At 50.2% G+C, this 124713-nt stretch overlaps 10 protein-coding genes across 22 annotated transcripts; 6 read left to right on the top strand and 4 right to left on the bottom strand.

Annotated features, from left to right (window-relative positions):
• Positions 1 to 4045: 4045 nt before the first annotated feature.
• TMEM262 (transmembrane protein 262) lies at positions 4046 to 6648 on the top strand. The gene is made up of 3 exons (XM_066251993.1): positions 4046 to 6291; positions 6384 to 6483; positions 6572 to 6648. Exons 1-3 carry the CDS (start codon positions 6118 to 6120, stop codon positions 6646 to 6648), a joined length of 351 nt encoding a protein of 116 aa, XP_066108090.1. The 5' UTR covers positions 4046 to 6117.
• Positions 6649 to 6695: 47 nt separating this feature from the next.
• Positions 6696 to 11527, bottom strand: ZFPL1 (zinc finger protein like 1). 2 transcript variants are annotated; one of them, XM_066251992.1, is made up of 9 exons: positions 11356 to 11527; positions 10934 to 11043; positions 10501 to 10612; positions 8389 to 8582; positions 8215 to 8287; positions 7995 to 8141; positions 7628 to 7751; positions 7295 to 7355; positions 6993 to 7155 (listed from the first exon to the last, which is right to left on the bottom strand). In XM_066251992.1, exons 2-9 carry the CDS (start codon positions 11033 to 11035, stop codon positions 7135 to 7137), a joined length of 834 nt encoding a protein of 277 aa, XP_066108089.1. In that variant the 5' UTR covers positions 11036 to 11043; positions 11356 to 11527; the 3' UTR covers positions 6993 to 7134. The 2 variants fall into 2 exon arrangements, with proteins under 2 accessions (XP_066108088.1, XP_066108089.1); XM_066251991.1 differs by lacking the exon at positions 7295 to 7355 and having other exon boundaries at positions 6696 to 7155.
• Positions 11528 to 11645: 118 nt separating this feature from the next.
• LOC136318900 (sororin-like) lies at positions 11646 to 18803 on the top strand. The gene is made up of 6 exons (XM_066251987.1): positions 11646 to 11770; positions 12362 to 12453; positions 12531 to 12596; positions 12675 to 12710; positions 16375 to 16803; positions 16990 to 18803. The coding sequence occupies exons 1-6, from the start codon at positions 11725 to 11727 to the stop codon at positions 17068 to 17070; spliced, it is 750 nt and encodes a 249-aa protein (XP_066108084.1). The 5' UTR covers positions 11646 to 11724; the 3' UTR covers positions 17071 to 18803.
• A 5082-nt stretch (positions 18804 to 23885) lies between these two features.
• LOC136318901 (uncharacterized) lies at positions 23886 to 28801 on the top strand. Of its 3 annotated transcripts, none has more exons than XM_066251989.1 (6): positions 23886 to 24168; positions 25780 to 25869; positions 26053 to 26159; positions 26380 to 26478; positions 28328 to 28394; positions 28534 to 28801. In XM_066251989.1, exons 1-6 carry the CDS (start codon positions 24163 to 24165, stop codon positions 28681 to 28683), a joined length of 519 nt encoding a protein of 172 aa, XP_066108086.1. In that variant the 5' UTR covers positions 23886 to 24162; the 3' UTR covers positions 28684 to 28801. The 3 variants fall into 3 exon arrangements, with proteins under 3 accessions (XP_066108086.1, XP_066108085.1, XP_066108087.1); XM_066251988.1 differs by having other exon boundaries at positions 25645 to 25869; XM_066251990.1 differs by lacking the exon at positions 25780 to 25869.
• An 11046-nt stretch (positions 28802 to 39847) lies between these two features.
• Positions 39848 to 54246, top strand: NAALADL1 (N-acetylated alpha-linked acidic dipeptidase like 1). The gene is made up of 18 exons (XM_066251983.1): positions 39848 to 40063; positions 40148 to 40320; positions 40405 to 40526; positions 40930 to 41052; positions 43136 to 43419; positions 43523 to 43624; positions 44412 to 44497; positions 44630 to 44749; positions 50963 to 51048; positions 51132 to 51195; positions 51283 to 51350; positions 51533 to 51624; positions 51702 to 51792; positions 52556 to 52637; positions 52720 to 52893; positions 52969 to 53056; positions 53165 to 53257; positions 53563 to 54246. The coding sequence occupies exons 1-18, from the start codon at positions 39864 to 39866 to the stop codon at positions 53747 to 53749; spliced, it is 2235 nt and encodes a 744-aa protein (XP_066108080.1). The 5' UTR covers positions 39848 to 39863; the 3' UTR covers positions 53750 to 54246.
• A 72-nt stretch (positions 54247 to 54318) lies between these two features.
• Positions 54319 to 57354, bottom strand: SAC3D1 (SAC3 domain containing 1). 2 transcript variants are annotated; one of them, XM_066251984.1, is made up of 3 exons: positions 57154 to 57354; positions 56467 to 57047; positions 54319 to 54837 (listed from the first exon to the last, which is right to left on the bottom strand). In XM_066251984.1, exons 2-3 carry the CDS (start codon positions 57038 to 57040, stop codon positions 54335 to 54337), a joined length of 1077 nt encoding a protein of 358 aa, XP_066108081.1. In that variant the 5' UTR covers positions 57041 to 57047; positions 57154 to 57354; the 3' UTR covers positions 54319 to 54334. The 2 variants fall into 2 exon arrangements, with proteins under 2 accessions (XP_066108081.1, XP_066108082.1); XM_066251985.1 differs by having other exon boundaries at positions 57239 to 57349.
• A 1661-nt stretch (positions 57355 to 59015) lies between these two features.
• Positions 59016 to 73498, bottom strand: SNX15 (sorting nexin 15). 3 transcript variants are annotated; one of them, XM_066251970.1, is made up of 9 exons: positions 73343 to 73498; positions 68460 to 68531; positions 65928 to 65963; positions 65591 to 65711; positions 63489 to 63604; positions 63221 to 63389; positions 62791 to 62934; positions 59653 to 59910; positions 59016 to 59347 (listed from the first exon to the last, which is right to left on the bottom strand). In XM_066251970.1, exons 1-9 carry the CDS (start codon positions 73439 to 73441, stop codon positions 59241 to 59243), a joined length of 1122 nt encoding a protein of 373 aa, XP_066108067.1. In that variant the 5' UTR covers positions 73442 to 73498; the 3' UTR covers positions 59016 to 59240. The 3 variants fall into 3 exon arrangements, with proteins under 3 accessions (XP_066108067.1, XP_066108068.1, XP_066108069.1); XM_066251971.1 differs by lacking the exon at positions 68460 to 68531; XM_066251972.1 differs by lacking the exons at positions 65928 to 65963; positions 68460 to 68531 and having other exon boundaries at positions 73343 to 73496.
• On the top strand, positions 73180 to 77512 carry LOC136318896 (tol-Pal system protein TolA-like). 5 transcript variants are annotated; one of them, XM_066251980.1, is made up of 3 exons: positions 73180 to 73284; positions 75031 to 75360; positions 75933 to 77512. In XM_066251980.1, the coding sequence occupies exon 3, from the start codon at positions 75935 to 75937 to the stop codon at positions 76529 to 76531; it is 597 nt and encodes a 198-aa protein (XP_066108077.1). In that variant the 5' UTR covers positions 73180 to 73284; positions 75031 to 75360; positions 75933 to 75934; the 3' UTR covers positions 76532 to 77512. The 5 variants fall into 5 exon arrangements, with proteins under 5 accessions (XP_066108077.1, XP_066108075.1, XP_066108074.1 ...); XM_066251978.1 differs by having other exon boundaries at positions 75915 to 77512; XM_066251977.1 differs by having other exon boundaries at positions 75031 to 77512.
• Positions 77513 to 80249: 2737 nt separating this feature from the next.
• On the bottom strand, positions 80250 to 86127 carry ARL2 (ADP ribosylation factor like GTPase 2). Its single transcript, XM_066251982.1, has 5 exons — positions 85974 to 86127; positions 83505 to 83615; positions 83256 to 83418; positions 81765 to 81845; positions 80250 to 80736 (listed from the first exon to the last, which is right to left on the bottom strand). The coding sequence occupies exons 1-5, from the start codon at positions 86036 to 86038 to the stop codon at positions 80602 to 80604; spliced, it is 555 nt and encodes a 184-aa protein (XP_066108079.1). The 5' UTR covers positions 86039 to 86127; the 3' UTR covers positions 80250 to 80601.
• Positions 86128 to 86189: 62 nt separating this feature from the next.
• BATF2 (basic leucine zipper ATF-like transcription factor 2) lies at positions 86190 to 111309 on the top strand. 3 transcript variants are annotated; one of them, XM_066251973.1, is made up of 4 exons: positions 86190 to 86642; positions 102113 to 102220; positions 103609 to 103713; positions 109173 to 111309. In XM_066251973.1, the coding sequence occupies exons 1-4, from the start codon at positions 86613 to 86615 to the stop codon at positions 109848 to 109850; spliced, it is 921 nt and encodes a 306-aa protein (XP_066108070.1). In that variant the 5' UTR covers positions 86190 to 86612; the 3' UTR covers positions 109851 to 111309. The 3 variants fall into 3 exon arrangements, with proteins under 3 accessions (XP_066108070.1, XP_066108072.1, XP_066108071.1); XM_066251974.1 differs by lacking the exon at positions 86190 to 86642 and adding an exon at positions 97563 to 97680 and having other exon boundaries at positions 109170 to 111309; XM_066251975.1 differs by lacking the exon at positions 102113 to 102220 and having other exon boundaries at positions 86192 to 86642; positions 109170 to 111309.
• The last annotated feature ends 13404 nt before the right edge of the window (positions 111310 to 124713 follow it).

Raw genomic sequence — 124713 nt, 5'->3', positions numbered from 1 at the left:
AGGGAAGGGAGAAACTTCTTACCTTTCTGGTCCAGCAGGGGTTCAGGACAGGGTTAGACTGCCGGCCAATCAACCTACAATTACACGTCCAAACAGAATCAGAGAGTAAGCCCGGGACAAGCTGCCGCTGCCCATTGCTTCCCTGGTTGTAAGTTTGGACGGCAAAGAGGGATCGTCCAGGCAGTTAGTACCCTGTCCCAGGTTTCGGCACCAAATGTTGGAATCCATGGGAGTCCGAAAGATCAGAGTAACAGGCTTTATTGAAAGGAAGAAAGGAACCCTGCCGGGCACTTCTCCCGGGGAGAAGAGCACCGGTTACAGACTAGGGGCAAGTTATATAGTGTTTGGGAGAGCCAGAGGGGATACTGAGGCAAAAGTCCTGGTATGTCCAGAATGCTCCTCCTTGGGGACTTCGAGCATGTGGGTGTTGAATCAAAAGTATGTCTGGAGCCCCTCCTTAGGGCGGCTTGTCAGCTTTTTGGAATTCCTCTATCTCAGGGGCGATAGTCCAGTAGGGTGGGGTCTTGACAGATAAGCAGAACATCAAGAGGGCAGTTTGGAATACACATATCTATCAATCTGGAAGGGCCATTTTTTGCTATTGTTTGCCAGAGAAGTCCCCCCCCCCCCCCCCCGGCCATTTGCTTGCCAGCCCTGGGAGAGGGAGAAGCAGTTTCTGTGCCTGCTTGCTCAGCCACTGTTTTGAGACTCTAATAAATGTAATGGCCCACCATTTTCCAGTTCTGCAGTTTCTCTACCATCTGCCCAAATCCAGTGTGAACCTGCCTGACCAAAACCACCAGCCTTATAACAGCCATGCCTACTTGCTTTCTCTCTACAACAATGGGGTTGAGTAGTCGTAAGGTAAACAACTTTTTCACAATAAAAAGGACAAAAATAAATTGCAGAAAACAATATCATAAATAAAAGAAACATTTTATTCATCGCAACAATACACTATATGTAATACGATAAATGCATAATAAAAACACTTGTATTTTATCCATGTAATATTTTATATTGTAATTATACTTACATGCCTATTAATTTTTAATAATAATTGTAAGAAAAAAAGTACTTATTTAGATACAAATATGTCACATCACATGCAATGGATTGACTGCATCGATCAAATACAGATATTTATGGATTAGTCTTCCAGTATCAAAAACGAGGACATGTAGGAGGACACTTTTTGAGGGAGGACAGAACTTACAAAAGAAGGACTGTCCTCCCTAAAGGAGGACGATTGGCCACCTTAATAGTTGCAACAGAGACTGTATGGCTGGAAAAACCTAAAACATTAACTATCTGGTCCTTTACAGAAAAAGTTTGCTGATATCTAAATCTATGGGATGTTTAGAGGCTGCTTAAGAAATACACGAGGGCCCTGGCTGGTTCATTCAACAGTAGAGTGTCAGCCCGGCGTGTGGAAGTCCCAGGTTTGATTCCTAGTCAAGGCACACTGGAGAAGCGCCCATCTGCTTTGCCACCCACTCTTCTTCTCCTCTCCCCTCCCCCTCTCCCTCTCTCTGTGTCTCTACTCCTCCCACAGCCATGGCTCAAATGTTTCCAGCAAGTTGGGCTGGGCACTGAGCATGGCTCCATTGCCTCACCTCAGGCACTGAGATAGCTTGGCTGGTGGTTATAGCCATGCAGATTTGCATTGAATTTGGGCAGCTGGTAAAGGAGCCATACCAATTTATTGGAGGCTCACTAACACAAGCAAGCCAAAAGAAGAAAGGGAAAAAAAAAGAAAAGAAATAAAACTTGCTGTTTGCAGTGGAGGGCGAAGGACCAGGAAACAAACCGAACCTCACCCTGGCAGGAGCCCAATCTACTCTAATCTCTCCCCTTACGGAAAGCACTTATAGCCTTACAATAGTGCTGTCATGTGCTCGTGCACTAATTGCACAAAGTGCTTGCAGCCAGTAAACCAGCAAGCAAGCCTAACACGGCTGTTTTCCCCACAAGGAGCAACAGAGCAACAGCCCCAGATGGGCAGAGCATCCCCCTGTAGGGGGCTTGCCGGGTGGATCCTGGTCCCGGGGCATGCAGAGTCTGTTTCTCTGCCTCCCTGCCTCTCACTTAATAAAAAAAAGAAAAAGAGGCCCTGGCCGGTTGGCTCAGCGGTAGAGCGTCGGCCTAGCGTGCGGAGGACCCGGGTTCGATTCCCGGCCAGGGCACACAGGAGAAGCGCCCATTTGCTTCTCCACCCCTCCGCCGCGCTTTCCCTCTCTGTCTCTCTTCCCCTCCCGCAGCCAAGGCTCCATTGGAGCAAAGATGGCCCGGGCGCTGGGGATGGCTCTGTGGCCTCTGCCCCAGGTGCTAGAGTGGCTCTGGTCGCAACATGGCGACGCCCAGGATGGGCAGAACATCGCCCCCTGGTGGGCAGAGCGTCGCCCCTGGTGGGCGTGCCGGGTGGATCCCGGTCGGGCGCATGCGGGAGTCTGTCTGACTGTCTCTCCCTGTTTCCAGCTTCAGAAAAATGAAAAAAAAAAAAAAGAAAAAGAAAAAGAAATACATATGACGCTCTGGCAGGATGATTCGTTTGGTTCGAGCATCATCCCAATACACAGAGGTTGCCGGTTTGATCCCTGGTCTGGACACATACAAGCACAAATCAGTGTTCCTGTCTCTTTCTCCCCCTCTCTCTAAAAATAAAAAATGTAGGACCTGTGGTGGTGCAGTGGATAAAGTGTCGACCTGGAAATGCTGAGGTCGCCGGTTCGAAACCCTGGGCTTGCCTGGTCAAGGCACATATGGGAGTTGATGCTTCCAGCTCCTCCCCCTTCTCTCTCTCTGTCTCTTCTTCTCCTCTCTAAAATGGATAAATAAATAAAAAATAAAAATAAAAATAAAAAATTTAGCCTGACCTGTGGTGGTGCAGTGGATCAAGTGTCAACCTGGAACACTGAGGTTGCTAGTTCAAAACCCTGGGCTTGCCTGGTTAAGGCACATATGGAAGTTGATGCTTTCTGCTCCTCCCCCCTTCTCTCTCTCTCTCTGTCTCTCTTCACTAAAATGAATAAATAAAAATAATTAAAAATAAAAAATTTAAAAAAGAAATACATATTAAGATTTCAGCTTATGAAGCTATAATTTTTTTTTGTATTTTTTCTGAAGTTGGAAACTGGGAGGCAAACAGACTCCTGCATGCGCCCAACCGGAATCCACCCAGCATGCCCACCAGGGGGCGATGCTCTGCCCATCTGGGGCGTCGCTCTCTTGCAACCAGAGCCATTCTAGCGCCTGAGGCAGAGGCCACAGAGCCATCCTTAGCGCCCGGGCCAACTTTGCTCCAATGGAGCCTTGGCTGCGGGAGGGGAAGAGAGAGACAGAGAGGAAGGAGAGGGGGAGGGGTGGAGAAGCAGATGGGCGCTTCTCCTGTGTGCCCTGGCCAGGAATCAAACCCGGGACCCCTGCACGCCAGGCTGACACTCTACCACTGAGCCAACCGGCCAGGGCTGAAGCTATAATTTTAAGATGTAAAAGAGTATAAAGATTTAGATCTAGCCTGACTTGTGGTGGCGCAGTGGATAGAGCGTCAACCTGGAACGCTGAGGTCGCCGGTTCAAAACCCTGTACTTGTCTGATCAAGGCACATATGAGTTGAGGCTTCCGGCTCCCCCCCTTCTCTCTCTCTCTTCTCTAAAATGAGTTGGGTTTTTTTCCTCTTTTTTTTTTTGTTAAAGATTTTATTTATTCACTTTAGAGAAGGGGGGAGAGAGAGGAGGGAGAGGAGCAAGAAGCATCAACTCCCATATGTGCCTTGACCAGGCAAGCCCAGGGTTTCAAACCGGTGACCTCAGCGTTCCAGGTCGACGCTTTATCCACTGCGCCACCACAAGTCAGGCTCTAAAATGAGTTTTTTAAAAAAGGATTTAGATCTACTCCAAGAAGCCTATAAACTTTTTAAAGGGATGCAGAATACTAAGAAAAACTATCCAGAGTTTGGAGATAAGACCAAGAGTGTAGTATGTCCTTCAAGTGTCATACTGGGCCATTATCACACAAGCCCACCCAAGGATTAATTACCCACAGGAATGTACATTTGTTTGATTTTGCTATTTACTATTAAGGATTCAGACTCTGAAATTATAAGTACATATTTCCCAGGAGAGATGCAAAACATTTAAATCCAGTAGAAAAAAATAACCTCAAAAATTATTATAAATTTTATTGCCCTGTAGATCAGTTTTGTATCTTACCTAGAAATCATTTTCTAACATTCATCTTTAAGTGCCCGTCAATATCCAGGTCATCAAGATGTATTAGCACCATACAAGAGGAAATCCCCTCACTGATGAGTAATACATGTGTTCGTTTGATATCTAGATACCATGTCTTTAATTTTTTGAAAATGTAACTTTGACCATGCATATGATTTTAAAAAATTTTTAAGTTATGCATGTGTTTTAACATGTAGGTGTCCCTCTTGACATAGTTGGGTTTTTTTTTTTTTTTTTTTTACAGAGACAGATAGATAGGGACAGACAGACAGGAATGAAGAGATGAGTCGCATTAATCATTAGTTTTTCATTGCGACACCATAGCTGCTCATTGATTGCTTTCTCATATGTGCCTTGACCGTGGGGCTACTGCAGACCGAGTGACCTCTTGCTTGAGCCAGAGACCTTGGGCTCAAGCTGGTGAGCTTTGCTCAAACTAGATGAGCCCATGCTCAAGCTGGCGACCTGGGTCCCCCGCATCCCAGTCCAAGGATCTATCCACTGCACCACTGCCTGGTCAGGCATAAGTTGGTGTCTTGAGTATGTTTTTTCCATGTGACACTGGTAGTTCCCAGCGGGCTGGAATATTACAGCAGAGGGCCCCAACGTACAAATGCCGATTTGTATTCAAATGAGAACTAAAGTGTACAAAATTGTTTTAAGTGAGACCACAGCTGGGCATTGGGGTATCACCCCTTTATGTTTTAGGATGTGGGTCTGTCCGACTGTCGTGACTAACACTGGGCAGCAAGCATGGATGGTGAGGTCCGGCTCTAACCCTACTGCTTGGAGGGGGAAGACTTTGAGCCTCGGCCTGACCTGAAACCTATCTTCTGAGGCTGTCAGGCAGAGGCAGTAGGGGTGACCACGTTCATCATCAGTCCACCCTCTTCTAGTTCAGTTGCTGAGAGCTGGCATTGTCCCTCCACACCATTTCTCTAGCTTATTTTGTTGAGTGTCGGGGCTTTACCTCTCACACGTGGGGAGGAAATGTTTTCTTCTCGGCTGCTAGCTGCGCGGCTCATTCTAGTCTCAGGTAGAACTGGACAGTCTCCGCACTGGCTCCCTCACTCTGACTGGGACAGCTTGAGCTGACAATCCCACTCTGTGCCCCAAATTCGTGTGTAAGAGGATTTATACCACCAGCCCCAGCTTCCTCATGGGATTCTCAGAATGACAGATGATGGGTGTGGCAGCGCTCGGAGTGCCAGAAGCGACAGAGGGGGAACTGGTCAACATCAGGTCCTGGAAGAGCATCGGGGAGAAGACTGAAAAGAGTTGCTCTCAGAGCCACACCTAAGGAGGGCGTGGGAAGTTCCCAGGACAGCCACGGGGAATCTGTTGTCCCTTCACTTCCCTTAGTTTCTCTCATTAGGTGTCGAAGCAACTACCTGGAGCTTGTGAGCCCAGGCCTCTCCTCACCCGGGAATGCCCTTTAACTAACACGAGTCCTAATCTCTCATCTGCCTAAAACTGGCTGTGGACATGGGCCACGGCCTCCCCCCCCCCGCCACTTTCCTGAGCCCCAGTTCTTCACCAGTAGCGTGCTCACACTAACTCCTCAGAGAGAAGACATGCCAAATGCAAAGTATATAGGCGGGATGACGGGGACGCTATCCCTTCAACACGATGGGCCGCCACTGATCTGTACGTTTAGCTCACCACTCCTCACAATTCAGAGTTCCCCCCGACACCCAGGAAACACTCCTGTATTGGCTGGAACCAGACGGTGTTCCAGAATCGTGTCCCCTCCAATGTCCTTCCGGTTCTAGAATCCCACTGTTATTGCAGACTGTGCATTCTAGAAGCGGAGGGGTCAACTGCTCTTCCTGGGCATTGCTGGCTCACGCAAGCACTACTGAGTGGAGCCCATGCGGCTGCCAGGATGCGGTGGCGGGACCGTATTGCTGTGCTCTTCTTCCCACAAGGCATGATGCTCAGCATGGCTGCACTGATGCTCTTCTTCATCCACCTGAGCGTCTTTACCAGCGACGTGCGTAACTTCTGCTTCACCCACCAGTACGACCAGATGAGTTTCCGCTACACCATTGTTCTGACGGTAGGCTGGGGCTGGGGCTCAGGGGCTGGTTGGGGGAGGCTCAACCCCACTGTTGTGTCAGGGGCCACTCTCCCACTAGATGGGGCCTACAGTTCTCCCAGGTGATCGGCATCTGCTGGGCTGCCATGGGGTCCCTCTACGCTGAGATGACAGACGATACATTTCTTCGGTGCTTTTCCCAGACCACCCTGAGTGAGTGGGGGAATGGGAAGCTTTGGAACCCTTAGAAGTGGCAAGGAGTGGGCAGGGAAGGCTGATGGGGGCTCTCTCCTCTGCTCAGTGTTCAACGGAGCCATGTTCTTCAACCGCCTGTCCCTGGAGTTTCTGGCCATGCAGTACCGGGAGGAGAACCACTGAGGCTTGGGGATCAGACTGAGAAGTGGGAAGGAAAAGGAGGCTTTGGGTATTTTAATAAAGTCTTCCATTTATTTCCACCTGTCAGCTCCCTCATAGGTTGGAGGTGGAAAGCCAGAGACCCAGGGGAAGCAGGTCAAGACAAATAGTTGATCTGCTAGAAACCCCAGGCCCAGCCTGCAGCCACTCTGGTGGACTTGGCTTTGGGCCTGGAATCTTAGTGTTTCGGGCTTGAAGGAAAGGAGCAGAGAAGGGCCCTCAGACCTCCCACCTCCACTCCTCAGGCCCCCAGGTCTTAGGCTAGCCCAGCCGCAAGCAAGGGCTCAGGAGGGACCCACACGGATGTGAGGGTTCATGAGTGGGTCCAGATTGGGATCACTGTCCGCTGAAGCCCGGCCCAGACGAGACATGAGGGCAAGGAGGGCCAGGAAGCCCAGCAGCCCCAGCAGCAGCAGCAGCCCTGCCCGCTGGAGCAAGGTCAGTGGCCGCTTACGAGACCTGTCCCGGCTCCTGGGGGGATGAGGGAAAGTCCGATCAGATGGCCCCCAAGGCCTGGAGAGGAGCCCTGGTCCTGACACTGTTCTGGACCCAGCACCACCCCCTGAGCCTCACTTCCTCAGGTGTGCCCCAGGGATGGTCACCTCTGTACCTGCCTACTGCACAGGTGACTGCAGCTCGAACCAGCAGAGGCAATGACTGGGCTCTGGAGACTAAAACGTGTCAGGCACGGGAACAGTCACAAAGCTCGGGCGGTGGTGAAGCAGGAAGGGGCCTCAAAGCGCCCGAGTGCAAACCTCACAGCTAACAGCTGAGAGGGCAGACCCAGGACTTCCCCTGTCCAACTGAGGCCTCTCTACGCAGCCCTAACACCTGGGTAGCCAGCTCAAACCCCTTCTGTCATAAAATCATTGTGCCTGGGGCCTCTGGCTCTTATTTCCCTCCCTCCCCACTCCGGCCATCCCGCCCCACTGGCCCTGGGTACCTGAGCAGCTGGGCCAGCCAGCCCAGGGCAGGCCGGCGACGATACTTGTCATCATCGCAATCCCCATGGGAGTCTGGTGCCCGGTCACCATCCCGTGTGTCATAAACCTTCCTTGGGGCCGAGGCTGTAGGAGCAGAGCCACCAGAATGCACAGGCTCAGGGGAACTGGTCCATAGCAGGGGGAGTGGGGAGGTAGGAGAGCCCTGCCCTTCTCAGCCTGATCTGGTGCCTCAGAATTGTGGGGCAGTAATATCTGTGGTTAGAATGAGGAAGGGTTCCCTGGGTGGGTCTCTGGAGGCCTGAGCTCCCTCCACGCAAACCACCCCAACCCCTTTATCCTCTCTTGTAGGGAAGTCCCCTGGCTCACCATGAGTCAAGGGCTCGGGACTTCCCACGTGGATCACCGTGTGCTGCTCAGGCCGGCCTGGGGAAGCGGGGGGCCGGGGGACTTGGTTGTAGAAGGCTGGGGCAGTAGAAGCAATGGCCATCTCTTCTTGTTCAGGGGTGCCACTGACTACGACAGGAAAACAGGTGTCAGCAGAGCAGGGAGGCAAGGGCCCCAACAGCAGGTGGAGACGGCCACTCACCATTAAAGCTGGACCAGTCAGAAAAGTCGGAAGTGTTGAGGGGCTCAGGCTCCGGGCTCACCACCTCATCGATCTGGAAGGAACCCGTGTCACCAGCCTGCCCAGTGCTGTCCCAACCCACTTATTTAGCTCAGGTGGGACCCAGGGCAGACGGACAGACAGAGGGACTCTCACCAGAGGAAGGCCCAGTCCTGCCCGGGCCCAGTTGACTGTGGTCAGCTTCTCTCTCAGCACAGAGGCCACAGGGCCAACCAGATTGCTTGGGGGAAAGACGGGGCCACTGCAGCTGGGACACTGGTAGCCTGCAGGCGCTGTATTTCGGGGTAGCTGGGCAGCACGTTCATTGAGGCAGGCCCAGTGGAAGAGATCTTAGGGCCCATGAAATAGCAGAGAAGAGGCATGAGGTTGAAGACATTTTGGATCCCAACCTCAGCGGCAGCCCCCACCCCACTGCAGGGAGATATGCATGTAAGCCCAGAGCCTTCTCTTTCCCATCTTTACCCTCCTAGGCCATTTCATCATGCTCCCGAAACCTACAGCCTTATTGGCTAGCACCATCTCACTAAGTCAAAACAGATGCTACAAAGCTCCCAGCCCACTACCGGGTGCGTGTGGGTGGGAAGAAAATGCCACAAGCTTCCCGGCCTAACAGCTAATCAAGCACGATTTCAGAAAACACACAGGCACACATATATGCTTGTATACAACCACAGGCACACATATACATGTGCTTATATACACAAACACAAATGTCACCCTGTCTCTATACTTACAGACACACCAGCTCACACATACACAATCACTTGTTCGCTAACACTTGAGCACCCTCGCCCACATTCTCCTGCAACCCCACAACACACATTTACCAACTCACCCACAAGAACTAATGTAAAGACACAACATACACCACATTCCTGCAAAAACATCCACTCTCTCACTAAAAACAACATCCACTCTCACACTAAAAACACGTACATGGAGCTTACTCTTCTGCCCCAGCTCCTTCACAAAGTGGAACTAAGTACGGTCCTTAGATCAGAGCCAGGTCGAGGTCATGCCATGTGTCTGCTGGATTCTTTCAGCAGACTTTATTGTGGGAAACTCATTTCCTTTTTGTTCAATCTTGGAATTAGTAATGAATCCTGAATGCCTGGAAGCCCCATGCTTTCAGCTCATGGCTGGTCCGGCCAACTACTGCTCACAGCCATAAACACACCCTCAAGTCTGACTGGCTCTTACTTAACTCTCAAGAGTGGAGGGAGGAAACTAGGAGATTTAATTTTTAAGGAAAGACACTGAGGCCCAGAAAGGGAAAATGACTTGAATGAGCTCACAAGCAAGTGGGTAATCCAGCAAAACTAGGAACTGGAGCTCCAGCCTCACTGCCCCAGTGGTCGGCAAACTGCGGCTCATGAGCCACATGCGGCTCTTTGGCCCCTTGAGTGTCGCTCTTCCACAAAATACCACGTGCGGACGCTACCTAGATAAGGAATGCACCTACCTATATAGTTTAAGTTTAAAAAATTTGGCTCTCAAAAGAAATTTCAATCGTTGTACTGTTGACATTTGGCTCTGTTGACTAATGAGTTTGCCGACCACTGGGCTAAGCAGTCTTGTGGGAGACTGCAAGCTGACAGGGTCCTTGCAGTTTAGATTTGTGGGGGACAGAGTTGTGGGGGACTGGTAGTAAGTTGACAGAGTCCTTGCTCCCCACCCCCCCCCCCACCTCTCTTGGTTAAAAGGCTAAAGGCTAAGCTCTTCCCCACAACCTCTGACTGATTAAGTTGGGGAAGGCAATTTATATGCCTTCCCCACACCTTCACATTAGCTGTAATGCTGACGGTTTCTACTCGTCCTGTCCCTCATGTCACTCAGAGACTGGAGGTAGTTTTCTTATTACCTTTTGTTTTGTGAAGTTAAGATGTTATTTATGGTGGAGGGTTTTTTGGGCTCTGGGGAGAATTCTTGGTTTGCCTCTGAATGTGACTTTGTATCAGAGCTCTCTTTAGTTTGCTAATGGCTTTGCTCTCTACCCTATAAATAAAGCGTTTTGAGGGTGGAGACTCACTCTTGCAAGCCATCAGCTTCGCAATGGGTCCTACCGATCCCATCCTTTTTCTTTCTGTGTTTATTTTCTAATCCTCCACCGTTCCCACATGAGACCCACAAATTACAAGTCACGCTAGTTCATGATACGGTCTCACTGTCCTCTGGCTTAGGGAGGGCCTGGAAACCAGTCACCCAGCTGGGCCTGTCTTGATCCCTCCCAAGGTGCCCAGGCCTCACCATAACAGACAAGGCGGGTCGTCTCCCGGGCGGCCAGGGGTGTGTTGCACAGGCGGCAATTGGAGCTGTAGTCGCTATCTTGGAGCCACTGCAGGTAAGACTGTACAATACACTGGAGCAGGAAAGACAAGTCATAATGGGAGCAGGGGCTCCAAAGCCCAGTTCCCTATGGCCCAACTGCCTCTTTAGCTCTCATCACAGAGGAGACTTTTCCTTTCATTTGTTCAATCAATAAGCATTTATTGAGCATATACTGTGTGCCAGACTCTGTCTTAAGGGCTGGGGATATAGCAGTAACCAAATAAACCAAGTCATTGCCTTCGTGTAGCTTGCAATCTAGCACCAGGCCCTCCTTCTTGAATTTGAAGGAAGCCAAGCCAACGCTACCCGCCCTCCCAGTGCCCTGGCTCAGTCTCTCCCCTAAAGGCCCTACCTTGGCGTGATTGGCTACCAGGCAGTGCTCGCAGACGTTGACCCGGTGTTCAAAGCAGAATAGGTTGGTCACCTTCCTCTTGGGGCACTTGCAAAGCCCCATAGTCGACCCTGGAGAAAAAGCCTGAGTGGGCAGGGAGTCAGGTTCCGTAGGCAGCCTCTAGGAACTCATCAGGCCAGTTCGCTTCTAATGCCCCGTACATTCCGGTATTAGCGCAAACCCCTAGTATCTGCCCACCGCCTTCTTCACTCCGGACCACGCCCTGCATAAACCCCGTCTCCGAAGACCCCTTAATTCTTCCTGGATCGTGTCCTGCCCGGGGCCAAGCTCAACCAGCAGCGTCTCACCGAAACCACTGGCCCCGTCCCCGCCCCCCGGGGGGGGGGCATTATGAGTCCGACCACTCCAAGCCCCGCCCATACCTCCTCCACAGACCCTACACTCGGCGTTAAAGATGCACTGCCGCACCGGTCCCGACGAGCGGGTGCGCTGGTGAGAAAGGTACACACCGCACTCCGCCGCCCTCCCGCTCAGCTCTTTCCAGTTCTGGCCGCTCCGATTATCCCTCCGCTGCCACGTCTCTTCCGGGTGCGGCGCGTGCTGATGACGCAAGCACTACTGGCGTGCTATTCGTGGAGATGAGTGAAGAGAGGGAGCGACCATACACCCTCCTGCCTTACGTCACTTCCGCTTCCGCACAGTCAGGGCGGGTAATTCGAACATTTCTGCATCGGAAAAGCCCACAAGCACCCACGGCAGTGGCGCGGCGAGGGTCAAGAACAAGACTAGATATGTCCGAGAGGCGAACGCGGTCCAGTGGGGCCCCCCAGCGCTCCGGTGAGCGGAAGGCGCGCGGGAGAGATGGGGCCCAGCCGTTTGAGGGATGCAGTCCCGTGAGGAAGGCTCTGCTCCTGCTTCCTTAAAAGGGTCTGCCCACGGCTCACCCCGACTCAGGAAGGCGCCCCCAACGGGCCTATTTGGCAACCTTCTGCCGCTCTCTCCAGAACCTGTTCTCCAGACCCTGAGCTCTAGAGTCCTCCCCCACCTCCTAACTTTTTCTTTTTTTTTTTTTTTTTTTTTTTTTTTACGGGGACAGAGAGAGAGTCAGATAGAGGGATAGACAGGGACAGACAGACAGGAACGGAGAGAGATGAGAAGCATCAATCATCAGTTTTTTGTTGCAACACCTTAGTTGTTCATTGATTGCTTTCTCATTTGTGCCTTGACCGCGAGCCTTCAGCAGACTGAGTAATCCCTTGCTCAAGCCAGCGACCTTGGGTCCAAGCTGGTGAGCTTTTTGCTCAAGCCAGATGAGCCCGTGCTCAGGCTGGCGACCTCGGGGTCTCAAACCTGGGTCCTTCCACATCTCAGTCCAACGCTCTATCCACTGCTCTACCTCCTGGTCAGACCTAACTTTTTTTTTTCCAGGGCCCATGACCCCATCTACTCAGGCTCTGCGGAGATCCCAACGGAAATCAGGCTCTGATCTCCCCAACACCCTCCCTGAAATCTGGCCGAAGGTGAGCTAGGGTTCCTCAGTGACTGCCCGGAAGGCCCCTGGACTAATATGGAACTCATGCTTACCCCTATTCTCCAGGCATCCCATGCGCCTCCAATCCGAAAGCCCATCGTCTTGAAGAAGATAGTGGCCCATACTGTAAAGGTGAAGGCTGAGGGAGGGGTTGTGTGCGGGTAGCAAAATTGGGGGCTGTTGTGTGATCAATTTGTGTTGTATCCACAGATCCCATCTGTCCACTCGCCTCGAAGGAGCCCTAGGGTGAGTTCATTTTCATCTACTTTGGTGAGGGGAATCCAGAACACTGTAGAGCTGGGATGAGGCATAATGTCTACTCACCTCTGCTCAGGGAGCTGTTCTGCAATATTTTGAAAGTTTGTTGGCCCTGGCCGGTTGGCTCAGTGGTAGAGCATCACCCGGTGTGTGGATGTCCCAGGTTTGATTCTGGGCCAGGGCACAAGGAGAAGCAACCATCTCTCTCTCTCTTTCTTCCCCACCCTCAGCCATGGCTCATTTGGAGCAAGTTGGCCCCAGGCGCTGAGGTTTGCTCCATGGCCTCGCCTCAGGCACTGAGCAACAGAGAAAAGGCCCCAGATGGGCAGAGCATGGCCTTGCCTGTGGATCCCAGTTTGGCACATGTGGGATTCTATCTGCCTCCCCGGCTTCTCACCTAAGAAAAAAAACAAAGTTTGTCTTTCAACATATGCCTGCATTACTTGCTTGTAGATTTACTAGCTCTTGATGCCCTGGTATTCTCTACCATTTTCTTTAAAAAGTTTAACTGATTCCCACCTATTTTTTTTTTTCTTTTTACTCCATCTTGTCCTTGTTTTTATTTATGGTTGTTGTAAGATGAATGTTTTTATGGTCTTAGCAGAAGCCAGGATGTTTCATTAAAATCTGTGCCTGAAGATATAATGGATGAGAAATGCTAACTTCTGAGGAGCTCATGGGACTTACAGTTAAGTGGGAAGAAAGTCAAATGAACACATGATAACACTGTATGACGACTGCAGTATGGAAAGAACTAGATGCTACGAAGCACCTAACCCTGACCAGATGGCTCAGGATCGTTTCACAGAAGAGAAGTTTTTTTTTTGTTTTGTTTTTTTAAAGATTTTATTTATTCATTATAGAGAGGAGAGAGAGAAGGGGGGAGGAGCAGGAAGCATCAACTCCCATAGGTGCCTTGACCAGGCAAGCCCAGGGTTTTGAACCGGCAACCTCAACGTTTCCAGGTTGACGCTTTATCCACTGCGCCACCACAGGTCAGGCCTGAAGAGAAGTTTTAACTGAATCTACAGTCTTCATTTGACCTTAGAAAGCTGAGGAGCAATTAAATCTTTAGTCTTTACAGATTAGTAAGAGGATAACAGGCAAAGGAAGTTGTATTTGCAGAGACTTGTTCCACACACATGAAGAAATCATAAGATTTAGGGAGCATCAGCTTGTTTGGTGTGTCTGCAGCAGACTTTGTCAGGGCAGGGAGCATGCTAAGCCAGAACAAATTTCATTAAGGCATGAAGGCCATGCCCAGGAGCCTCGGTTTCTTGTCCTTGGCTCTCTTGGCAGCTTTTGGAGAGTTTTTTTTTGTTTTTTAAAGATTTTATTTATTCATTATAGAGAGGGGAGAGAGAGAAGAGAGGGAGAAACTGGAAGCATCAACTCCCATATGTGCCTTGACCAGGCAAGCCTAGGGTTTTGAGCCGGCAACCTCAGCGTTGCCGCTTTATCCAGATTGACGCTTTATCCACTGCGCCACCACAGGTCAGGCTTTTTGGAGAGTTTTAAGCAAGGCAGTGACTGATTTAAACTTGGGGTTTTTGTTTGTTTTTCATTTTTTTCCATTGATTTGCGAGAGAGAGAGAAGCAGTAATTTGTTAACTCCATTTAGTTGTGCACTCAGTTGGTTGCATCTCATATGTGCCCTAACTGGGGATCGAACCTGCAACCTTGATGAGCTGGGCTGACACTCTACCCATTGAGCCACCTGGCCCGGGTCACTTGGGTGTTTTACAAAGCTCCCTTTTGGAGCTGGGTAGAGAATGAGCTGGGAAAAGCTGCCGGGAATTCCAAGACCAGGTAGGAAGACTTGACAGGAATCCTGAAGTGAAATGGTGGAGGGCCTGAAATAACATACTGCAAAGTAATGCTTCCCTTGGCTCACGACATGAGTATCTCATCACACAGGACTGAGCTCCATGGATCCCTCCTCCCAGCCTTCCCTGACCATCCCTACCTACCTTTACTGTCATTTTCTTAATGTAGTTCTCCTCAGGTCTTATTAATAGAGTATTTGTGTGCATGTTTGTTGTCTTTCTCTCCCAAAGTGCCTTGAGGGCAGGGACTTCCACCTCCCCCATGGTAGCCATTCATCCTAATTGGGTGAGGAATAGATTTATGAGACATTAAACAGAAAAGGCTGCGAGGAGTTGGATGACTGCATTTTTTTTAGAGAGAAAGGAAGGGAGAGAGACAGACAGACAGAAACAATCTGTTCCTGTATGTGCCCTGACCGAGGATGGAACCTGCAATCTCTGTGCTTCAGGATGATGCTCTAACAAACTGAGCTATTGACCGGGGCAGAAAAAGATTTTAGTTTTAAAATGAAAGTTCCACGTAGAGAAGGGTTTTCTTTTCTTTTTCTTTTTCTTTTTCTTTTTTTTTTTTTTTTTTGTATTTTTCCGAAGCTGGAAACGGGGAGACAGTCAGAAAGACTCCCACATGCGCCCAACTGGGATCCACCCGGCATGCCCACCAGGGGACGATGCTCTGCCCATCTTGGGGCGTTGCTCTGCCATAATCAGAGCCATTCTAGCGCCTGAGGCAGAGGCCACAGAGCCATCCTCAGCGCCCGAGCCATCTTTGCTCCAGTGGAGCCTTGGCTGCGGGAGGGGAAGAGAGAGACAGAGAGGAAAGAGAGGGGGAGGGGTGGAGAAGCAGATGGGCGCCTCTCCTGTGTGCTCTGGCCGGGAATCGAACCCGAGACTCCTGCACGCCAGGCCGACGCTCTACCACTGAGCCAACCAGCCAGGGCCGGGTTTTCTTTGTTTTGTTTTTTTATGCTGTGATCCCAGTGCTTAGAACAGTGCCTGCAGCGGGCAGGTGACCATAAGTACTCATTGACCTGATGGACATTTTAGGAAAATCATTGTCAATTGTGACAAACTGACCACAGAGGGCACAGATGAAAGCTGGAAGAGCAGTTAGAAGGTTATTGGACTAGTCTAGATGACGGGTAATGGGCTTGCATCAGAGGTAGCTAGAGTCCAGTCATTTTGGAGACAGAGCTGGCAGCACCTGCTGGTGACAAGTCACAAAAGCAGACTCTTCAGAAGCAATGGCCAGTCCTTTTCTTCCCTTTCTCTTGTCTGTTTCAGGGTCTGATTTTTTTGTCTGACCTGTCTCTTCTTTTCCTTTTAAAAATGTTTGTCCTAGGCCCTGGCCGGTTGGCTCAGCGGTAGAGCGTCGGCCTGGCGTGCGGGGGACCCAGGTTCGATTCCCGGCCAGGGCACATAGGAGAAGCGCCCATTTGCTTCTCCACCCCCCACCCCCTCCTTCCTCTCTGTCTCTCTCTTCCCCTCCCGCAGCCAAGGCTCCATTGGAGCAAAGATGGCCCCGGGCGCTGGGGATGGCTGCTTGGCCTCTGCCCCAGGCGCTAGAGTGGCTCTGGTCGGCAGAGCGTCACCCCTGGTGGGCGTGCCGGGTGGATTCCGGTTGGGCGCATGCGGGAGTCTGTCTGACTGTCTCTCCCCGTTTCCAGCTTCAGAAAAGAAAAAAAAATTAAAAAAAAAAAAAAAGTTTGTCCTTAAAAAAAAAATGTTTGTCCTGGGGCTCTTTCCTTCTACCCTAAGTCTCAGGTCCTTCTGGAAGGAAGGAAGATAGCTAATAACAGGAAGGCATTCTCTCTTCTCTCCTGGTACAGCTTGCTTTTGTTTTGGAGAAAGAAAACAGCCCTCTCATCAAGGAGCCTACTAGGGAGGACCTCTTCAAAACATGCAGTGTCCCTGTCACACCCACCACCACTCCTGTGCAATATGACCCAAATGTTGAGTCAAGCTCCAAGGAAGACCTGGACACAAGAGATTTGGAAATGTCCAAGAAAGTCAGGCGATCCTACAGCCGGCTGGATACCCTTCGCTGTGCCTCTACCTCCACCCCGGGCCGCCCCTCCTTTGGCTTTGAGGAGCTGCTGGGGACAGAAGACCTTGCCGGAGTCTCACCTGTGGTGTGTTCAAAGTTAACCGCGGCCCCCAGGGTCCCTTTGAATCCCTGGGCCCCAGACATGACTCTCCCTGGAATCTCCCCACCAGTGAAAGAGAAAAGAAAGAAGAGGAAGGTGCCAGAGATCTTGGTGAGTGAGAAGCAGGGGCCTTCCTCTGCTGTCATACAGATACTGGGAGACAAGCAGGACACATGCTGGGCTGGGGTTCAGCTCTGGCTGTTTGGGGGAAAAGAGTGCCTTCAGGGTATGGGTAGGCATGCTCCAGCCCACATACCCCCCTCTCCACTCACCTGTCCTCCATTTCTCTTCCCCTAGAAATCCGAGCTGGATGAGTGGGCTGCGGCCATGAATGCTGAGTTTGAAGCTGCTGAGCAATTTGATCTCCTGGTTGAATGAGATGAAACTGGGGTGCACCTAGCCAGACTCTCCTCTTCCCCTTGTACATAGCCCTGTCTTCCTGTGGAAAAGACACTTGGGTCCCCTTCCTTGGCCCTGTTACCTCTGCACGTGCCATTGCTGTACATGGGGTCTGTCCTCTGAGTGTTTAGGCGGGGCAGCAGCTATTCCAGCTCTAAGAGGTGGGGCTCGCCTCCTGGGTGTCCTGCCCCGACTCAGTGACCCTACCTCCTGCAGCGTCCTGGCCAGTTTCCAGTTGGGCCACAGACCAGGGAGGAGGAGTTGCTGGCCCAGCCAGAGAAGGTTACAGGGCTGGGGTTTGTGTGTGAGAGCATCCCTGCTGTCGTTGGCAGTGGCTGCTCGGTGCCAGCCCCGGCAGAAACGCACTGACGGCCTAGCAGCCTCAGGCTTTCTCTTGAGCTGCCTTAGGTTTGTGGCTCGGTTCTGTGTAAAAAGGCTGAGTCCATCCAGGGGAGAATTCGTGGAGTGGGGGCAGTTCTATGAGGAAGTAGCTGGATGCTCAGCTGGTATAGTCAGGTTTTGACAGGAGGGTGGGAAGCCTCAGTTGGTCTCAGATCATAGGCATTTACTCCTTAGAATCTGTGTTTTATAGTTCTGTGTTTTGCTGTTGGGATGTTTGATTAAATGCCAGATGGATGGGGTAAAGCGTTCATTTGTGGGTGTGGCTCCAGGTGTTTCAGGCTGCAGCCTCCACGGACCCTGAGGCTCAGGGCATCTGGACTGGACACCTGTATAGGGCTGCAAGGGGCCCACAGCAGGAGGCATCCCTTGTCACGCACACCTGATTCTTACACACTGAAGTGCACAGTCTGCTCAGCTCTGAAACCCAAACTTCCGGGTTGCACAGCCCTAGCCCCACTAGCATTGTACGCTACGCTTGTAAAGTTCACCTTCTAGGAAACGTCTTACGCCCCAGAGTAACAGGCAGGAGTTGACAGCAGGTTTTTTTCTCTTTTTTTATATTCATTTTTAGAGAGGAGAGTGAGAGAGAGAAAGAAGGGGTGGGGGGGAGCAGGAACAACAACTCCCATGTTGTGCCTTGACCAGGCAAACCCAGGCTTCCGAACCAGAGGCCTCAGTGTTCCAGGTCGATGCTCTATCCACTGCACCACCACAGGTCAGGCATGTTGACAGCAATTTTAACCTTTAGCTGCCTTAGTGTTCTCTCACTTAAGGGCACTGCCTAATGCAGGTGCTAGGAGTTTAGCTGGGGGTGGGGGGCGCAGTAGGATCATGTCATTGTCTTCAGGGAACTCTGTCCCTCATTTTTCTTTTCTCAATGCTGGTAAAAGGTGTGCTTTCAAAGGCTGCCCAACCACAACTTCCACCGTTCCCCAGGTCATTGAACCTTTGCACATATGTATACGGATCTATGGAAGTAGGGGAGTGTCAGAGAAGATGAGCGCTTGGTCAGGTTACGTGAAACAGCTCAGGCCTGGTGGGCGCTAATTAGACCCTACAAGGCTCAGGAGTCCCAGCCTACCTGTTTATCGCTTTGTGCTCTGCAAGCAAGCCCTTTTGTCAGGGTTGACCAAATGCCCTTGAGCTGGACCACATGTCAAGAATTCTGTCAAGAATTTTCTTGTCCCCCCCGGCTGATGGGGCAGGACTCCTGTGCAATGTCTTAGTCCTGCAGAATCAGGAGTAGCCAGATGATGTTGAGTTGATGTCACGACTGCAAGCCTCTCGGTGTTCCTGAAAAAACTAAGAATGTGGAGTTTAAGGGAAAATTGGGGTTTATTATTTTTTGAAAATAAACCTGATTGAAGAGTTTCTGTCTGTTTGGAGGTTGTGTTTCTTTCATTGGATCAAAGGCAGAGCTGAGGGTGTGAGGCCCAGGAAGCTAAGCCTTCTTTGGGCTGTATCATGGGGTTGTCCTTTTTATAGGGGCCTCAGTACCCTGTGGTAGATCAGTGTCTTCCCCCCCCCCCCCATGTCTCTTTCTGTTGAGTGGCTCACACCTGTTCCTCGGGAAGCACCACCCCCTGCTGTCCTAGGAGGAAGGAAGTCGGGTCTGGGGTGAGGCTGCTAGTTGCTTCATGCTCTGCCTGGGAACAGACCTCCTCCCGTCCCATCCTGAGTGGAGCCCCTGTTTCCCTGTCCCTGTTGGGCTCCTCACACTGGCCCAGCCCGGGTGCTCTGCAGTAGTGGGTGCAGAAGCCCCTGGGGAGTTAGTCAAAGATGCAGATACCCATGCAACTCGATGTGGGTGGCACAAACCGGTCTCCCTACAGGTCTCTTCCTCTTTAAACCTGTTCTTGCCTCCTAGACCAAACAAAGTAAGGCCTTTAACTTCCCCACAGCCTCCACAAAGCTTCCTACTTCTGCTCCTCCCCTCGCCCAGAGGGAAGCAGGCCCCTCTCCAAGGCCAGGCTTTCCACTTTGGCTTTTGATCCAATTTTCTTCTCTCTGGACCTGGTGGTGCCTCTTTCTCCTACAAGTCCTAAACAGGCTTGTGTTCATTTTATTAAAAACAACCACCCTAACCCCCAAAAAGGCTTGACCAGCCTCTGTTTTTAGGTACTGCCATTGCTCCTTTCAAGGTTAAGGTCTTTGAAAGAATGTTTGGAAAATCTCTGCGTCTGTCCCCTTTAGTCCAGGTGCTTTCACTTCATTTACTGCTCAGCCAGAAGAAACCAGTGACCCCCTAGTCCTCAGAGATCTAGACTCAGGAAGCAACCTGGGCCAGAAACACCCTTCTTAGGGCCATGACGCTGCTGGCCTCTTTCTTTGCCTCCCCTGAAATGTCAGGACACCTACACTCAGTCCTGCACCCTCTTTCCAGTCTGCTTTCTCTCCCTGGATGATCTCAAACTCTCCAGGCCGCCTTGTCGCTCAAGATTTGCCCGTCTTGCCTGACCAGGCGGTGGCGCAGTGGATAGAGCGTTGGACTGGAATGTGGAGGACCCAGGTTCGAGACCCCGAGTTCACCAGCTTGAGCGCGGGCTCATCTGGTTTGAGCAAAGCTCACCAGCTTGGACCCAAGGTCGCTGGCTTGAGCAAGGGGTTACTCGGTCTGCTGAAGGCCCACAGTCAAGGCACATATGAGAAAGCAGTCAATGAACAACTAAGGCAGGGGTCCCCAAACTTTTTACACAAGGGGCCAGTTCACTGTTCCTCAGACCGTTGGAGGGCCGAACTATAAAAAAAACTATGAACAAATCCCTATGCACACTGCACATATCTTATTTTAAAGTAAAAAAACAAAACGGGAACAAATACAATATTTAAAATAAAGAACAAGTAAATTTAAATCAACAAACTGACCAGTATTTCAATGGGAACTATGGGCCTGCTTTTGGCTAATGAGATGGTCAATGTCCGGTTCCATATTTGTCACTGCTAGCCGTAACAAGTGATGCAAGTGTGCATCAGTTAGTCTAAATCTGGTTGGAGATTTCAGATGTTTCTCCTATTATAAGACACCTCCTAAAAATAAGAAAGCCCCCATCTTTTGGGGGTAAAATTAATATAAGACAGGGTCTTATAATAGGGGAAACATGGTGTGTAGTAATGTGGGGGGAGACTTTTGGGCATAGGGAGGTTATAGGGGCCATTATGTTGTACATTTGGGGGAGTATGGGGCCATTGTACTGTGTAGTAATGGTTATAGTGCTTTGCCTTTCTTCCTACTTCTGCTGTTATTTCACACTGCTTCCAGTGATGTGGGGCGCTGCAACCGCAGACCGGATGTGCATCATATGATGTGCTTCCCGGGCCGTCACCCATGCGTCTCACGTCACCAGAAGTAGTACTGTACCTGAGCGAGGCCGAGCTTTGCGGCGCTGCCACATACAATACTCTAGGAGCACAGGATGCATCCTGTGCTCCTTTCAGTGACCACCAATGAAAGAGGTGCCTCTGCCCTGGCTGGTTGGCTCAGCGGTAGAGCGTCGGCCTAGCGTGCGGAGGACCCGGGTTCGATTCCCGGCCAGGGCACACAGGAGAAGCGCCCATTTGCTTCTCCACCCCTCCGCCGCGCTTTCCTCTCTGTCTCTCTCTTCCCCTCCCGCAGCCAAGGCTCCATTGGAGCAAAGATGGCCCGGCCGCTGGGGATGGCTCTGTGGCCTCTACCTCAGGCGCTAGAGTGGCTCTGGTCGCAACATGGCGACGCCCAGGAGGGGCAGAGCATCGCCTCCTGGTGGGCAGAGCGTTGCCCCTGGTGGGTGTGCCGGGTGGATCCCGGTCGGGCGCATGCGGGAGTCTGACTGTCTCTCCCTGTTTCCAGCTTCAGAAAAATGGAAAAAAAAAAAAAAAAAAGAAAGAGGTGCCTCTTCCAGAAGTGCGGTGGGGGCCGCATGTGGCCTGCGGGCCGTAGTTTGGGGACTCCTGAACTAAGGTGTCACAACGAAAAACTGATGATTGCCTGACCAGGCGGCAGCGCAGTGGATAGAGTGTCAGACTGGGATGCGGAAGACCCCCAGGTTCGAGACCTCGAGCTCACCAGCTTGAGCGTAGGCTCATCTGGTTTGAGGAAAAATTCACCAGCTTAGACCCAAGGTCGCTGGCTCAAGCAAGGGATTACTCGGTCTGCTGAAGGCCCATGGGTCAAGGCACATATGAGATAGCAATCAATGAACAACTAAGGTGTCGCAATGTGCAACAAAAAACTAATAATTGATGCTTCTCATCTCTCTGTTCTTGTCTGTCTGTCCCTGTCTATCCCTCACTCTGACTCTGTCTCTGTAAAAAAATAAAATAAAATTTAAATTAAAAAAAAAGAAAAACTGATGATTGATGCTTCTCATCTCTCTCTCTTCCTGTCTGTCTGCCCCTGTCTATCCCTCTCTCTGACTTTCTGTCTCTGTTAAAAAAAAAAAAAAAAATTGCCCGTCTTTCCCACCCCTACCTCTCTCCTGGACATCAAACCAGAGTCTAGAACTACCTTTTAGAACTAATATCTCAAGTCACCTTGAACTCAGCTCACTGATCAGCTCACCTCTTCCTGTGCTCCCGACACCATGAGCATCACCTCGAGCTGACCCGGTCACACAAGCCAGGACCCTGGGGGTCGTGGGCAGCGCCACCCTCTCCCTCACCTCATCCTGTCAGCACCAACCTCCATCTCTCCACCCCCATGGCTACTGGACAATTGCCCCATCTTAGCAATTTCAACATTTTTTATTTCATGGTAAGCATAAACTAATAATTTCTGTGGCACACCAAAAAGTTACTTTTTGCCGACCTGGCAAAAAACTTACATATAGCCTGACCAGGCGGTGGCGCAGTGGATAGAGTGCCAGACTGGGATGCGGAAGGACCCAGGTTCGAGACCCCCGAGGTCCCAGCTTGAGGACGTGCTCATCTGGTTTGAGCAGAAGCTCACCAGTTGGACCCAAAGTCGCTGGCTCGAGCAAGGGGTTGCTCAGTCTGCTGAAGGCCCACGGTCAAGGCACATATGAGAAAGCAATCAATGAACAACTAAGGTGTCGCAATGCGCAACGAGAAACTAATGATGCTTCTCATCTCTCCGTTCCTGTCTGTCTGTCCCTGTCTATCCCTCTCTCTGAAGGAAAAAAAAAAACAAAAAAAACTTACATATAATTTTGATTCATTCACACCAGATGGCTATTGTGTTGCTCTTGTCATTTTTTTATGTGACTAAGGGGAAAGAGGCTAGTGCCCTGACTACAAGTCATATATTGCATGTTTTAAAAACTCTGACAGCACACCAGTGTGCCTGTGGTGACACTCGGGTTTAAATCACTGCCTGGCTCTTCCTCTGGGAAACCGCCAGGGCCTCCCCTCCCTGGCCCCTCAGGTGCGTTCTCTTTGCCTTTCCATCTCCTAAGCTCCAAGAGTCCTTTTGCTTCTGCAACTTGTTTCCTGACCCTACACAGTCCAGCCGGGCTCGCTCCTACCTCTGAAACTTTCTAAGTAAACTTTCTCTTATAATTTGAAGAAGAAAGAAAAGAAAGCCAGTGCCCTGGCCTCCTAGTGGCTCTCCTCGCTGTACTATTTACACAGCAGCCAGAAGGAGGTCCCTAAGAAACAATGCGGTGTTGTGTTTCCCCTGCATAAAGCCCTTTAATACAGTTTGACTTCTGGGTCTAATACCCAAAAGAATTGAAAGCAAGATTTTGAAGAAATACCTGTACATCCATGTTCATAGCATTGTTCACAGTCAAAAGGTGGAAACAACATACTATCCATTCATGGGTGAATGGATAAATTAAATGCAGTATAGAGATACGAGGAAGTGTTAGCCTTCAAAAGGGACGAAATGCTGACACATGCTACAACATGGATGGACCTTGAAAGCATGATGTCCAGTGCAATGAGCTAGACACCAAGGAACAAAGACTGTGTGATTTCACTTAGGTGAGTTTTCGGTGAGTTTTCCCGAAAACTGTCAAACTCAGAGACAAAAAGTAGAATGACGGTGGTTGCCAGGGGCCGGAGGAGGGGGAATGAAGAGTTATTATATGTACAATGGGTACAGAGTTTCAGTTTGGGGAGACGAAAAAGTTCTAGAGATGGAAGGCAGTTGATGGTTGCATGGCAATGTGAATGCCACTGAACTGTACACTTAAAGATGGTTCAAATGGCAGGTGTTATGTATTTTGTCACAGTAAATTAAAAAAACACCCTCTGCTGACTGCCTGTTGTCTGTGCGGTGGCTGAGTTCTGGCTGCCCAGTATCTCAGCTTCTACCAGTGAGCCGGCTGCATGGGGCATGCTCACACTAAAAAAAGACATTGTTTATCTTGCAAGTAAATTTAACCAGCTCACCCGGTTTCCCAGCGGGAGTGCCCACACCTTCAGTGTCCTGCTCAGACAGTTCTTTCTTCTGGTTTGCCCTCCCTGCGGTCTGCCGGTCTGCCGGGAGCTCCTAAGCTGAGCACGTGCCCAGCGCTTTCTGTTCAGGCTGTTTACGGCACATCTCCCTGCATTGCGGTCAGGTGTGACCCTGGCTCCTCTGGTGTCCCCTGAAGCTTCTCCAGGCCAGAACTAGATCACAATCATCTCTCCGTGTGTTCTCAGGACCTGGCCTGAGGTCTGTCCTGCAGACTGGTCAGTCAACCAGTGTTTACTGGGGATCACTAGCTGCAGAGAGAACTGTCTTCTACCATGTTTGTGAGTCATCATTTATTGACCTTTTCTTATATTTTGGCTCCTTAGTCCAGTTTCAGCTACTGTGGGCCTCTGTATGGATTATTTTTGGGTTTTTTTGGAACTGTTTCTTTAAACTAGTTTCCAAAGCAAAGTTACCAAGGCAGGGTTCCGGCTAGTTTTGTGGATCTTATTTTTTCTTTTCTTTCTTTCTTCCTTTTATTTCTTTTTTTAATTGGTTGGTTTTAGAGAGAGGAATGGGGAAAGGGAGAGATAGAGATAGAAGCATTCATTTGTGGCTCCAGTTAGTTGTGCATTCATTGGTTGCTTCCCATGTGTGCCCTGACCAGGGATCAAACCTGCTACCTTGATGTTTCACAACACTGTAAGACTGAGCTCAGTAGCCAGGGTTTGTGCGTCTTGTTATATGCTGCTAGCACCCCTCTGGGACAGATCAAACCTGGTGACAGAGCTCACTGCTTCCTGGAATTGGTAGCACCTAGAGCTTGATGAGTCGCCAGAGTTACAGTCCGCTCTGTGGGCACTGCAGACCATGGAGGTTCCGGTCACGTCATGTGGACAGGAATGGTGATATTTGGAAAGGTTCAATATAATGCAGAGAGAAAATCTGTAGAATCCCCGCCACAACCCACAGCCTGTCAGAGCCTGGGCGGAGCTCAGTGTGAAGGATACATTTAAGACCACTATTTGTCCTTTAATTGAACTGTCCTCCATCATCTTGCAAAAAGATGCATAAGATTCTGAAAAATCCGAGTGTGAAAAATGGTGTCAATTCCATTTTTGTGACTGGGGGAGAAGCTGCTCTTCCAAGCCTGCTTGATGGGACATCTCATACCCCCCCGGAAGCATCCCCGGGCTCAGCCCAGCTCTGACTCCACTGTAGACCCGGCCAAGGGGGTCCGGGGAGGCGAGTTTGCTCAGCAGAGAAAGACGTGGGCTGAGTTCAGATGGCAGAAGGGGATGGGAATGGGAGAGGGGTGGACATCATGGCCAAGAGCATAGCACTGGGGAAGGTTTGGGACGGGGTCAGGGAGTGAGCCTCTCACTCCCTGGCTGGTCTAAGCTGAAGCTTGTTCAAGGGTGGTGGAATATTATGTGGGTTAGAACCAATGGCATCCATAATGGAGGACCTTAAATGCTACACTATTTGCTTCTCAATGTCCAACTGATAGATTATTTCTGTACCAAAAATGGGAGGAATTTCCCACTTTTTTTTTTTTATTGATTGCTTTTAGAGAGACAGAGAGAGGCAGGGTGGGGGGCGTGGAGAGGCATTTGTTTGTTTTTACACTTAGTTGTGCATTCATTGGTCACTTCCCGCATGTGCCCTGACCAGGGATTGAACCCCCAACCTTGGTGTTTTGGGAAGATGCTCTAAACAATTGAGCTAACCAGCCAAGACAACTCTCCACTTTTTATAAGCTTCTCTAGGGCTCCTCTAAATAGTGGCATCCCGTCCCCCACCCCTTGCATTTGCAGGGATCTGGTTGGCCTGATGGAGCTGGTAGAGACTCTCCAGGCTGGAGGCCATCCCAGGAAAAGCAGATGATGCTGGCAAGGGGAGGCTGGTGGGTAATGGACGTGGCTCACCAGCTGGGCTTCTGTCTCCCTCAGTCTCCCCAGGGCAGGCAGACAGCTTATTCTAAGCCCACTGGGAAGCCCGTGGTGCAGCCTATTGAAGAGCAGAAGCTGGAAGACTCTCAGGTCTCTGGGGAGCTGGGCACAGAGGTGACGGGCAAGGGTGGCAGAAGGGCTAGAGACATTCTTCCCTCCCTGCCGGGGTGGAGGGCTGAACTCCCAGCATCGCTCCTGGGTGTGGCAGGACACAGGCTCATGGGCTGCCAGCCTCATACCACTTTGGTTACCATGCCACCCTCTCTACCAAAGCCACCTTCTTCAGAGCCAAAGGTGGACCTGAAAGCAGAGCCCACGGTCAACTTCCTATTCACACTCCTGAGAGTGGAGGAGCCCTCCGAGCCCCCAAACCCTGAAGAGTAAGGCTGTGTGAGTGCATGAGGGCAAGGGAGGCCGATGGTGCCTCTCTCCCCACTCCCACCCCCCATATTAACAGGACTCAGCCTGGGGTGGGCAGAGGGGAAGTCCGGATAGGACTGAAGGAGCCTGGGCCGGGGGCTCCCCCTCCCTACTCTGAGACCCCATTCTCTCCCAGCCTATTGATCCTCCAGCTCTGCCCTCTCTGCACACCCACCCTAGGGACTTGGAGACCCAGGAGAACCGGTTCCTGGACAGGGAAGACTGGGGTGCCCGGCAAACCTCGGAGGAAGTCAGCCACTTGCAGAATGCTTGTAGGAGGTGAGCCAGGTCGCCTGTGGGGCCAGGGAGGATGACAGCATTCCCCCAGGGGGCTCGGGGCCTGGGCCTGCCGGCTGCAGGTTTCCCCCTTCGCCAGCCCCTCTTCCTTCCCTCCTTCCCCTGCTTTCTCCCTGCTCTGCTCTGGATGAACTCCTTGCTAGCTGGCGGGTTTCTTCCCTCCCATGTGTCAATGTCCTGCTCCTATGTCCTTGGGACCTTCCCCACAAATGCGGGGGTTGGGGTAGGGCGCCTAGCTTTTCCCCATCAGTTGGCTGTGTGCTCATTAGTGAGTAGTCTGTAAGGCTGCCTGTCAGGGATACCCAACTTTACTTGTTCAAGAGCCTGACCAGGTGGTGGCGCAGTGGGTAGAGCATTGGACTGGGATGCGGAGGACCCAGGTTTGAGACCCCGAGGTTGCTGGCTTGAGTGCGGGCTCATCTGGTTTGAGCAAAGCTCATCAGCTTGGACCCAAGGTCGCTGGCTTGAGCAAGGGGTTACTCGGTCTGCTGAAGGCCCACAGTCAAGGCACATATGAGAAAGCAATCAATGAACAACTAAGGTGTCACAACGAAAAACTGATGAATTGATGCATCTCATCTCTCTCTGTTCCTGTCTGTCTGTCCCTATCTCTCTCTCTAACTCTGTCTCTGTAAAAACAAAACAAAACAAAGAACTGGAGGGGGTCTGGTTTGTGCTCTGCCTGTCAGACTCGGGAGCTGAGGTCGGCAGTCCCCTGGCTGTTTGCCTGTCTGTGGTAATGCCTGGGTCAGATGTCCCCCTGGAGACGGAGGGCTCGGGGTGGATTTGGGTGAGGTGTGATTTCCCTGGGGCCTCATGCGGGCTCCCATGGCCACGGTTCTGAGTAGTCAGCACTTCAGCCACGGTTCTGAGTAGTCAGTACTTCCACTCATCCACGGCTGAACCAGTGTGCTCAGACAGGCCGTTTCCACCCAGGAATCATGCAGAATCTCGCCGCAGCCCCACTGCAACCCAATGTGTGTGTGTGTGTATTGGGGGGAGGGTGGCTAGCCCTATGCTGCCCACTTCCAGTGTGGACCTTAGGGGCTTTTTATCCCAGCCTGTATGATGAGCGGCCTGCCTTCTCCTGCTAAGGAAGTGAATATTTTGTCTCTGTCTGGGACCAGTCACATGGGGAGAACAATCCCCTCCCCCCCCACCTGCCAGGACAATGTGGGGGTGCAAAAGTAACTTTCCTCCCACCTTATAAGTTCTTCTAGTTGGGCTAATAATCAAATTAACTTGAGACAGATTAACAGGCAAAGCATCCAGAATTTATCACAGATGTACACGCGGGGCGCCCTGAGGTATGAGAGCCAAAGACCCACTGGGCAGTCAGGTCTCCGCCTTCTGGAGCAAGGAGAGGGAGCCAGGGGTCTGGGGCTTCAAAGGGAGTGCAGGCAACTCGCAGGTGGACGAGGAAGAGCAAACATTTAGTAACCAAGTTCTGCCTGGCCACCAGAAACATGGGGCACAGAGGGAGCCTAAAGGACTTGGCTAGATTTCCCCCTGCCTGCCACATCTAGTTGATATTATGATGCTAATCCAAGGTGATAGTTCCCCTCCTTTAAGCAATTTTTCCTATCTGATTTTTTAGGGAGGTAAGGGAGTGTCAATGTTTTTGAGTCTATTGTTTCTTAATAATCAGCTTCAAAATCAACATCCCAAAAGGCAAAACTTTGGTCCCCCTCAACAAGCCTGGGCTCTGGGGGAAACCCTGGTCTCAGGTGGCTGTGCCAGGTCACAGCCCATGCAGGAGGCATGGGTCAGGGCTGGGGCTGCTTAGGACAAGACCCTGGGGACTGAATAGGGGTCTCCTTTTCAACCCTAGGCTTCAGGAGTCGCTGAGCGCTATTCAAGCAGACAACCTGGTCCTGGTGGAGAAGCTGCAAAACCTGGTGAGACCCTCCGTCCAGGACCCCCTTCCTTGGCCAGGCCTCCTCCCTGCCCCCCAGTTCAGTTCCCAGGCTGGGGGGCCTCAGGCAGTCCTGTCCAGGCCGGCTTCCCACCTCTGGCCCCTGCCACCCTTCGTTCTAGCCCAGCTCGTTGTATGAGAACCTGAGAGAGGAAGTGAAGGCTGTCCAGGAGGAGCCCAGGCCGTCTGGGAAACAGGGCTGTTCCAGGCGGACAGGCAGCTCCATGGCGACTGACGAGCGAGGCCACCCTGTGACCCGATGCTCTCTGTGACCACAGAAACCAAGGTCCCTGTCAGCCTCGGCCAAGCCTGAGGCCAGAGGCTGGACAGCTCAGGAAGCCACTCCAACAGGTCCCGTCCTGTCCTGACAATAAACTTCCCCACAGCTGAGCAGAGGCTCCCAGCGTGTCTGTGGGCCCTGGAAATTGGGTGGAACAGGAGGCCAGCAGCTCTAGACTGAGCTTAGTCCCTGACTGCCCTCTGCCATCCCCCTACCTCCTGGGTCCGCAGGTTCTGAGCTTCCTCCAACCGAGAGGAGTTTCCAGGTCTGGTTAGTTGTCAGCCTCAAGGTCAATGTCCCTGAGATAAGCACTGGGACAGGATTGGAAGGGGGGCTGCGCGCGCGCGCGCGCGCACACACACACACACACACACACACCTGTCTCAGGGAGGATGAAGGCACCAGGTCTAAATCCAAAGGGCAGATACACCGGGGAGGGGCAAGAAGAACCATTTCCCACTTGTGCCCCATTGAATAAGTCTCTTCCCTTTTGTAAATAAATCAAGTCGCATGGGGGAGGAGTAGTGAGAGCTCCCCAAGAGCCCACACCCTTTAGTCCCCAGAGGCACCTGGAATTGAATCTCTACTCCCACCCACCCCTACTCTCCAGCCAGGGCCTTCTGGGGTCTCCCTTGAGACCCTGTTCCTTTCATTTATGGGGCTCTCCTTGTCCTGGGCCACAGCACCTCCCTATTACCCTCCTCAGGACTCGCTGCACGAGCTCCTAGCTGTGGTCACTGTGCCGTGGCCACCCATAACCCTCAGGGATTGTGCCCACCAGCTTTGCTGACCTCAGAATGTCTAGTCCCAGGGAGCCTTACTAGGTGTTCCATGATTCTTGATGTAGGGAGAGAGAGAGAGAGAATAGGTGGAATATTAAAAAATTTAGGAATAAGCCCTGGCCGGTTGGTTCAGTGGTAGAGCATCGGCCCAGCATGTGGAAGTACCAGATTGGATTCTCGGCCAGGGCACACAGAAGAAGTGCCTATCTGCTTCTTCACCCCTCCCCCTCTCCTATCTATCTCTTTCTTCCCCTCCTGCAGCCAAGGTTCCATTGGAGCAAAGTTGGCCTGGTCACTGAGGATGGCTCCATGGCCTCCGCCTCAGGCACTAGAATGGCTCCAGTTGCAATGGAGCAACACCCAGATGGGCAGAGCATTGCCCGCTGGTGGGCATGCCAGGTGGATCCAGGTTGGGCGCATGAGGGAGTCTGTCTCTCTGCCTGTCTGCTTCTCACTTCAGAAAAATACAAAAAAAAAAAAAAAAAGCCAACAACAAAAAACCCACCCCCCAAAAAAACTTAGAAATAATTCCCATACAACTAGACAAGGACTGTGCTTCAGTTTTTTTGTCTTTGTTTTTAAAGTCCTCAATGAGAGAGATAACAACTAGTAAGATGACAAAGCCAGTTTAAATGAGATTACAAGAAATCCTGAAATAATTGCCAAATTAGATACAAAATTGGTCAATAACCTATAGGGTGATTTTTTTTTTTTTAAGTGAGAGGAAGGGAGATAGTGAGACAAACTCCTGCATGTACCCCTACTGGGATCCACCCAGCAACCCTCATCTGGGGTCGATGCTTGAATCAACCTACCTATCCTCAGCACCTGAGGCTGACACTCAAACCAACTGAGTCATCCTCAGCGCCTGGGGCCAATGTTAGAACCAATCAAGCCACTGGCTGCAGGAGGGGAAGAGAGAGAGAAGGGGGAGAGGAAGGGGAATAGAAGCAGAGGGTCACTTCTCCTGTGTGCCCTGACTGGGAATTGAACCCAGGACGTCTATATACCAGGCTAATGCTCTATCCACTGAGTTGGCCAGCCAGGACGGGTGATTTTTTTCTAAAGCTCCATAATCCTAAGGGTGACATTATTTCCTGGGACAAAATCCTCTAGTATGTCATGGAAGGACTGTAAATTTTTTTTTTTTTTTTTGCTTTATACCCACTACAGGGGGACACTAACCAAGAAAATGGAAATTTAGGATTGTGGCCCCTTCTCAGACCTAGTCTGACTTAAATCAGACCTCATGGGATCATGCCCGGCCAGTAACCAACAACAGACTTGATTAGTGAAGGTTTGATTTGGTCACAGTTCAGGCTGAGCCAAAGCTGAGCTCTACTTAGCAGCTCACCTTGCCCAAGACTTCACCCTCCTTGCCCGGATGGCTTTAGGTGTCCCAGGCATCCTCACCATCCCCTTCCTGACCAGTTCTTTTTTTTTTTTTTTTTTTTTTTACAGAGACAGAGAGTGAGTCAGAGAGAGGGATAGACAGGGACAGACAGACAGGAACGGAGAGAGATAAGAAGCATCAGTCATTAGTTTTTCATTGCACGTTGCAACACCTTAGTTGTTCATTGATTGCTTTCTCATATGAGCCTTGACCGCGGGCCTTCAGCAGACCGAGTAGCCCCTTGTTGGAGCCAGCGACCTTGGGTCCAAGCTGGTGGGCTTTTGCTCAAACCAGATGAGCCCACGTTCAAGCTGGTGACCTCGGGGTCTCGAACCTGGGTCCTCTGCATCCCAGTCCGACACTCTTTCCATTGTGCTACCGCCTGGTCAGGCCTGACCAGTTCTTGACCAGCATTCCAGCCCACCAGTGACCCAGCTGTCTCAAAAGCCCTCTTGCCATTTTCCCAGAGGGAATCATCCAATACTGAGATTGAGGGAGGAGAGTTGAACCAACAGCCTAATGGTTAAATAAATTTAACCATTTAAGGACTTCTAGCAAGAAAATCCTCCCCAGGATGTTCCCATTTGAACTGTCTTCCTCTAAAAACCTCTGACATCTCAGCCTAGGAAAGCAACCACTTGTGGCTGTATCGCTACTGCTCAGCTGCAGGAAGAGGGGTCTGCTAAGAGACCCCTTCCACTCCCCAGTTATCTCCGAACCACAGAGACTGCTGACGGATGCCCTAAATGCCCTGTGGACGGCCCTGTGGCTCCAGGCCCGGCACTGCTTGGTCCTGAGCTCAGTCCCTGACAGCCGCCCCTGCTGACACCTAGTCCCCGCACATGGCAACCCGGCTGCAAGGCCCTTTCAGAGGGGGCCCCAAATAATCAAAGCTGCTCGGGCCCCAGGGCGGTACCAGCCTTTTAATTCACACACACACACACACACACACACACACACACACACACTTCCTCCCAGAACGGCTCATCACAGCAGGCTACCGTGCCAGTCACAGTCTAGGCCCAGATCTTCTGGGCCTCTTTGTCATCAAGACACTGGGGTTAGGTTGACAAGCCCCCTCCTGTGTGCCCGTGCTCCCACTTCTCATGAGACACAGAATGGAAGGTCTCTTTCTTTCAGTGATTGAGAGGTGTGTAGCTCGCGGATAAGACTACTGGAAATGCGGCCACTCCCTGCATTCTAAGTCAGCTCCACCATGTGCCAGCTTGTGTGACCTTGACCGAGTAACCACACTTACTTCTTTTTTTTTTTCTTTTTTTCTCAAATTATAAGAGAAAGTTTATTTAGAAAGTTACAGAGGTAGAAGAAGTGAGCGAGCTGGGGAGTGTAGGGTCAGGAGACAAGTTACAGAGGCAAAAGTTGGGCCCTTGGAGCTTGGGAGAAGGAAAGACAAAAGTAACACGGCTCGGTGGAAGAGGAGGGGGACAGGAAAGGCGTGAGAGCGTCTTCTGGAGAGGGACATTGCCCGGCCACTTCCCCATCAGAGGCTCTGGGGAGGACTGTGATTTAGTGCTGGCTGGGCGAATTGTTAGCTCCAGGAGAGCCAGCGGTTAGCAGCTGACTTCCAGTGGTCTACCCCCACCTCCCAGAGGCCCAGTGCAAGCAGGCTGGGATGAGTGTGCTCCCAGCAGGCTTCCCATTCCTGCCCAGCCTAAAGGTCCTGCCGTTCCCACCTGAGGAAGACCCAGTCCTACAGCCTGGAACCATCACCCTCCAGCCTGTGGCATCATCCTTCAGAAACATCCTGCTCTGGAGGCCTGTGGGACCCCACATCCCCATCTCATGAGGGCGCCCGGGTAATGCAGACCCCCACCCAGAGCTGGCTCCACAATCTAGTCGGGGCTTATTCAGATAGGGCAGGGGTCGGGAACCTATGGCTCGCGAGCCAGATGTGGCTCTTTTTCTTTCTTTTTTTTTTCAAAGACAGAGAGAGAGAGTCCGAGAAAGGGATAGATAGGGACAGACAGACAGGAACGAAGAGAGATGAGAAGCATCAATCATTAGTTTTTCGTTGTGACACCTTAGTTGTTCATTGATTGCTTTCTCATATGTGCCCTGATCGTGGGGCTACAGCAGACCGAGTAACGCCTTACTCGAGCCAGCGACGTTGGGTCCAAGCTGGTGAGCCTTGCTCAAACCAGATGACCCCGTGCTCAAGCTGGCAACCTCGGGGTCTCGAACCTGGGTTCTCCACATCCCAGTCTGACGCTCTATCCACTGCACCACCGCCTGGTTAGGCCAGATGTGGCTCTTTTGATGGCTGCATCTGGCTCGCAGACAAATCTTTAATTAAAAAAATGTTAAAAATATAAAACATTCTCATGTATTACAGTCCATTCATTTCCTACTGCTCATGTTCATGGTTGCAGGTGGCTGGAGCCAATCACAGCTGTCCTCCGGGACAACACCAAATTTTTATTGGATAATGCGTAGTACACGGGTCATTGTATGGCTCTCACAGAATTACTTTTTAAAATATATGGCGTTCATGGCTCTCTCAGCCAAAAAGGTTCCCGACTCCTGAGATAGGATCTGCTTCACAGGGGTTCTTTTGGACACTCCTTAAATACCAGACAGTCAGAGCATGAGTGCCCAATGTTGAGCTGTGCTGCTTTAGGTTAGCTTTTCATCCATTCTGCAAAGACTTTTTTTTTTTTTTCTGAAGCTGGAAACAGGGAGGCAGTCAGACAGACTCCTGCATGCACCCGACTGGGATCCACCCGGCACAACCACCAGGGGGCGATGCTCTGCCCATCCTGGGCGTCGCTCTGTTGCGACCAGAGCTATTTTAGCGCCTGAGGCAGAGGCCACGGAGCCATCCCTAGTGCCCGGGCCATCTCTGCTCCAATGGAGCCTTGGTTGCGGGAGGGGAAGTGAGAGACAGAGAGGAAGGAGAGGGGGAGGGGTGGAGAAGCAGATGGGCGCTTCTCCTGTGTGCCCTGGCCGGGAATCGAACCCAGAACTTCTGCACACCAGGCCGGCGCTCTACCACTGGGCCAACCGGCCAGGGCCCATCCTGCAAAGACTTGGTGAGTGCTTCCTAGGTGCTCTCGTCCAAAGGACAGAGGATGGAGTTTGGGGCCAGGATGGATTCCAGATTTCCGTTGAAGCCAATAGGATTTACTGATAGACATGAGAGTATGAGAGAAAAAAGATTAAAATGTCACTCAGATTTTTGGCCTGAGTGGCTAGACAGGTGGAGCTACCACTAACTAAAGTGGAACCTATGGAAGGAAGAAATTTGAAAAGAAAGATCAGGAGCTAAGATTTGGGTGTGTTCAGTATGAGCTGCCTTTGGAACCCTAAGTGTGACTATAAAGTTGGCAGCTGGAAATATAGGACTAGCGTTCAGGGGATAGGTTCAGATTAGAGGCATAAATTTACAAGTTTTCAATCTGCATTTGATAATTTGTATTGGTTTTCTAGTACTGTGTAACAAAAGACTCTAAAACTTAGCATCTTAAAATCACAAACAGGCCCTGGCTCAGCGGTAGAGCATCGGCCTGGCGTGCGGGGGACCCGGGTTCGATTCCCGGCCAGGGCACATAGGAGAAGCGCCCATTTGCTTCTCCACCCCCCACCCTTCCTCTCTGTCTCTCTCTTCCCCTCCTGCAGCCAAGGCTCCATTGGAGCAAAGATGGCCCGGGTGCTGGGGATGGCTCCTTGGCCTCTGCCCCAGGCGCTAGAGTGGCTCTGGTCTCGGCAGAGCGACACCCCGGAGAGGCAGAGCATCGCCCCCTGGTGGGCAGAGCGTCGCCCCTGGTGGGCGTGCTGGGTGGATCTCAGTCGGGCGCATGCGGGAGTCTGTCTGACTGTCTCTCCCCGTTTCCAGCTTCAGAAAAATACAAACAAAACAAACAAACAAACAAAAAAAATCGCAAACATTTATTACCTCACACAGTTTCTGAGGGTTACAAATTTGAAATAGTTTGGCTGGGCGGTCTGGCTCTGGGTCTTTCATGAGATTGGGGTCAAGATGTCAGCTGGGGCTGCAGTCTCCTAAAGGCTTGATTGACGGGCTGGCAGACACACTTCCAAGGTGGGCCACTCACACGAGTGGCAGGAGGCCTTAGTTTCTCACCTGTGGCCTGTCTGCAGAGTAGTAGCTTGAATAGCCTCACAATGTCCCTTCTGGCAAGGGACCTAAGGGAGAGCCAGGCCGAAGCCACAATGTCTTTTATGACCAAACTTTGGAAGTCACACCTTGTAATTTCTGCAGCATCCTTTGGGGCCATCTTTGAAGTTGGACACCACAAAATTTGGAACCATGAGCCTGGATGAGATTGTCTAGAAAATGGATGTAGATAGAGAAGCAATTTAAAGCCTGAGCCCTAAGCCACTCTGACACTAAGAGGTCAGGGATAGAGAGGACCCAGCAAAGGAGGCTGCCAAGGAATAGCCACAAAGGTAGGAAGGAAACTGGGTGAGTTTGAGGACCTGGAGGTCAAGTGACCAAAGTTGCCATGAACCAGAGTGGCTAGTAATTCCAGGTCCTGGGTGGGAATGGCACAGAATTAAGAAAATAGGCTTAGAGCCTGACCAGGCAGTGGCGCGGTGGGTAAAGCGCCGGACTGGGATGCGGAAGACCCAGGTTTGAGACCCCGAGGTTGCCAGCTTGAGCGCGGGCTCATCTGGTTTGAGCAAAAGCTCACCAACTTGAGCCCAAAGCCCCTGACTCAAGCAAGGTGTTACTCGGTCTGCTGAAGGCCTGCGGTCAGGGCACATATGAGAAAGCAATCAATGAACAACTAAGGTGTTGCAACGCGCAACGAAAAACAAATGATTGATGCTTCTCATCTCTCCGTTCCTGTCTGTCTGTCCCTGTCTATTTCTCTCTCTCTGTCTCTGTAAAAGAAAAGAAAATAGGCTTAGAGTAAAAGGATGGGCTCAGGAGGCCTATGCAATGCTGATGGCAAGAACAGAGCACACTCTACACCCACTTCCTGCTTTATTTATAGGGCAAAGTGGGCCATTAGCAAATCAAAGAGATCTCTGATCACATTTCCAAGGCAACCTAAGAATTCTACCAAGTACAGAAAACCCCCACCATACATAACATCTTAACTTCACAAAACAAAGGATAAAAGAAACTTGCCTCCAGTCTTTCCAGGGTACATGGGGGGTAGGATGAGTATAAACAATCCAGCACCATAGCAAAATAACCTTTAGCAACTTCACAGAACAAGTGAGGTGGGGGGGGGTGGGCAGACTATCAGCTTACTGCCAGTTCCCCACACCTCTGTTCCCCAAAAATCTAAACTGCAAAGACTGTTGGCTTTTGGTCTCAACACAAAGTGGTTAAGGAGGATGGGGTGATCAGCTGTGACCAAGGCTGTGGCCAGATTAAATAAGAAGAGAGGACAGGCCTGACCTATGGTGGCACGGTGGGTAAAAGCATTGACCTGGAACGCTGAGCTTGCCTGGTCAAGGCACATATGGGAGTTGATACTTTCTGCTCCTCCCCTCCTTCTCTCTCTCTCTCTCTGTCTCCTCTCTTTAAAAAATGAATAAATAGCCTGACCAGGCGGTGGCGCAGTGGATGGAGCATTGGACTGGGATGCAGAGGACCCAGGTTCGAGACCCCGAGGTCGCCAGCTTGAGCGCAGGCTCATCTGGTTTGAGCAAAGCTCACCAGCTTGGACCCAAGGTCGCTGGCTCGAGCAAGGGGTTACTCAGTCTGCTAAAGGCCCGCGGTCAAGGCACATATGAGAAAGCAATCAATGAACAACCAAGGTGTCGCAACGAAAAACTGATGATTGATGCTTCTCATCTCTCTCCATTCCTGTCTGTCCCTATCTATTCCTCTCTCTGACTCACTCTCTGTCTCTGTAAAAAAAATAAAAATAAAATAAATAAAATAAAATCTAAAAAAAAAAAAGAAGAGAGGACATACAGAACTGGATTTGGAAACATGGAGCAAAACTGACCTTTTTTTTTTTCTTTTGTATTTTTCCGAAGTTGGAAACGGAGAGGCCTTCAGACAGACTCCCTCATGCGCCCGACTGGGATCCACCTGGCATACCCACCAGGGGGCGATGCTCTGCCCATCTGGGGCGTTGCTCTGTTGTGACCAGAGCTGTTCCAGTGCCTGAGGCAGAGGCCATAGAGCCAACCTCAGCGCCCAGGCCGACCCTGCTCCAATGGAGCCTTGGCTGCGGGAGGGGAAGAGAGAGACAGAGAGGAAGGAGAGGGGGAAGGGTGGAGAAGCAGATGGGCGCCTCTCCTGTGTGCCCTGGCTGGGAATCGAACCCGGGACTCCCACACGCCAGGCCGACGCTCTACCACTGAGCCAACTGGCCAGGGCCTTGACCTTTTCTTTTCTTTCTTTCTTTTTTAGATAAGAGGAAGTGAAATAAAGAGATAGATTTCCTCATGTGCCCTGACCAGCATCCACCTGGCAACTCCTATCTGGGATGGATGCTTGAGTACCAAACTATTTTTAGCACCTGAAGCCAATGTGCTCCAACAGAGCTATCCTCAGCACCTGGGGCCATGCTCGAACCAATGGAGCCACTGGCTGCAGTAAGGGAAGAGGGAGAGAAGGGGGAGAGGGAAAGGGTGAGGAGCAGATGGTTGCTTCTCCTGTGTGCCCTGACCGAGAACTGAACACAGCACATCCATACACTGGGCTGACGCTCTATCCACTGAATCACCAGCCAGGACCAAAGTTGACCTTTTCAAGAGCAGTTTTAGTGGAGTGGTTGGTAAAGCCCACTTAAATGGCCTCAAGAGAGAATGGTGGAGAGGAATTGGGGCCAAACATGCACAACTCTTCAAGAGTTTTATCTTAGGCCTGACCAGGGGCCTGACACCCCCTGACTCCCAACAACCTGAGCCTGAGTTCTTGGGTGTCACACACACACACAGACACACACGTTACACTCAGGTGGATTTGCGTGCTCAGATGTCACATACTCTTGTCCAGAAGTCATGTTTGTGACTTCTCATGTCCAAGGTACTAAATTCTTTCAGGAGGGGTGGGGCGGGACCATAAAGCTGCTGCCTCAAGGTGTCATGGTGTCATCGCCATGTCTCTTCCTCAACTTATCAGTTGACCTTGGCATTCCACTGCCAGCCTGGTGGTTGTTGCCCTCCTGGGTCCTCATAAGGAATATGCATGATCTCTACCCCGACAGGCTTCTGATAAAATCCAAGGTCAATGTCCTGGGTGCTGATAACCACCTAGCCAAGAACGGTGGCTTCCTGGTGCACGTCCTTGAGGTCACCGATCATACTACAGCCACCATACCTCCAGCTCTCTCATGCTAACACACAAGCCCTCCTGATCAGCAGCATGAGGGAAGATGGGCATGGTACAGCAGAGGGCAGGTGGCACTGGGAGCAGGAAGGGGGCTGCTCCTAGATAGGGCTGTGAAATCACACACACACACACACACTCACTCACTCAGGCATGCATACACTAAATCCACCATGGCCCAGCTCCCCCAGCTCTCCAGGCATCTTTGGGCCTATCAGTAGGCTGCCACCTGGTTGGGTAGCAAGGCAGTATAGACACGGGTGGGAGGGGTGGGGGTAGGAGGAGTCACACCTCGAGCCCCACGGCCATTGCAGCTGTGCCTGGCTCTCTGTGAGGCCTGGCAGAGGCTCAGTATCTGTGCTGCGTACTTGGTGACTCCCTCCCCATCTATCCCACAGCCTGTGCACATTCCAGGCCATTTGTCCAGATGGCCGGTCCCTTGCCTTCTCTGCATGCTGAATTCCTTCTCATCCTTGGCAGAGCCTCTCGAACGGCCCCTCCTAGACTGAATTCCTCATTTTCTTCATTGGGAACATACTGGCCGTCTATCTGTAGGGGCATTTACCACATGGTTGAGTCCAAAACCTGTCTGACTCCCTTGCTGGGTTTGAGTTCTGGGGCATTTTGTCAGAGCCCGACGTGGATCTGGCATGGACCTAAGTGAATCAATGAAGATTGCAGATGTAAGTGATGGAGTGAGTAAGTGGAGGGTGGGTGGGTGGATGGATGGATGGATGGATGGGAGGGAGAGGGAGTGGATGGGTGGATAGGAAGTAGGTGGACAAATGAGTGGGTGGGTGGGTAGATGGGTGGGTGGGTAGATGGATGGATGGGTGGACATGATCGTAGGTAATGGATTAGAATGTAGGTGGATGGATGAACAGATGAATGGATGCCAAATAGAACTGGGGGATGGAATAGGAAGTCACTTTGCCAAAGAAGTGTGGGTTTTCCTTCTGTCCTTCCTTTAAAACAGCCTCCCTTTCTAAAAGTTTCCCTTCCTTCCGAAAGCTGGTACCCCTGCAGGCTAGATATAGAGAGTTCTTCTGGGCCCCCCTTCTTCCTTTAGCTCCATACTTTGCATTTAAGGAGGTCAGATGAAGCAGAAGTGGCTAAAATGTACTGAGCATCTACTACGTGCCAGACACCAGGCTAGATATTTCTACAGATGTGGTCTTGTTTAGTAAAAATGGAACTATAGTTTTGTGAAACAGGTTCTATTATCCTCACTTTACAGCTAAGAAAACAGGCTCAGAGAAGCTAAGTGAATTGCCCATAGTCCTACTGCTTGTCTAAGAAGGATGGGATTTGAACTCAAAATCTGTTCAAGCAGCCAGTGCTGGATGTGCTGGAGAGCAAATGATACTGAGACAGAGGCAGGGATGGTGAGCAGTGGGCACAGCCCTGCTCTCAACACAGGGGCTCTGAATTCCAGTCCTGGCTTGACCCCTATTTTATCAAGATACCCCAGATGAGACTGGGTCCCTCTCTGGGCCTCAGTGTTCCCATGTGGACTTAATGCTCCTGGAGGTCTTTTCCAGATGAATGATACGGACATTGGTGTGATGTGAACAGCTCCTGGCCCTCCCTTCAGGATGCTCCCTCACTTTCCCTGACAGTGGAGAGGCTGAAGGGCAGGGCCGTCCCTGCGGTAATGGTTAACTAGACCTGACACCCTAGCTATAGAAAGCCACCCTGGCTGGCCAAGACTCCGGAGGATGCAGTGGGGAAAGGTGCTTGGCGGGGTGGCGGGGGCCGCTGCCCTCTTGGGGCTGGGGATCATCCTGGGCCACTTTGCCATCCCCAAAGGGGCCAACCCTCCAGCCTCCAGTGACTCGGTCTCCCAGGACCTGGACCTAGAGATCCTTGAGACTGTCATGGGACAACTGGATGCCAGCAGGATTCGGGAGAATCTTCGGTGAGAGATTTCTCTACCTGCCCCTCTGTTTGCCAGAGGGCCCTCCCTGACCCAGGCCTGCCCCTCCCTCTGCCCACCCCACAGAGAGCTCTCCAGGGAGCCACACCTGGCCTCCAGCCCCCGGGATGAGGTGCTAGTACAGCTGCTGCTGCAACGCTGGCGGGACCCAGAGTCAGGCCTGGACGTGGCTGAGGCCTCTGCCTACGAAGTGCTGCTGTCCTTCCCCAGTCGGGAGCAGCCCAACCGCGTGGCCATTGGTGAGGCCCTGCCCGCTCTGGCTTAGAGCTGCCTATGGGGCGGGGAGCTGCAGGGCCCAGGCCTGACATGCCCCCCTTCCACAGTGGGTCCCGGCGCGGACATCCTCTTCTCCTGTCGCCAGAGCGAAGAGAACCTGACGGGGGAGCAGGGGGGGCCCGACGTGGTGCCCCCCTACGCTGCCTACGCTCCCCCCGGAACCCCACAGGTGGGCCCAGCACACGCCCTCCCCACTGCCGTGATCCAGCTCCCCCTGGCTTCCACTCCAGCGTCTTCCATCCTGACTCAGGGGCAGTTGTGAAATACGCCTCAACCGGGGCTCAGCTCCCTCCACCCAGAATTTACTCACCTCCACACTCTGGTGCTGCACCTTTCACCCATTACTTAGTCCCTCAACAAACGCTAATGGCCCCTGCTCAAGGCCAGGCCAGATACAGGGTACCTGGACACAGAGGAACCAGGTGTAACTGTCCTTGGGGAGCTTACGAGCTCTTGGTCAGGTGGGGAAACAGAACCTGAACCCCCTGCCTTGCCGCCCAGCTCTCCCTCTCCTTTAGACCACTCCGTCCTTCCTGAGCCTGAGTCTAAGGATCACCTCCTCTTGGAACTAGGGCCTCCTTGTCTATGCCAACCGGGGCACGGAAGAAGACTTTCAGGAGCTACAGGCTCAGGGCATCCAACTTAAAGGCACCATCGCTCTGACCCGCTACGGGGGTGTAGGACGCGGGGCCAAGGTGAGCAGCAGCCCCCATTGCTGGGGGCTGGGTGGGGAGAGGGGCCCAGCAGTGGACAGGAGGAAGTGAGAGGAAGGGGAAGAAGCAGTGTTGAGTGGTAGGCCAACCTGTATCTGTGTTATACCACTGGTGTGCTGTGTGATCTTGGGTGCCTCCCCTAACCTCTCTGAGCTTCAGGAAATAAAGGGATTAGGTTTCAGCTCTGATATTTTGGGAGTCTAAGTCCTCTGTGAAGTAGTTCTGAATATTCAACTTAAATACTTCTGGTTGTCCTCCCCCAACCTGCTTTTTAATTAAAAATTTTGACTAACTTTACATGTTTATGGTTAACATTTTTAAAAATATAAATGGTCTAGAGTAAGAGAGAGTTAGTGTTTCATGGATACAGAATTTCAGATTTGCACAATGAAAGGAGTTCTGGAGATGGGTGGTGGTGATGGGTTCACAATAATATGAATGTATTTAATACCACTGAACTGTACACATTTTAAAATGGTTAAGATAGCCCTGGCCGGGTAGCTCAGTTGGTTAGAGTATTGTCCTAATACACCAAGGTTGTGGATTTGATCCTCGGTCAGGGAACATATGAGAATCAACCAATGAATGCATGAATAAGTGGAACAACAAATCGATATCTCTTTCTTAAATAAGAAAATTAAATTAAAATAAATAAAATGGTTAATATAGTAAATTTTATGTTGGATGTACTTTATCACAATTTTAAAAGAAGTTCTCATGATAAGAGCTAGAAAAAAGGAAAAAGGAAAGAAAAAAAGAACAGGAAAGAGGGTTGGGGGTGGGGGTGGCAGGCATGATGGAATTTCCAGTTTAAAACAAAAATAAACAATATAAAGTGAAGAAGTTCTCCTGTGACGCCATCCTCCAGAAGGGCCAGCACTCTTTCAGTTTCGGACTCTCTAGCCCGAGCTGCTTTTGGAAGAAGCATATATGAATATATATCCTACTTCCCCCTCATTTTACACAGAAGTGGCAGACTATACCCATTGTTCTGAGATGTTATTTTTCACCTTCATACATCCTGGAAATCATCCTCAGTTGGTACATAAACTGTCCTTGTTTCACTTTTTATTTTTTTTTATTTATTTATTTAAAAGCTCTTATTTATTAATTTTACAGAGAGAGGAGTGGGGGGAATGGGAAGTATCAACTCACAGCTGCTTCACTTTAGTTGTTCATTGCTTGCTTGCCGTATGTGCCCTGACCGGGCAGGCCCGGGGTTTCGAACTGGCGACCTCCGCCTTCAAGGTTGAGTCTCTATCCAGTGCACTACCACAGGCCAGGCCTTGTTTCACTTTTTTAAAAGGTACTGTTTTGTATTTCACTTGACAAAATATATGTAACAACATTTATTATTTTAACCGTCTTTAAGTGTCCAATGCAGTGGCATTAAGCACAGTCACAAAATTGGACAGTTATCACCACCATCCATTTCCAGGTCTCTTTCATCATTCCAAATGAAACTCTGTCCCCATTAAACGTGAGCTCTTCCTTCCCTCTCTCAGCCCCTGGTAACTTCTAGTCAACTTTCTGTCTCTATGACTATTCCTTTCTTGGTATCTCATATAAGAGGGATTATGTGATATTTGTCCTTTTATGTCTGCCTTGTTTCAGTATAATGTCTTCACGTTTCATCAATGTTGTATTAGCATTTCCTTCCCTTCTGAGGCTGAATCATAGTCCTTTGCATGTCATAGATCGCATTTTGCTTATTCATCCATCTGTCAGTGGCTACGCGGGTTGTTTCTGTGTTTGGCTATTGTGAACAGTGCTACTCTGAACATGGGTGGACATGTTCAGAGTAGCACATCCTGTTCTTTCCTACAGCTGTGTAGTGTTCCCTTGTAAGGTGCCTCGGTTTATTCAGCCAGCCCCCTGATAAGCACTGGCTTGCCTATGCCCAGTAGTCTTTTGCTATCTCAAGCAGCACTGCAGTGTGACTAAGGCAAGCATCAGCCTGCCAGTGGAAAGACAGATCTGTCCTGGCTTCCACAGAGAGTAGAATAGGGTGTGTGTCCATCTTCCTTACGCCTCTCCTAAACATAGCCTCCTCCTCCTCCTGCAGGCTGTGAATGCGGCCAAGCACGAGGTGGCTGGGGTGCTGGTGTACACGGACCCCGCAGACATCAATGATGGGCAGAGCTTGCCCAATGAGACCTTCCCACACTCCTGGAACCTGCCTCCCTCTGGGGTGGAGCGAGGCTCCTACTATGAGTACTTTGGGGACCCCTTGACCCCCTACCTTCCAGCCAACCCCTCCTCCTTTCGCCTGGACCCTGCAACTGTCTCTGGATTTCCCCCAATTCCCATTCAGCCCATTGGCTTCGAGGATGCAAAAGTCTTTCTCTGGTGAGCTTGTGCCTTGGGGTCTCCTACCCATCCTCCAATGGCCTCCAAACTTCAAACCCTGCACACCCATATCTGCTCTGAAGGCTCTCCCCCTCCTCCCCAGTAACCTCCAAGGAACCTCAGCCCCGGCTGCCTGGCAGGGAGCACTCGGCTGTGACTACAAGTTGGGGCCAGGCTTCCAGCCTGATGGTGACTTTGCAGGCAGGTGAGATGGGGCCCCTCTTCCCTCAACTCTCCTCTTCCCTTCCCTTGTGATGCTTCCCTGACCCTGAGTCTCTGCTCTGCCCACTTCAAGGCCTGGCCTTTCCCTTTCTTCTCTCTCCCAGACCCTCCCCTGTCTCCTAAATATCTGTCTTGTCTTTGGGGGATCCAGTAAAACAGCTGCGTGGCCCACAGTTCCTCTGGGGTCCCCCCTCACTTACTAGACCTCCACTCTAGCTGCCCACTCTCTTGAACACACCAAGCTCATTCCCAAACCATGGCCTCTGCCCTTGCTGTTACCTCTGCGGGGAACACCCTTCCCAACGCTCCTGCCATCCTGCACTAACCTCCCTACCTGCCATCAGGTGTCCTTTCACACATCAGCTTGTTAGTGTCCTCTCAGCCCCTTCACTGCTTGCAGTCGTTCGCCTCCTGGTGGCCTCTCTGGCTCAGGAGCGGGAGGCCCCACGGAAGCTGGGTTCAAGTCTATGCTGCCTAGAGCCTAGTGCGGTGCCCGCAACACTAAGTATCCGATAAGTACATACTTACCTACTGGAGTGAGTGAGTGAGCGAGTGAGCGAGCGAGTGAGTGAGTGAATAAATGAATGAAAAAGAGAACAGGAATCAGAAGAGCTGGGCTTTAGACTTGCTGCCTCTCCTAGTACTTCTGGGCACGTGACCTTGACCTGTCCGGTTCCACTCTGGGCTTCAGTTTCTCTTGCACTGGGACAGAGAGTCGGGCAGTAGGTGTGCGGGGGCGGGTGACTTTGTCGCCCCCTTCACTATCCTAGCCAGGTTAACGTGAGTGTTCACAACCGCCGGGAGCTGCGGAACTCCTCCAACGTTCTAGGGATCATCCGCGGGAGTGTGGAGCCTGGTGAGCACCCCCTCACGGGACCCAGAGACCGCAGGACCCGCCCTGCTCTGAGCGCCCCTGACCACACCCCCTCCATCAGACCTGGCCGACCCCGCCCTCTTCTCCAGTTTCTGACTCTGCTCCTCGCTCCAGACCGCTATGTGCTGTACGGAAACCACCGGGACAGCTGGGTGCATGGAGCCGTGGACCCCAGCAGTGGCACCGCTGTCCTCCTGGAGCTCTCCCATGTCCTGGGCACCCTGCTGAAGAAGGGTGAGGTCGTCCCCCTCCCCTGCTCCCGGGACTCTCCCTGCGGGAAGTCACCTCCAAGCCCACTCCTTCCTTGCTCTGGACATCCTGTCCCTCCTCCTCCTCCTCATTCTCCAGTGCCCACTGTGCCATGCCTGAGGGCCCTGGGGGCAGACACGCATGGACACCAGCCCCAGCGTGGAGTCACCCAGTGTGGGGCAGGACCACTGATTAATTCATACAGTCTCTGAGGAGAGGCTGCTGAGCCCCTCGATGGACTGAGGCCCAGAGGCCGCTGTGAGCAAGGCAGTGCCCAGGCTCTGCCCCCCCGGGAGCTTCAGCCCAGTTGAGGCAGGGATGACAGTCATTAACTCAACAAATATGTCTCGGCGCCCACTCTATGTCAGGCCAGTTCTAAGCACTGGAGGTCCCACAGGGAACACCCCAGAGTTCCTGCATGTGATGACAATTGTGATATGTCCTATAATGAAACATGTCTGAGGGGCTTTGTAGGTGCAAGTCAGAGGGCATTTCAGGGAAAGGGGGTGAGGGGTAGATCCAGGTGGAGGACACAGCATGTGGCCAGGAGGGGCTGGACCAGGTGGCAGAGGCGGCAGGGCCGGTTTGGACTTCCATGAAAGGGCAGCAGGAAATGGCTGAGGAATTGCAATTAAGATAGCAACATGAGCCTGACCAGGTGGTGGCACAGTGGACAGAGCGTCGGACTGGGATGTGGAGGACCCAGGTTCGAGACCCCAAGGTCGCCAGCTTGAGTGTGGGCTCATCTGGTTTGAGCAAAGCTCACCAGCTAGGACCCAAGGTCGCTGGCTTGAGCAAGGGGTTACTAGGTCTGCTGAAGGCCCATGGTCAAAGCACATATGAGAAAGCAATCAATGAACAACTAAAGTGCCACAACAAAAAATTGATGATTGATGCTTCTCATCTCTCCGTTCCTGTCTGTCTTTCCCTGTCTATCCCTCTCTCTGACTCTCTCTCTGTCTCTGTGGGAAAAAAAAAAAAAAAGATAGTGACATAATAGAGTCCAAATTTTCAATGGCTTCCTCTGCTAGAACAGGGGAGGGTGTGTGTGTGGGGGGCAGGCCCTGTGTGGACGGACCAATGAGAGACTTGTCATCCTCAGAGCTGGGAGACATGGGGGCTTGGGCCAGATAGGGGCAATGGGAAGGAGACAGTGTGAAGACCTGGGTCTGTTGGTGACAGAGATGAGGGAGAGGATGAGTGAGGACTTCAGGATTTCTGATTTTGGGTGTGAGCAGCCCAGTGAGTGTGGCAGTGCCATCTATGAAAAACAAAACAGATGAGGCGCCTGACCTGTGGTGGCTCAGTGGATAAAGCGTCGACCTGGAAATGCTGAGGTCGCCGGTTCGAAACCCTGGGCTTGCCTGGTCAAGGCACATATGGGAGTTGATGCTTCTAGCTCCTCCCCCTTCTCTTTCTCTGTTTCTCTCTCTCTCCCTCTCTCTCTCCTCTCTCTAAAAAAACAACAACAACAACAAAAAAAAACCAGATGAGGCCCTGACCCATTGGCTCAGTGATAGAGCGTCGGCCTGGCGTGCAGGAGTCCCGGGTTCGATTCTCGGCCAGGGCACACAGGAGAAGCGCCCATCTGCTTCTCCACTCTTCCCCCTCTCCCTCCTCTCTGTCTCTCTCTTCCCCTCCCGCAGCCAAGGCTCCACTGGAGCAAAGTTGGCCGGGGCGCTGAGAATGGCTCTGTGGCCTCTGCCTCAGGCGCTAGAATGGCCCTGGTTGCAACAGAGCAACGCTCCAGATGGGCAGAGCATCGCCCCCTGGTGGGCAAGCTGGGTGGATCCCGGTTGAGCGCATGTGGGAGTCTGTCTGACTGCCTCCCTGTTTCCAACTTCAGAAAAATACAAAAAAAAAAGAAAAAAATAAAAGAAAAACAAAGCAGGATGAGAGGCTGTTCACTGCGCTGGGGGGAAGAACGGAATTGGGTTCCTCACGTATGATTTTCTTTGTTTCTTTTTTATTTTGGTAAAACATATAAAATTTACCCTTTAATGTCCCCCCAATATCTTAATTAAAAAATTTTTTTTCTGCCTGACCTCTGGTGGTGTAGTGGATAAAGCATTGACCTGGAAATGCTGAGGTCGCAGGTTCGAAACCCTGGGCTTGCCCAGTCAAGGCACATATGGGAGTTGATGCTTCTGGCTCCTCCCCCCCTTCTCTCTCTCTGTCTTTCTCTCCTCTCTCTCAGTCTCTCTCTCTCCTCTCTAAAAAAAAAAAAAAGAATAAATAAAAAAATTAAAAAAAAATTTTTTTTTCTTAAGTGAGAAGTGGGAAGGCAGAGAGACAGACTCCCACATGTGTCCCCACTGGGATCTACCATGCAAGCCCTTTATGGGGTGATGCCCATTTGGGCTGTTGCTCTGTTGCTTAGCAACCAAACTATTTTAGCATGGAAGGCAAGGCCATAGAGCAATCCTCAGTGCCTGGGGCAAACTGGCTCCAACCAAACCATGGCTGTGGGAGAGGAAGAGAGAGAGACGGGAGAGGGAAAAGGGTGGAGAAACAGATGGCCACTTCTCCTGTGTGCCCTGACTGGGAATCAAACCCGGGACATCCACACGCCGGGCCAATGCTCTACCACTGAGCTAACTGGCCAGGGCCACTTTTTAAATTTAAGACCTTATGACCATATTTGATGTTACCACCTACCAAGCATAGGCAGGTTGGGAGACCCTTGATTCTTTATGTCAGAAGGTTTGTGTTTTGTTTGTTTCATTTTTTAGTAAAAGAGGAAGGGAGAGAGACACAAAGAGAGAAACATCGATTTGTTGTTCCACTTATTCATGCTGTCATTGGTTGATGCTTGTCTGTGCCCTGACCGGGAATCTAACCGGCAACCTCGGCATGTTGGGACCACAGACCAACCAATTGAGCTATTTCACCAGGGCCAGAAAAGGTTCATAACTATAAATATATAAAACATATGAAATATATATACATTTCAGGTGTACATTATAATTTGACATAGTGATCACTCCCAAAAGTCTAGAAGTTACCTATCATCATAAAGTTGGCCCTCTTCACCTCATGCCCCGCCCCCAACCCCCTTCCCTATGGTAACCACTGCTCTGTTTTTGGTATCAGTAAGCTTGTTTTTGTTTTATTTCATTTGTTTGTTAGCTTCTAACCATTTTTAAATTACAATAGAGTGGAATTAAGTACCTTCACAATGTTGTGCCACCATCACCACTATCCATGTTTAGAACTTTTTCTTTTCTTTTTTTAAATTTTATTTATTTTTTACAGAGACAGAGAGTGAGTCAGAGAGAGGGATAGACAGGGACAGACAGACAGGAACGGAGAGAGATGAGAAGCATCAATCATTAGTTTTTCGTTGTGACACCTTAGTTGTTCATTGATTGCTTTCTCATACGTGCCTTGACTGTGGGCCTTCAGCAGACTGAGTAACCCCTTGCTGGAGCCAGCAACCTTGGGTTCAAGCTGGTGGGCTCTTGCTCAAACCAGATGAGCCCGCACTCAAGCTGGTGACCTCAGGGTCTCGAACCTGGGTCCTCTGCATCCCAGTCCAACGCTTTATCCACTGCGCCACCGCCTGATCAGGCCTTTTTCATTTTCTATTACATATAACATCCTGAACTTTTAACAATCTAATTTGAATTGGTACTAACTTAACTTCAATCACATACAAAAACTCTACTCCTGTAAAGCTCTGTCTTTCCCCTTTGTGTCATCAATGCCACAAATTACATCTCTATAGACTGTGTGCCCATTCACATATTGATTTTGAGGTGCCTGGGAGACATTTTTGGGGAGAGGGCGAGCAGGCAGTTGAAGGTGCTGATCTCCAGGTCAGAAAAGAGATAAGCCTGACCAGGTGGTGGCTCAGTGGATAGAGAGTCGGACTGGGATGTGGAGGACCCAAGTTTGAGACCCCAAGGTCACCAGCTTGAATGTGGGCTCATCTGGTTTGAGCACAGCTCACCAGCTTGAGCCCAAGGTCACTGGCTTGAGCAAGGGGTCACTCTGTCTGCTGTAGCCCCCTGGTCAAGGCACATATGAGAAATCAATCAATGAACAACTAAGGAACTGCAACAAAGAATCGATGTTTCTCATCTCTCTCCCTTCCTGTTTGTCTGTCCCTATCTGTCTCTCTCTCTCTGACTCTGTCTCTGCCATACACACAAAAAGAGATAAACTAGAGAGTTGGTGGCATAAATGGTATGTGAAACTACAGGTATGGTTGTGATTAACTGCTGGGGTTGGGGGAGTGAGGAGAAGTATCTTGTGGAAAGAGGCTGGGCTTCTGACACGACCCCCTTTGGTAGTGCAGCAGTGTCTTTGTTATTGTACTTGTTAAGTGCTTTATTTTGAAATAATTTGAGACACAAGAGTTGCCCAAATGGTACAAAGAAGCCCTTCACCCAGATGCCTTGTTTGCTCTCTCTTTATTTATGTTTCTGAAGTGTTTGAAAGTTGCAGAAATGCTGCACTTTACCCATAAACACGTCACTATATATCTCCTAAAATAAGGATATTTTCTTTCATAACCAAAGAACCATATCAGAATCAGGAAATTAACAATTTTGCCATTGTTCCTATAGTGACCTTTAGAGCAAAAGAATTTTCTGGTTCAAGAGCCAATCCAGGATCACACATTGCATGTGTAATAGTTATGTGTGTACCATGTAACAGTTCTTTAGCCGTTCCTTGTCTGTTTTTTTAAAGACTTTTAAGATTTTATTTATTGATTTTAGAGAGAGGAGAGAGAGAAAGGGGGGGATGGGAAGCATCACCTTGTAGTAATAGTTGCTTCTCATATGTACCTTGACCGGGCAAGCCTGGGTTTTTAAACCAGCAACCTCAGCGTTCCAGGTCGATGCTTTATCCACTGTGCCAACATGGGTCAGCCTGTCTTTCTTTTTTTTCTTTTTGTGACAGAGAGACAGAGAGAGGTACAGATAGGGACAGACAGACAGTACGGACAGACAGACAGGAAGAGAAAGAAATGAGAAGCATTCTTTGTTGCCTCACCTTAGTTGCTCATTGATTGCTTTCTCATTTGTGCCTTGCTGGGGGGGGGGCTACAGCAGAGTGAGTGACCCCTTGCTCAAGCCAGCGACCTTGGGCTCAAGCTGGTGGTGAACCTTGCTCAAACCAGATGAGCCCGCGCTGAAGCCAGAGGCCTTGGGGTTTCGAACCTGGGTCCTCCAGGTCCTAGACCAGCGCTCTATGTACTGCGCCACCACCTGGTCAGGTCATGCCGTCTTTCTTGATTCTGATATTATCTTGTCGAACGTCTCTTAATTTGGGTTTATCTGATTAGAGTCAGGTTATTCATTTTTTTTTAGGAAAACGTATGGGAATTTGTAATTGCAAGCATGTAATAATTTTATACTTAAACCTTTTTTTTCTTTTACAACAAAAAAAAAAGAAAAAAAAAAAGAGGAATGATCAAAGGGGACTGAGTTGCTGGCAGAGATGAGCGCACAGCCAGGGCGTATGGAGGAAGTCAGGGACCAGTAAGGGCCATCGAGGCTTCTCAGAGGTGGCTGAGGACCATGGCAAGAGCAGTGTGGGCATAGAGACTGGAGACGGGAGCCAGGCTGCAGAAGGCTATGAGAGGCAGTGTGGGCGTTGGTTAAGCCCCTGGACTCTGCAGCCAGGCCCTGGATTTCAACACCAGTTCTGCTGCTACCAATCGTGTTGTCCTGAGGGAGTCATTTAACTTGTCTGTGACTCAGTTTTCTGAACTGTGAAATGGAGACAATAGTAATCTTTTCCTTAAGGTGTTGTGAGGGTTAGCTCAATATGGATAATGCCCTAGGAGAACGTTACTGTATTGTCACCAGGTGAAGAAGGTTATGGGCCAGTTTTCCATAGAATGAATGGGGAAGGGAGCTGGCAGTGGAGGACCAGGAGGCCTTCTCAAAGCATACCTATAGCGGAGAGGGAGGCAGGGCATTCTGGCCAAGGGACCACCTGACCAAGGGAGACTGGTGTTGGGAGCAGCTTTGGGGTGGTGGTGGGGTGTCACAACAGAGGAGGGAAGCTGGGAATGGAGGACAGAGCCTTCAGGAAGGCTTGTCTAGAGAGGTGCTAGCAGCTACCTCTTGTCACGGGCTTCCTCACCCCTTCTGGCCCTCCATCCTCTCTACATCCCAACCTTTCCTGTAAGTTATCCCGGAATCCGGGGACCCCTGCCCTCCAGCCCTTTATCCCGGTCACCAGGCACCTGGCGTCCTCGCAGATCAATCGTGTTTGCGAGCTGGGGGGCAGAGGAGTTTGGGCTCATTGGTTCCACAGAATTCACAGAGGTGAGTGGGCCTCCAGGGTAGGCGATCGAGGGGACCCCCGGGGTGGGGCACTGCCAGGCTGACGTTACCCTTCCCACCCGCAGGAGTTCTTCAGTAAGCTCCAGGAGCGCACCGTAGCCTACATCAACGTGGACATTTCGGTGTTTGGTACGGGGGGGGGGGGGGTGCTGACTGAGGAGAAGGAGGGAAATAGGGCGCGGGCCCGGTTAGAGGCTTTCTGTGATCTTCCCACAGCCAACGCCACCCTGAGGGCGCAGGGAACGCCCCCCGTCCAAAGCGTCCTCTTCTCCGCTGCGAAACAGGTGAAAGGGGCGGGGCCACAAGGGTGGGCGGGGTTGGGGTGGGACTGAGACTTGGAGACGGGTCTTGTAGGACCCGCAGGACTGTGCTTTAGGCTGGAGACTAGGGTGGGCCGGACAGAGGGCCCGTGAATTGTTGGGTCTGGGGAGGGGCCAACCCCGAGGCTAGATTCCTCTCTGGTCAGATCCCCGCACCAGGCCCAGGCAGTCTCAGCATCTACGACAACTGGATCCGGTATTTCAACCGTAGCAGCCCGGTGTATGGCCTGGTCCCCAGGTGAGCCCAGGGCCAGGCGGGGGCCCGGAGTGGGTGGGGATGGCCCAGCAACCTCTAGTCCATCCTCCTTCCTGCAGCTTGGGCTCTCTGGGTGCTGGCAGCGACTATGCACCCTTCATTCACTTCCTGGGCATCTCCTCCATGGACATCGCCTACACCTATGACCGGGTGAGCGCCCCCTGTCCCCCATCATCCAGCTCATTATTCTGCTCCACCAGCCAGCCCCTCCTCTCCTCCAGGCTGCTCTAGTGCATTCTGAATCCGGCTCCATCACTCAGTAGCTGTGCTACCTCCACCAAGATTCTTAACTTCTCTGAGGATCTGCTTATGCTCATCTAAGCATAGATCACATTTAAAATACTATGGATTGTAAGATGCACCATTATTATACGCACTATTCAAGAGAAAAGAAACACTGCCAGTTAGTTGTAGGATAACACTGACTGTAAGAAGCAACCTGATTGTAGACATCTTAAAATGTGAAAAAGGTTTATCTCAGAATAGATTTTAAAAGAAGAATAAATAACAGTTTAAACCAGGGGTGACTCAGCATTGGTGTGAGTGAAATGATAAGGGATTTAGAACGCTCAGCCTGTGTCTCTAAAGGCAGTTCCTCCCCTTCGTGGCCACACTGCTTCTGGGGACTGAAGCTGGATTTATAACCAGCCTGACTCCAAAGCCCCAGACTTTCCTTCATGTGAAAAGGGAAGCTGGCACCTGACCCAGCTCTGCCACTTGTTAGCTGTGTGTTGTCACGTGGGTTACTTATCCTCTCTGAGCGTCAGTTTCTTCCTCTGTAAAGCAGGAATTCTGGAACCTACCTCATGGGTGGGGCAATGATTTAAGATTATATCCCTACATTGTAGCTCACTGTAGGTACACCTCCCACTTACCATCTGAACCCTGTCACCTCTGGACTTTGTTCCCCCAGAGCAAGACCTCTGCCCGGATCTATCCCACCTACCACACAGCCTTCGACACCTTTGGTTACGTGGACAAGTTTGTCGATCCTGGTGAGGAGAGGGGCAAAGGCATCCTGAGGCTGGAGAAGGATGGGCTAAAGACTGAGTCCTGGCCTGGTCATCCTCTCTGCAGGCTTCAGCAGCCACCAGGCCGTGGCCCGGACGGCAGGGAATGTGCTTCTTCGGCTCAGCGACAGCCTTTTCCTGCCTCTTAATGTCAGTGACTACAGTGAGACCCTCCGAAGCTTCCTGCAGGCTGCCCAGCAGGACCTTGGGGCTCTGCTAGAGCAGCACAGCATCAGCCTGGGTACGAAAGCCCCCTGACACTGAAGCCCAGGGAAACCTGCACTCCCGGGGCTAAGATACTGGTTGTACCCCACAGGGCCTCTGGTGACTGCAGTGGAAACGTTCGAGAGGGCAGCTGTGGCCTTGGGCCAAACCATAGCAGCACTGCAGAAGGGCACCTTCGAGTGAGCAAGGGGAGCAAGCGGGTGCCTGGGAGGGCAGCACCAGGGCAAGATGTAAGCAGGCAGCTGGGCTGCTGGCTCCAAAGTGACCAGCAGGTCCTGCCACCTCAGCCCCCTGCAGGTCCGGATGCTCAATGACCAGCTGATGCTCCTGGAACGGACCTTCCTGAACCCTCGAGCCTTCCCAGAAGAACGCTACTACAGGTGAGCCTGTCCCAAGCTCTTGGGAAGTGCGGTGGGGTGCGGCTGGGAAATGGGCACTGAGGGGCGAGAATGGCAGCATTTTGCTGGCCTTTAGGGAGTCAGGCTCAAAGGAGGGAATGCAAATTAGTCAAGGTCACCCTGAGACTAGCACCTACACCTGCTACCACCACAGCTGTAGTTTTCAGAGGCAGTGGGAAGTGCTTTTGTGCCCAGCTTTATATAGGATCTGAGTCTGTTTGAGGCTGAGGCTCCTCCCCATTTCTGGCCCCTGGATGACCCTGATCCTCTCCTATTTCTCCTGTTAGCCATGTGCTCTGGGCACCCCGAACCAGCCCCATAGCCACATTCCCAGGCCTGGCCAATGCCTGCTCGAGGGCCATGAACACAGACCCAGGATCTGCAGCCTGGGCTGAGGTGCAAAGGCAGCTCAGCATTGTGGTGGCGGCATTGGAGGGAGCAGCAGCCACCCTGAAGCCTGTGGCTGACCTCTGACCCCAGCCCTCCTTCCTCAGCTCCCCATCACCACCCTTTAGCCTAACCCCCTGCCACTCCACTTTTCTTCGGGTGTGTCCAGGCTTCCCTGATGCCAAGAGACGGCATGATCACGGGATCCTCTCAAACTTCTAAGGCAACAGCTCAGGGTCCTACTAGTGCGGTCACCTGAGGGAAGTGACAAGCCCTGGATGAAAGTCTCCTTCGTCCTGGCTCTTGGTTGGCAGCGGGTGAACAGGAGATGGGGATGGTGGGAATGGCAAACCCCCAATTGCTCTTGGTGGTAGGTGGATGGAGACAGGATACATAATGCCAACTTTAGATGCCAACTCAGCTGACCAGGGCTACCCCTCAGGGACCAGCAGGAAACCTAGGCCCAGGGTAAATTGGGCCTTGCCCACTCTGGGCTCCTGGACCCTCATACTCCTAGCATTTCTTAACTCCTCCCTGCCCTCCCCCCAAATAAATCAAGCCTAGCTTTTGTCCCTACAAAACAAGTTCTTTTTATTATGTGGGAATCAGGAGACAAAGAAACCCAAGTGCTCAGACCCAGTCCTGGGCTCTGGGAGATTGCACGGCCCCTCCTCATTCGCAGGACTGGGGTCTGTCCGCACCGTCATCTTCTTCCTCTGCCATGACTACTTCCTCCAGGCTGCGTCCTCCCAGTTTGTTCCCCACCAGCACTTTGCAGGTCCCGGGAGGAGGCGGCCCTTCTTCAGTGTAGCGACCCCTCAGGAACACAACTCTCTCTTGTCCATCCAAGGGTAGTCCATGGGCCTGGCACAGGTCCCGTGCCTCCTCAGGGCCATCCAGGGCCAGCAGGTGGACCATGAATCCCAGGGGTAAGGTCTGGCCCTTGTGGGTGCTCAGGGCACGAGCCAGGCAGGCCAGTGCTCTGCGGCGGGCATGGCCCACATGGCACTGCACCGCGCAGCTCTGCAGGTATGGCAGGGTTCGGAGCAGGCGGAACAGGCGGGCGGCATTACCTTCACGGAAGGCCGCATCCACAGCCAGGGCCTTGCGTAGGGCTGGGCAGGAACGCAGGGCAGTGGGCAACTGCAGTACCTCCTGAAGGGCCTCCACGGAGCCTGTGAGGATGGGAGGCTGGGGTGAGACCTGGATAGATCCTAAGAACAAGCCCACCTTCAATCCCAGCCCGTGCTCCAGTCCTCCACCAAGCCCGTCTCCCCAAATCAGTCCAGCCAACCAACCTGCTCTGGCCAAACCCTTCCCCTAGGGCAGGCCAAGCCACCTCCCCTCCCCTTTTCCCATCAGCCCTTCCTGAGCCACTGAGGCTGTCCCTTCAAAGTCTGGATCCTCAAAATAAAGGCAGCCTGACCAGGCGGTGGTGCAGTGGATAGAGCATCAGACTGGGATGCAGAGGACCCAGGTTCGAGACCCCGAGGTCGCCAGCTTGAGCATGGGCTCATCTGGTTTGAGCAGAGCTCACCAGCTTGGACCCAAGGTTGCCGGCTCGAGCAAGGGGTTACTTGGTCTGCTGAAGGCCCGTGGTCAAGGCACATATGAGAAAGCAATCAATGAACAACTAAGGTGTCGCAACAAAAAACTGATGATTGATGCTTCTCATCTCTCTCCGTTCCTGTCTGTCCCTATCTATCCCTCTCTCTGACTCTCTCTCTGTCTCTGTGAAATAAATAAAAATAAAGTAAGGCAGTGTTTATGGATGAGGAAAACAGGCCTATACAATTTATTGACTTGTCTGTAATTGTCCTATGGTTCATATGTAGAAGAACATGATCCAATCAAATCTGAGTTTTCTTACTTGGAACCCAGCTCTTTCTCCGCTGTGCAGCCCGCCCCACAGATGAGGGCACGGGCTAGGCTGCAACTTCCCCTGTCTGCCTAATAAGGCCATTTCTTCTTTTTCAGGGGCAAAAGACACTGCCCCTGCGTCCCTTTCAGAAGAACCATGGGCACTGGAAGCTTTGGCCACTTTTGTAAACTGAGGTTTCTGGCCCATTAGTGGGAGTATATTTATAATACTGATAATATTTAAATAGGATTTGCAGTATTAGAATGCACCATCCATCCACAGAAAGGACCTAAGTCTTGAAACATGTCTCCGATATTTCAAGGACATGTGTGTTCTCCGATGCTTTGCAACACTGAATGGAAGTTTTTAAGTTTGAAAAATCACTATCTGGACCAACTTTTTTTTTTTTTTTTTTACAGAGAGAGAATCAGACAGGGACAGACAGACAGAAATTGAGAGATGAGAAGCATCAATCATTAGTTTTTCATTGATTGCTTTCTCATATGTGCCTTGACCGCGAGCCTTCAGCAGACTAAGCTCTTGATCGAGCCAGCGACCTTGGGTCCAAGCCGGTGAACTTTGCTCAAACCAGATGAGCCTGCGTTCAAGTTGACGAACTCGGGGTCTCGAACCTGGGTCCTTGGCAGAATGCTCTATCCACTGCACCACCGCCTGGTCAGGCTAGACCAACTTTCTTGTTCCAACTCCATGCCCTCCACTTTTATTAGGAGAAACCTGAACCAAAGAGGGACAGGTGTGAAGGCCCACAGCGGGGGTTGGTGGACCTTGGGGTTTGACTTGACAACCATTTAAGAGGCAGGGGCGCGGGTGGGGGGTTGGGACTAAAGGTGAGAATTTAAAGCTCTTTTCCTCCCGCATCCACTGTCCACAGGTAGGGTCCCCCGCCCCCACGTTCTGTCCCACATCTGGGACCCCGACTCACCCAGGTTATAGAGCAAAAAGAGGCCCTGGAAGGCGGCCTGGCGGGGGTGCGGTCCGGCGCCCTGCGCGTAGCAGCGCCGCAGCGAACCGAAGCCCTCGTGCACCTGGGCCTGCAGTAGCACCGGGTCCACTTTCCCGTGCCCTGCACTGGGCCCGAGCCGCGCCACCACCGCCAGCAGCACAGCCAGCGCCGCTTCCAGCACCACCGCCGCCTCGGCGTCGCCCGCGCTCTGCAAGGCCAGGTCCAACCGCACGGCGCGCAACCTGTCCGCCACGAAGCTGGCCACCTCCGCGCGGGACGCGTCGGCGCACTCGGCCACGTCGCCGGCCAGATAGCGCACGGTGGCCAGTAGCACGGATGGCGGTCGGAGCTGGCTCGGCTCGGGTCGGGCCTTGCCCGCGGCAGGCCGGCTGTACTCCTTCACAGCGCGCTGAGGGTCAACGCGGGGCCGGGTTCCGCACCACCCCGGCGCCACCTCGAAGCGATGCAGGCGGCCCTCTTTTTCGCGTCGGGCGCGCTCGGCGGCCGGGCACATATCCGGGCATGTGCCCACAGGCAGCTCACAGTCGGGCATTGGGGGGCTGGGGGAGAGGACGGGGACTCAGCATTGCGAGGACGGCACCGGTCCCTCGCCCTATTCTGCGCGGGGGGGGGGGGGGGGGGGGGGGCGCCCAGACTGGCAGACACCTGAAGACGGAGGTAGTATACGCGTCCCCGCCACACGTCCAGCAACCGCACCCCCTGCCACCGAGGTGACACCTCCCTCAAAAACCTCAAGCAGGCCTCCCGTGATGCACTGCGCTGTAGTTCATTGCCATTATCTGTGCCGCGCGCTCTGAGCCCGCAAACGCCGGTATAATGCGCCGCACAGAGCCTGGGCAGTTCCCATGAGGCACCGCTTTGTAGGCTCTTCCGCAAACAATCGCTTTGCAGGGGGGCAGAGAGGCACGGGACCACGCCCACCCAGGACCCTGCGCACTTTAGAATAGTGTTTGCCTTTGGGCACCCACCCCTGTGGCGTGGGTAATCCAGCTTTGGCGTCTTCTCCACCATCTCTTTCCACCTATAAGCTGGCCCAATTGGCCTTACTGTTATTTTCCACTGTTTCCTTGGAGATTATTCTCCCCGTTTTCTAGATCAGAGGTCAGCCAAAAAAATTTTTTTAATGATTTTTTTTTTTTTTAGAGACAGAGAGAGGGATAGATAGGGACAGACAGGAATGGAGAGAGATGAGAAGCATCAATCATCAGTTTTTCGTTGTGACACCTTAGTTGTTCATTGATTGCTTTCTCATATGTGCCTTGACCCTGGGCCTTCAGCAGACCGAGTGACCCCTTGCTTGAGACAGCGACCTTGGGTTCAAGCTGGCGACCTCGGGATCTCGAACCTGTCCTCGGCATCCCAGTTCAACACTCTATCCACTGCGCCACGGCCTCATCAGGCTTTTTTTTTTTAAAGGAAAGTTTATTTTATTTTTAGTTTTATAAAGATTTTATTTATTCATTATAGAGAGGGGAGAGAGAGAGAGAGAGAGAGAGAGAGAAGGAGGGAGGAGCAGAAAGCATCAACTCCCATATGTGCCTTGACCAGGCAGGGCCAGGGTTTTGAACTGGCAACCTCATTGTTTCCAGGTTGACACTTTATCCACTGTGCCACCACAGGTCAGGCCTGGTCAGGCTTTTTAATTATTTTAATTTGTATTTACATAGATTCAAGTAGAAGTCAGCAAATTTTCTGCAAAATGCCAAATAGTAAATGTTTTTGGACTTTCTGTGGAAACTAATTTTTTTTTTTTATTCATTTTTAGAGAGGAGAGAGAGAGGGGGAAAGAGAGAGACAGAGAGAGAGAAGGGGGTTGGAGCTGGAAGCATCAACTCCCATATGTGCCTTGACCAGGCAAGCCCAGGGTTTTGAACCGGCAACCTCAGCATTTCCAGGTTGACGCATTATCCACTGCGCCACCACAGGTCAGGTGGAAACTACATTTTTGACCCCCAGGTATTCAAGCCTGCTGGTGTAGCGAGAAAGCAGCCACAGATGATACCAACTGAACGAGCCTGGTGTTCCAGTAAAATTGTATTTTTAGATACTTAAATTTTGTATCATTTTAACCTGTCACAGAACGTTCTTCTTTTGATATTTTTCAACTATTAAAACCTGTAAAAACTGCCTGACCTGTGGTGGCGCAGTGGATAAAGCGTTGACCTGGAATGCTGAGGTCGCCGGTTCAAAACCCTGGGATTACCTGGTCAAGGCACATATGAGAGTTGATGCTTCCTGCTCCTCCCCTCTTCTCTCTCTCTCTCTCTCTCTTTTCTCCTTCTCTCCTCTCTAAAATGAATAAATAAAGTCTTAAAAAATATATTAAAAAAAAAACACCTGTAAAAACCATTCCAACAAGCCTTACAAAAAAAAAAAAAAAGGTAGTGAGCCAGATTTGGCTGCAGGCCACAGTTTACAGACCCCAGCTCTAGAAGAGTAAAGAGAGTTTAATGACCAGAGGTACTACTCACATCAAGATAAACGGGGGGGGGGGGGGGGGGGGGGGGGAAGGGGGGGAAGGTGGGGGAAGTAGAGACAGGCAGAAGTGTGAGTGCCTGATTCCATACTGGTGGGTGTCGTTAGGGAACTGAGAAGTCATTATTGTTCATATTCTTGGTCCAGTTACATACAGAAATGGCCTCTGGAGTTATAAGAGATAGGGCCAGGCTCCCAGGAGAGGAGACGGGGTTGCTGGCAGTGCTGCAGCTTGAGTCCGGGGGAAGGGTCACTCCTCAGGGTGGGACCTGGGACAGGTGTAGGTGCAGGATTTCCTCCGCCCGCCTGAGGTACTCGGCTGCCTTCTTCTTCACTCCTTCCCGCCGGGCAGGCAGTGGGTCATCTGTGGAGAGAGAACGGCTCAGCTGAGTTACCTGGGTTCAGAACCCTGGTCTAGCACCTCATACTATTAATATATTTCACAAAGCATAGTTGGGTGTCTTTCCCCTTCCCTGGGGATCAGATCTATTCTCCCCATTTTACAAACAAAAACACTGAGGCTATATGAGGTCGAGAGACTGCCAAGGTTATATAGCTGGTCAGTGAAGAGTAATTCTCATCCTTGACTTGGTAGTTCTTCACTTTACCTTCCCTTCACTGTACCACCGGGACCCCAGGCCTGACCCTCCTCGCTCCAGTCCTGCTCACCTGGAACGCCCTGAAGCAGGATGTGCACGCCATCCCGGTAGCCCTGCAGCGCTGCAGGGTAGGCGCCTGCCTTCTCTTCCCGCAGAGCCTGGGTGATGAGTTCTGTGGCTTGGCTCAGATAGGCAGGGGTGGGCCCTTTTTCCTCATCCTCTTCCTCCTCCGGCCCTCCTGGCTCCCAAGGCTCCTGGTCCAGTCTCCCAGACTCTGCCTCCATTGCTGCCAGCTCACCTATGTGGGTCGGACTGGGGCCTGCACATTCTGAATCAGATATGGAGAACTCAGGCCAGACTGGCCCTTCCTTTCCTAGGGCCTGCTGCCCATCCCCAGACCTCTCTTGCCCATCAAGGAACCAAACCTGTCCCAGGTGGAGGGGAGGAGTGCCTGCCCGGACAATCCAGAAGATACTGTGCATAGCAAACTAGCCATGATCCATTTGATTCAGAGTTCATAAAAACAGCCTACCTTCCCAGTTCTTTCTTTAGGTACACATTAACATTTATTTGGAAGTTCTGGGTCACTGGTCCTACTTCCCTTCTGACTACAGTTGGTCTATTAATCCAAGAATTTCCTCCATAAAGTTTTTTTGTGTGTATGTGTTTTTTTAATTATTTTTATTTATTTATTCATTTTAGAAGGGAGAGAGAGAGAGAGAGAAAGAGAGAGAGAGAAAGAGAGAGAAGGGGGGAGGAGCAGGAAGCTTCAACTCCCATATGTGCCTTGACCAGGCAAGCCTAGGGTTTTGAACCGGCGACCTCAGTGTTCCAGGTCGATGCTTTTATCCACTGCGCCACCACAGGTCAGGCATCCTCCATAAAGTTTAACTGAAGGATGCTAGACTAGGTAGAAATACTCCAAGCCTTAGAATCTTAGAGCTTTTTTTTTTTTTTTTTAATTTATTTTTAATTTTTAACTTTATTCAGTTTTTTTGAGAGAGAGAGAGAGAGAAGGGAGAGGAGCAGAAAGCATCAACTCTCATATGTGCCTTGACCAGGCAAGCCCAGGGTTTTGAACCGGCGACCTCAGCATTTCCAGGTCGACACTTTATCCACTGCGCCACCACAGGTCAGGCCTTAGAGCTTTTTTTGAAGTTTTATAATTTCAGCTGAGCCCCCACACATGAAAATGCTGGGGAGTAGATATCCTTATATTCCTAAGAAAAGGGCTCACTGTATTCCCCAGGACTGGCAAAGAGTTGGTCGAACAGTTAGTTCCTCTGCGGATTATACAAAAGAAGACTAGTGCTCTGGTGAGTCTGTGATAAAAGGGCCTCTGAAGGGAAGGTGCAGGAGCAGGAAGCACCGTGGCACAGCACTGGCCTAGAGATGGAAGGGTGGGTGTCGCTCCAACCCCAGCCAAGTGGCCCCGTGAGCAGACCGGGGGCCTCCTGCGGGATGGGAAGATGACATCTCCTGTCCCAGCTGGACCTGCAGCCCTCCGTGTTGCCAGCGGAGCAGAGGCAGAAGCATTTTTGGGATGCCCTCATACTTGAGTTCAAGGGTTTGGTGTCTGTGGTGAAGAGAGACAGTGCCACTCTTCCTGGAGAGTTCCGACGGGGAGAGGCTTGCTGGGGCGTGCCCACAAGAGTAGAGTAAGATGAGGCAGCATCTGAACAAACAGCAGTTCCTGGCTTTGAGGTCATGGCTTTGTGAGTATTCCCATGCGCCAAGGGAACGTCTCATGGGAACCACCTTGGAGGAGTCCTGATAGGTTTCTGTCTCGGTATCTGGGCACCTGGCACCCCAGGCTGAAGCAAGGTGGGGTACTTGTTCACTTGCCTCTCAGAGCTGGGTACATTAGTCTCAGTGACACCACCCCCTTGCCTTTCCCCTCCAATTCCTTCTTCCTCCTCCCCAGCCTTGGAGGGGTTGGAGGACGGGGGGGCATAATTAGAAGGAACAGAAGAACTCTCCTCATACTCCTGGTCACTATGGCCCCTGGTGCTGGGCTCCCAGTCAGGCCTGAGTGGGGCGCGGTGGCTGGCACTGAGAGCCAGAAGAGGTACCATGGTCCTGATTTGGATCAGAGCCATGGGTGAGAGAGCTCAAAGCCTGAAACTGATCAGAAAGCTTCTGGTCTGCCAGGAGGTCAATAAAAGGTGAAGGAGAGAAGCCGACAAAATGGGCTGAGGGAGACTGTTGAGGAATGAACAAAATGAAGCTGATTCATGATGATCCCAAAGTGAAATCGGCCCTTTCAACACCCCAGCTGCAGCAACAGTAGAAACTCAGAGAACTTCACAATGAAGAGACCCAGTGTCTCAGAGCCTGGGACTGTCAGGTCCCCGGATCTCAGTGCCAAGAGCTCAGGACCTGGACCTCCATGGGGCACCTTCCATCTTGATGCCCCTGTATGACAGCAGCTGCTCCAGGGCCTTCCCCTGTGATCTCTGAGCCCAGACCTGACCCTCCCTTGACCAACAGGATCTACAGCCAGACCTTGAGCCAGCCAGGAAACCCCTACCTGGATCTTGCCACTCAAACCCTCCCAAAGCAGTGCAACCCCTGCTCATTCCAGAACTTTCTCAGGGAGAAGATTGCATCACAGGAAGTAGCTTATTTCATTCTTCCGTGTTTACTCATTGTACAGGGCCATCCAGCATGCCAAGCCCTGGCACAGAGTTATGACACCTTCTTCTAATTCTTATTGAAACTGTCATTACTCAGAGAGGGCACCTTTCTCAGATATTTTTCTTTTTTTCCTTTTTCTTTCTAGGAGAGGAGGGGAGACAGTGAGACAGACTCCTGCATGTGCCTGGACTGGGATCCATCTGGCAACCCATGTCTGGGGCCGATGCTTTAATCATCCAAGCAATTTTTAGTGCCGGAGGCTGACACTCAGACCAACAAGCTATCCTCAGTGCCCAGGGCCAAGGCTCAAACCAATCAAGCCATTGGCTGCAGAAGGGGAAGAGGGAGAGAAGGGAGAGAGAAGCAGATGGTCGTTTCTCCTGTGTGCCCTGACCAGGAATCGAACCCAGGGCGTCCATGCGCTGGTCCGATTTTCTATCTACTGATCCAGCTGGCCAGGGCCCTTTCTCAGATTTATACAGGCAGCACAGGCTAGCTGGAGGCTCTGCCTGCCTCCCTGCCCTGAAGGATCTTCTGCCCAGCCCTCCCTCCGATTTTCCCAGCTTATTACCTTCCTTGGAGAAGGGGTCGAAGAGGGCGAGCTCAGCCTCAGTGAGGGGGCCTTGGGCAGGGGAACTAGATGCCTCTTCGGTGCTCCCACAGTTAAAGAGAAGATCCAGGGCCTCCTGGGCAGGGCTGGATGGCAGGGGGTCTGCTGAGGAATAGATCATTGGGGACATTCATGTCACAGCTTTCCAAATGGAACTATCACCGAATCCTTGCAGCACCATGGGCACAGACAAGCCCATTCTGAGGGTCTATGCCCATTTTACAGATGATGACATTGAAGCCTAGACGCCTTTGTGCAGCGCTCCCGGCAGGTTAGAGGTAGAGGAGTGGGAACATATCCCAGGCTTTCAACTAAGATTACTGGGGAGGGCCTGTGCCCCCACCCCACTCTGCTCCCTCCGGCCTTGGCTTTCTCCCCAAGCCCAATGTACCTGGCACCTCCAACACCTCAAGGCCCCTCTTCTCCGCAGGGAGTGGCTGGGGCAACCAGGACTCATCAGGTGGTGGCTGGGGCTCCTCAGGGGGCGGTGTGGGGATCAGAGGGGGTGGCAGGATTTGCAGGTCCCTGGACACCTGGGAGGGCCGCGTTACCTCCCCACCCTGCAGGAGAGAAAGATCAGCCAGTAGGAGTCACAGGGTCCAACTGGTGGGCAGGAAGTTTCCCAGGTGCCAGGGAGAGGGACCAGCAGGCACACATACCCGGAAGAACTCTTTGAGTTGGGGGCTGTTGTTGAGCGCAGGGATGTGCACAGTGAAGCGAAGCAAGTCCTCTGCCCCCTTCCGCCGCTCCTCAATCACTGAGGCTTCGAACCGGCCTGCAGCCCCCAGGAAAAGGGGCAGGAAGAGAAACAGTGACTTCCAGGGCCTCTGGTCCCTAGGCCACTTTTTTTTTAGTCTTTTTTTTTAATTGATTTTTAGAGAGAGAGAGAGAGAGAGAAGGGGGAGGAGCAGGAAGCATCAACTCCCATATGTGCCTTGACCAGGCAAGCTCAAGGTTTCGAACCGGCAACCTCAGTGTTCCAGGTCAACGCTTTATCCCACTGCGCCACCACAGGTCAAGCCCTAGGCCACTTTTCCTTGTTCTGTCTGAGAGGATCTGAACAGCGCTTTGTCTCCTCCCCAATCTCCCAGTAATCTTCCATGACTCCTCCTGGAGTTGGGGTGCTTGCAGGAAGGGACCAATCTTCCTGTTCATCTGTTTACCACATGTTTATTGAACATCTACTATGTGCTAGGTTTACAAGGTGAATGAGAGAGAAGCAAGGTCTCTGCCCTCATGGATACCATATCCCAGGGGGAGGCAGGCAACCAACAAGAAACAAAATAATTTCAGATGCCTTTGATGTAATAAGGAGGAAAGTAAGGCCCAGGGAGGGGAAGTGACTTACCCAAGGTCACAGAGCAAGTAGCCCCCCCCCCTTTTTTTACAATATCACTGTTCCGTTCTAGGTATTGTCTAACTCTGGCAGTCACTCTGCCTGGGGAAGCAGCCTGCTGCTCTCCCCACTGCCTGGCACACCTGCCAGCAGCAACCTTCCCCTTGCGACAGAATAGCTCATGAGTCCAGAGAACCAACTACTGATCTACCCTGTCCAACAGAAACAGACGGTGTAACTTATAATTTTCTAGTAGCCACATTAAAAAGTAAAAAGAAACAGGTTAATTTTAATATTTTCTATTTAACCCAATATAATTCAAATTATTCTCATCTGAACAGATAATCAATGCATAAAGTGCTGAGATATATTTTTGCGTGTGTGTCTGTGACCCAAACAGTACGTCATACTCTAGAGCAGGGGTCCCCAAACTTTTTTCACAGGGGGCCAGTTCACTATGCCTCAGACTGTTGGAGGGCCGGACTATAAAAAAAAACTATGAACAAATCCCTATGCACACTGCACATATCTTATTTTAAAGTAAAAAGACAAAACTGAAATAAATACAATATTTAAAATAAAGAACAAGTAAATTTAAATCAACAAACTGACCAGTATTTCAATGGGAACTATGTTCCTCTCAATGACCACCAATGAAAGAGGTGCCCCTTCCAGAAGTGCGGCGGGGGCCGGATAAATGGCCTCAGGGGGCCGCATGCGGCCCGCGGGCCGTAGTTTGGGGACCCCTGCTCTAGAGCTTCCTAGCCACACGTGGCTGGTGGCTGCTGTTTCCGCACAGGGTGAGTCTATAGGAAACATGGGCTTGTGGGTAGGAATTCTGGTTCTGCCACTTACAGATGCAGCCCCTTCACTTCCCTGAGCCTCAGTTGCCTCATCTTGAAAACTGGGCTAAGGAGGACAGGAATGTTAAAGGGTCTCCATCTGTAAAATGCCATTTCTAAGGACCCTTCCAGCTCTCTGAAATGTCTTTGTTTTTTGTTTGTTTTTGAGAGAAAGGAAGTAGGGGAAGAGAAAGACAGAAGAGAGAGAGAGAGAGAGAGAGAGAGAGAGAGAGAGAGAGAGAGAAGCATCAATTCGTTGTTCCACTTAGTTGTGCCATTGATTGCTTCTCATATGTGCCTTGACTGGGGCTTGAACCGGCAACTTTGAGGGTTGAGCCAGCACCCTTGGGATTCAGCCGACACCCTCAGGATCAACCTTATGTTCTTGGGATCAAGCTGTCGACCCCAGGATGGAGCTGGTGACCTCGGCATCCCTGGCGACACTCTACCCACTGAGCAATCAGCCAGGGCTGAAATGTCTACAGGGAGTGTCAGTCCCTGTCCATCCAGCCCCCACCAGCAGAGGTCCCCTTTGCTCAACTCCTCAGCCATCTTTGGCCTGAATGCCTAGCTCAACACTCACCAAACACTTGGGCGCGGGGGAAAGCAGGGAACTCCTCCAGGCGGCGGAAGAGGTTGCGGTGGGTGTAGGCCAGGTCTCCGTGCAGCTTGCGGAAGTCGCTGTACCGCTTCCAGACCACCACCTAAGAGGGACGTGAGCCTTGACTGGGCCTGCAATGGCGGGAAGTGACCTTCCTCACCCCCAGCCTGGCCCAGGGTGTGTGTATTAGGGTCGCAGCACCCTTTTTCTCAAGGCCAGAGAAGAACAGGGGCGGGTCTCCTCAGAGTAACCGGCTGTTCCTTTTCTGTTTCCAGATCTGGAATTGGGGAATGGTCCCCTTTCCGCCCAGGAGCCTCACCTCTTTGACATCCTCTGGGTCTCTCTTTGAGATGAACTGAGGAAGAAAGGCAAGAACCAGGTGAGACCAGAGACTGACATCTGACATCCCATCACCCTGTGACATCCTGGGATGCCCCAGCGTCCCAGATATTACACACCCACCAAGAATGGCTAAAATCACAGGCCCCTCCAGCACTCCCTCAAAGGGGCAGTGGCCACTGGTCACTGGCCACTGATATCAGGTATCCTGGCTTAGCCCTTTGAGTAGTGAGTTTTTTCATGTTCACTGACCCCCGGGAGTGTTTGTTTTTAAAAAAAAAAAAAAAAAAGAAATCAGTCCCAGTTCCAGTTTTATTAACTTAAAATCATGTTTGTTTAATATCCAATTTATGGAAACAAAAAGAACATATATTTGCCTTTTCTTAATGTTGCCTTACACATTTTAAAAATAAATCGATCGTACTCTGGATGGTCAGGAGGCACAAGGACATCCGTGCACGTCTGTACTATTCAAAGGGTTGAGACTTTGCGTGTAACTTGGGGCAGTTTTTCTATCATGCGTCTCAGTTTATTCATTTATCAAATGAGATCCCTGCCATTCCTCCTGAAACCAAAGAACCCGAGGTCTCTAAAGAACGAGGTTCTGCCCCAGGAGCCCCAGCTTCCTAAAGAAGGAGGCTTCCGTGGACGATCACTCCCGGGCAGAGAAGAAACCATCACTGGGTTTGTGACCCCTGGACCAGCAGACAGGGGCCTGAGGTAGTAAGAAAACTCCATTTTCACTGTTATGTTCATAATAGTTTAAAAGTAACAACCTATGTCTTATAGTACATAGTATTCAAAGTAAAAGAAACACATTTTAAAAACCATTGAAGAATAGATACCTAATAAAGGACTTATATCCAGAATATATAAAGAATGTCTACCACTCAATACTGACAAGGAAATACAGACAACCTGACTTTAAAAATTGGGCAAAACAGCTTTGGCCAGTGGTACAGTGGATAAAGTATTGTCCTGGAGCGCCGAGGTTGCCAGTTCAATCCTGGGGTTGCTGGCTCGACCCTGAGGTCACCAGTTTGAGCCCCAGGTCAGGGCATGTATGAGAAGCAATCAATGGTTACATAACTAGCGGAACGAATTAATGTTTCCGGCAAAATACTTGAACAGGCATGTCCCACAAAAGAAGACACATGAATGGCCAGTAAGATTATTAAAATATATTCAACACCATTTGTCTTCAGGGAAATGCAAATACTCCGATGAGATATTACACACCCACCAAGAATGGCTAAAAATTAAGATGTTGATGATACCAAATGCTGAGAAGAATGGGAGTATAAAATGGAATAAACACTTTAAAAAATTGGCAATTTTGACCCTGGCCGGTTGGCTCAGCGGTAGAGCGTCGGCCTGGCGTGCAGGAGTCCCGGGTTCGATTCCCGGCCAGGGTACACAGGAGAAGTGCCCATCTGCTTCTCCACCTCTCCCCTCTCCTTCCTCTCTGTCTCTCTCTTCCCCTTCTGCAGCCGAGGCTCCAATGGAGCAAAGATGGCCTGGGCGCTGGGATGGCTCTGTGGCCTCTGCCTCAGGCGCTAGAATGGCTCTGGATGCAACAGAGCGACACCCTAGAGGGGCAGAACATTACCCCCTGGTGGGCATGCCGGGTGGATTCCAGTCAGGCGCATGCGGGAGTCTGTCTGACTGCCTCCCCGTTTCCAGCTTCCGAAAAATGGAAAAAAAAAAAATTGCCAATTTCTGGGAAAGCTACACAAATGCCTATCATATGACTCAGTAATTCCACTCCTAGGTATATACCAAGGAGAAATGAGTGCATGTGTCCATAAGAAAGACTTGTACATGTATGTTCATACAACTTCACACATAAAAACTAACAAATTTTTAGAAACAACCCAAATGTCCAACAACAGAAGAATGAATAAAGAAATAGTGGGATAGCTCTGGCCAGATGGCTCGGTTGGTTAGAGCATCGTCCTGAAGCACAGAGGTTGCCAGTTTGATCCCTGGTCAGGGCACAGACAGGAACAGACTGATGTTTCTGTCTGTCTCTCTCCCTTTCTCTCTCTCTAAAATCAATAAAACAAACATGAAAAAATGCTGGTATATTTCATATAATGGATAACTACCCAACAATAAAAAAGAATAAACTACTTATATATGCAAGACGGATGAATTCCAAAAACATTATATTGAGTGAAAGAGCTCAGACACAAAGAGAACCTGCTGTGCCAATGAGGTTAAAAAACAGGTAAAAGCCTGACCTGTGGTGGTGCAGTGGCTAAAGCGTCAACCTGGAAACACTGAGGTTGCCGGTTCAAAACCCTGGGCTTGCCTGGTCAAGGCACATATGGGAGTTGATGCTTCCTGCTCCTCCCCCTTCTCTTTCTCTCTCTCTTTCTCTCTCTCTCTCCCCTCTCTATAATGAATAAATAAAATCTTTAAAAAACCCCAAAACAAAAAATCTAAAAATCTAAAAAAACCCAAAACAGGTAAAAGCACACATTGTGGCAGGAGTCGTGACGGTGGTTACCTCTGTAGGAGGACTATGATGGGAAAGGTGCAAAGAAACTTTCTGGGTGATGGAAATGACTGTCTCTTTCTCCTAAAAAGAGGGAGAGAGAGAAACAGGAGACAGGCAGGAAGGGAGACAGATGAGAAGTATCAATTCTTCGTTGAGGTATCTTAGTTATTCATTGATTGCTTTCTCATATGTGCCTTGAGCAAGGGGCTACAGCAGAGACAGTGACCCCTTGCTAAAGCCAGCGACCTTGGGCTTCAAGCTAGTGACCTATGGGCTCAAGCCAGTGACCATGGGATTATGTTGATGATCCCACAACTCAAGCCAGGGACCCCACGGTCTAACTGGAGAGGTTATGCTCGAGCCAGATGAGCCCGTGCTCAAACTGGTGAGCCTGTACTCAAGCTGGAAACCTCAGGGTTTTGAACTTGGGACCTCAATGTCCCAGATCAATGCTCTATCTACTGCACTACCACGGGTCAGGTGGAAATGTCTATATCTTGATCTGAATGGTGTATGCATAGATGTTTACATATGTAAAAATTATTAAGTTGTATACCTAAGATTTGTGCCTGTTACATCATGAAAATTATGTTTCAGTTTAAATAATTTAAAGGCCCTGCCCAGATGGCTCAGTAGATAAAGCCTTAATGCAGCGCATCAGAGGTCTCGGGTTCAACCCCCGGCCAGGGCACATATGAGAGGCAATCAATGAGTGCACAACTAAATGGCACAACTAAGTTAAACGAATTGATGCTTCGCACTCTCTACCTCCCCCTCTTTTTATCTCCCTTCCTCTATCTCTCTCTCAAATCAATAGAAAAATTAAAAAACGAAACAAAACACTTTAAGCCTGACCGGTGGTGGCACAGTAGATAGAGCATCAACCTGGAATGCTGAGGTCTCCAGGTTGAAACTCCAAGGTCTTTGGCTCGAGCCTGGGGCCACTGGCTCAATCTTAAAGTTGCTGGCTTGAACCTGAGGTTGCTGTTTGATCCCAGGTCAAGGCATGTATGAGAAGCAATCAATGCACAACTAAGTGGAACTATGAGTTGAGGCTTCTCTCTCTCTCTCTCTTCCTCCCTCCTCCCCTCCCTTTTTCTTCTCTCTCTCTCCCTTCCTCTATCTCTCTCTTTAAAAAACATTTTTTTAAAGATGAAACAACAAAAAATTGAGGAATATCAGCAAGTAAAAAAAAGCAAGGTGCAAACTACCACTTACTGTGTGTAAGTAATAATAAAATGGGTATTTACCTTTGCTTTTCTTTTTTGTATTTATTCATTTGAGAGAGAGAGAGAGAGGAAGGGAGACAGAGAGAGAGAGAGAGAGAGAGAGAGAAGGGGAGAGGAACAGGAAGCATCAACTCCTATATGTGCCTTGACCAGGTAAACCAGGGGATTCGAACAGGCGACCTCAGTGTTCCAGGTCAACACTTTATCCCCTGTGCCACCACAGGTCAGGCTACATTTGCTTTTAATTTAGAGTTTATTTGCAAGGATAGATAAGAAACTAGCTGCCTGACCTGTGGTGGCGCAGTGGATAAAGCGTCGACCTGGAAATGCTGAGGTTGCCAGTTCGAAACCCTGGGCTTGCCTGGTCAAGGCACATATGGGAGTTGATGCTTCCAGCTCCTCCCCCCCCCCTTCTCTCTCTGTGTCTCTCCTCTCTCTCTCTGTTTCTCTCTCTCCTCTCTAAAATGAATATATTAAAAACAACAACAACAAAAAAAACTAGCAGCAGTGGTTCCTATGAAGATGACAAATGGGGATAAGGGAGGGAAAATTATTTCTCTTTAAAAGTTATAAAAGTAGGCCCTGGCTGGTTAGCTCAGTCGGTTAGAGTGTCATCTGGAAATACCAAGGTTGTGGGTTTGATCCTCAGTTAGGGCACATATATGGGAAGCAACCACTGAATGCACAACTAAGTGGAACAACAAATAAATGCTTCCCTGTCTCTCTAAAATCAATCAATAAATTTAAAAAAGTTATGCCCTGGCCGGTTGGCTCAGCGGTAGAGCATCGGCCTGGCGTGCAGGAGTCCCGGGTTCGATTACCGGCCAGGGCACATAGGAGAAGCGCTCATCTGCTTCTCCACCCCCCCCCACCCCCCGTTCCTCTCTCTCTCTCTTCCCCTCCCGCAGCCAAGGCTTCATTGGAGCAAAGATGGCCTGGGCACTGGGGATGGCTCCTTGGCCTCTGCCCCAGGCGCTAGAGTGGCTCTGGTCGTGGCAGAGCTACGCCACGGAGGGGCAGAGCGTCGCCCCTGGTGGGCGCATGCGGGAGTCTGTCTGACTGTCTCTCCCCGTTTCCAACTTCAGAAAAATACAAAAAAAAAAAAAAAAAGTCAAAAGATTTATGGGATGTTACAGTCCTACGACATACACCTTTCCTTCCCCACTCTGCAGGGACTTTTTTTTTTTTAAGAAATTTATTTATTTTGTGTGTGTGTGTGTGTGACAGAGAGAGAGGGACAGATAGGGACAGACAGACAGGAAGGGAGAGAGATGAGAAGCATCAATTCTTTGTTGTGGCACCTTAGTTGTTCATTGATTGTTTTCTCATATGTGCCTTGACTGGGGGCTACAGCAGACCAAGTGACCCCTTGCTCGAGCCAGCGACCTTGGGTTCAAGCTGGTGAGCCTTGCTCAAACCAAGTGAGCCCGCGCTCAAGCTAGCAACCTTGGGGTCTCGAACCTGGGTCCTCTGCGTCCCAGTCCGACGCTCTATCCACTGTGCCACCACCTGGTCAGGCGGGACTTTTTAATTGTATTTTTAGACATGAGGAAGGCATTCTAAAGACTTGGGGAAAGCTTATTTTAAACATCTAGGGTTTGCCCTTATGAAAGTGTCTTTATATTTCTGCTCCACTTTAATAGTTACTACTGCACCAGTTTCAAAGTTGCCTACTTCACATTCTAAAGGTACAGGAAAGTTTACAGTGAAGTCTTTCCCCAACCACTTCTTGTACTTCATTCTATAGATATTCTATTATACTGTTTCTCTTTTATTTATTTTAAATTTTTATTTACTGACTTTTAGAGAGAGACGGAGAGAGTGGAACATTGATTTGTTCCACTTATTCATGCTGTCATTGGTTGATTCTTTTTTTTTTTTTCAGAGACAGAGAGAGAGTCAGAGAGAGGGATAGATAGGACAGATAGGAACAGACAGAGATGAGAAGCATCAATCATCAGTTTTTCGTTGCGACACTTTCACTTTAGTTGTTCATTGACTGCTTTCTCATATGTGCCTTGACTGTGGGCCTTCAGCAGACCAAGTAACCCCTTGCTCGAGCCAGTGACCTTGGGTCCAAGCTGGTGAGCTTTGCTCAAACCAGATGAGCCCACGCTCAAGCTGGTGAGCTCGGGGTCTTGAACGTGGGTCCTACTGCGCCACCGCCTGGTCAGGCATTGGTTGATTCTTGTATGAGCCCTAACCAGAGATCTAACCCGCAACCTTGGCATGTCTGGACGAGGCTCTAACCAACTGAGCTAGGCCAGGGCCAATTTTTTTTTTTTTTAATTTATTGACTTTAGAGACAGAGGAAATAAGGGAAAGAGAAAGAGAAACATTGATTTGTTGTTCCACTTATTTATGCATTCATTGGCTGATTCTCATGTGTGCCCTGACCAAGGATGGAACTCTCTCAACCTTGCTATCTCTGGAAAACACTCCAACCAACTGTACTACCTGGCCAGCGCCTATACTGTTTCTATTGTTATTATTATTGGGCCAGGCTGGTTGCTTAGGGATAGAGTGTTGGCCTGGCGTGCATTCATCCTGGGTATGACCCCGGTCAGGGCACACATGAGAAGCGACCATCTGCTTCTCTTCCCCTCGCTCTCCCCCCTCTCCCTCTTCCCCTTTTGCAGCCAGTGGCTCCATTGGTTCTAGTGTCTGCCTCAGGCGCTGAGGATAGCTAGGTTGATTCCAGCATTGGCTCCAGACCCAGGTAGGAGGGTTGGGGGATTTGCCGGGTGGATCCCAGTCGGGGAGCATGCGGGAGTCTGTCTGCCTCCCCTCCTCTCTCTTAAGAAGTAAATAAATAAATAAGAATAAACTCTTGCCCCCGCTGGGTAGCTCAGTTAGTAAGAGCATCGTCCCATTTTGCCAAGGTTGCAGGTTCCATCCTGGTCAGGGCACGTACAAAAAAATCAACCCATGCTAAGTGAAACAAGTTGATGCTTCTCTTTCCCTACCCCCTCTTCCTCTGACTCTCAAATAAAAATATTTTTAAAAAATGCCAGTGAATGCAGAAATAAGTGGAAAATCGATGTTTTTCTCTCTCCTTCTCCCTCTAAAAATCAATAAAAAATAAAAATTAACAATTGACTGGCCTGTGGTGGTGGAGTGGATAGAGCGTGGAATGCTGAAGTCGCTGTTGGGAACCCTGGGCTTGCCTGGTCATGGCACATACCAGACACAACTACTCACTGTCACTGTCCCCTCCGTTGGCCCCCGCCCTCCTTTCTCTGTAAAATCAATAAATAAATCTAAAAAATAAGTGAAAATTAACAATAAACTCTTTAAGGGGTATTTATGTAAATGAACAAAAAACAAAACTTACTCTGAGAGATTGGAGAACTAATATTTGGGTTGAGATTTTATGTTAAAGAAATTCACGGCTTGATACCGAGACATCACACTTTGGGCGTGGGTACCCCAACTCGCAGGTCCTGGAACTGCAGTCCACACCCTTTTAAGAGTACAACGCCCTCCCATGGCCCCGCCCCCTGAAGGCTAAGGAGGCAAACGAAGGCTCGCCCCTAAATCTCTCTTTAAAAGGGAGATCTATTTGTCTTCCAAAAAGGGAACTTACAGCAGCGACCTGCCTTAAGGTAAAACACGGCCCCTCTCTTGTTAAAAGGGTAAGGTCCCCCCTGGGTGCCACCTCACCTGCGCGGTCACTTTGTACTCGGTATAGCCCTTGGGGTGGGTCCTGGGCTCAGAAACTGTGTAGTGTCGCAAGAAGTCGTCCTTCGCCTGACGGAACATGGCAACCCAGCTGGGGCGGAGCTGACCGCGGGCCTCCGCCTCTTCCACGCCGCGCCCGCGCCCGCGCCCGCGCCCGCCCCTCCGGGTCAGCCGCTACCAGTCCCGGCCTCTCCCAGGCCTGCGCCCAGCTTCCTCGGCCTAGGGAGCTGGTCGCAAGTGACAGCGCAGTTCTAGGTCCCAAGGTGCGGCCAAGGGAGCGTCTAAAAAGGTCTCGGTCGTTGGTAAAGCGTAAACTAGGTGATTTGAGGCTAAGGATTGGGGAAGTTGGATCACTCATTTCTTTTTTCTTTTTTTGTGGTAGAGACAGAGAGAGTCAGAGAAAGGGACAGATAGGGACAGACAGACAGGAAGGGAGAGAGATGAGAAATCAATTCTTTGTTGTGGTTCCTTAATTGTTCATTGATTGATTTCTCATATATGCCTTGACTAGGGGGCTACAGCAGGCTGAGTGACCCCTTGCTCGAGCCAGCGACCTTGGGTTCAAGCTGGTGAGCTTTGCTCAAACCAGATGAGCCCGTGCTCAAGCTGGCGACCTCGGGGTCTCGAACCTGGATCCTCCACATCCCAGTTCAACGCTCTAGCCACTGCGCCACGGCCTGGTTAGCCTGGATCACTCATTTCTGCCTAGTGATCAGGCCCATCCCATCGAAGCGTAAACCCTCATCATACGTCATCAAACGACTTCTTCTCTGCTTCCCCATTCCCTTTCATCCATTCACCCAATTTTTATTGTGTCTGATATTTGCCTGAGGTACCTAAATTATTTTCTTGTCTCCCTCCACTGGACTCCCTAATTCATGTTTTCTGGATGAGTTGAGGGGGAAACAAAAAGAACTGGAGAGAAGCACGCTGGTGTCATGGGCTCTGAAGTGGCACTTCTTACTAGCTGTATGACTTTCACATAACTACTGGAACCTTGGGTTTCTCATCCTTAGAGTGGGGGCATACATTTTTTAATTTACTGATTGATTTGAGAGAGAGAGAGAGAGAGAGAGAGAGAGAGAATACCGACTTGTTCCACCCATTTATGCACTCATTGGTTGAATCTTGTATGTGCCCCAACTGGGGATTGAACCTGCATCGTTGGCCTATGGGGGAAAATACTCTAAGGTACTGAGCTACCAGGGAGGAGTTTTTTTGTTTTTTTTTTTAAGCAAGAGAGAGTGAGAGAGAGACAGGCAGGAAGGGAGAGAGTTGAGAAGCATCAGTTCTTTTTGTGGCACCTTAGTTGTTCATTGCTTTCTCATATGCACCTTGCTGGGGGTGGTAGGGTGGGAATCCAGCAGAGCGAGTCACCCCTTGCTCAAGCCTGCGACCTTGGGCTTCAAGCCAGAGACCTTTAGGCTCAAGCCAGCGACCATGGGGTCATGTCTATGATCCCATGCTCAAACTGGTGAACCCGCACTCAAGCTGGGGAGCCTGTGCTCAAGCTGGGGAGCCTGTGCTCAAACTGGCACCCTCAGGTTTCGAGCCTGGGTCCTCTGCGTTCCAGGCGGAAGCTCTATCCACTGCGCCACCTCCTGGTCAGACGAGGGGATATTTATTATAGAATCTACTACAGTGATGTTTATTTTTTTCTTTTATCTTAGTGGCACCAGATCTCCGTTTGGAGGTAGTTCTCCAGTTTCCTTGCCCCAGGTCCCAGGTGGGATTGAGGGATTCTCTCTTGAGGCCTTGAACCTTGAGTGAGGACAGAGGGCACAGTGCCTGGCAAGGGGACCAACTTGTTCCTGGAGTACATGTTAGCTGTGGGTTGGCTGCCCAGTGTCTGAAGCACTGTTTTCCAAGCCTGCATGTCCCATTTCCGTTGGGATGCTGTGAGTCCCCAGTGCCTGTCCAAGAAATGTCCTTTTGACTGAAGGCAGTTGTACTATGCATCTGGGGCAGGCCATCGAAAACCCTGACAGTGGGTGAAGCAGGTAAGCACTCCTGGCCACTCCTGTTACCAGAATTCAGATGTGTGGGCACTGTCTCCAGAAAGAAACACAAAACAAAATCCCGAGAAGGCCAGGAAAAGCAGCCAAGATGGCGGAGTACTGAGTGAGATGCCAGTTTGTACAGAGTTTGTATCTGGGATAAGGAAGGAAATGGGGAACTGAGGAGAATAAGGCTGTTGAGCTAGAAACCTTTGATTCTAGGAAACTCGGATAAATCGGTAGCTTTGTGAGCACTGAATGTGACTGGGGTTTTGGAGCCCAGTGTGTATTTTTACTTGCCCGCCGGGTGCAAGCTAGATTAAAGACTATGGCCCACCAGTTTTTGGCTCCATGGTTTCTTTACCGACTGTCCGAATCCAATGCGAACCTGCATGAGCCAGGCTGCTATGATAGTGGCCCTGGCCCTGCCTGCTGGCTTTACATTTGGCGTAGTCTGTGGCAGGATTCGATACAGATCGGCAAGGAGCCTTTGAGTGGTGGAGTAGAGGACTGGCTAGTGTTAGGGTTCCCCATGGCTGTCCTTTTGGGGATTGTAGGCTGGCTGACTTTTACAGCCATGTGTGAGGAAACTGAGAGCTCTGTGGAAGAGGCTGCCCGGGACCTGCAAGCCGAGCAGCGGAAGGAGTTGGAGCAAATGCAGGAGAAACAGATGCTGACCCTGGAGCTGGAGGAAATGCTGGAGGAGGAGGCCAACCAGGTGTTCGAGATTCTCCTGGAAATGGAGCAAACGCTGGAGGAGGATTCAGAGGTTCGTGAGTTGCAGCTTGCCCTGGATGTTGCAGAGAGCCAGCAACGACAGGAGGCCAGGGCTGGGGCTGAAGCTGAAGCTGAGGCTGGGTCCGGAGCTGCAAGGTCTGTGGAGCAGAAGGCAGCGGCAGATGGAGGCTCGAGCCCGGCAGCCGGAGCTGATGTTTTCAGTCCCTCTTTGGAGGATGAGGAGAATCGGACTGGAGTTGCAATCCGCAGTCTCCAGAAGGTGAAAGCGCAGCTGGAAGGAGCACCTACTTCGGCCCTGGTAGGTCTGCGATTTTGGGAAATAGGGCTGGACATGCTTTCCGGAGCAGAGATGGAAATGCTGACTGCCATTGCCACGTGCCCCTCTTTGGGACAGTGTAAAACCTGCCAGGATGGCAGGAATGAGGGGGGTGGCTGATGACCCATGTGCGTGGACTGATTTCCTGGACTACGACCGGAGTGGGCATTGGCTCCTTTGTTGGATGGACTTACGGATTATGGATTTTGGACAATGTGAAATACCCTGATTGGGGTAGAGGGTGGCTTTTCTGGAAGCACTCCCCTGCCCCGGGAAACTTCCCATAGGCCGAGGACATTTTGCGCTTTGGGCTAAGTGCTCAGAGACTGGTGAAGTGTACCTTTGTAATTGTTGAAACTGTATGATTTTTGCTGTTGTAATTTGTGTAATGTTCTAATTTCCTTGCACAGGGATACCGGTGGTATAGATTGTGGGTAGTAAAGTGAGCATAGGGGTGGATTGTTGGGCAGATAAAATGTATTATGCTCACTTTGTTAAAGATAACAGGAGGAGGCCGTCACTCAGGTGATATTAATGTGTGTTGGGGTGGGCTAAAGGCAGGCAGAATCCTTTAGCCTGGGGCTTGGTTTTGGGATTAAGCCTTTCCTACCCTTTTTGATGTAGGGCGGTACAATCCTATCATGCCTCAGAGGGTGACTTTGTATTAGAGACTTCCCTGTTTTGTATATTGGATTAAGGGTTTGGATTTCTACACTATAAAATGGGGACGGAATGAGAGTTTGGCTCTTGGTTCCTGAGGTTAGCATGAGAGAGCAGAGAGAATAGAGCCAGCAGCGGGAGGAGGCCACGTGGAGAAGGCCAGGAAAAGCAGCCAAGATGGCGGAGTACTGAGTGAGATGCCAGTTTGTACAGAGTTTGTATCTGGGATAAGGAAGGAAATGGGGAACTGAGGAGAATAAGGCTGTTGAGCTAGAAACCTTTGATTCTAGGAAACTCGGATAAATCAGTAGCTTTGTGAGCACTGAATGTGACTGGGGTTTTGGAGCCCAGTGTGTATTTTTACTTGCCCGCCGGGTGCAAGCTAGATTAAAGACTATGGCCCACCAATAAAAAAAAAAAAAAAAAAAAAAAACAACAAAATCCCAAACCAGACTCTTGGAAGCTCAGAAATGAGTTAGGAGATGTTCAGGAAGAGGCTGGGATGGGGTGGTGTTCCTCACACTATATATATATATATCAGCGTTCCTCTAAAACCCTTTAGACATGGCTCCTCCTGCTCTCCAAATCTCTCTGAGCAAGGCTGTGGCTCCAGTTCTTTCTCTCACCCATCATTACCTCCCCTTTCTGACCCAGCAGCTCCCAATTGCCCTCCTTCAGAGTGTCTTTCTTCCTGATCCCTCCAAATTTTTTCCTATCTGGAGAAGCCTCTGGCCTTTTCCAGATTGCCAACTCTACCAGTTCCATTGCTAGAAGCAAACAGAAGAGTGTCCGAAGCAGGCAGGGAGGGAAAAGCTGCCAGTGCACAGTTGCAGGGGACTGCTCCGCACATTCGCACTGCTGCCTGACCATGATGCACTTTCTGCCATTGCTCACACTTCGCATCCATAGGCTTTTGTGATGAGTGTAATAACTTTGTTATTTTCTTGTATCTAACCATGCATTATTCACATGTTAAATAAAAAATGCTGCTTACTAAGGGCCCCCAGGAGGATTTGAACAATGGGGTGACTCACCTGGATGCCTGAGTTCACATTGGTTGGATATGCTTGGCTCCTAGTTCATATAATAGTTAGCATTATCCAGTGCTTAAGACACAAAAGGTACCCACCTATTTGGTCCTCATCTCAACCATAGGAGGTAGATGCCATTATCTTTCCACAGGTGTGGAAACTGAGGCACAGATAGGTTAGGCAACTTGCTCAGCATCACCCCGTGAGTGGCAGAGCTGGGGGGTGTTCAGTCAGCAGAAGATCTGGGAGTGTGGGGTCTGCAGTATCTGTCTCGCACACCACGTTGAGGAACTGTTGATGTTCTTTAAAAACATTTTTTTTATTTAAGTGAGAGGAGGGGAGATAGACAGATTCCTGCATGCACCCCAACCAGGTTCCACCTGGCAACCACCATCTGGGGCCAATGCTCTGCCCAGCTGGGGCCCAAGCTTGCAACCAAGCTATTTTTAACACCTGAGGCAGAGGCATCACAGAGCTATCCTCAGTGCCCAGGGTCAACATGCTCAAATCAATCGAGTCATGGCTGTGGGAAAGGAAGAGAGAGAGAAAGAGAAGGGGGAGGAGAGGAGAAACAGGTGGTCACTTCTCCTGTGTGCCCTGATCAGGAATTGAAACCCGGACTTCCAATGCCAGGTTGACACTCTACCACTGAGCCAACCAGCCAGGGCTGACAGTTGATGTTCTAGGTAATCCACCCAACACCCATTTCTCTTCTTTTACCCTAACAGAGTCCAGATTTTGCACAGTTCTCTACCCCTCCAGGAAGATCCTAGTTCTAGTTTAGGAGTAAATCCAGTGTTCCTTCCTTGACTTTCCCTTGGAAAAACTCCCCTCCCCTCATTAGATACATAGATATCACACACTCACCCCCATTTGAATTTCAATCAGAGAGAAAAACTGAAAACAGCCCTGGCCAGGTGGCTGTGGATAAAGCATCAACCAGGTGCACTGAGGTCATGGGTTCAATCCCTGGTCAGTGCACGTAAGAGAAGCAATCAATGAGTGCACAACTAAATGAAACTAAGTGGAACAAGCTGATGCTTCTGTCTTGCACGCCCTTCGCATCCCTTTCATATCAATGGGAAAACAAAACTAAAAACAGTTAGTAGGGCATATTGGCTAAGTGTGCTGGGTCCAAATCCCAGCCTTCTCCACTTCTGAGTTGGGTGGCCTTGAGCAACTCATGTAACCTTGCAGGGGCTCAGTTCCCATATAAAGGGGATACTGAGAGTCTATTGCTTAGGGTCATTCTTAAATGTGACAGTAAGTAACAAGTACGAAATACTTCCAACAGAACCCTGCAGAGTAAGCAGCTGCTGCTGGGACCACAGCAAAGGGCCCTGTGAAAATAGCTATCTGTCCCGCCACCCTGGGTGGCCCTGGTTCCTATCCTTTCCCAGACTGGCCCCTGCTTCAGAGAGTGCCCTATAACTTTCAGGCAAGTTCCCTACCTGGCTCTGCTTTTGGTTAGCTAGCCCTGGCTGAGTCTTCAGCCTTTCCTATTTCCCAAAAGCCCTTGCTCTTCATTCCTGTCATGTGATCCCCTCTGCTTGAACCAATGCTGCCTCGTATGGTGTGCAGCTGTCCAATGCATGAGGGTTCCTGGCTGCGACGGGAAGTTGGGAGCTGAAATTCAGCCCATGTTCCATTCACTAAGCTGTGAGCCTGATGTGGGTGTGTACCCTTTTTTCTAATGCATACCTCTGAGGGTGGCAGCCACTCTGGTCAAGTGTCCCCTCTCCTCCATCCAGAGAACTTCTACTCATCCTATACTCCCAGCTTCAATGTCACCTTCTCTGGGAAGCCTGCCTGGACTCTCCCCAATGGCATTAACTGCAGCCCAGTCCGATGCTTCTATCCCCTGCACGTTCCTTAGACTCTGACTGAAATGGTCTGTCCCTTCCTTCCCCACTGCGGGCTTTAGGCGGTTTCTAAAGCTGTTGAGCCTGACCTGTGGTGGCGCAGTGGATAAAAGCATCGACCTGGAATGCTGAGGTTGCCGGTTCAAAACCTGCACTTGTCTGGTCAAGGCACATATGGGAGTTGATGCTTCCCGCTCCTCCCTCCTTTCTCTCTCTCTCCTCTCTAAAATGAATAAATAAATAAAAATTTAAAGCTGTTGAATCAACAGAGGCCTCAGACAGGAATCAGGACAAGGAACAGTTTACTATCACAGCTGAGCAAGGGGTGAGTCCCACAGCCTCAACAGCAGCAGAGGCAGGCCCCCCAGCCCCTCCCAGCCCCAGCCCTGGCCTATGGGCACAGCAGTGCAGGTGGGCCAGGTCGGGAGCCAGGCTGACAGCCAGGGTGGCAGCCCGTCCACCATGGGAGCCGGCTGGCCCTCGAGCAGCAGTAGGCGGCAGCAGCAGGTTACAGAGGCAGACAGGGGGTGTTAGCTGGGCTGGCTGATTCCCATTCCTCGTGGGTGGTGCTTGGTGAGGGCGGGAAGGGGGAAGCCCCCCCCCCTTGGGGCTGTGAGGTGGGGGGATCTGGAGTGGCTCATTCGGCTGTGAAGATGCGGCTGGAAATGTCATCCAGGAGCCAGTCGATGCCGGGCAGCAGGTTGTCCCCGGTGACAGCGCTGCAGCCCTGGATGCACCAGTGGTGGCTGCGAATGGAGTCCAGCTCCAGGACCTGAAAGGGCGGAACGTGCTGTTGGGGTCCAGGGACCCAGCCTGCCTGCAGCTCCTTTCTTCTCCTGGCCCAGGGGAGACCCACACCTCCTGCCCTGGGAAGCTTCCCTGGGTCCCTGGTGAAGCTGTCAGCCCTCAAAGGCACCAGGCTCTCTGTCACTGTCATGCCAGCACTACACCTTAGGAAGAAAACCGCCAGGAAGTCTTCCAGGCCTGTTAGGATCCAGGCATGCGCTGTAGGCCCTACAAATGTCCTCTCATCCATTCCTCCCAAGGCCACACTAGCTAGGGACTGTGCTGGCCATTCTACCAAGGAGTAAACTAAAACTCAAGAGAGGTTAAGCAACCTGCCTAAGGTCAAACAGCTAGTACCCTGCAGAACCAAGATCCCAACCCGACTTTCACACTCTAGCACGGAAGCCTTAGAACGATGGTTAGATTCTGGGGTCAGGTAGGCCTGTGTAAATCCTGGATTGTCTACTTTCGGGCTCTGTGACCTTGGGTGAGTCACCTAGCTTCTCTAAGGCTGCTTCGTCATCTGTAGAATGATTGGTTCCTGCTTGGTGAGGCTGCTGTGGGAACTGCACGGCTGAACCATGCAAAGAGCCGCGCACACAGAGAGCTCTCACTAAGTGCTGTTATCCTGTGGAATGACCTCATTCCGGTCTTCCTTCTCCCAAGCTGAGACCACTGCTCTGACTAATCACTGAATCTCCAGTGCTCAGAGTAGATTCTGCCACCCAGCAGAGGCTCACTAATGCTTTTCAAATAAATTAACAGCCTGCCCCGTGGTGGCGCAGATGGAGTGTCAACCTGGAATGCTTAGGTCGCCAGTTCACAACCGCAGGCTTGTCTGGTCACGGCACACACAAGCAGCAACTACTATGAGTGGATGCTTCCCGCTCCCCCCACCCTTTCTCCTTGCTCTAAAAGCAATAAAAATAAAATAATTTTAAAAATAAAATTAAAATAAATTAACAAACACATGGTTCTTTTCCTCCATGAGCCAGTGCCAAGGCCTAAACTCACCTCACGGATGGCATTAGAAGACAGTGCTCCAGGCAAATCCTGCTTGTTAGCAAAGATGAGGAGGGTGGCTCCAGCCAGGCGCTAGGGGGGAGAAACAGGAGGGCATGGGGGCTCAGAGGGCAGCCTGACTTCTCATCTAATCGCCCAGAGCACCTGGAGTCAGAGGCCAACCTGGAAAATCAGGGCAAGGCACCAGGGTGCGGGGAGAGGCCCAGGTGGGGAAGGCAGTGTGGACACTGCTTTTGAGGCCTGGCACACATGGGGTGGAGGGAGCCCTGGGCCAGGGCAGGGCTCTGGTCCTACTATAATCACTACCCAGTGGCCACCTTTCTCCTCCATGTCTGTTTCCTCTTACATAAACAGGGAAGGGGTGATGGACAAGATCCCAGAGCCCACTGTGATTCTAGACTGTTCCATCTGATGAAGTGACATGCACAAAGAATGTGTGACTGTCCCAGAGGCCATAAGGTCTCCCAGAAATGCCCTTTTCCTTTCCATGTTCATGGAGCCCCTCAACTGTCCCACTGCCCTGACTGGCCTCTCTGCTTCTAATTCCAGTTATTTCCTTATATGTGTTTCGTGCTGGGAGTTGCTCCATGTGGATGGGTGAATCTAGCCCAGGCCTGGGTATTTGATCTCACTGGACCTGCTCGACACCCCCGGGAGGTGGCTACCATTATACCAGATGATCATATGTCCCTGTGTGCCCAGGACAGCCTGTTTATGCCTGTTGTCCCCTCATCATTATTAACAACTCCCTCTTTCACTCTCAAAAGTGTAGTAACCTGGATTAATCCTGGAACAGAAAAAGGATATTAGTGGAAAATATGGTGAAATCCCAATAAAATCTGTAGTGTTTTAAGAGTAACTTCCCAGTGTTAACTTCTTGGTTTGGACAAACGTATAGCGACTATGTATGATGGTAACAATGGGGAAGCAGCGTGAAGAATACATGGGGTCTCTCTTCGCTATCTTTGCAACTTTTCTGGAAATCTAACATTTTACTTTAAAAAAAGTGTTTTGACCCAGACAATAAATTATAAGATCACCCTAATTATAATGCTCATCTTAGAAAAGTGGAGATTCATAGAGGTTAAGTGCCTTGCCTGAGGTCACACAGCGAAGAGTCTGACTGCTGAGCCAGGCGCCACTGCCTCCCTGAGCTTCACACACTGTCCTGCAGTCATCCTCCCTAGAGCCCGACTGCAGGTGGGCACACGGAAGCTCAGGGTGGTGAAGCAGTGACATCACAGGATGTGAGCCCAGACTCGGTCCCCAGCATGACCTGCTTGCGGCACCGTGGGCCTCCCTGGGTCAGGTATCAAGGTTGTCTCTGCCTCCCCAGGGGTGCTGGGAACATGGTGAGGACCCAGGGAATCTGCTGAGGAAGGTGTCCACATGCCCACATATGTGCATCAAGTCCTGGGGCCTGGATGCTGGTGGAAGCCCGGCTCCCACCCCTCTTCCGGCTCAGCCAGGCCCCCTGCCCACCTCCTCCACCAACAGGCTCTGGAGCTCCCGCTGGCAGTCCTGCATGCGCTGGCGGTCGGCGCTGTCCACCACCCAGATGAGGCCATCAGTGCACTCGAAGTAGTTCCGCCAGTAGGACCGCAGGGACTTCTGGCCCCCAACATCCCAGATGTTCAGCTTGAATCTAGGCAGGGAGCAGGTTCAGCCTGGCCGCTTCCCACCCCTCCCCGCCCTGCTCTGGGCCGGCCCACCCGCAGGTGCCCTACTCACCCCCGGTGCTCCAGGGTCTTGATGTTGAAGCCCAGTGTTGGGGAGATGGTGTCAATGTCTTCCCCATTGAACTTCTTGAGTATAGTTGTTTTGCCAGCATTGTCCAGGCCACTGGGGCATGCCAGGTTAAGGAGAAACCCTCATACTCTGCAAGGTTGTGGACACTGTCACATGCCCTTCTTAGGTGACAAATCATTTCCTGCTAGGTATCAAAATCACTTGAGCACATGGCTGACCCACAATCAGCCCATGATTAATGTGGAAGTATCAAGAAACAAGTATCTTATCATCTCCTACTGACCAGTCTCCTTAATTTACTCCCTAGTATTTATTGAATGCCTACTAAATGCCGGCCCTCTTCCGGTGCTGGGCGGACTCTGGAGTCAAAGTCCTGTCCTTGTGCACCTTAGTTTCTAGAGCAGAGGTAGTCAGTCGAGTGCAAACAAATGAGAAACAGGTCCAGACAGATCCTGGTGAGTGTTAGAAATATAATGAAGAGGTTTTCGGAGAGGGCCACCGGAAGAGCTGCCTTTAGCTCAGGTGCCAGCGAAGGCCTCTCCGAGGGTCTCGGGCTGAGGCCCAAACTACAAGGAGCCAGCTTTTTGAAGGACTGGGAAAAACATTCTAGGCAAAGGGAACAGCAAGAGCAAGTACTACAGGCAGGCATCCTCACCTGTTTCTGGAATATTCCAAATCTTTTGCTGCTAAGTGAGTGCAAACACGAGTTCATCAGCAGCAAAAGAGAACCATCTCTTCTTTCTAACACTTAGGGGGACTTGCAGTTGGAATGGGGGCCCAGACCCTGGTCTCAGCAGCCCTGCTCACCTGACCTGAGCAAGAGACTAAAACCAGTGACGTAGGGTGACAGAGACCCTCTGCTGAGACCCCGCCCTGGCCCCTGATAATTGGCCACTGATTATCCACTTCCCCCAACTCCATCATCCACATCTCCTCCACTGAACCGTTCCCCTCTAACAAACTCTGTGGTGTCTCTCCCGCCTTAGAAGCAGCAAACAACATCCTCTCTCTATTCCTCTCCCCCTTACTCCTTTATTCCTTAACAGCAAATTTCCTCAAAACTATTTCCATCTCGCCTCCAATTTCTGTTAATCCTGCTCTTTCTTGAGCCCATGAGGCTTTTGCTCCAACTGTGTCTCTACAACTACTCCTTTTTTTTTTTTAAGACTTTATTTATTCATTTTTAGAGAGAGAGAAAGAGAGAAGGGGGAAGGAGCAGGAAGAATCAACTCCCATAAGTGCCTTGACCAGGCAAGCCCAGGGTTTTGAACCGGCAACCTCAGAGTTCTAGGTCGATGCTTTATCCACTGCGCCACCACAGGTCAGACTCTACAACTAGTCTTGCCAAGGTCAGTTTCTGGAGACCTCCCCACTTGAGTTCCTCTTTCCAAGAGTGTGCACTTGCTGTTCCCTTTGTTAAAAAGAAATATTCCCAGATATCCACGTTTCATCCCTCACCTCCCAGTCTTCAGTCAACTGTCACTTTTTCAATGGCGACCCTCTTACCACCTTAAACTGCATTCTCCACATAGACTATATACCTTCTCATTTACTTTGTTAACATCTTTCTCCCTCCCTCACTACAGAATGCTCAAGAAGGCAGGGGTTGTTTTGTTTTGCTGTTCTACCCCAGCCCCTAGGACAGTGGCTAGAACACAGTAGGCGCTCAATAAATATTTTTTGGATGACTGACTTCTCTTCTTCTGCCTTCCTCAGGGCTCTTCAAAACAGACAGGATGTGAACACTATTTTTGAGTTATTCGCGTACGTAAATATTTCCTCTCCCTGCTAGGGGAGCTGGGGGAGAGGGCAGCCCAGCTCTTGGATCGCAGAGTCCCCCCATGGGACCTGGGACAGCGAAGGGCCTATTAATGGGACTCGGAAGGTGGGCCAGACCCTCAGGCCTACGCGCCTCCAGCCGCGAGAGCAGCGACGGGCCGTGCGGCAGCAGAATCGCCAGCCGTTGGACCCACCCGCGAACGAACCCACGCGGAGCCTTCACCCGCCTCTCCCGGGAGGTGAGGGCGGGGACGCACGCCCCCAGGAATCCGACCTTGAGGGCGGGGCCCGAGTCAGGCCCCCTCCGACCCGGGGTAGGAGATCAGAGCGGAAGGCAGCGGCGCCGCGGTAGGACCGGACCGAAGGGTGGTGGTGTCCGGGTCACCTCCGGACCCCACCCCTCCCCCTACATTGGGACACCTGGTCTGGCCGGTGCGCCTTCAGGCCCACAGCTTTGGCCTTGGGAACGGCGTCTCCCCGCCCCGAGCCAGTGGTGCGGCCTCCCGCCGGCCCCCTGCCATAAGTGATTGGTAGGGCTCACGTGCCTGACGCACAATGGGCAGTTGGGACGGGCCGCCCGGCCGTGCACGCCACACCCGGTAGAGGGCGCCTAGCACCGCCCGCCCGCCGGGGCCCCCGCTACCCTGGTGGCTCCGGCGTCCGGGAAGATACAGCATGAGCAGTCGGAGCTCCCGCTCTTTCTGCTTCATCTTCTTCAGGATTGTGAGAAGGCCCATGGTCCTCGTAGCCCCCTCCTGGCTGCTGTTTCTTTCTAGTCCCGGGACCCCTCTCCCTCTTCCTATTGGCTGTTACGCCTACCGACGCACAGCCGATTGGCTGACCTCTCATCTAGTCCCTCCCTCCCTCCCACGTGACCGCGAGATTCCGAGGTACCGCTACTCCTCCCGCGGTGGTGGGGGCTTCTGCGCGTCCACCTGCTTTAACCCTTCGCATTCCGGGGGCTTGAGGGATGAAGGCACAGCTGTCCCTTCCTCCCTAGGACCTCAGGCTTGCCCGGGAACTGAAACCTTAAGTTCCTGGTTTTTGTCCTGGCTGCATTGAGATGAAGAGTTCTGACTCAGGAGTCAGAACCGAGAGCCCCAAGATTGTTGACGAGCTCATCCTGGGGCATGTGTAAGGCCCTGATCCCCGGAAACGTGGTCCAGTTCATCCTCATGGGCCTCGGCGTCATCCTGAACCTGCCAGTTACAGGGCCTCCCCTTTTCCCTGGCACCTGGAATCGTAGAGGGTGGGCGTGGAGTTCTCCTTGGAGAGCGAAAGTGCCCCCTAGGGGCCTTTTGGAATTGTGCGATGGCGTCGTTGGACAGTTTCAATTACCAGGTAGGTTCCTGTTGTTTAGAGGGCAGGGATCAGACCCGCACAAAGAATTTTTTAAAATTTATTTCAGAGGTTGCTTTTATTTATTTTAGCAAGGATTAAACATAGTTTAATACTTCTTTTTTATACAATCAGTTTTTTGAAGAAATATCTCCAAATATCATATAAGGTAAAAACTTTTTAAAAAATTGTTTATAAAATAAAGGAAACAATGCAGTACTGAAAATACTATTATCATTGTCAGAGCCTTACAGAGAAAGGTTAACATTTCAAACGACATCTGCAAAATCTCTCTCTATATCTGCTTCCAGACTAGTATTAAATTAACTTCACTTTACATTAATACCAGTAAGAAAGGCAGGTATTTTATTTTTTTTAATTTTTTTTTTTTTAATTCATTTTAGAGAGGAGAGGGAGAGACAGAGAGAGAGAAGGGGGGAGGAGCTGGAAGCATCAACTCCCATATGTGCCTTGACCAGGCAAGCCCAGGGTTTTGAACCGGCGACCTCAGCATTTCCAAGTCGATGCTTTATCCACTGCGCCACCACAGGTCAGGCAGGCAGGTATTTTAAAAACTATCAGCATATTAACTGATGTGAAAAAAATGTTTCTTGATCTAATGAAGTATGGATAAAATTTATCTTTACACTTTCCAGTGAAATGCTCAAAATGTATGCTTGAAAATATAGATGCAAATGTACTGCCCAAGAAAATTAATGAACAAAATTGGTTACTCGAATTTAAGTGAAAAAAAATGCAAATGTAAAGAATTTTAAATATGAAGATTAAGATATGTGTTTGTGCGTGCACACACATGTGTACCCAAAGATATATACAAGTGAGGAAGTTAAAAATGTAGGCATCCATGCAAATACTGGAAAGATCTATAATCAAATGTTGGGATAATGAGAAAGTATTAAATCTTTGGGTGAAAGAGGAGAAACTTTTCCTAACTAAATGAGAAAGAAGATTGGTTTTATAGTAAAACAACACCTTGAAAGTCATTTGGGGATGTCTATGTAAATGGAAAATTCTTGAATGATTTTAGTTAATTGCATTTTGATCAGACATAAAGATTTACGCCTCCTAGAATATTTGCCATAAAATCACATGACCAATGAAAATCCAACACCTCATTAAATAGATTAAACTGTATCAAATCCAACAAACAAAGACACATTTCAAAAACATTTTTTTCTTAGCCACTTGGTTATTATCAATCAATCATAAATCCAAATTCAAAATCTTGGCGATCTGATTTGAGCGGTGAAAATACTGGAGCTTTAATTATTTGGATAGTGATCCTGATATAAAATTCCTGGAGGGATCTGGGGGCAAGCATGGCAGGGCTGTGGACTCCATGGTCATCAGAGACACAATCTTTCTTCCTCATCAGTCTTGGGAGAAGTTTTTTTTTTCTCCTTGTTTTTTTTTCCCTCTTTTCTGCATTTTTCTGAAGCCGGAAACGGGGAGAGACAGTCAGACAGACTCCCGCATGCACCCCACCGGGATCCACCCGGCACGCCCACCAGGGGGTGATGCCCTGCCCCTCTGGGGCATCGCTCTGTTGCGACCAGAGCCACTCTAGCGCCTGGGGCAGAGGCCGAGGAGCCATCCCCAGCCAAGGAGCCATCCCCAGCCACCCCCGGGTCATCTTTGCTCCAGTGGAGCCTCGGTGGGAGGGGAAGAGAGAGACAGAGAGGAAGGAGAGGGGGAGGGATGTAGAAGCAGATGGGCGCTTCTCCTGTGTGCCCTGGCTGGGAATCGAACCCGGGACTCCTGCACGCCAGGCCGACGCTCTACCACTGAGCCAACCGGCCAGGGCTGAGAAGTTTTCTTTTTTTCTTTTTTCTTCTTCTTTTTTTCTGAAGCTGGAAACAGGGAGAGACAGTCAGACAGACTCCCACATGCGCCCGACCGGGATCCACCCGGCACGCCCACCAGGGGCGATGCTCTGCCCCTCCGGGGCATCGCTCTGCCATGACCAGAGCCACTCTAGCGCCTGGGGCAGAGGCCAAGGAGCCATCCCCAGCGCCCGGGCCATCTTTACTCCAAGGGAGCCTTGGCTGCGGGAGGGGAAGAGAGAGACAGAGAGGAAGGAGGGGGAGGGGGTGGAGAAGCAAATGGGCGCTTCTCCTATGTGTCCTGGCCGGGAATCGAACCCGGGTCCCCCGCACGCCAGGCCGACGCTCTACCGCTGAGTCAACCGGCCAGGGCCCAGGGCCGAGAAGTTTTCATTCTTTTTTTTTTTTAATTTTTTATTTATTTATTTTTATTTATTTATTTAATTTATTTTTATTGCTGGGACAGAGAGTCAGATAGAGGGATAGATAGGGACAGACAGACAGGAACGGAGAGAGATGAGAAGCATCCATCATCAGTTTTTCGTTGCGACACCGTAGTTGTTCATTGATTGCTTTATCATAAGTGCCATGACTGCGGTCCTTCAGCAGACTGAGTAAAACCATATGAAATCGCCATATTTGACCGTGTCAATTACAAAGATTTCAGTAAGATTCAAATGGCTCATCCTCGTAGCACTAGCAAAAATTAAATAGAGTGAACAGAGCAGAAAGCATTGCTATCTTTGCCCATGAAGTAAAGGTGTGTAGTATTTATATCAGATGTTTGTATGGATGTGTGTACATCTCACTAAGAGTCATAGTCACAAAAATTTGAAAATCACTGCAATTCAACTGTTAACCTCTGGAGTAGGTTTAAGGGAAACTTATTATCTTAAGCACTCCTGGATTCCATTACTTTACTATTGCCATTAGCATTGAAATCCTTGTTTAAATGTCAGGCTTCAAGCCCTGTCCTGTCCAAGCTGTTATGACTTCCCAGCGGCCAAGTAGTGGGATTACAGTGACTGTGAACTGCAAAAACCTGGATGCTCTGTGAAACAGTAGGAGACCAGGAAGTAACTCTTTCACTTTTGAATAATAATTTGTCTATATCTGAAAATTCAGGGTGGAAGGGTGGGGGGCTTTTAAAGACAAGTGTTGGAGCTTAGTGAAAAGCAGTACACACACACACACACACACACACACATATATATTTTTTGGTTGATAGAGGAAGGGGGAGAGAGAGACAGAACTGGAAGCATTCATTGTTGTTGTTCCACTCAGTTCATTCATTGGTTGTTTCTTGGATATGCCCTGACGGGTGATCAAACCCACAACCTTGGCATTTCAAGACAGCACTCTAACCGACTGAGCCGACTGGCCAGGGCCAACAGGCAGTATTTTCATTTGCCTCATGGAACAGAGGAAAGGGTGCTCTTAAGGAAATAAAATTTTTAGGGCATACCTTTGGAAGGAAACAGGGAAAGAAGAGCTGTAGATCTGTAGTAATATGTAACTGTGAATATATTAACAAGAAAGAATCATGAAATTAAAATACCCAAATCCCATCGTGCCCACCCCGGGATGCCAAAAAAATAATAATTAAATGTCAAAATTCTGACAGCTGTGAAAACTGCTTTGAATGGAGAGTTTCTACATGGATTGTCACTTGAGAGTTCTCCATGCCTTGAGATGTGTTTACCTAATGCTAGGGGAGGAAAAGTTAGCACTGTAAATTTAAATTTAAGATATAAAGGCTTTTTGATCCAGCCAAGGACTTCATGTATCACCTTTTAATTATAAAAGAAAAATAAAACTTTTTATCCTGGACCAACAACAGGAAGCCAGGGCAAAAGACCCTGCTTGATTTGTAATTGCTAATCATTAAGCATTAGCAAGAAGTATACTTAAGTATTTTATTTATTTATTTGTGTATATAAATATTTACTTTTAAGCTTGTTCAGGATGAATTTTCTATTTGATTATTTTAAACTGTAATGTACATATGAGGTTTAAAATACAGTTACAGTTTTGTTTTTTTGTTTTTTGTTTTTTTCAGTTACAGTTTTGATAAGAGAAATCCTATTTTTTCCTCTGGTGAAACACATCTATGATGCACATTTCATTTTTTTGGACCACATGCTCATGACAAAAGCACCAACCAGCACGTGGTGGCAGCATACCCAAGTGTAGAATTTGTCCTACTTACTAGTAAACAAAGAACTGGAAGTTTGAATGTGCAGCCTAATCACTGAAATGGCAACTGCCTATAGACCTCGGTTTTGCCCTGGCCTGCTCTAGTAGTCCCAGCCCTTAAGAATCCAAGGGTGGAAGCCCTGGCCGGTTGGCTCAGCGGTAGAGCGTCGGCCTAGCGTGCGGAGGACCCGGGTTCGATTCCCGGCCAGGGCACACAGGAGAAGCGCCCATTTGCTTCTCCACCCCTCCGCCGCGCTTTCCTCTCTGTCTCTCTCTTCCCCTCCCGCAGCCAAGGCTCCCTTGGAGTAAAGATGGCCCGGGCGCTGGGAATGGCTCTGTGGCCTCTGCCCCAGGCGCTAGAGTGGCTCTGGTCGCAACATGGCGACGCCCAGGATGGGCAGAGCATCGCCCCTGGTGGGCGTGCCGGGTGGATCCGGGAGTCTGTCTGACTCTCTCTCCCTGTTTCCAGCTTCAGAAAAATGAAAAAAAAAAAAAAAAAGAATCCAAGGGTGGCCCTGTCCCCTGCCCCCCAGTCAGTGTGTACAGTGAGCAAGCCACAGCTGAATGACACAAATGGCAAGTCGGAGCGTTCGAGCATCTTCCTTATGTGTCTCAGCCCAGCTGCCTGATGTGGGAGGCAAAGGAGGTGTCCTCTCCAACTTCTGGATGACAGAATGAGCTGGATTCTTAGGCCTTTCCAGAACCCGAGAAGTGGGGAAGGACCCGAACATCTGGGCTCTTCCAACAGCTGTGTCCACATTCACCTCCCCGTGCCTGCGGCATCAAGAGCAAGACTGTGCTGTACTTTGTCTCCATGGGGCCTGGCCAGGGGATGGGACAGCGAGTGATTACTGAGCTTTCCCTCAGCAACCTGAGAGCCAGGAGCCCTGTTACCCCACCTGACAGATGAGCCAGGAGCTCCACTCATCCAGATGGCTGCAGCGGCCTTGCAACCAGTTGCCCTGTTCCCCTTCTCCAAGGCAGAGGGACTTTTTTTTTAAGCGAGAGAGAGAGACTGACAGAGAGGGACAGACAGACAGGAAAGGAGAGAGACAAGAAGCATCAGTTCTTCATTCTTAGTTGTTCATTGATTGCTTTCTCATATGTGCCTTGACCAGGGGGCTCCAGCCAAGCCAGTGACCCCTTGTTCAAGCCAGCGACCTTGGGCTTCAACCCAGACACCTTTGGGTTCAGGCCAGCGACCTTGGGGTCATGTCTGTGATCCTACCCTCAAGCCAGTGACCCTGCTCTCAAGCTGGTGAGGCTGCGCTCAAGCGGTGACTCAGGGTTTTGAACCTGGGACCTCAGTGTCCCAGACCAATGATTTATCCATTGTGCCATTGTCTGGTCAGGCCAGAGGGTAACAGGTGCTCAGCTCTTGTTCCTCCTGTCTCAAATCCCCGTCCACTGGGTGCTCCCTGTGTCTCAGAGTCAGAGCCCGAGATCGCCAGCGCCCTGTGAGGCCCTGCACGCATGACCCCTCAGCACTCTGCCCCATCACCTGCTCCTTCCACCCCCCTACCAACCCTCCAACCCGCCAGCGCATTTCCACTGCCTACGCCATAAGTCCCTGTCACCTGCCCCTCTTCAGTGCTTTGCTCAAATGTTTAGTGTCTCAAAATTTATTGTTTAAATGTCTCAGTGTGGTATGCTCGCTTCGGCAGCACAGATACTAAAATATCCCAATGAGACCCAGCCTGACCGTCCTATTTAAAGTCGAAATGGCTTCCCCCACCCACTTCCCCAAACCCTTTATTTTGCTTGATATTCCTCCTGACACTGAAGCCCCTACCAGCCTATGTAATTCCTTTGATTGTTTTAAGTATTTTTTTAAAGTCTTTATTCATTTTTTAGAAAGGAGAGAGAGAGAGAGAGAGAAGGGGATAGAAGCAGGAAGCATCAACTCCCATATATGACCTGACCAGGCAAGCCTGGGGTTCCGAACCAGTGACCTCAGCATTCCAGGTCGGTGGCTCAACCACAGGTCTGGCTAATTCCTGTGATTTATTACAACTATTCCCCATATTTCCACCTGCACTAGAGGGTAAGCTCCACAAGGACAGGGGTTTGGATCTTTTGTTTGTTTATTTTATTGAAAAATAATTGATATACATCATTGTATGAGTTTAAGATGTGCAGCATGATGGTTTGATTTACATATATTGTAAAATAATTACCACAAAATTCAGCTAACATCCATCTTCTCATATAAATGCAATAAAAAGAAAGGGAAAAAAATTTTCTCCTCGTGACAGAACTCTTTTTTTTTTTAAAGATTTTATTTATTCATTTTAGAGAGAAGAGACTGAGAGAGAAAGGGGGCAGGAGCAGGAAGCATCAACTCCCATATGTGCCTTGAACGGGCAAGCCCAGGGTTTTGAACTGGCGACCTCAGCGTTCCAGGTCCACGCTTTATTCACTGTGCCACCATGGGTCAGACGTGACAGAACTTTTAAGATCTACTCTCTTGGCCCTGACCGGTTGGCTCAGTGGTAGAGCATTGGCCTGGTGTGTGGAAGTCCTGGGTTTGATTCTTGGACAGGGCACACAAGAGAAGCGCCCATCTGCTTCTCTACCCTTCCCCCTCTCCTTCCTCTCTGTCTCTTTCTTCCCCTCCTGCAGCCAAGACTCCATTGGAGCATAGTTGGCCTGGGCACTGAGGACGGCTCCATGGCCTCTGCCTCAGGCGCTAGAATGGTTCCGGCTGCAATGGAGCAACACCCCAGATGGGCAGAGCATCGCCCCCTGGTGAGCATGCCGGGTGGATCCCAGTCAGGCACATGCAGGAGTCTGTCTGACTGCCTCCCCGCTTCTAACTTCGGAAAAATACCAAAAACAAAGATCTATTCTCTGAACAACTTTCCTGTGCACCCACAGCAGGGTTAGCTGGTCACCATGTGGCACATACATCCCTGTACCTGGAAGTTTCCATCTTTTGTCCATTTTCCTCCATTTCTCACCCCACCCTCTACTTCTGATATTGGATCTTTTTAAAGATTTTATTTATTGATTTTTAGAGAGAGGAGAGAGGGGGGAGCGAAGTGGGAAGCATCAGTTTGTAGTTGCTTCTAGTATGTGCCTTGATCAGGCACGCCTGGGGCTAGGTTGATGCTTTATTCTCTGCGCCACCACAGGGCAAGTGATATTGGATCTTTTTTTAGTATATGTGCTGCCAAAGTGCGCACTGGATCACTTTTTAAATTTTTATTTATTGGTTTTAGAGGGAGAGGAAGGGAGAGAGGAAGAGAAACATTGATTTGTTGTTCCACTTACCTGTGCATTTATTGGTTGATTCCTGCTCGTGTTCTGGATGGGGATCCGACCTGCAGCCTTGGTGTATTGGGAGAATGCTCTCACCAACTGAGCTACCTGGTCAGGGCAGATTTTTATTTTTTAAACCGATGTCTCCCAGCACCTAGAACAGGGCGGGCCACATAGTAGCTGCCTGGTAAATGTCTGTAGAGTAAAAGACAAACAGAAGTCCATTAACTGCATTCTGGCTACTTCCTCAGTGGGAAAGCAGCAGTCTAGCCAGCCTTGTTCTTAAACACCAGGCTTCTGGGCCCCCAGAAGGCAGATCTGGTGCCACCCTCTCCTCCGAGATCACGCAGATGCCAACTCCCAGGCCAGGCCCAGATCGAGAAGGGCCTCTCCCAGGCAGCCCCTCCCCGCGGCTTCCCAGAGGGGCAGCTGAGGTCTGGCATGGAAGGCAGGGAAGCGGCAGTGCCAGGAAAAGACTCCAGGCCTCCTCACCCTCAGCTCAGCGTTCAGCCTGTGTTCAGTGGAAAGCCCCCCTGTTCTCTCCAAGGGCACAGACCCCTCGGATCCAGAGGCATCCATCTCCCACAAGGCCTCAGTCTGGCTGCCGCAGGAGCAGCTCTGACAGTTGTTGACACATTCCTTCATTTTTCAGAGGGGGAAGCTGGGCTCCAAATAGGGCACAAGCCTGCCTGAGGCCTCCGGCCTGGGTGCGCAGGAACTGCTGGTGAACCTAGTTCTTCTGGGACCCCTGCCTAGCCTTTCTTCTGGACGGGGCCCCTCCCTGCTGCAGGCACCCACTCGTGGGAGGCCCTGTCTTCACTGGTGCTTCAGTGTAAGTAAGTCAGCAATCCTCCCTGTGCTGAATCATGGCAGGTTTCAGCCTCAGGTACGAATGTCCTTGCCCTTCTGCGGGCCTTGTGTCCCTGTTTTTTCCACTCCAGGGCTGGGAGACCTTAGCTGGATCGATGAGCACCTGGTCTGCTAGGCTCTGCTATCTCCTTGTACATGGTCAAGTCTGCGCCTTTTGCTGAGTCTCCGACGATCTCTAGAATTCTGTGCCCTCGGCGCCACTGCTATGGGCCTTTGGTTGGATGGGCAAGGCGGGCACACTTGGGTCTGTTGCTCTGGAGTCCCTGGCCATGCTGGGTTGGGCTTCATCCCCACCCCCGCCTCCCAGGCCCTTCGTGACCCTGGCTGACCACTTCCCCACACCAGCCTCTGAATGAGGCCTTTCTGCCTCCGAGAGCTGTCGGGGGAACTGGCACAGAAGAGGAGGCGAGAGCTGCTTGGGGAGTAGAGAGGCTCCCTCAGAGAGCACGATGACAGTTTTTCTCTCCAGTGTTCAGGCTCTCAGCAGGGTTCCCAGCCTCGGTCTCTGCCATTTGTAGTGGACAGCGGGACTGTGACATCACAAAGGAGGCCCAGCCAGGGACACTGGACAAAAGGGCCTCTCTGGCAACTACATTCCATGTGTGGTTTTAGTTGTCATGACAGCTCTGGCAAAGTAAGGGTATTATCTCCATTTTACAGACAAGGAAACCGAGGCCCAGAGAAGCCAAGGGTTTTGTTCAAGGTCACATAACTAGAAGTGGCAAAGGAGGGATTTCAACCCAAGCCCACCTGGGAAAATCCAGCGCTGTGGTCACCAGTGCCATATCCTACAAAGCTCTGGAGGCTCGAGGACTCTGGCACTCAGCTGTTTATTATTTATACTTCCCGCCCACTACCTAAAATCTGAGTCAGCTTCCTGGAAAGATGTGTATGTAAAAGGAACAGAGAAGCAGAAGCGCAAAGCTTTGGAGGCGGCAGGGGCCCTGGCGGGACTAGGGGTGAGAAAGTGTCCACATTCTTGCTAAGGACTGGGCGGGCGGTGATGGTGTCATAGAGCCCCCGTGAAGTCACCCAGGTCCTGGGAGGCCTGGCTGTTTGCAGGTTCCAGCTTTAACAAGATACTTGCTGAAGTCAGTCCTTGCCTCCCTGTGGAGTCCCCACAATGTCATTGCCCCCAGCCCCTGCCCAGCATTCAGCTCACCTGGCATCATCCCAGACTTGGCGTTCCCACTCACAAGTCCCCGTGAAGCAATGGAGAGAGAGAGTGCTGGTCTTGGTGACAGAGACATACGGGGCATTGAGTTCGTCCCATCTGGAGGTGTGACTCAGCCGAGGGAGGTACCTCTGAGCAGCGGTGTACTCCTGTCTGGCTCTGAGCCAGGTGGTGGTGTCAGCCAGCATCTGTTCCCTCTTCTCCCGCCAGCAGCACCCTGGTATACTCTGGGAGTTGCCCCTCCCTAACCCCTAGTCCCTTCGGTTAAGATGGGGCTGACCCTGTCTATCCTCCAGGCTCCAGGAAGCGCCCAGGACCCGGCCTTGCCTATCTTACCTCTTACTTATCTCCTGGCCACAGTGATCCCTGTAAGGAATTAGCCACGTGACTCAAGTCAGACGAAGGAGAGCCAGGCCTGGGCCCTTTGTTGGAACTATTGGGACATTAGTAAGGGGTAGAGAGATGCATCTCCATCCCAGGGCAGCTAAGCTGGTGTTTCTAGTAGCTATCTTATGACCACTTCTTATCCCTACCTGAGGATATGGTCAGTCCAGAGCAGGGCAGGTAGGGCCAGACACTGACCTCTAATGACATTGTTTGGGCATCAAGATCCCGCCATGCTTGAAACTGGAACACTAGACCTGTCAGTGACTTAAACTTGAGTTAGATCAGCCTGACCAGGCGGTGGCGCAGTGGATAGAGCGTCGGACTGGGATGCAGAGTACCCAGGCTCGAGACCCCGAGGTCGCCAGCTTGAGGGCGGGCTCATCTGGGTTGAGCAAAGCTCACCAGCTTGCACCCAAGGTCGCTGGCCTGAGCAAGGGGTTACTTGGTCTGCTGAAGGCCTGCAGTCAAGGGACATATGAGAAAGCATACAATGAACAACTAAGGTCTCGCAACAAAAAACTGATGATTGATGCTTCTCATCTCTCTTCATTCCTGTCTGTCTGTCCCTGTCTATCCCTCTCTGACTCTCTCTGTCCCTATAAAAAAAACCCAAAAAAAACTTGAGTTAGATCATTTGTAAAAGTAAGAATCCAGAGAACCCCTAATTTCCCATTTCTTATTGAGACACCTTTGTAAGCTTGAGAAATTTTTAGCAATTAACATCAAATATTAAGTGTTACTTCTTACACATGGACATAGCTATTTATTTTCATTATACAGGTATTTCATTAGAAAAAAGGTCGCATCCCTGTTTTTGCACTCCACCTTTTTTATGAATAAAATACAAGCCTATTATGTGAACAAAAGGTTTATCAGGTATTTATTGAGTGCCCTTGTTAAAAGTTAAACAGATGTTTATGTGACATACCATGTGCCAGGCACTGTTCAAAGCCCTTTATATACATTACTTTATCAAATCCTTTTATTATCCCCATTTTACAGATGAGGAACAAAGTGTTAGTTAAGTGACTTGCCCAAGATCAGGTTCCAGGCCTGGGATCAAGCCAGCCCACCTCGCTGAAAAGCCTTCTCTGATCTCCCCAACAGGAGGTGCGCCTTCGGGAGCCCCGCGCCCCACTGGGTTGTGAACTTGTCCAGCTGAGGCTTAGTCCCGGGAGGCCCATCCGCAGTCACAAGTGGGAAGTCAGTAGCCAGTGAGCATCAGCCCCATCGGCAGCTGGCTGGCCCCTCACTCTGCTGTCCATCGTCTGAAGCTCCTTCAAGATGCCCTGAAGAGACCAGGCCTAAAGTGAGGGGGGCACATGGTGGTGGGGGTCTAGAAAAAGGGTCCTCATTCCTGGGCACTGGGGACCCCCAGAGTCTCTCCAACTCCAGGAAGGGACGATGCATCAATGCATCCTAACTTCTCCCAAAGCAGCCATGTGACTGTCTCTCCCTGTGCCTCAGTTTCCTCAGTTTGAAACTAGGGAATCCCCCACCCACATTCCCCAAATCCTCTACTTTGCTCTGTATTCTCCTGTGACACTCCAGGCCTCCACCAGGCCTTATGAGGAGGTTAGTTAGAGTCTCCCGGAGCCTAGGGCAAGCCCTGTGGGAATGGAAGGCAGAAGCCTCATTACTCATCTAGGAAGCTTTCAGGGTTCTAGGATGGCAAGCTGCCTGCTGGACTTTTGTTGGTGTATCATTAATTGAGCACCTATTATGTGGAGGCAGTGTTTGAGGCATTGGGGATACTTCAGCACTGACAGGTAGTAAGTACTCCTGCTGCCCAGGAGCTCACTCTGGAGCTGTTTTGGAGCAGCAGCCTTTGAACCAGGCCTTTCCATATGCCTGGTTCAAAGAGGAAGGACCAAGGGCTTGGGGAAGAAAGGTGTGCCTCCCTCTAGCTCTGCCCTGTCTCACCAAACGACTTTGCCTCTCCTCACCTTTTTTTTTTCCTTTGTGGCAGAGACAGAGAGAGTCAGAGAAAGGGACAGACAGGAAGGGAGAGAGATGAGAAGCATCAGTTCTTCGTTGCAGCTCCTTAGTTGTACATTGATTGATTTCTCATATATGCCTTGACTGAGGGGCTACAGCAGACCAAGTAACTCCTTGCTCAAGCCAGCAACCTTGGGTCCAAGCTGGTGAGCTTTGCTCAAACCAGATGAGCCTGCGCTCAAGCTGGCGACCTCGGGGTCTTGAACCTGGGTCCTCCACATCCCAGTCCAACACTCTATCCACCGTGCCACCGCCTGCTCAGGCTCCTCACCTTCTAATGAGAGATTGGACTGGATGACCCTGAAGCCTGCTCTGCCGGCCTGGGAAGGGGCCCATCTTCGTCGGAAGCCTTGCACAGCCATGCATGGTTAAACATTACCCATTCTATGTCCCACCCTCCTGCCACTCCTCAGGGACATCAAGCCATAAACACTGCTTTCTTCGGTTTCTGTTCAGGGCCATAGCCCCCTGGGAGAGAGGGGGGGCCTTACTATTTCCCACCCACAGCTGAGGTCTGGAGAGGGGAAAGACTGGGGTTCAGGGCTGGGTCTGGGGATTGGGATGGAGACACTCAGGCCCTAGCTCCCCCTCCCCCCAATGTGTTTTCTTGGTTACATCATGCACGTGGCTCCCTGGGCCCTTCTGTGGCCTGGCTTAATGAGCCCCTTAGGTGCTTGTCTCAGGCAAGATGCCCAGCCCTGCAGGTTTCTGGGAAACGAAAATAATTCAGAAAAATCAGGGCAGTGTCACTGCATGGGGTGCTCTGCTTCAGCCTCTGTCCCAGGTCCCTCACAAGCAAGGAGTGCCAGGCCCAGCTACAATGTCCAGTCCCAACCACCCAGGCCTTTTAAATTACGAGCCTGCATTAATCTTGCATTCCCACACATCTCAGAATGGGAATAAATTCCAGCTGCATAGTACTCTACAATATACAAAGAGCTTTCTTCTCATTTACTTTTTTCCATCTTCAGAACAACTTTGTAAAGTAGGTATGATTTGTCAGGCCCGGAAATATATGAGAACACCAAGATGCAAGGTGATAGACCTGGTGAGTAGAGTACCATGTGTCAGAGTCAGTTCTTCTAACTAGCTTTAAAGCCCAAACTGGTTTCATGCCCCACTCTAGGCTGAGCAAGGAACTATTACTCTCACTGCTTTGCTCATGACAGACATCACTAATTAGTCATTGCCTGGCAGACATTGCTAATCAATTGCAGGACTCCTTTTAAAAAAGATCTGCCCTGGCTGGTTGGCTCAGTGGTAGAGCGTCAGCCTGGCATGCAGGAGTCCCGGGTTCGATTCCCGGCTAGGGCACACAGGAGAAGCGCCCATCTGCTTCTCCACCCCTCCCCCTCTCCTTCCTCTCTGTCTCTCTCTTCCCCTCCTGCAGCCAAGGCTCCACTGGAGCAAAGTTGGCCCAGGCGCTGAGGATGGCTCCATGGCCTCTGCTTCAGGCGCTAGAATGGCTCTGGTCACAACAGAGCAACGCCCCAGATTGGCAGAGCATCACCCCCTGGTGGGCATGCCGGGTGGATCCCGGTCGGGCGCATGCGGGAGTCTGTCTGACTGCCTCCTTGTTTCCAACTTCAGAAAAAGAAAAAAAAAAGATCAGAGGCAGCTGCGAACTCCTCAGCACAGTACCCCAGGACACTCACCAGAAGATCCAACTCACAGCATTTGCCATTCTTTTGATCCCACACCATCAGACTTGAGCCCTCAGGACTCAGGCACAACCCCTAGATGCTCTAGTCACCAGACCACAAGAATACATTGCACATGCAATTCTTGGACAGAGGGTACTGACTCTTCCATCCCTCAAACAAATGTCCCTTCCAAGCATGGTCTCAAGATACAACAAATGGCCCTGGCCAGTTGGCTCAGTGGTAGAGTGTTGGCCTGGCGTGCGGGGGACCCAGGTTCGATTCCTGGCCAGGACACATAGGAGAAGCGCCCATTTGCTTCTCCACCCCCCCCCTCCTTCTTCTCTGTCTCTCTCTTCCCCTCCTGCAGCCAAGGTTCCATTGGAGCAAAGATGGCCTGGGCGCTGGGGATGGCTCCTTGGCCTCTGCCCCAGGCGCTAGAGTGGCTCTGGTCGCGGCAGAGCGACACCCCGGAGGGGCAGAGCATCGCCCCCTGGTGGGCAGAGCGTGGCCCCTGGTGGGCGTGTTGGGTGGATCCCGGTCGGGTGCATGTGGGAGTCTTTCTGACTGTATCTCCCCGTTTCCAGCTTCAGAAAAATACAAAAAACAAACAAACAAACAAAAAGATACAACAACCATGCAGGTTTGCCTGGGGCTCCAGGGTTTGCTCGGTCTTTAACAGAATTTTTTATTATGGAACATTTCGGATATACCCTAAAGCAGGGGTCCCCAAACTATGGCCCGCGGGCCACATGCGGCCCCCTGAGGCCATTTATCCGGCCCCCCCCGCCACACACCCGGAAGGGGCACCTCTTTCATTGGTGGTCAGTGAGAGGAGCATAGTTCCCATTGAAATACTGGTCAGTTTGTTGATTTAAATTTACTTGTTCTCTATTTTAAATATTGTATTCGTTCCCATTTTGTTTTTTTACTTTAAAATAAGATATGTGTAGTGTGCATAGGGATTTGTTCATAGTTTTTTTATAGTCCGGCCCTCCAACGGTCTGAGGCACAGTGAACTGGCCCCCTGTGTAAAAAGTTTGGGGACCCCTGCCCTAAAGTGTTGGTAACATTATCACACAGAACTGTGTTCCCACAGTTTAAGCATCCAAACCCACAAACACAACTGAAGTTCCTGTGACCCTCTCAGCCCATCCCTCTGCATTGTGTTCCTCATTCCCATGCATAGTTTTATACTCTTATTACATATTTACATATCCTTATTATTAAATCTCAAAGCCATGACGTTCAGACCTTGCTGCCCCTTGTTACTGTTACACAATTGGATGGTATGGACTGACGGGCATATAGGAGCAGCTCTGCAGGTCACACTACATCCTAGTTGTGAATATCTGTTGAGCCGTTATGCTGCACAGACAGGGTGTCAGGTGCCTTACCTGACTCAACTCCTTTCAATCTGCACAAAAGTATCTTTATCCCCACTTTATAGATTTGGAAACAGCAGCATAGAAAGGTGAAGCTATGTACTCGAAGCTGTGCTCCTGACTGCTAGACGTCACTCTCCACTGCTGCGTGGTCTGTTGAATGAGAGCACCGTAATTTAACCATCTCTTCTCCTCTTTAAGGGTCATTGATTATTTTTGCCTCCACATTGGTCTCAGAGGGTTTGGGGTGGTTGTGTTATCCTGTGTGGTTCCTACACCATCCCCCAACACCCTTTACGGTTGAGGAAACTAAGGCTCAGAGAGGGTGAATCACCTTCTCAAAGCTGCACAGCTCCAGCACTCCAGAGTGGGCTGGGAACCTCGGCTCCTCTGATTCCAGAGCCCAGAGACTGTCCAGCCTCCCCTATGACCTTTGGTTCCTCTTTGTTGTCTCTTAACTCTGTCCCTGGCAGCCTGCCCTCCCACCCCACACCTGGGCTTTGCCCTCCCTTCCGCTGGCCACCCTCCACTGTCCTTCTGCCAGAGAAGGGGCCCAACCGGAAGGCCAGTTCGTATTAGGAAATTCCAACCACGTGAGCCAACCCGAGCCAGGGATTCTGAGCAGCCGGTGGCTTTAGAAGAAACTGAAACTTGACTTGCTGGGGGCGGAGTGGTCACTGAGGATTTAAAGAGCCAACACTTCCTTGGGTCCCCAAAGGGCACTGGGAGGTCACCGCAGCTGAGGGACACCCTGAACCACGTGGGAGCCTTTCCCACTGCCCAGGCCATGCACCTCTGTGGAGACGAAGGGCTGCAAACCAGGATGGTGAGTACAGGGAACCAGGGCGAGGGGAAGAGAAAGGACGTGTGTCCGAGGGTCCCCAGTGTCTGGTGGGGAGAATATGGCCAGAGCTCCTCATCCCAGCTCTGTGTACATGGGCTGTGTGACCGTGGGCTTCACATCCCCCTGCCCTGGGCTTCAGTGTCCTCAGGGATTGGAATGGGGGCTTGTCAGCTCTCATATTGCAGAACCAGCCTCCAGTTTAGAACTTGGCCTCTGAATTCTGCTCTCTCCTAACCCACTTGTTCGCCCCTCACTACCCTTAGGGTAACCTCTCTTCCTTCCGCAAATTCATTGGCCTGGTTCCCTTCAAGGCTCTGCCCCTCCCCCAGGACCCAGGGCCACCCCTTCTCTCACTGCAGGCCTTTCCCCCAAGTTCCAGTCTCTTGTCCCATGCCAGCACCCCGAGTGGGCCTGCAGGAGCCATGGACCTAGGACCATAGCATCCTCAGCCAGGGGGCCAGGGTCTCTCCTGAACTCTCCACACTCAGAACACGCCTCCCAGAAAGGCCAATGGGAGGGGAGGCTGGGCTGCCGCACCTCTAACATTCCTTCTTGCTTGACTTTCCAAAACTGGGCATTTGGGTTAAATATTTCATCTAAGTTTCATGGACCCCCTAGTCTAGGGTCTGGGGACAGGGAAGGGTCACAGCTGTCAACCTTTGTGTTCACTCTCGTCAGAACAGACTTCACGCATTCGTTCTAGGTTGCCGCCCCGCCAAAATGCGAGCAACTTGCAGACAAGGATTTTTGCCTGTTTTGTTCACTGCCTTGTCCCCCTAGCTCAGGGCCTGCCCCACAGTAAGTGCTCAATAAATATTTGTTGAGTAGGTTAATATCACCTTTGGGCCTGACTTGAGCACAGGCCTATGGAACCGAGTCACGCCCTGGCCCGCCCTCACCATGGAGCTCAAGCTAAGGAAATCAGCCCCTTTGACTGCGGAAACTGATCTTGGTTAACCCCTCGCTCTGGGCTGGCCCCGGGCTGCCTGCTTTGCGGCCTGTAAGGAAGACACTATGATGCCTCCACTGAGTGGATAAGGCCGCTGGGGTCAGAGAAGTGAGCGACTTGCCCAGAGCGACGTAGCTGATAAAGAGTGTCGGTGTGAATCAGGTCTCTCTGGGTTTAAATCCCAGCCTCCCAGCTTCTTCCCCAAATGTGAGACATGAGCAGGACACTGAGTGAGGCTGGCATTCCAGCAAGGCATGCCATGCCTGCCATGGGGTGTGTGGACTCCACGGGAGCCAGAGGTGGCTTCAAGAGGAAGGGGACCTATGGGGACTTGACTTGGGAATGGCACGGCTTTACAGAAGGCCAGGACGGAGAGCACAAGCCCTTGCAAGAACCCGAACCCTATGCTTGTGCCCTGTAGGACCCTGAGGAGTGTCATAGGCAGTTGAAGAAGAAACAGAAGAACCGGGCATCTGCACAGCGCAGCCGGCAGAAGCACACGGACAAGGCGGACGCCCTGCACCAGGTGGGGGATTCCACCCCTCCGACCCTACCTGCACTTACCTGGCCAGGTTGCCTCTTTGCCGGCTGCCTTTTACAGGGGCCCCTACATTGCTGTGTGTTCCCTAGTGCCAAATTTGGGAGGAGGGAAGGGCTCTGCCCCTGAGACTTGGAAATTCCAGGGTGTGTAGTGTAATCTGTGTTCTAGATACACACTTGGCTCCAGGGACAAAAGGTGCGTGCACAGCTGGCCCTGCCCTCTAGGCGCCCTGCCTAGGGGGAGGAGACAGGAAGTGGAGGCAAACTGGGAGAGCCCAGCACAGCAACCAGCTGAGGCACTCTTTTTAAAATTTATTTATTTATTTTTAATTTTTTATTTATTCATTTTAGAGAGGAGAAGGAGAGAGAGAGAGAGAGAGAGAGGAGAGATAGAGAGAAGGGGGGAGGAGCTGGAAGCATCAACTCCCATATGTGCCTTGACCAGGCAAGCCCAGGGTTTCGAACCGGCGACCTCAACATTTCCAGGTTGACACTTTACCCACTGCGCCACCACAGGTCAGGCTAAAATTTATTTTTTTATTAAGTGAGAGGAGGGGAGATAGTCTCCTGCATGCGCCCTGACTGGGATCCACCAAGCAACCCCTGTCTGAGGCCGATGTTCTAATCAATTGAGCCACTGGCTTTGAGAGGGGAAGAGGGGGGAAACGGGGAGAGGGAGAGGAAGAGAAACAGATGGTCGCTTCTCATGTGTGCCCTGAATGGGGATCGAACCCGGGACGTCCATGCATCAGCTAACACTCTATGCACTGAACCAACTGCCCAGGGCCACTGAGGTATTTTTACTTTATTAAAGTCAGAGAGAGGGACAGATAGGGACAGACAGGAAGGGAGAGAGATGAGAAGCATCTATTCTTTGTTGCAGCACCTTAGTTGTTCATTGATTGCTTCTTTTTTTTTTTTTTTTTTTTTTTTACAGGGACAGAGAGAGAGTCAGAGAGAGGGATAGAAAGGGACAGACAGACAGGAATGGAGAGAGATGAGAAGCATCAATCATCAGTTTCTTGTTGCGACACCTTAGTTGTTCATTGATTGCTTTCTCATATGTGCCTTGACCGTGGACCTTCAGCAGACCAAGTGATCTCTTGCTCAAGCCAGCGACCTTGGGTCCAAGCTAGTGAGCTTTGCTCAAACCAGATGAGCTTGCGCTCAAGCTGGTGACCTCAGGATCTCGAACCTGGGTCTTCCGCATCCCAGTCTGACGCTTTATCCACTGTGCCACTGCCTGGTCAGGCCACTGAGGTATTCTTTTTTTTTTTAAGATTTTTTTTCCATTTTATTTATTCATTTTTAGAGGGGGGAGAGAGAGGGAGAGAGAGAGAGAGAGAGAAGAGACAGAGAGAGAGAAGGGGGAGGAGCTGGAAGCATCAACTCCCATATGTTCCTTGACCAGGCAAGCCCAGGGTTTCGAACTGGCGACCTCAGCATTTCCAGGTCAACGCTTTATCCACTGCGCCACCCCAGGTCAGGCTACTGAGGTATTCTTAAAAGAGAACCCTGATCACCTTCCACCTTCCACCCTACCCTACTCCCACCAGGTCCCACCTCCGGAAGCCAGGATCTGCACTGTGACTGATCACGTTGCCTGTCAGGGTTCTGGTATAGGTGGCCAAGACCACACTATGAGAAACTGGTTCAGGGTTAAGGTTGGTGGGCTTGAGAGTCCCAGCTGTGGTACTCGTTTGCTGCAAGTCGCTTCCTTTGCTGAGCTTCACTGTCCCCATCCAGAAACAGAAACAAGAATGCCTGCCCCTTGGCAGGACCCTTGTGGAGGCAAAGGAGGCAAAGGAGGCCAGTGGGCAGGAGGGCTGCCCTGCACCTGCACCGGCCTCTTAAACTTGGGTGGTAATTTGATCTTGGATGCTCACCAACCCTTAGAGATTCCCTTCTTTCTCTGTGCAGAGAGGAAGGACACCATTAGTTACTTCCTAGGGGAATAATTAAGAGCTGGGCTCAAGCCCTGGCTGGATACCTCAGTTGGTTGAAATACTGTCTCCATGTCCAAAGAGTTTGATCCTGGTCAGGGCACATGCAGAAGCGGATTGATGTTTCTGTCTTTCTCTCTCTCTCTCAAATCAATAAAACAACAAAAAGACCTGACTGGATAGCTCAGTCGGTGGGTTGGAGCAACATCCCGAAGTACAGAGGTTGGCGGTTCGATCCCCAGTCAGCGCATGTACAGGAATAGCTCGATGTTCCTGTCTCTCTGACTTTATCTAAATTAAATTAAAAAATAATAACAAAGCCTGCGCAGTGGATAGAGTGTCAGACTGGGACGCAGAGGACCCAGGTTCAAAACCCCGAGGTCTGCCTGACCAGGTGGTGGCGCAGTGAATAGAGCGTCGGACTGGGATGCAGAGGACCCAGGTTTGAGACCCCGAGGTCGCCAGCTTGAGCGCGGGCTCATCTGTTTTGAGCAAAAGCTCACCAGCTTGAACCCAAGGTCACTAGGTCCAACAAGGGGTTACTCGGTCTGCTGAAGGCCTGCGGTCAAGGCACGTATGAGAAAGCAATCAATGAACAACTAAGGTGTTACAAGGCGCAATGAAAAACTAATGATTGATGCTTCTCATCTCTCTCCATTTCTGTCTGTCTGTCCCTGTCTATCCCTCTCTCTGACTCACTCTCTGTCTCTGTAAAAATTACATTAAAAAAAACCCAAGGTCACTGGCTTGAGCAAGGGGTCACTCCATCTGCTGTGGTCCCCCTGATCAAGGCACATATGAGAAAGCAATCAATGAACAACTAAGGTGCCGTGACGAAGAATTGATGCTTCTCATCTCTCTCCCTTCCTGTCTATCTGTCTGTGTCTGTGTCTCTCTCTGTCTCTGTCACCAAAAAAACAAACAAAAACAACCCCCCCCCCCCAAACAAACAAACAAACTAGGCTCAGGACCTAGCTCTTGGGAGGGCTGAATACACTTTAGCCCTTCTAGTGGTGGGTAAAACTCACAGCCCTTTGCTCCCGAAGGCCCTACACTCTCCGCACCCCCCACCTGGCTGCCCTCCTCCCCTAACATCCCACCCCCTCTTCAGGCTGTGGGGGGCTTTCTCCACCTTGCCGTCTCCTCTACCCTCAGACAGCAGTCCAGCTCCACCCTCACTTCTTTCCTGTTGTTTGGTTTAAATAGTAGCTCCTCAGAAGGGCCTTTCTAAACCATTTGATCTAAAGAGATCTCTCCTTGTCACTCTGGTTTCCTTTTCGTGTCAGGGGTGACCTCCTTAGACGCTCATTGCTTGTCTCCCTCAGGCTGTAAGCAGCATGAGGGCAGGGAACTAACTAACTAGTCCTTTCCCTGCTGTTTCTGTCACCTGAAACACTGCCTGACAAATGGCAGGGACTCAGTAATCCCCTGCGGAGCGAATAATACAGTCAGAATAAAGTGCTCTAGAGGTGGGGGGGTGGGGGCAACGATAAGCAGTAGCATTGAGGTGACATAGAGATGAAGTCTGAGCTGGTCTTCAGGGATGCATAGGAGTTTTCCAAACATATGAAAGTGAGAGAAGGTGTCGCTGGCGAACGGAATTGCACTGGCACAGGCCTGAGAGCACAGCACCCTGCGGACGGAGAGCGAGAGAGGACTGGTGCGGGTGGCACACACGCCTGCATCCTTTCCTGGAACGCTTACGGAGCATCCCCTGTGTGGCAGGCGGCGTCATACACACTGGCACTGGCGGTACAGCTGTGAACAGCAGACAAAAGCCCAGCCCACCTTCCCCAGGGCTAATATTTTTTATGGTGGAGCCGGGAAGACAAATCAATGGTCCGTGAGGTGTCTAGGATGTCAGATGGGGTAGTGCTATGGGGAAAAATTAAAGCAGGGAGGAGAGAAGGCAGTGGGGCGGGAGGGGTGATGGAAACAACAAGGAACGCCCTCCCTGAGTAGGTGATGTGTGAGCAGCCTAAAGGTGGCAAATGAATGGATGAATGAATGAATGATTGAATGACTCAATTTCTGGAAGTAAATTGAAGCTTTTGGAGAATTTAGGTGACAGGTGACCTAAGGACATTTAAATAATGTCATTCCACATGTAGAGACCAGCTTGGGATGGGGCTGTTGCCGGCTTTGACTTCTATTAAAACCTTGGATCTGTGGCCTAAGCCAGCAGTTTTCAACCTTTTTACACTTGAGGACCAGTGAAAATAGAATTATTTCAGGGACCACTAAGGCACAAATCACCCTTAGCATAAGTGAAAAAATTTCTTTAAATTTAATTTATTCATTTTAGAGAGAAGGAAGACAGAGAGAAAGTGGGGGGAGGAGCAGGAAGCATCAACTCGTAGTTGCCTCCTGTATGAGCCTTGACCCGGCAGGGCCGCAAACCCAGGGCTTCGAACTGCGATCGCAGTGCTCCATCCATTGCTCCATCCACTGCTCCATCCACTGCTCCAACCACAGGTCAGGCGAGCATAAGTGGCTTTGATTAAGATCATTGAGTCTGTAATCTTCATATAACATCAGGGTGGCTAACTCTTTCATGGACCAGCACAAAATTTCTGGCAGACCAGTAGTAGACCTGTGGTTGAAAAACACTGGCTTAAGCAACATTTTTATGTAAAACATCCTTGCAGCTTCTTCTTTTAAAAAGTGCCCACAAGGGGTGGGGTGGGGGAAGGGACCAAGGAAGGCATTCAGCCTCCTGAGCTGCAGAAAGAGAGTTCTTTCTGCATTTTCCACCACTTGGTAATCAGAAATGGTTGTTTAGAATCGCATGTTGGTGTTTGGTGTTTGTCCCTGTGGGTTCTTAGAGCCCAGCAGGACAGAACCTAACACATGCTGACTCGGATGCCGACCAGAACTCGCCATGCTGCCAACCAGCAATGCAGGACCTGGGCCTCTGGGTGCGTGCTGGCCAGGATAGCAGGACATCTCCATGGCCATGAGAAGTCCATGTCAAGATTAGCCCAGGGAAGGGAGCTGCTGGAAGAACTTCTGGGCAGAGGAGACAGGAAGTGTGAGGAAGCAGAGCCCATCTGAGAAACAGGAAGTGGGAGGACTGGAGAGATTGAGAGCTAAAGCTGGGTGTGTGAGTCGGGGTCACCACGCACAAGGAGTTGTGGGAGTCTCTAAACGGCTCTAATGTTTGGTTAATGACACAGTTGCCCAATGGTTCCTCTGGGCCAAGAAAACGGAGTGTTTTGGGGGGTGCCCCAGTTAGGGACTCCCAGGTGAGCAGAGATCAAATTGAGAATGCGGAGAAGGTGCATCTGAGCCCCGGTAGAGGTAGATTGAGGAGACTCATCAGTGGCTGTGGAGGGCTGGCTGGAGAGGAGCCAAGGACGCGGAGCTTGGGCCTGCACGTGGCAGTGGTATATTTTCCCTAAGTTGAGGATCCTGAAGGGTTGGTGATTGGATAGAGCTCATGCGGAGCCCCTAGTGCTGGCTGACACCCCCTCCCCTGCCCATCTCCTTCTCCCTCTAGCAGCACGAGTCACTGGAGAAACGCAACCGTGCTCTGTGGAAGGAGATCCACGGCCTGAAGGCTGAGCTGGACTGGTGGAGTCGGACCCTGAGCATGCATGAGCACCAGTGCCTGATGGACTGTGCCTCCTGCTTGGCTTCTTTGCCCCCCGGCTGCTGGGGTCAGGCCAAGCCACCCCTGGACCCCTCGCCTCATAGACAACATGGATGCCAGGAGCACCCGGGCCTGTTCCAGACCCCAGTCTCCTCTCCCTCGGCCCAGCAGCTCTCTCCAGATCCTCAGCCTTGTGGTTCTTCTGGCCTCCTCTCCCCTCTGTCCTCGCTGTCCCTTGACGCTACTACTATCACTGCACCTCCTGCCCAGCTGTCCCCCAGCCCTGCCCAATCTGTCTCGCCCTCTGGCTCCAGCCTAGTTAGGCATTCCTCCAATCTCAAAGCCCTCCTGACCCGTTCCTCAGCTCAGCCTGCCCCTCAGCAGGCCCTTGGACCAGAGCACCTCCCCAGGGGGAAGCTGGTGTCCTCACCCGACAGTCCCTCGGCTGCTCTGGGGCTGGCCTCCCTGCAGGACAGGGAGCACCAGCCTGCTTTCCTAGCAGCAGACCAGCAAGGGCTGGGTGTGGGTCTCAGCCCGCACCCCCTCCTGGCCTTCCCCCTGCTCTCCTCTGCTCAGGTCCACTTCTAACCAGGCCCTGGAGCTGGGCTGGCCTTTTCCTCAGGCTCAGGAAGCGGCCTGAGCACGGGGGCATCTCCTCCGTTGCTACTGGAGGCTGCCTTTGGCCGACCAGCTGGCCCAGCATTGCCCCAGGGAAAGGAAGCCGTCACTGTGTGCCCTCCATTCTACTGGGCCTGTCACCACGATCTCATTTCAACTTCATGGTCATCCTGCAAAATCCGGATTATCACTGCACTTTTTCAGAGGCAACAGAGGCTCAGAGAAGACAAGTGACTTGTCCAAGGTCACACAGCCTTTTTTGGGACCTGAAACACCACCATCTGCTCCTTCTCCTCCTAGTAGGATCCTGGCCCAGGCACCTTAGGGGCTGAGGTCCTAGTAACTGCGTGCTGGTATAAAGAGGTTTAAGATCTCTTTGTCTTGAGGTATATATTACTCTCATGACTTTAGGGTGAGTCCCAGTATACGAATTCTTGATTAAGATACATAAACATTGTTTTCTAAGGTTTTTAGATAAATTCTATCTTCTTTGCTCTGTGTGGCAAATGGTCCCAGGCACCTTTTCAGAGAATTCTAGGAATTAGCTGAACTATGACTAGATGACCCAGTTGCCCTTGCAAGCCAGGAAGCTCCTGCATTCTTCTCTTCCCATTCTCTACAGAAAGGAGGGGGTAAGAGGCCTGACTTTTCCTCTTTAAAATGGCATTGCTAAATACTAAGTTTTATAGTTCCTTGGCCCCTTATCACACTGCAGGCCCTGAAACCTCACCCTAATTAGGGGCAGTCCAGAGTCCAGGTCTAGGTGGGGAATAGCCAGGTGGGAGACTGGAAGTGGACTTTTTCTTTCTCCAGCAGTGTTTTCAGTTTCAGGAGCTGAACCTGCCATGGGAACTGGGGAGAAGACTGTAACAGTCTCCCCAGGGGCTTCTACAGGTGAGGTGCCAATAGCCATTCCAAGACCTGAGGAGACTGTGCAGGGTCAGCTCTTCAGGCTATTACCAAATAGCTCCCTGCCCCTCTCCACCCGCCAAGGCCACGGGGGACTTGAGAGCCATTCACGTAGTACACAGAAAGCTTGGGGAAAGAATGAGGGAAGGGCCAAGAGCAAGGTTATGTTTAAGCCAGTGCTGGACCTGAACCTGGTGGTAGTGAGTCCTGTGTCTTCCTCAGTACCACCCCTCCCTGTGCAGCCCCCAGGCCCCTCTGATTGTTGCCCCTCATTGCTGTTTGGTTCGATGGCACCTGGAAGAGCCAGTACTGGGACCAGGCTGAAGCTCAGCTGCAGCATCTGCTCAAGGGGGGGTTCTCATGCAGACTCAGGAAAAGCACTGTAAGGGGAGATCCATCTCTTTGCCCAGATTTCACACATTAGTCAGCAGACACTAGGCTAGTATTTGACACACTCCAGGATGCTGAGCATAAGTCTCAGCACATTGTTATGGTGAATAAAGTTTTCCGATTCCTCTTGCTTTGGATAGCTGTTTCAAGTTCTTGTACTCTGTACTGCTGAAAACAAAGGGCCTTTGAAAGAAGAAAGGATAGTCTAGAATCTCAGAGGTGGGCAATCCCTCATGGACTTCCTAACCTAACCCTCCTCCCATGTTTCAGATGGGATGGACTTTCCCAGGGCCACCCAGCTAGAGTAGGTGCCGTGGTCACGAGATTGTGCATGGCAGCAGAGCTGGGCTCACCAGAAGGTTCAGGGTCAGCAGATTGGCAGGAGGGAAGCCAAGACATTAATTAGAGGGCAGCTGGAATCTGAGACGAGAGCTGATGTAATGCATGTGGACCAGGACTTGACGGGGAATGAGGATGCCATGGTCTGGCTCGCGTCTCTCTACCAGGAAATTTGGCAGGCACTATGCTTTGTTTTACTTGGGTTAACTCAGTGATACCTCAGATAACTCTGTGAAATAGGTATGGTTATCATCCCTGCTGTTCAGAAGGGGAAACTGAGGCCCAGGGAGTTAAGTGACAAGTTCAAGGTCACACAGCTAGGACATGGTGTAGACTTGCTTCAACATCAGGAGCACTTGACTACAGGTGACCCTGGTTCCTGCCTTCACACCTCCCTGTAGGCCCTGCAGGGAGGGACATAGGATAATAGACATAATCCAGAAGGTAAAAGCCTTCCTTAAGTTCAAAACAAATAAGAGAGGGGAGTGACTAAATTAACGTCGGTATACTCAGATGATGATGACTGAAGAGGTGCTAAGAACAAAGAATGCTTTGAAGAATATTTAATGAGGTGAGAAAATGCTTACAACATATTAAGCAGAAAAACTGGAATGTGCAACTGTCACTGTAAGTTTGGTGTTCTGCTTGTTTTAAAATATAAACTGAACCCTGGCCGGATAGCTTGGTTAGTTTGTCATCCTGAAGCACAGAGGTTGCTGGTTCAATCCCTGGTCAGGGCACATATGGGAAGATTGATGTTTCTCTCTCTCTCTCTTTCTCTCTGTCTCTCTCTCTTTCTCTTTCTCTCTAAAATCAATTATATATATATATACCAAATCGAAGAAGTGGGAGGAGATATTATAGATTTTGAAGGATATATGTGTTATAAAGTACCACACCCCAGATTCTGAAAGGCACTGTACCTCATTTCATCAAGTTCACGTAGAGACACCCAGTCCAGATGAATTTTGAAGAGTTTTATTAGAGGAGGAGATTTATTAAATATGCCAGCCACATATGACTGACACAGGGCATCTGCAGGCCCAAATCGTGCAGTCCCAAAAATAGTTCAGGGGCTGTTTATATACCCTTGCTCACACAAGGGCGGGGGAGAGCTCACTCTTAGGGGTAGTCAACCTTTTTATAAAAACCGCCCACTTTTGCAGTGCTGGTCAACCTGGTCCCTACCACTAGTGGGCGTTCCAGTACCGGAGCAACCAAACCGCGCCAAGATTGGCCCACCATGAATGCTGGACCGCCCACTAGTGGGCAGTAGGGACCAGGCTGACCAGTACTTCAAAAGTGGGCGGTTTTTATAAAAAGGTTGACTACCCCTGTAAGGGATACACAGAAACATTAAGACTTTCAAGGTAGAGAGAGACAAGATGGCACTAGAGTAGGCGGATCAACAGCAATACTATAATAGTAGGAGATTTCAATACCCCATTAACATCATTAGACAGATCCTCAAGAAAGAAAATTAACAAAGAAACAGCAGACTTAAAGGACATATTAGATCAACTCGATTTAATAGATATCTTCAGAACCTTTCACCCTAAAACAGCAGAATATACATTCTTTTCAAGCGCTCATGGTACATTCTCTAGAATAGACCACATGTTAGGGCACAAAAACGGGCTCAACAAATTTAAGAAGATTGAAATCATATCGAGCACTTTCTCTGATCACAATAGCATTAAACTAGAAATCAACCACAATAGAAAAATTGAAAAACATTCAAACACTTGGAAACTAAATAGCACGTTATTAAACAATGAATGGGTTAACATTGAGATCAAAGAAGAAATAAAAAAAATTCCTAGAAACAAACGATAATGAGCATACATCAACTCAAAATTTATGGGACACAGCAAAAGCAGTCCTGAGAGGGAAGTTTATAGCATTACAGGCATACCTCAAGAAGCTAGAAAAAGCTCAAATAAACAACCCTGCATCTAAAAGAACTAGAAAAAGAACAGCAGGTAAAGCCCAGAGCTAGTAGAAGGAAGGAAATAATAAAGATCAGAGCAGAAATAAATGACATAGAGGCTAAAGAAACAATACAGAGGATCAATGAAACCAGGAGCTGGTTCTTTGAAAAGGTAAACAAGATCGATGAACCTTTAACAAGACTCACCAAGAAAAAAAGAGAGAGGACTCAAATAAATAAATTAGAAACGAGAGTGGAGAAATAACAACTGACACAACAGAAATACAAAATATTGTAAGAAAATACTATGAAGAACTGTATGCCAAAAAACTAGACAACCTAGATGAAATGGACAATTTCCTTGAATCATATAATCTTCCAAAAATCAATCTGGAAGAATCAGAAAACCTAAACAGACCAATTACAACAAATGAGATTGAAACAGCTATCGAAAAACTCCCAAAAAAGAAAAGTCCTGGGCCTGATGGCTTCACAAGTGAATTCTACCAAATATTCGAAGAAGAACTAACTCCTATCCTTCTCAAGCTATTTCAAAAAATTCAAGAGGAAGGAAGACTTCCAAACTCCTTTTATGAGGCGAGCATAATTCTGATTCCAAAACCAGGCAAAGACAACACAAAAAAAGAAAATTATAGGCCAATATCCCTGATGAACTTAGATGCAAAAATCCTCAACAAAATATTAGCAAACCGGATCCAGCAATATATGGAAAAAATCATACACCACAATCAAGTAGGATTTATTCTTGGGAGGCAAGGCTGGTACAATATTCGCAAATCAATCAATGTGATTCATCACATAAACAAAAGAAAGGAGAAAAACCACATGATAATTTCAATAGATGCAGAAAAAGCATTTGATAAAGTCCAGCACCCATTCATGATCAAAACTCTCAGCAAAGTGGGAATACAGGGAACATACCTCAACATGATAAAGGCCATCTATGACAAACCCACAGCCAACATCATACTCAATGGGCAAAAATTAAAAGCAATACCCTTAAGATCAGGAACTGATCTTAAGGCAGGGGTGCCCCCTTTCACCACTCTTATTCAACATAGTTCTGGAAGTCCTAGCCACAGCAATCAGACAAGAAAAAGAAATAAAAGGCATCCAAATTGGAAAAGAAGAAGTAAAACTATCATTATTTGCAGATGACATGATATTGTATATAGAAAACCCTAAAGTCTCAGTCAAAAAACTACTAGACCTGATAAAAGAATTTGGCAAGGTGGCAGGATATAAAATCAATACTCAGAAATCAGAGGCATTTTTATACACTAATAATGAACTGTCAGAAAGAGAAATCAGGGAATCAATCCCCTTTACTATTGCAACCAAAAAAATAAAGTACCTAGGAATAAATCTAACCAAGGAGATTAAAGACTTGTACTCGGAAAATTATAAAACATTGATAAAAGAAATCAGGGAAGATACGAATAAGTGGAGGCATATACCGTGCTCATGGTTAGGAAGAATAAACATCATTAAAATGTCTATATTACCCAAAGCAATTTATAAATTTAATGCAATACCAATGAAAATACCAACGACTTACTTCAAAGACATAGAACACATATTCCAAAAATTTATATGGAACCAAAAAAGAACACGAATAACCTCAGCAATCCTGAAAAGGAAGAAAAAAGCGGGAGGTATCACACTTCCAGATATCAAGTTATATTATAAGGCCATTGTACTCAAAACAGCATGGTACTGGCATAAGAACAGGTACATAGATCAATGGAACAGAACAGAGAACTCAGAAATAAACCCACAGCTCTATGGACAACTGGTATTTGACAAAGGAGGTAAGACAATACAATGGAGTAAAGACAGCCTCTTCAACAAATGGTGTTGGGAAAACTGGACAGCTACCTGCAAAAAAATGAAACTAGACCACCAACTTACACCACTCACAAAAATAAACTCAAAATGGATAAAAGACTTGAATATAAGCCGTGAAACCATAAGCATCTTAGAAGAAAACATAGGCAGTAAGCTCTCTGACATCTGTCGCAGCAATATATTTGCTGATTTGTCTCCACAGGCAAGTGAAATAAAAGACAGGATAAACAAATGGGACTTTATCAAACTAAAAAGCTTCTGCACAGCTAAAGACAATAAGAACAGAATAAAAAGACAAACTACACAATGGGAGAATATATTTGACATAGCGTCTGATAAGGGGTTAATAACCAAAATTTATAAAGAACTTGTAAAACTTAATACCAGGAAAACAAACAATCCAATCCAAAAATGGGCAAAAGAAATGAATAGACACTTCTCCAAAGAGGACACACAGATGGCCAATAGGCATATGAAAAAATGTTCAACATCACTAATGATTAGAAAAATGCAAATTAAAACCACAATGAGATATCACCTCACACCAGTCAGAATGGCGCTCATCAATAAAACAACACAGAATAAGTGCTGGCGAGGATGTGGAGAAAAGGGAACCCTCCTGCACTGCTGGTGGGAATGCAGACTGGTGCAGCCACTGTGGAAAACAGTATGGAGATTCCTCAAGAAATTAAAAATCGAACTGCCTTTTGACCCAGCTATACCACTGTTAGGAATATACCCCAAGAACACCATAGCACTGTTTGAAAAGAAGAAATGCACCCTCATGTTTATGGCAGCATTGTTCACAATAGCAAAGATTTGGAAACAGCCCAAGTGTCCATCAGAGGACGAGTGGATTAAAAAGCTTTGGTATATATATACTATGGAATACTACTCAGCCATAAGAAATGATGACATCGGATCTTTTACAACAACATGGATGGGCCTTGATAACATTATACTGAGTGAAAGAAGTAAATCAGAAAAAACTAAGAACTATATGTTTCCACACATAGGTGGGACATAAAGATGAGACTCAGAGACATGAACAACAGTGTGGGGGTTACAGGGTGGGGGGAGGAGAGGGAGGGGGTTGGGGGAGGGGAGGGGCACAAAGATCATGGCTTTTCAGCATTTGCCATATTCCCCCCTTAATCTATAGACAGACAGCAAATATTTACGTATGGTGTTCCCACTATAAAGACTGCTGTCTTAGGGACAAATGCTGATAAACTATTTCAGCAGTTCCTCCTTCTTCAAAGACTTATATGGAAACATAGAGCTCCATGTTTCATAGGACATACTCAAGCTCACTCCATGCTCCCTGGTGCTTTAGCACAAGGGAATGCCCCCCGCCCTTTTTTTTTTTTAGTATTTTTTCTTTTATTTATTTATTTTTTGTATATTTCTGAGGATGGGGATGGGGAGGCAGTCAGACAGACTCCTGCATGTGCCTGACTGGGATCCACCTGGCATGCCTACCGGGGGGAATGCTCTGCCCATCTGGGATGTTGCTCTGTTACAACCGGAGCCATTCTAGCGACTGGGGCAGAGGCCATGGGGCCATCCTTAGGGTCCAGGGTGGATTTGCTCCGGTGGAACCTTGGCTGCGGGCGGGAGGAGAGAGACCAAGAGGAAGGAGAGGGGGAGGAGTGGAGAGGTAGATGGGTGCTTCTCCTGTGTGCTCTGGCCGGGAATCGAACCCGGGAATCCTGCACACCAGGCCAATGACTCCGAAGGGTCTACCATATCATGCTTTTTACTTAAAAAAAAAAAAAATTACATTTCTTTTGAATGCTGATGAATAGGAGACACCAAATCTTTTTCGCCTGCAAACTACTACCTTCTTTATTAGATCTAGCTAATAACACTGTTTTGGTTTTTTTCCAAATAGCTCCAGATATATGGAAAAGATTTATATAGGCGGAAGGGGATCCTCAAACCCCTCAGCGAGATCTTCTGAGAATGGCTTTTAAGATACCTAGAGGCAGAAAAAGCCCAATAGAGATCAGGGGAACTACCAGCTTTTAGGATACACCCTTAAAGGCTCCAACACCCCAAAGGGTCTCATAGGATGCCATCTGGGTCCTGCTTCAATAGCGGAAAGGAAGGTCATTGAGCTAAAGCCTACCAGGCTTACACGCCTCTGCTGTGAGGAAACAGGGACACTGGAAGGTGGGCTTCCCCCTCGCTCCTCTAAGGGAGAGTTCAGTCTCTTCCAGCCCTGCTCCAGCCACCTATGACCTAACCTTGCCCAGAAAGCTGGGGTTTGCCACTGAAGGCTGAAGGTGCCCAGGGCCGACGGCCCCATCTACGACACTGTGGACGAGCCTAGGGTATTTCTTCCAAGAAGCAGGTAAACTGATCTCATTCGCACAAGGGCCACTTAACTATGTTTTGCCTGAATAGTCAGGTTTTTTATTCTTCCCTCAAAGATCTCTGTTGTGGGTGTTGATAGTCCTATTTTCTGCTGCTTTGCTTAATATATAGTGTTTCCTTTATCCCTCCTACCTCAATGCCCCACTCATATTTCAGGCTGAGACCTACTCTTAATTTAGAGCTCTCTTTCCTCCTTTTGCCAACTTGTATTATGAATTTACCTTTGCCACCCAGCTTAGTGTATCCCAAGGTTCTCTTTACCAGGCCACAGTCACAGAGCTCCAGGGAAAAGCAACCTGGTCTCAACTCTCCAGGCAGAGGAGAACAGAAGCTCCATATCCACGCATGCTGCAAATGGCTTTCTCCAGTCTGCCTGAATCATTACCAGCTAGAAGCAGCGGTCATTGGGACTTGGACATGAGCTGCAAAGTATAGAATGGTGACAATTCCAGTGCCATGCGGACTTTTCCTGTGGGGAACTTTCCTGGACTCCTGCTCCCTGTGACAGCTCCTAACAGACTGAACTGTGGTTGGGTTGCATTTTTCAGGGATTTGGCATGGTGATGGGGCCAACTTGGACTTGGGGAACATGTTAAGGACACTACTCATTCATGGATTCTTGCTGTATTGGCCAAGAGTTTGCTTAAAGGCTGTTAATCACTGTAAAAAAAATAGAGGACTGGATGAAGAAGATGGGGCACATATACACCATGGTATATTATTCAGCTAGGAGAAAGGGTGACATCGGATCACTTATAGCGGAATGGTGGAGTCTTGGTAGCATTGTGCGGGGTGAAATGGGTGAATCAGAAAAAAACAGGAACTGCAGGATTCCATACATTGGTGGGACATAAAAGCCAGACTAAGAGGCATGAACAGGAGTGTGCTGGCTATGGGGGGTGGGGGGAGGGAAGGAGGGAGAGGGGGAGGGGGAGGGGTACAGAGAGAACTGGATGGAGGGTGGCGGAGGACGATTTCTCTTCGGGTGATGGGTATGCAACAGAACTAAATAACAAGATAATCTGGAAATGTTTTCTTTGAATGTATGTACCCTGATTTATTGATGTCACCCCATTAAAATAAAAATTTATTTATAAAAAAAAAAAAAAAAGACTTTCAAGGTAACACAATCAAAGATGTTTAAAAATCATTCAGGGTTCATCTTCCCTCACTAGCCTAGAGGTATTTTACCCTCAAGATTCCAGGGAGTGGGAGGAACTACAATCAATGCAAGGTGTTATGTAAATTCTGTCTCCTATTGAAAGAGAAGAAGGTTCTAGGTTAACCATTATTTTAGATATAAAACTGAATGACCCATTGTTCTTACAAGCCAGAAACTTCTACATTCTTCTCCCTCCCCTCCCTAAAGGAGGGACAGGACAAGAAAGCCTGATAGGAAAGCCTGACCTTTCCTCCCAGAATATCAATATCAATTTTCAGCTTTTTGGTACCTTACAACATATGCTAATATCTGTGAAGCCCCGATTTGTAAACAGGGCCATTACTATTGCAGGAGCCTTCCACATGGTTAAATGGATTCTAGGAATCTATATCTGAGTGCATCTATTGCTACATAACAAATTACTCCGAAACTTAGTGGCTTCAACAACAAATGCCGTGACCCATGTGATGAGTCTATTCCAGGGTCCCCGAGTGGGAATGGTATGAAATTGAATGAAAAATAGACAAAGAGCCTGACCAGGCAGTGGCACAGTGGATAGAGCGTCAGACTGGGATGCTGAGGACCCAGGTTCAAGACCCTGAGGGCGCCAGCTTGAGCAAAGGCTCATCTGGTTTGAGCAAAAGCTCACCAGCTTGGACTCAGGGTCGCTGGCTCGGGCAAGGGGCTACTCGGTCTGCTGAAGGCCCGCGGTCAAGGCACATGTGGGAGAGCAATCAATGAACAACTAAGGTGTCACTGCGCAACGAAAAACTAATGATTGATGCTTCTCATCTCTCCTTTCCTGTCTGTCTGTCCCTGTCTCTGACTCTCTCTGTAAAAAAAAAAAAAAAAAAAGAGAAAGACTTGCCTGACCAGGTTGTGGCGCAGTGGATAGAGCGTCGGACTGGGATGCGGAAGACCCAGGTTCGAGACCCCGAGGTTGCCAGCTTGACTGCGGGCTCATCTGGTTTGAGCAAAACTCACCAGCTTGGACCCAAGGCCCCTGGCTCAAGCAAGGGGTTACTCGGTCTGCTAAAGGCCCGCAGTCAGGGCACATGTGAGAAAGCAATGAACAGCTAAGGTGTCACAACGAAAAACTGATGATTGATGCTTCTCATCTCTCTCTGTTCCCGTCTGTCTGACCCTATCTATCCCTCTCTTTGACTCTCTCTGTCTCTGTAAAAAAAAAAAAATAGACAAAGACTTAAAGACATATATAAGATGGATTTCAGGAGGATGCCACAGCTTCTTGCCAGCAGTAACTCTTGCCCTGGCCGAGCTGCAAAAACAAGGCTGTGCCCAGAAAACATCCTTCTTTATTTACTGGACAAGGTGGGGAGGTGGGCCATTAGCAAATCAATCGTGGCAACACAAGAAAATCACCAGGTAACTAGCTTCCAGTCCTTGCGGGGAACATGGGCGGGCAGGATGAGTTCTGAAGCACAGACCTTTGTTAACTTAATTAGGCAGGTGAGATAGGGGGTTGTGCAGACTGTCAGCTTAAAGTCAGCTCCTAGCACCTCTGTCCAAACTGCAAAATACCCTGTTGATTTTTTGGTCCCCCCAAAACAAACATTTATCCTCTGACAGTTTCTGCGGAGCAGGAACCTGGGCGTGGCTTAGCGGGGTGTCTCTGCCTCAGGGTCTCGCATAGGGTCCCATCAAGGTATTGGCCAGGGCTGTTGCCCCTCAAAGGCTCGACGGGGGTGATCCACTTCCAGGTTCATGCCAAAGGCTGTCTGCAGGCCTCAGGAGGTCCGCTTCCAAGCTTACTTTCGAGGTTGTTGGCGGGATTTCGTTCCTTGAGGACTGCTGGACCGAACACCTCAGGTTCTTGTAGGCTGCTGACTGGAGATATTAGTTCATGCTGCACCCGCCTCTCCACAGGGCAGCTGGATGTAACAGCTGGCCTCCCTCGGAGCAAGCAGCTGAGGAACGAGAAAGGTGAGCGTGGGAGCCACAGTCCTTTTGTAACGTAATTTCAGAAATGCCACCCTGTCACTAAGTTCACTGTATTCAATCAGTAGAGCCAAGTCAGGGGACCTGGCCTACCCTCAAGAACAGGGGATTACACAAGGGCACAAACACCAGGAGGGGGGACCAAGGTAACATCCATCTTAGAGGCTGCCTACTATGGTGGGGGAGAGCCAGCATTTTCTTGGGCCCCTCCTTTTTCCGTTTTTTTTTTTGTTGTTGTTTTTTGTTTTTTCACAGGGACAGAGAGAGAGTCAGAGAGAGGGATAGACAGGGACATACAGGAATGGAGAGAAATGAGAAGCATCAATCATCAGTTTTTTGTTGCGACACCTTAGCTGTTCATTTATTGCTTTCTCATATGTGCCTTGACTGTGGGGCTGCAGCAGACTGAGTAACCCCTTGCTCAAGACAGTGACCTTGGGTCCAAGCTGGTGAGCTTTGTCCAAGCCAGATGAGCCCGTGCTCAAGCTGGTGACCTTGGGGTCTCGAACCTGGGTCCTCCGCATCCCAACGCTCTATCCACTGTGCCACTGCCTGGTCAGGCTCCTTTTTCCTTTTTCATCACCAACATCAGCAGTTGGCTTTTTTTGAGGGGGCCATTTTTTTCAGAAGGGAACAACTTTGCCTCCTCTCCAGCAGTGGCAGTGGCAGTGGCCCCAGCAGTGAACAGAGGATCTGGTAGGTTTGGGACTGAGCAAACCTCCCCCCAACTCCTTCCACCCTAGAGACACACAGCCTCAGATTAGCCTTTCAGCAAGCACGATGCAGACGCTCCCTCCTCAGAATAACCTTTGAAGTCATGCGCGGACTGTCAGTGTTGAAATAGCCCATATGTGCAGGCCAAAAGTCTTCTATTCTTTGACAGGTAGTCACTCAACAGAGGACTAAAGTTTAAACTCAATTTAAACTCCTTTAGCTACTTTGTCCACTTTAGTGTTCACCTCTGTAGAGGGTTGAACGGTGTCTCTGTAAAAGATACATCCATGCGGTCCTGGCCGGTTGGCTCAGCGGTAGAGCATCGGCCTGGCGTGCAGGGGATCCGGGTTTGATTCCCGGCCAGGGCACATAGGAGAAGCACCCATTTGCTTCTCCACCCCCACCCCCTTCTTCCTCTCTGTCTCTCTCTTCCCCTCCCGCAGCCAAGGCTCCATTGGAGCAAAGATGGCCTGGGCGCTGGGGATGGCTCCTTGGCCTCCGCCCCAGGCGCTAGAGTGGCTCTGGTCGCGGCAGAGCGATGCCCCGGAGGGGCAGAGCATCGCCCCCTGGTGGGCATGCCGGGTGGATCCCGGTCAGGCGCATGCAGAAGTCTGTCTGACTGCCTCCCCATTTCCAGCTTCAGAAAAATACAAAAAAAAACCCCCCAAAAACAAAAAAAAACAACCCATACCCACCCACAATCCATCCTATGTGTATGTGTATACATATTTATATATACATGTATGTATAATATGTAATAGAAAGACATATGCTCACCATACAACATGAACAAGAATGTTTGTATCAGCAATGTTCATATTTCAGAAAACTGAAAACAATCCAAATAACCATCAACAGTAAAATGAATAAATTATAGAATATTTTACACAGGTAAGCTACATGGCAAAGAGAATGATCAAACTACAACCATTTGGAACACTATGAATAAATTTCACAAACATAATGTCAGGCTATAGAAACCAAACACAAAATAAGAGACAATTTGTATGATCCATTTATATAAAGTCTAAAAATATTTAAAAAGCTAATCTATGCTGTTAAAAGTCAAAGTTCAGATTATAGTTGGAAGACAGTACCTAGAAGGGGACACAGGGCCTTCTGGGGTACTGATAATGTTCTGTTTCTTGATCTTTTTTTTTTAATTTAGTGAGAGGAGAGGATACAGAGACAGACTCCCGCATGTGCCTGACTGGAATCCACCCCGAAAACCCACTAGGAGGCAATGCTCTGCCCATCTGGGGCCCTTGCTCAGTTGCAATGGGAGCCATTTTTAGCGCCTGAGGGGGAGACCATGGAGCCGTCCTTAGTGTATGAGGCCAACTCACTCTAATTGAGCCATGGCTGCAGGAGGGGAGGAAAGAGAGAGAGAGTGAGAGAGAAGCGAGAGGGGAGGGGTGGAGAAGCAGATGGGTGCTTCTCCTGTGTGCCCTGGCTGGGAGTTGAACCCAGGACATCCACAGGCTGGGCTGACGCTCTACAACTGAGTCAACTGGCCAAGGCCTTTTAAAAAAAAAAAGAAAAAGATTTTATTCATTGATTTTTAGAGAGAGAATAGAAAGAGACAGAAAGGCGGGGGAAGAAGCAGGAAGCAGCAACTCATATTAGTTGCTTCTCGTATATGTCCCGACTGCACAAACCTGAGGTCTCGAAGTGACAACCTCAGCATTCCAGGTCAATACCTGATCCACTGTGCCACCAAAGGTCAGACTGGCCAAGGCCTTTTTAAAAATTATTATTATTAAGTGAGAGGCAAGGAAACAGAGACAAACTCCCACATGTGCCCCAACCAGGACCTACCTGGCAACCCCCCTACAGGGCGATATTCTGCCCATCTGGGACTGCTGCTCCATTGCTCAGCAACCATATTTCAGCACTTGAGGCGAGGCCATGGAGCCATCCTCAGCGCCCAGGGTCAAATTGCTCACTCAAACTATTTGAGCCCTGACTGCAGGAGGGGAGGAGAGAGAGAGAGAAAGACAGAAGGAGAAGGGGAGGGATAGAGAAGCAGATAGTTGCTTCCCCTGTGTGCCCTGACCGGGAATCGAACCTGGGACTTCCACATGCGGAGCCGACGCTCTACCACTAAGGCAACCAGCAAGGGCTATGATCTTTTCTTTTTTAATTTTAATTTTTTGAGAAAGAGAGTGAGTGAGAGAGAGAGACAGACAGGAAGGGAAAGAGATGAGAAGCATCAATCTTCATTACAGCACTTTAGTTGTTCATTGATTGCTTTCTCATATGTGCCTTGACTGGGGGGCTCCAGCCAAGCCAGTGACCCTTTGCTCAAGCCAGTGGCTTTGGGGTCATGTTTATGAGCCCACACTCAAGCCAGCGACCTCAGGGTTTCAAATCTGGGTCCTCAGCATCCCAGACCGATGCTCTATCCACTGTACCACCACCTGGTCAGGCTGTTTCTTGATCTTTGTGGTGTCTACATGAATGTATTCACTATGTGACAATTCATTGAACTGTGTATTTGTGATCTGTGTTCTTTTCTGTTTTACCTGATATATTTCAATTAAAAAAAGGTGACTGGCAAAAAAAAAAAAAAAAGGTGACTGGCCTGACCAGGTGGTGGTGTAGTGGATAGAGCGTCGCACTGGGATGCGGAAGACCCAGGTTCGAGACCCCGAGGTCGCCAGCTTGAGTGCAGGCTCATCTGGCTTGAGCAAAAAGCTCACCAGCTTGAGCCCAAGGTCACTGGCTCAAGCAAGGGGTTACTCGGTCTGCTGAAGGCCTGCGGTCAAGGCACATATGAGAAAGCAATCAATGAACAACTAAGGTGTTGCAACACGCAAAGAAAAACTGATGATTGATGCTTCTCATCTCTCTCTGTTCCTGTCTGTCTATCCCTATCTATCCCTCTCTCTGACTCTCTCTCTGTCACTGTAAAAAAAAAAAAAAAAAAAAAAGTGACTGTAAGAAGCATATCACAGTCCCCAACACACAGTAGTTGTCTCGATAAATGTTAGTTATTACAATGGAATGAATGGGGAAAAAAATAACAAAAAAACATACCTGCCTCAAGTAAAATTCATTAACATTCAGAACCATGGACAGATCAGAGTCTGCCCTCAAGGAAGGCTGGAGGAAAATGAAAAGATCTGGAATCTGATACAGAGGACTAGATGAAGGAGAGACTTCGAGGACTTTTCCCCTAT

The sequence above is a fragment of the Saccopteryx bilineata genome, chromosome 1 (genome assembly GCF_036850765.1).
Source record: "Saccopteryx bilineata isolate mSacBil1 chromosome 1, mSacBil1_pri_phased_curated, whole genome shotgun sequence".
NCBI classification, from domain to species: Eukaryota; Metazoa; Chordata; class Mammalia; order Chiroptera; family Emballonuridae; genus Saccopteryx; species Saccopteryx bilineata.
Note: the sequence above shows the minus strand (reverse complement) of the source record. Positions and strands in the feature narration are given on the sequence as shown.

What these genes read in the sequence shown, in the direction of transcription:
- TMEM262 (XM_066251993.1), top strand. Translation starts at nt 6,118, where the DNA reads ATGCGGTGGCGGGACCGTATTGCTGTGCTCTTCTTCCCACAAGGCATG. An exon ending in GCTACACCATTGTTCTGACG is followed by an intron (nt 6,292 to 6,383) that starts GTAGGCTGGGGC and finishes TGGGGCCTACAG; the next exon opens with TTCTCCCAGGTGATCGGCAT. An exon ending in CTTTTCCCAGACCACCCTGA is followed by an intron (nt 6,484 to 6,571) that starts GTGAGTGGGGGA and finishes TCCTCTGCTCAG; the next exon opens with TGTTCAACGGAGCCATGTTC.
- ZFPL1 (XM_066251991.1), bottom strand. Translation starts at nt 11,035, where the DNA reads ATGGGGCTTTGCAAGTGCCCCAAGAGGAAGGTGACCAACCTATTCTGC. An exon ending in TGGTAGCCAATCACGCCAAG is followed by an intron (nt 10,613 to 10,933) that starts GTAGGGCCTTTA and finishes TTCCTGCTCCAG; the next exon opens with TGTATTGTACAGTCTTACCT. An exon ending in GACCCGCCTTGTCTGTTATG is followed by an intron (nt 8,583 to 10,500) that starts GTGAGGCCTGGG and finishes ATGGGCCCTAAG; the next exon opens with ATCTCTTCCACTGGGCCTGC.
- LOC136318900 (XM_066251987.1), top strand. Translation starts at nt 11,725, where the DNA reads ATGTCCGAGAGGCGAACGCGGTCCAGTGGGGCCCCCCAGCGCTCCG. An exon ending in TAGTGGCCCATACTGTAAAG is followed by an intron (nt 12,597 to 12,674) that starts GTGAAGGCTGAG and finishes TTGTATCCACAG; the next exon opens with ATCCCATCTGTCCACTCGCC. An exon ending in CGCCTCGAAGGAGCCCTAGG is followed by an intron (nt 12,711 to 16,374) that starts GTGAGTTCATTT and finishes CTCCTGGTACAG; the next exon opens with CTTGCTTTTGTTTTGGAGAA.
- LOC136318901 (XM_066251988.1), top strand. An exon ending in AGAAGCTGGAAGACTCTCAG is followed by an intron (nt 25,870 to 26,052) that starts GTCTCTGGGGAG and finishes TCTCTACCAAAG; the next exon opens with CCACCTTCTTCAGAGCCAAA. An exon ending in TGGAGAAGCTGCAAAACCTG is followed by an intron (nt 28,395 to 28,533) that starts GTGAGACCCTCC and finishes CCTTCGTTCTAG; the next exon opens with CCCAGCTCGTTGTATGAGAA.
- NAALADL1 (XM_066251983.1), top strand. Translation starts at nt 39,864, where the DNA reads ATGCAGTGGGGAAAGGTGCTTGGCGGGGTGGCGGGGGCCGCTGCCCTC. An exon ending in GCCCAACCGCGTGGCCATTG is followed by an intron (nt 40,321 to 40,404) that starts GTGAGGCCCTGC and finishes CCCCTTCCACAG; the next exon opens with TGGGTCCCGGCGCGGACATC. An exon ending in GATGCAAAAGTCTTTCTCTG is followed by an intron (nt 43,420 to 43,522) that starts GTGAGCTTGTGC and finishes CCTCCTCCCCAG; the next exon opens with TAACCTCCAAGGAACCTCAG.
- SAC3D1 (XM_066251984.1), bottom strand. Translation starts at nt 57,040, where the DNA reads ATGCCCGACTGTGAGCTGCCTGTGGGCACATGCCCGGATATGTGCCCG. An exon ending in CTTTTTGCTCTATAACCTGG is followed by an intron (nt 54,838 to 56,466) that starts GTGAGTCGGGGT and finishes CCATCCTCACAG; the next exon opens with GCTCCGTGGAGGCCCTTCAG.
- SNX15 (XM_066251970.1), bottom strand. Translation starts at nt 73,441, where the DNA reads ATGTTCCGTCAGGCGAAGGACGACTTCTTGCGACACTACACAGTTTCT. An exon ending in CCCCCGCGCCCAAGTGTTTG is followed by an intron (nt 63,605 to 65,590) that starts GTGAGTGTTGAG and finishes TGGGGGCTGCAG; the next exon opens with GCCGGTTCGAAGCCTCAGTG. An exon ending in AACTCAAAGAGTTCTTCCGG is followed by an intron (nt 63,390 to 63,488) that starts GTATGTGTGCCT and finishes TCTCTCCTGCAG; the next exon opens with GGTGGGGAGGTAACGCGGCC.
- LOC136318896 (XM_066251977.1), top strand. Translation starts at nt 75,686, where the DNA reads ATGGCCCACCAGTTTTTGGCTCCATGGTTTCTTTACCGACTGTCCGAA.
- ARL2 (XM_066251982.1), bottom strand. Translation starts at nt 86,038, where the DNA reads ATGGGCCTTCTCACAATCCTGAAGAAGATGAAGCAGAAAGAGCGGGAG. An exon ending in GAGCTCCGACTGCTCATGCT is followed by an intron (nt 83,616 to 85,973) that starts GTATCTTCCCGG and finishes GGCATGCCCCAG; the next exon opens with TGGCCTGGACAATGCTGGCA. An exon ending in AAGACCCTGGAGCACCGGGG is followed by an intron (nt 83,419 to 83,504) that starts GTGAGTAGGGCA and finishes CTCCCTGCCTAG; the next exon opens with ATTCAAGCTGAACATCTGGG.
- BATF2 (XM_066251973.1), top strand. Translation starts at nt 86,613, where the DNA reads ATGGCGTCGTTGGACAGTTTCAATTACCAG. An exon ending in AAGGGCTGCAAACCAGGATG is followed by an intron (nt 102,221 to 103,608) that starts GTGAGTACAGGG and finishes TGTGCCCTGTAG; the next exon opens with GACCCTGAGGAGTGTCATAG. An exon ending in AGGCGGACGCCCTGCACCAG is followed by an intron (nt 103,714 to 109,172) that starts GTGGGGGATTCC and finishes TCCCTCTAGCAG; the next exon opens with CACGAGTCACTGGAGAAACG.